This window comes from Helianthus annuus, chromosome 6 (assembly GCF_002127325.2).
Source record: "Helianthus annuus cultivar XRQ/B chromosome 6, HanXRQr2.0-SUNRISE, whole genome shotgun sequence".
In the NCBI taxonomy this organism is placed as follows: Eukaryota; Viridiplantae; Streptophyta; class Magnoliopsida; order Asterales; family Asteraceae; genus Helianthus; species Helianthus annuus.
The window spans coordinates 24,534,082-24,664,359 of NC_035438.2; the positions used below are offsets into that span (position 1 = coordinate 24,534,082).

Sequence of the window (130,278 nt, forward strand, 5' to 3'; positions counted from 1 at the left end):
AGGAAATTCTTAACTTATACGTTTTCGGCTTATTATTCATTTACGAATTATTCGACCGTTCATGTTTTCATCAAACGACTCATTTGTTTCAACCCAAAACTTACATGAACATTATAACCATAATACTTTTACATTATCTGGAGTTTCGTACTTGGGGCTTATGCACCCGATACCTGGTATGCGTTAAAGTCATTCATTTTATTCAATTATACGAAATCAAACTTTGTTAGCCCAAGTTCCATTCACGGAATTGCTTACCCATTAGTCATAACTCACAACCAAGTCTTTCGACTATTAATCCACGTCTCCATTTCCCGGTTAGCGTACTTATGTGCAATTCTACCCATTACTCGGTTATAATACCATAGCCATTTCTTACGCTTCCTTCCGTTATAACAACAAGACATCATTTTGACCTATTCGATCTACTTAGCGAAAATCATCGATTTCATTCAACCAAATCCATATTTGACTTCAAACATCATACTTAATTAACTAGAACGCTACCTTACTTAAACAAACTAAGAAGTGATTCCGGAAATCACTTACTTAATACCATTACTTGATATCATCATTAAAAACACATTTCAACATAACTACTATCAATTATCATACAAATAATCTCTTAATTACCAAAGAGGGAGTCCGGGAATACTTACCTCGTGCGTTCGAGTTCATGCATAGCTTCCGTGTTTACCCTTGACCCGTTGCCCTTCCATGCCTGTGTCCATGTTGAGATGACTCCTATCCATACATGTCGTCACATTCATCACAACATGATTAGCATATATGAGCATACATACATTCATTCATCTTATTTTCAGACCATACTATACTTGACTTTCATTAGTCAATTATCACATAAATAAGACACGTACTAATAATCACCTCGTTCCAATTCCACGTAACTTAATTACCAACATACATAACACATAATCCGCTATTTCATTACTCATATGTTCTCTCCTCATACAGTTGTGTCCAAAGGCTCACCCATGACACTCCTACACTGTTGACTTTCAAAAGTCAAGTGTCCATCATACACACTTCCAAACTAACAAACATATATTCATATTGTTATGCTAGATCATACTAATGATCACATATGCATTTTATTTCCCATGTGTTAAGACACTTACTACCGCATTCACCTAAATTTCATTCATGTGCCAATAACAACTTGCAAATCAATACTATCACCGCATCATACAAGCAAAAACCAAAACTTCTACATGAATCACGTTCAAGGCACACTTCTCATGTTATTTCACTACCACGTACAATCATCATCTCTTTCTATACATATTCATTCTTTGTTTACATCAAATCTCATCTGATAATGTCACCTATGCATTTCATCAAACACCTGGTGTGCGTACCATCTACCAAGCCTAGTATACAAGTATCTCAAGCACATTCATACCATTTCCTATCAAGGTCATCATATACAACATTTTCACATTCCCATACCAAATCTACAACTAATTTAACACACATTTCATCAACATTTCCATGACATTATTACATACAAGTGGGTTTACCTATAAACATCAAGATAATCTGAAATTCTAGCATAATTCCAGTTCATAAGGTGATTCTAACACATATTCCTCCTAAATTTCATATATAATCACAGCTTTCGCAAACCCACTTCATCAAACTTTACTTAAACCACAAAATTTGACTTACTTAATGTTAGACACGCTTACGGGATCAACATTCTTGGTTCATGAATTCAATTAATCCTCAATTCCCCTTTCAATTTGATGAATTTAGGTTGTTTAGGGTTTTGTTCTTCCCCTCCTCTTTCTCTCGATCGCACACCCTCCACAAAACACTGACTAATTTTTGTCTAAGTGTTTAATTTATAACATTTTTCATTTTAACCCCTCTATCTTTTAAAACATGGCATTTATTTCATTTTACATACTAACTTGGTTAACTTCAAGTGCACATATGCTTTAAACTTTCCATAGTTTATAAAACTTAGAAGATGGTAAAAATCTATACTTACCATATCTTATCATCTAAACATTAAAGTTTTAATATTATAATATGTTGTACGGAATTTGGGGTGTTACATTATGTAAGATCTAAATCACAAATACAAAATACAAGATCAATTGATAAGAATATCAGTTGATCATATAAAGAAATCACCACAATACAAGATCCAACACTGGATCAGATCCAACAATGGATCAACAACGAGACATATGAACGGAAAGATGAACAAAGGATAAAGAGAAAAATACAAGACTGATCAAACGACATAGACAAGCATGATGATGATCATCTGATGTAGTGCGGCCTTGATGTTGAGGTCGAGTTAAAATCCTAGACTATCATAGAAAACACTGTACACACTTTTGGAGATGAAAATTTTGTCTGAATGACGACTCTCAAAATCGCTAGTTCTGAACTTTATATATGCAGGCCCTAAACACGACAACTCTTCAATTAAGCCCATTAACACATTTTCAGCAACTTAAAGTCCAGCCCATCAGCCCTTTGTCCTTGAGCACATGTACAATGTTGCCTCTACATAAAATATTAAAATGATATTAACTGCAATATGTTTGCAACATTAAATTGACACATTTTAGCATGTATTTTAACAGGGGCCCTTGACTGAGCTCCCTGTCTGGGTTAGCTTTATTAGGCTCACTTAACAGGCCCAACTACAATTCCTAATAAGCTGCATACAAAGAAGCGGGAAAAGGGAAGCCTTTCATGTCATCTTCCCTGTAGAGCCATTTAATGCCTGCAAGATGAGAGAGAATATGGCTGCCGGAGAAGTACGAGGAATGGACATACCTCGTTAATGGCGGAAATCATCTCTCCGATAGAAAGGGGACACGTTAAGGAAACACTGTAAGAATCCCTTCTGTCCGACAAGGGACCATTAGATCACCTTGTGATCTTCACTCGGTTGATAAGTGGCTTCTTATATATAAGCCATCCACTTCTTACACCAAGGTATGCATTCAATGATCCAAGCATTTACTCTCACAAATATATTAACTTCGAACATTCTCTAGGCTGCATTGAATACTCGGAATCTAGGATTCACATCAAATATTCCGGCAACACCAGCACGTCAGAATAACTTTATATCTCCGGCAAGTTCACTTACTCTCACACCGGAGCTTGGTCACGGATCCCCCTTCCGGGGCCCTCTGTGACGAGGCTAAGGGTGCTTTGTTTTGCAGGCTAAAAGGAAGGCCCATAGGAGCGTTGACGAGTCTCTTCAACCCCCAACCGGAGTTAGGGGATTCGACACATCGGAGCGTTGCAGGCTAAGGTGTTGCCGGAGAAAAAGGGTGGGTTGTGGTGGAGCTGTGGTGTTGCCGGAGAAGTAACCAGAATTTTCAGAGGTGTTGGGGGTTGGGTATCGCAGAAGAAGAATAAGAAAGAAGGGTGGGGTAAGTTTTATGTTTTTAAAAAATGTGGGCCCACTTGAATAATTATCTTAGTTATTATCTTTTTAAAGCAAGGATAGTTTTACACGCACTTAACTGAAAAGGTTAACACCCATCTAATGTAAGGACTATCCGAGTAACAATCGAGCAAACCACATGAAACATATATAATTTTAAAAAGTTGGGAACTAAAGTTGAAAAAAATAGAAAACCACAGGGACCATCCATGCAATTTACTCTTAAATTAAAAAAAATTACAAAATGTCCAAAATATCCCTCATTTAACTATGTAAAAAAGACGAAAAAGCCTTTCAGTTAACAAAGTCTTTTAACCGAGATATTGATTTGATTGGAAATAGCAACAAAAATGAAACACTAGGGGTTCAACTACAAAAAAAAATGTTATTTCTAATACAACAGACAAAAGTGCCAAACCTCAGAGACAGAGACGATATTAACATTTTACTGTAATAAAAATGTATCAATTTTCTCCCATAGAGTGTTCTTTTACGTGTTTTGTGTTTCAATACCGCATAAATATATATGATATATGCAAAATAAAATTGATAGAAACTTATATGCTATTAAGATAACGGAAAACGTTGGATACGAACTGGAATTATGTGAAGAGCTCGTGGCATATTCACGACCACACACCATCGCTCGAAATTCACTAAGCTAGGATATTACTGGGCAACAATATATCAAGACGCAAGTAACCTTAGCTAGAGGCGGCAAATTTTTAACATGACCTGAAACACAACACCAAAAAACAAGTTTTGAGTTGACTAGAATGGCATATTAAAAAAAAAGGTCATATTCGGGTTGGCCCGTTAACCCGTATAAATGTTTAGAAAAAAAAAACTATTTTAGATTTTTATTTTTGTTTTTCCCCTTTTCCATTTAACTGAAGATACATTTGCAATTTCAAATCCATTTAAAAAAAATCTTCATATTACTCATTTTGTCAACTCTAAATTACTTCTATTTTATTTTTAAAAAATGTTTTAAATTCTTTTGTCATATACAGTGTATTTTATTCAAACAATTTGAATTTTATGCTTGCCTAATTAGTCGGTTTTGATCAAACGATTTGAATTTTAGGCTTGAATTTGGTTTGGATTTAATACTTTATTACGACTTTGATTACAATATATATGGTTAGTCATAATAATGTTAGTTTTGTCACGCCGTAGTATTTACTTGTCACATTCCACCCAGCAACTTGCTTATAACTCGTCAAGACGTCAACATGTTTGACTCATTTAAAATAATGGGTTAAATATGTTGTGTTCGGGTTGACCCAAAGATATGTGTGTGCGAGTTAGGAGGGAAATCTTTGACACGAATAATAATACCACTTCAACTCGTCAACCGACCCAACACGAATGACACCCCTAACCTTTGCTAATAATGCAAAGGGGCGAAGCTTGAACGAAAAATCCGACGTGGGCTCTTAAAATCCAATATTTTACACTAAAAAAAGAAAATAAGAAATCTTCGGTAAAATTAAGAGTACGAACTAAAAAGGGGGGGGGGGGCGTCCTTGGCCCCAATAAAGCTTCGCCATTGAGCATAATATAAACACAACGGACATAACATCGTGGCCCCATCACGGAGGCCCCCGAATAGGTGAATCTCTTTGTGCGATTCGTTAAACGAGTTAAAGTAAAGCTTATAGCAACACTCAGGAGCACATGCGCGCCATAATATTTTTTAAATTCGTTTGGAAAACTAACTTCTAAATAAGTTAGAATGCAAAACAATTACAAACATGAATATCTTTTTGGCCAATCGGTGATGAACCGGCCTACACCTCAAACAGCCCTCGTGTCACCATGTGACCTCAATTTAAAGATGGAACATGACATGTGCCAAGGGTAAAGGTAGACCCATGGGTACAAGCCAACCAATTGATCGTCAAAAATTAATCTCAAGAGTGTGGCTCGATCTCGGTTAACCCAAGATCTAGCCTTTATGTGTGAATAGTCCCATTCTCTCCCTTAGTCAAGACCTTCTAGGCTGGACCCTCCCGAGATTATGGTACCCAGTGGCAAAGCTTGAGATTTCCAACCCGGGGGTCGAAAACGTATATACTTAATAAAAATATAAAACCGGGGGGTCGAAAACGTATATATCTAAAAAATTCTATACGAAAACTACATACCGGACACTACTGAGTGAAAAGTTCGGGGGGTGGGGTGGGGGGGGGGGCCCCTACAAAGCTGCGCCCTTGATTACCCATCATGGACAAACAATGGTTGCAAACGACCTTTTTTTATAATTGGGGGGGGGTGTCAATTTACATCATTACACGACTATACAATTGGCCTGTCGTTTTTAGCTATCAATAACATGATCTCTAGATCAAGTGGTGGAGGGCTTGCATTTCTCTTGAGAGATGCAGGTTCGACTCCCACTTGGTGCAAAGTGAGGCACTGATGAGCAATGATAGGAGATCCAGGGAAACCTGGGTTGGATCCTTGAGCTAAACGGGTTTTACCGGTAATTTCACTGTCATGCCTATGGGCGGGTGGGTTACTGGGTTTTCCCCGGAATTAGTGGTGGATTCGGGTTACTTTCGGAGTACTCTGTTTGTCCAGTGGGTGCCCCGTGCTCGGGATTGAGTTTGTTGGCCGTTAAAAAAAATAACATGTTAAAGAAAGACTTATGCTATTCAAACAAATAGTTACAAAATTAAGTTAGGTGAATGAATTGAAAGATGAAAAAGAAAACGTTTTTTGTACATTAACTCTCTAAATTTCTCTCAAAGAAACAATGATAACTTCTTGACTCTTTAGCCCCCACACACATGATATCATTTTGGCTTATATGTAGTCGTACACAAATATAACATGTACTAACATTGTTTTGAATTCTTTTTCATACTTTTCTTTTAATGTAAAATAGTAGGGGGAAATAATGTAAAATGTAATGACCAGTCTAAATTTTTAATCAGGATGATTAAAATCATGAGAAAAACAATACCAATGTTGAAGTTCATAAGTGGCAACCAACCCACTTCACTATCTGCACCAACTAAGTTGAGCCAAACTTCAGAAACATTAATGCGGCTTGCACATGATGTGTGTGTGCAAAGTGCCACATTGTGCCATCATACACACCACGAGCACGCGTATGAGGGTACGAGTTAGGGTGCTTCACAGTTCACACCCTTTAGGGTCTGCACTTGTATTATCTAAGAAACAATATCCTTATGTAGCTAGCTCTTACTAAATAAGGTTCTTGCCGTTTTGCAGTTCAACAAATCAATGCACAAAGACATATAATTTATTTACAGTTCAACAAATCAATGCACAAAGTCACAAAGACATATAATTTATGTTTTAAGTTATATATATCTCCACACCAACAGATAAAAGCATGGATCTGTGTGAAATGCGGTTCCCTTCTACAGATCTATGACAATGAAGAAAAATGTTCCCATTTTTTAGCCGAAATCAACGGATTTAATTTGATTTTTGTCTCACTTTGCATAAACACATGATCACGTACTACTAAATACTAATTAATGGGGGGCTGAAAATTTCAAATCCTTGAAAACTTGAGATTTATTGAACATAAATATATAATTTCATAGTTACTTATGATATTTGACTTTATATTAAACTAGGTTATAACCCCGTGTATTACACGGGGTTGAATAAATAAATTTTATATACTAAATAATAAAATAATATATATTTAAAACCTCATTTATTATAGGGTTTGAATAAATATAATTTTATATATTAAATAATAAAAAGTTATATCTTTAAAACCACGTGTATTACACCGGTTTGAATAAATGTAATATTGTTTGCCAAATAATAAAATAATACATCTTTAAAAAACCTCATTTATTACACGGGTTAAATAAATGTAATTTTATATACCAAACAATTAAAAAATACATCTTTAAAAATATGCGCATTACACGGTTTGAATAAATGTAATTTTCTGTACTAAATAATAAAACATATATATCCTTAAAAAACCCCGTGTATTGAACGAATTGAATAAATCTAATTTTATATATCAAATAATAAAAAGTCATATCTTAAAAAACCTCATGTGTTACATGGATCGAGTAAATGTAATTTTGTATAGTGAAAATAAAAATATTTAATACATTAATACAAAGTTTGGTTTTCGTGATAAAAATAAATTATTCTGTTGTTGCAAAATTTGTTAACGAAGTCTCAATAAATTTAACTCTTTATTTAAAACTCCGTAAATGTATAAATAATAAATAATATTAGTTAATTTTATTATAAGTTTCGTAACATTTATTTGATACCAAACTAAAAAAAAAAAACGTTTAAATATAATTAATTCAAATAAATGATATGACCATACCATAAAAATAAAAACTGTATGCACGCATGTATGCACGCATGATGGGTATGGATTTAAAGCCCACAACACATAGGGGAAATCAACATAATTCGTTTGTTATTTATTCAATTCGTTTATTTCTTTTATAAAGGAAGAAAATCTTTTATATAAGATATTAAATTAAATAATATTGAATAGAAGAGTTATCTATAATTAATTAAAAGAGGTTAAATTAAAAGAATAATTATCTATAAGAGATGGCTTAATATGATGACAAGTGTCCCTAAAGTGGTTTCTTTTATTATATAGTATAGATACTTAAAATTATTTACTTAATACTTTATTTTAATATAATCAATCAATATTAAAATTTAATATTTTTTATTTTAGTATACGAAATATGAGATTGGTTACCGTACAAGAGAGTAATTTCGAATGAAGTGTAGGAGAGAATGGTATTTTAGGAAGATTCAATATTGTTGACTCGTAAACTCATTTCTCTCATGATTTTCAAACGACTATAACAACTTCATACGATAATAATTTTTTTTTTTTAAATTACACCGAATTAACGACAACTTCATTCTCTTTAATTCGAGTAGGTTATTGCAATAGTTTTCTTAGTTTTAATTTTTTTTTACAGCTTACATGATTACAAATTCAATATAAATCATTACGTGATTAAACATTCAATATGATTTGTTAAACTTGATGTTATTGTTAGGGTGTAAGGGGCACTCACCTAAGAGGTGAGTCCCCTCTCTTATGCCCAACCAACCAACTAGTGCCACGTCAACTCCTCTCTTAAACTCCCCTAACACCCCATTTTGATGGCGGCACTCCCCTCTTAGGGGAGTTGGGTTTTTTTTTTTTTTTTTTTTTTTTTGTAAAATTATGCATGTTTATAAATTAAAAAATATTAATAAAAATAAAAATTAAATAAAAGACATTTCATTAAATTAAAAAAAATACATTCAAACTAGAAAAATAAAAATTACATTCAAACTAGAAAAATATAAAAACAAACTACTCGTCGTCCGAATCAACTTCAAGGTGAGGCAGATCTAAACTTCCGAGATGCTCAACGAGATCGTGTTTTAGTCTCTAATGCGTGTCTTCGTCAATGAGTTCCGTATAAGCTGTATCATCGAAGACGGGTTCGGCTGGAGGATCTTGAATATGTACCGGTGCTATCGCCCTTCCGTCGTCTTTTATAATCATGTTGTGTAAAATAAGGCACGTATACACGATGGACCTTATCTTTCTCACCGTTTTCGAACGCATAGGACGATTTAGTATTCCCCACTTCGCCTTTAACACACCAAACGCCCGTTCCACATCTTTTCTTGCGGCCTCGTGTTGCCTCTTGAACTTTTTTTCATTCGGGTCGTGAGGATATGGAAAAGACTTCACAAACACGGACCAGGTAGGGTAGATCCCATCAGTAAGATAATACCCGCGTTTGTATAAGTGGTTGTTCACTTGAAATGGACAATTTGGCGCCGTTCCGTTTCGTTGAGCAAGAAATAATGGAGATTGTTGCAGCACGTTGATGTCGTTTTGTGAACCCGCAGGGCCACAAAAAGCATGCCAAATCCACAAATCTTGAGACGCCACCGCTTCTAACATAACCGTCGGGTATTGATGAGCGCCTCTCATATATTGTCCACGCAATTCTGTGGGGCACATTCTCCAGACGAAGTGTGTACAATCCAGACTACCCAACCTACCAGGTAGGTGATGCCTCTCCTCATGAGCCTGATACAATAGCGCAACGTCGTGGCTCGTTGGTCTACGTAGGAATTCACCGGCATACCTTTTACAGACCGTCTCGCAGAAATATTCAAGGCACTCACGAGAGGTCCTTTCAGACATATTTAAATACTCGTCCCCCTCGTCTGGTGGGTTACCGGTTGCAAGTTGTTTAATCGCCGAAGTAACCTTTTGCAACGGCGTGAAACTTTTCTTCATTCTCCCGTCTAAGCCTTCTTTAAACCACTCGTCATACGCTTCCACGTCACTAACAATTTTTAGGAACAAAGACTTGGACATACGAAATCTGTGACGAAAAGTATCGTCATTAAATTTTGGATTTTCATCAAAATAATCGGCCATGAGTGTCTCATGGCCTCCCTCACGATCTCGACGGACAACTTTTTTTTTACTAGACGATGCCGTGTCTAGTAGCTCTGCTTGTTGGATGAGATTTTGGAAGAAAATTAAGCTAGTATCGCTTGACGATGCATCTTCATCGTCGGGAAAGTCGGGTAGGGTAGAAAGAAACGGAAGCTTGGAATCCATTTTGTATTTGAAAGATTTATGAGTTTGAGAGTGTTGGTGTGAGTTTGAGAGTGGTGAGTGTGGTAAAAAAATTGATTTAGGTTGGTTTAGATTTATATTGTTTAAAAAAGTTGATTTTTTTTTATAAAATTGACCGTTGTTCAACGGTACATTGTCGAAAATTGTGCCAAAACAAGCGGTGACTCCACACCGATCCCTATCACCGATTCGGGTCCCCGCTTTGATGGCGGCGGTGTTCCCGATCGGTGACTAGGGTCACCGAACACCTCCCCGCGTGGCGCCTCGTACACCCTTATTAAACGTATGCTTATTATGTGATTACACATTCATTAATGAGAACTTAACTGTTTATGCTTTATTACGTGATTAAATCTGTAATACACGACATTATGTTGTTATTATAGGTTGATTGGTTAATGTTTTGTGTTGCATTTATACTTAATTCGTGATTAGACTGAAAATATTAGCCTATATATTATATGTTTTGTTTTTTTATTACACTTATGGTTAGTACGTAATTACATAATCACTTAGTGAGTTTTCATAAAAATATTATAATGAAATCATGTAATGAGTATTTAAAATCACGTAATCACATAGTAATAATACGCACTGAAACAAAATCACGTAACGTTACACTTGTTTCATGAATAAAATACTTTTTACGTAATTACGTATTGAAACATAATCACGTAGCGTTATGACTTCTAAAATAAAAAATTCTAAAAATTAAGAAAACTATAACAATAGTCTACTCAAATCACGTAGCATTTTTTTTTAATATTATCGTATCAAAAAATTATACTCGTTTGAGAATCATGGGGGGAGCAAGTTTATAGATTTGGTGATCACTCAATCTCTATCATTGAATTTGCTTGATCGAAGACCAAAATTTTCTTCTACACTTCGTACGAATCATGTCTCTTATACATGATCTTTCATTAGTACTAATTAGGGGTGTTCAGAATTCGTTTCGAATTCGAAAAATTCGATATTCGATTAAATTCGATTCGATTATCAAGAATTCGTTTCGATTATAAGAATTCAAATTCGATTCAATTCGAGTCAAGTAAATCGAATACGAATTTACAATTTCAAATTCGATTCGATTTGAAATTCGAATAAAAATTATACATTTTTATTTATTATTTTTATATATAATACATATATAACTTTTATTGGGCTATACTATAAATTATTTTCAAAATTTATTCTAAGTGTTAAAATTACCCATTACCAAACTCACAACATGGCCCATAACTAAAACCTAAGTAACAAATCTATCAATAGATTTTAACCCTATACATACTAACTTGTAATGTGTAGTGGTTATTCCCGATTTCTAGTTTTGAATTTTAGACTTATGGTACTTTATTTGGAACTTTTTAATGTGATATCATATTTTATGGCTGTTCAAAATTTATGTTTCATTTTGATAGTTTTTTTTACATGTTTTAAAAGAATCTAAATCAAATCAAATTTATTCGAATTCAATTCGAGTTCGAATTTTTAATCAAATACGAATCGAATACGAGTTGGTTTTTTTATTCGAATACGAATTTGAATTGAATTGAGTAGGTTTTAATCAAATTCGAATTCAAGGAAAAATTAAAGTTATTCGAATAATTCGAATATTCGATATTCGATTTGATGAACACCCCTAGTACTAATACTTATATCTAATATTATAAGTTAATAACCATTCCTTAATATTTAAATACCATTATGTGATATTTAAATAAGTATCTATGATTAGTATTTATACTTAGTAATTCAGCTCTAATAATTTAAATCATTATTAACCTTTAAGCCTGATGTGTTAATTTTATCTTTAATACTTAAAATCAGTAATTAAGATTTAAATTTAATATTTAAAAGTTTAAGTTGCTAACTTAACTTACTTCCCAATATCTTAATTCTTAACTTTACGTTTGTTTTTTATATACTAAACACTAGAATTACCATCCGCCGTAATGCGGCGGGGGATTCATTAGTTATATATCTTGTTAGATGAAAGACAAATGTTTCTTACATAACCACGAGCCTGTGTGTAAAACCGAGAAAAAAAAATAACTAAGTCGATCTCTGACTTGCACGTTGCGACAGACCTATCAAAGGGGGAAAAATAGACGCGCTGCGACTGACTCTCACATAACCACGAGCCTGTGTGTAAAACCGAGAAAAAAAATAACTAAGCCGATCTCTGACTTGCACGTTGCGACAGACCTATCAAACGGGGAAAAAAAGACGCGCTACGACGGACATGTCAAACAGGAAAAAATAGATTGAAAAAATGTTGAACCCCACACGCATGTTGCGGCGTGTTAAGTCGGATATTTAGATCAACACGTTAAGCGGAGAACTTATGAAAGATGAAAAGTATATAAGAGACTAAAGTTGAAAGTGAAAAAAGTGTTGAGATTAAATTGCAAAAGAGGAAAAGATTTAGGTTGAAAGTAAAAAAAAAAATTAAAGGGGTTAAATTGCAAAAGATGAAAACTTTTGAATTACAGGTGAAAAAATCAAATTAATTAAAGGGGTTAAAATACCAAAGATTGAAACTTTAGACTTAAATTGCCAAAGATTGAAACTTTAGATTTAAAAAAGAAATCAATTAAACCAAGAGATAAGTAGATTTAGTTAAATTGATGTTTAATATTAGTATTATTATTATTATTTAATAAAAGAGATAAATAAAAAAATAAGGGTGAAAAATTATCACACGTGTATAAAAAAAGATTTTTGTTTATTAGTATAGAAAAATTTATAGTACTAATGAACTTATAATTAATTAATAACAGCTGAATTGGTATTAGAGTAAAGTACATGCATTGTCTTTTGGTTAACCAAAATTTTTAATTGAGTCCCTAACTTTTCATAAGTATACAGATGGTTCATGTGGTTTGTACTTTGTAACGCATGCAGTCCATAACTTTTGCCAAAACTATATGGATGGTCCCTATGGTTTGCACTTTGTAACGCATTTAATTAATAAAAGTTGGGGACTAAATGCGATACGAAGTGCAAACTATAAGGCCCGTCTGTGTACTTTTCACAAAAGTTGAGGACCAAATGCATGATAAAGTGCAAACCATAGGGATAATCCAGTAATTTTGAAAAGCTAGAGACTAAATCCAAAATTTTGTTAACCACGGGGACCATTTGTGTATTTTACTCTTGTTCTTAGTCAAGTCTTTCATTTGTTTTCAAGTAAGTTGTTCAGAAATTTTCAATCTAAGAATACATTTTGGTTCAGAAATTAAATACGAATCATGTGAAATGAAGGGTTCAAACATATGATAGAACCGAATCATATAAAAGTCACCGCTGCTTAAAAAAGTCATGAGGGGGTTCACAATAAAAAGGCCCAACGTATGTCTTGCCAGACCATATATCAAACATATCTTTCTTTACAAGTCTTATGGCCTCAGCTTTACTTAGAAGCAAATCAGATTCTACTTCATTTCTGGAACCAACTAAACACAACTCCAGATTAATAACATGTTTGGGAGATCTGAAAACTACGTCATACGGCGAGGGAACGTACTTGACCCGATCTCCGGTTTACAGAACCCCCCAGATGGCGGTAGATGAGCTCGAGCTGACCGATGAACCTCATCGGTCTGATGGTAAGTGTTGTCTTTAAATTTTAATTATTTTGCTCGTCAACAGTTTGTAAGTTGTTCATCATCTTCATCAAGATACGATCTTCTTCAGCAATATTATTATAAACTTATGAACTGTGCGGCTGAACCAGTAATTAAGAAGGTCCATATATGTTGTGGGGGGGGGGGGGGTTATTGCACGGACCTCCCGGCCGCTGGAGTGATCCCACTCCACAAGCTAGCAACGTCCCAATGCTGCCTGGCGGTTAATACCCCATCCCGAGCTGAGTCCGTTTCCCTCTGGGAAGAAGGTGGCAGAATACCCCCTGCCTGGACTCGAACCCGGGTCTCTGTGAAGAGTAGAGATGGGACTGGCCAACTGGGACACCCCAGTTGGTTTCCATATATGTTGTGTATATATGTTTTATCATATAATCAAGCTTCTCATTTCTAACAGGAGATTGATAGCATAGTTTTGGTTTTCATTTACTGCATCTTTAATTTTTCTTATCTTAAAGTGTTAGATTGTAGAAGAAGAATTAAAAAAAAGGAAAAGAATTGCCGACAAAATTTCATCTACAGTTGGTGGGGGTGGGGTCAAAACATTATAAACTACCAACTATTAACTAGAGGTTACTTCCTGGGGACTGGACCAAAGGGTGGGTGAGCTTTGGATTCTTCAAATAAATTTTTTGAAAGGCATTGGATTCTTCAAAATGGCCTGCAGATTCCCGCTCCACTTGCTTTAAAAATAAAAAAGAACTGCTACAGACCGTTCGCAATAAAGTATTCGACTTGGATCTGTATTCGAGGAGGTCGTTTGTCCCCCCCCCCCCTCTCTCTCTCTCTTTTTTAACGGCCAACTAATCATCCAAATAAGCTACTGGCGAAATTCACCACATTGGGATACACTTGCATCCGAATTGGGGAAAACCCTCACCTTAGGGGTGTTCAGAATTCGATTCGCATTCGAAAAATTCGAAATTCGACTCGATTCGTATTCGATTAAAAAAGTTCGAATTCGAGTTGATTCGTATTCGAGTCCAGTAATCGAATTAGAATCGAATACGAATTTATGATTTTAAATTCGATTCGATTCGAAATTCGAATTTAATTTATATATAATTTTTTAATACACGTATATACACATATGGACATATATGAACACACATATAATTTCTAAACTTGGCCAAAGTATGAACTATATCCATAAGTGATAAGTTTATTATTCATAACATTACCAAACCTACTGACAAATATCCCATACTACTTATTTCTAAATTTTTACCTAACTTATACAGCTACAAGTGACCAACCTATTTTCTAATTTTCGGTGTTTTGACATATTGATAGTTAATTAATTTTGCAGATTTTTATATTTTATGTTGAATATAATTAGTTTGTAGTACTTTAAAAAAGTGAAAGTAAAATAATTTATTGTTTAGGGTGAATTTGAATTAAATCGAATTTATTCGAATTCGATTCGAATTCGAGTTTCAAATATTAATCGAATCGAATCGAATCGAATACGAATTCAGGTAAAAAAAATTAAAATTCGAAAATTCGATTCGAATAATTCGAAAATTCGTTATTCGATGAACACCCCTACCTCACCTAGGGCAGAAGCCCGTGAGCACTCGCCCGAAGGCACGACAGTGCAGTGAGGTAAAACCCGTTCAGTTCAAGGATCGAACTAACGATCGCCGCCTACCCGCCTATTCTCCCATCATCACTAGGTGTCGCCGAAAACTAACGGGTTAGGGGGGGGTGTTTAGGTTTTTGGGTTGTGGTGGGGTGGGGTGGGGGTGGGTGTTTAGGTTTTGGGTGGTGGTGGGTGAGTTTATTTTATTGTGTTCACATTGGTTCTTATTAGAGTGTATATGTTAGTTAGTATGTTGAGTTAGTTATTGACAGTTGTCATGGTTAGTCGTTTAGTATGTGGTAGTTAGGTGGTTGTATATATAGTGTCATAGTCTGTATCTTTGAACTATTCTATTCCATGAGATTGAGATCATACTCTTGTTTCATGGTATCAGAGCCACTTCTGAACCTGTGATTGATCATCTTCTCCGACGTATTTTTCGGCTACTCTGGCCGGATTCTGGCGACTCTGTTTCTACTTCTATCTAGGCAGTTCTTTCTTCCCTTCATCCTATCTTCTTCTTCTTCTTCTTCTTTTCTTCATTGATATCATCATCTTTCGGTGATATCATCTTCAGATCTCTGTTTCTATGGCATCATCTGCAACACAATCATCATCATCATCATCAACTACGAGTAACAATTTCATTGATTCGAACAATAATCTTCCAAATATCACAAACCTGATGCCTATTAAACTTGATAACACCAATTTTTTGAACTGGCAACATTAGACATTGACAATTTTGAAGACATTAGGGCTTCTTCACTTTCTAAACAGAGAAATTAGACCTTCAGTTGATTCAGAAGCTCGAGAAATCTAGAATAAGGATGATGCTTATGTAACTTCTTAATCGACAATCTATCTTCTTCCTTGTTTCATCTTATGCAAGGTATTGAATCTGCCTCCAATCTATGGCAGAAAATCGAAGAGTCCTTTTATCAACACCAACAGAAAAGAGATACGAATTCTTTAGATTGTGATGACAATGGTTCAGATTTGCGACCCAATGTTCTCTTTGAAAGAACGGATTGTTCAGATTTCAAATCTAGGGTTTAATTTGAAAGTAACAATGTTTTTTGCAAGACTGACCAGTGTACAATTGGGTCTGGTCAACAGACTTCAAGGAAATTTGATTTGGGCTCTAGTTATGGCCCAACAAATGGTTCTCATATGTTTTCTAGATTTGGGCCTGTTACACACTTTGGATTTAGTGCTGATTTTTCGAGTATTTGTGAGAGGGTTGACTCGTGGATTCCGGATTCTGGAGCGACTGCTCATATGACCGCTGATGCCTCGATTATTTTTGACGCTATTCCTTATACCGGTTCTGAGAAAGTTGTCGTTGGTGATGGTAAGACACTTTCTGTTTCTCATATAGGTAGCTCACTATTACATTTATCAGATCATACTTTGTTATTGCGACATGTGTTAGTGGTTCCTGGCTTAGCCAAGAACCTCTTGTCTATCACACAACTTGTTATTGAGCATCCTATTGTTGTGATGTTTTCACATCTTGGTCTGCATATTCAGACCTTGACTGGACAGCTTTTCCACCACACGCGTGGTAGTCTACATCAGTTGTATTCACTTGCTGCTTTCACTTCTGCTTCCCGTGAGACTTGGCATTCTCGTTTGGGTCATCCGTCTGATGATGTTTTGTCTAGATGTTCGTTTTTACATCTGACAAACAAACCCACACACACACATTATACAACTTGTAGTTTTTCAAAATCGACTAGATTGCCTTTTACATCAGTTGTATCCCATTCTACTTTACCTTTACATGTTATACATTGTGATATTTGGGGTGCGTCACCGGTTATATCTAGATATGGATACCGATATTTCATTACGTTCATTGATGATTTTAGTAGATTTACATGGATGTATCCTTTGACTTGTCGTTCTCAAGCGGTCGATTGTTTTCGGCACTTCAAACCGCTTGTTGAGAACCTCTTCTCATGTACCATCAAACACCTTCAGTGTGATGGTGCTCCTGAGCTCATTCGTGGTCCTATGGCTCGTTTTCTTTCAGATTCTAGCATTGCTTATCGAATTTCATGTCCCTATACTCCCCAACAAAATGGGGTTGCTGAGCGGAAAAGCAACCATCTTTCTGAGGTAGCTCGAGCTTTATTGTTTCATGCTCGGTTACCAAAGAAATTCTGGTATGATGCATATGCTACTGCTGCCTTCCTTATTAACCGGTTACCATCACCGGTTCTTCATCACTCATCTCCTTATGAGGTTCTTTTTGGATCTCATCCCGATTACTCTCTTCTTCGTAATTTTGGGTGTTTGTGTTATCCGTTTCTAGGTGATACTCGAGCGGATAAACTTTCACCCAAGTCTACTCCTTGTATCTTTGTTGGCTATGCTCCATCTCATCTTGGTTATCTTTGTTATGATCCTCATACGTCTCGTACGTATACTTCTCGACATGTTCGATTCCATGAGTCGATTTTTGACATTCCGGTGAGTTCTACTACTCCCACAGCTTCTTCAGATTCTATTCCTTTCTCCATTCCTCCTCCTTTGCTTTCTACTTCTGTTTCTTCTCTTTCTTCTTCATCTTCTCCTATTATTCCTTCCCCATCTTCTCATGTTACCCCCTCTCCTGATATTACTTCACCTTCTTTTCCTCCTTGTCCTCATCCTCCTCCTCCTATTACTACTCTTGTTCCGACTCACCCGATGGTTACACGATCTCGTGATCATACACGGCAGTCGCGTCAGTTTCCTGATCATGTTCTTTTTCATGTCTCTACTACTCCCACCACTGAGCCTTCCATATTTCGACAGGCTCAGCAGTATTCTGTTTGGTGGGATGCGATGCGTGCTGAGATTGATGCTCTTCATGCCAACCAGACTTGGTGTCTGGTTCAGCCTCCCACTGGCGCCAACATTGTTGGTTGTAAGTGGGTTTACAGGATTAAACATAATCCTGACGGATCAGTGAGTCGTTATAAAGCCCTGCTTGTTGCCAAGGGCTTTCATCAGACTGAGGGTATTGACTACACTGAGACTTTTAGTTCTGTGGTCAAACCTACTACTATTCGTCTAGTTCTTTCACTCGCTTTCTCTCGAGGGTGGTCTATTCGTCAGGTTGATGTTAACAATGCGTTCTTACATGGGGATCTTTCTGAGACTGTGTATATGACCCAACCCCCAGGCTTTGTTTACTCATCTAGACCACATTATGTTTGTCGCCTGCAGAAGGCTCTTTATGGCCTAAAGCAGGCTCCTAGAGCTTGGTTTTCTAAGCTATCCACCGCTCTGCTTGCTGATGGTTTTACCCAGTGTCTTTCAGATGTATCTCTCTTTGTTTACAGTCGAGATTCGATACTTTGTTATGTCTTGATCTATGTTGATGACATCATTATTACTGGGAGCTCATCTGATTTTGTTACTTGTTTGATTGGGCGCTTGCACTCTCAGTTTGCGCTCAAGGATTTGGGACAGTTATCATATTTTCTGGGTATTCAGGCTACATTTTCTGAGGATGTCTTACATTTATCACAGCAGCGCTACTTACTTGATTTGTTACAGCGCACGGGTCTTGCCGATTATCGTCCATTATCTACACCTGTCTCTTCTGGTAGACAGCTTTCTCGGCACACTGGTGATCCTTTGTCTGATCCTACTATGTATCAGAGCATTGTCGGTGCATTACAGTATCTTGTGTTGACACGACCAGAGATTACTTATGCGGTCAGTAAGGTGTCACAACTTCTTCAGACATCTATTGATCGACACTGGGTCGCTGTCAAACGAATTTTGCGGTATCTTAAGGGTACCATTTGTCATGGGTTGTGAATACGTCGGTCTACTTGTGTTGATTTACATGCTTATAGTGATGCTGACTGGGCTGGGTGTCCTGATGATCGACGTTCTACCATAGGTTATTGTGTTTTTCTTGGGCCCAACCTCATCAGTTGGAGTTCCAAGAAACAACATACAGTTGCTAGGTCGAGTAATGAGGCTGAGTATCGAGCTCTTGCTCATACAGCTGCTGAGTTACGATGGATTACATCTATACTACATGAGTTACATATCACGATGACTTGTCCACCGTCTCTTTGGTGTGACAATATTGGAGCTACATATCTTGCAGTCAACCCAGTGTTTCATCAGCACACCAAACACTTGGAGATTGACTTGCATTTTATTCGGGACATGGTTTTGGGTGGTACTTTACATGTTCGGTATGTTCCCACTACATTTCAGATTGCAGATATTTTGACCAAAGGATTGTCTGGTGTTCGTTTCGCCAGTCTGAGGTCCAAGCTTCACGTGGATGCTCCCCGTTCAGCTTGAGGGGGCATATTCGAGTGTATATGTTAGTTAGTATGTTGAGTTAGTTATTGATAATTGTCATGGTTAGTTGTTTAGTATGTGGTAGTTAGGTGGTTGTATATATTGTGTCATAGTCTGTATCTTTGAACTATTCTATTCCATGAGATTGAGATCATACTCTTGTTTCAGTTCTCGTGGTTCTCGCAATAAGAGTGGTTCTCAAATGAACCCTACCATACAAGCTTATAAAAACCAGGGAAGGTTCAAATGAAAACTCATTTTATCGCGAGAACTCGAAAACTAACTAAAAAAAGCCTAAAAACATGCAAATTTTTTTTATTAAAAATCTCTATTTTTTATATGTAAAAAAACTTTAAAAAAATTGTAATGGACATGTGTAATATTACACATGTGTGTGTATTATTACACATGTGCACTACAAATTTTGTTTTTTTTAAGTTTATTTTTTGAAAAAAAAGTTTTTTTTTTATATACAAAATTAGCGAAAATTGCTATAAATTTTTTTTGGTATTTTTTTTAGAATTTTTTAGTTAATTTTCAAATTCTCACTTTAACTAGTGGTTTTCATTTGAACATTCCCCTATAAAAACCTTCATGCCCTTCGATAACTTAGGCTTTGGGCAACGGCATGGTTGGCCCGCCCCGATTATTTGGTTCATTTTTTAAGGGCCCCTTATAATTTGGGTTTATTCTGGTAAAAATGATGATGAATTCCCTCGGTCGTGACTTCATTTTGAAGTGCCCCTTCATCTTAAAGTTGAAGTTCTTTTTTCTAAAATGAGTTAACTTAAATCAATCTACACCCAATATCTATGATTACGTTCCCATTTCTCCGTATCTTTCTTATGTAAATCTTCACTGTAACATCCGGTCCGTGGTACTACACTTATCTAAGCATGTTTAAATGTGAAGTTTCATATGCTATCAAGCCAATGCATCCAAAATGTGTTGGTGATTTTCAAAGGTAGGTCATTCCTTATGAACCAAGATCTCTCATAGCCACAATTAATGTGGAATTTACCTAGGGTGTTACAATGATTCGTGCTAATCTCTTTATATTGTTACAATCACCACCATTAGGGACTCATCTCGATGAGGTTTGCCCCACCACCCTGAACGACATAGGAGTGATTTGATACCATTTGTAATATCCGGCCTCTAATACCACCAATATTATCTGATTTGCCCCCGATGGGTTGCCCATCCAGGAAATCACGGATTTGTATTTGGTTGTCTCGGTGGAGACTTCAAAGGAGGACACCCATCCTAGAACTATTCCCACCAGACCACGCTTAACTATGAAGTTTTCATATGCTCCACAAACAATACGACCAAAACGCTTTGATGATTTTAAGAGGCGGGTCATTCGTTATGAACCAAGATCTCTCCTGGTTACGACCGATATGAGATTTACCTAGGGTGTTACATCGTCCTGTTAGACTGGAGGGTGCGGTATAAAGCCACGAGAGGCTTTATCACGCCACATAAGCGCCACCTCAACGCCACGTCACATAGGGGGCTTTAAAGCCCCTTTCTTTACCTTGCATGCAATGGTTTAAAGCCCTCTCAATGCCATAGCGCCCCCTTATCTTGACCAAATACCTCGATCAAGCCAAAAAACACCCGTTAGCACCTTGGCGGAGAGCCTTTAGCGCCCCCCTCTTAACGGCGGTAGCATGGTGGTTGGCGCCCCAGGGCGCTATAAAAGGTGAGGTGACGGGGTGGTGCGATGCCACACCCTGTGGCCTTAATGTTCTCTATATCATTACATTCACACCTTTATATTTCTTTGTCTTCACTCTCTCATAAACCAATACCTTTCTAAAATATTCCACTGTAGCTTAGTGGGATATGATATACAGTATAGTCATGTTAGACATATTTACCATGATGGCAAGGCGTTTTGTGACACCATGTCGCATTTCAACATTAATCCATGTATACTGTTTTTTTTTCTTTCAAAAGCATAGATAAATTTTCACTGTAAACAAAACTTGAATTATGTGTATAACAAAAAAAAGCGTACGTTTTACTAATGAATTCAATGCATAAGCAAATCTACAACGTGTATTCACTGTAAGTTTCGCGTGTAGGGCCCTAGTTAATGCAAGAGGTTTAAACAAATCTGAACACCAATTTCTTAACTCATGTAAATGTAACAGAGATTAATATATGTCGGAGGTATTTGATCAATGATGATGATCCAAGTATGTTGGAGATTTATACGTACAATCACAATATCACTTAGGCAAGTTGTGTTATTTAATGTAGTCTGTTAGAAATCAGGTCTTATTCAATATAATCAAACAACGTTTTTAATAAGAAACAACTCTTTGATTAAAATTGAATGTATATGAAACCTAAACTATAACTCCTATATATACTATAAACAAAGCTTGATGCCCAATAGACATACCAAAGCTAAAATTAGGAAACCAAATAATAAAAATAATAAAACTAACATGAATCCTAAATCTTCTTGCTAAATAAGCTAAACTACTTAGCTTTTGAGTACTGAAAAGATTAGTTCCAACACTATCAAGTTATCAGAAAGGTTCCTATTCGTGACACTTAACATTTGTAAGTTTTCAGACAGAAAATGGTGAAGCATACGTCCAACTTGTTACTTGGTTAAAAAGGGTTGAGCTTGCCTTTTTAAATGAAATTAAATCTACGTCTATGCCGACACACAACTGTTGATTGAAATTTGCAGATCACGTAAACTATGAATTAGGGTTTCGAATCTTTTGAGAGAAATGATATGATCGTATTCGAAATTGGTAATGAATATTGTTAATACATGAGATATATATGCATGGCATAATAAAAGAGTAACTGCCAAAACTTATAATAACCAATAATAACATAATAATTATATCCTAATAATAAAACTTATACTATCTAATATATATCTAATATATATTTATCTAGCTTATATTCTAATAGCCTCCCGTAAGCTAGATAACTGCAACATGAAGGAGTTCTTTGAAGTGGTAGAAATCTTTGGGTTGCAAAGCTTTGGTGAGAATGTCGGCCACTTGATCTTTCGTTGAGCAAAAACAAACTTCTATCTCATCATTCTTTATAAGATCTCTAATGAAGTGATACTTGACTCTTATATGCTTGCTCTTACCATGATAAACAGGATCTTTAGCCAAACATATGGTAGATTTATTATCACAATAGACAGTAGGTGGACAGTCCATATTAAAACATAGATCATTTAGTACCCCCTTCATCCAAAGAGCTTGACAACCGGCCATAGATAAAGCGATGTATTCAGCTTCTGTAGAAGAAAGTGCCACGACCTTTTGTTTCTTTGATTGCCAAGCTATAGCTCCAGATCCTAGATTGAAAATATATCCTGAAGTGCTCTTACTGTCATCCACATTTCCTGTGTAGTCACTATCGCTAAAGCCGACTAATTTTCCTTTGCTTCCTTTTGAGTATGTTATACCTTCATTTACTGTTCCTTTTATGTATCGTAGTATTCGTTTTGCCGCTTCCCAGTGACTACTTTTGGGCCTCTCCATAAACCGACTGACTTTACTGACAGCAAACATAATATCTGGTCGCGTATTGGTTAAGTACATTAAACTTCCGACCAAACTTCGATATATGTTTTCGTTTATTTCTTCTTCTGGATCTTCTTTGGATAATCATTGACCATATTCCATAGGGGTAGAAATTGCATTGCAATGTTTCATATTGAACTTATCTAATAAGTTATTTGCATATCTCTGTTGTGATATGAAAATATTTCCATTTTCTTGTTGCACCTCCATACCCAAGAAGTAATGTAAATTCCCGAGATCGGTCATTTCAAATTCCCTTTTCATAGAGTTCTTTAACTGATCTATCATGTCTAGCGAGTCACTTGCAATGATTAAGTCGTCAACATATAGACATATCACCATTCTCGAGTTCTTTGATATTTTTATAAATAACGTATGCTCGTATATACTCCTTTTAAAACCATTGGATCTGAAATACTCATCAATCCTGCTGTACCAAGCCCTAGGGGCCTGTTTTAGTCCGTATAAAGCCTTTTTAAGAAGACAAACCTTTCGTTCTTCTCCTTTCTTGACATACCCTTCTGGTTGTTCTATGTAAACTTGCTCATTTAATTTTCCATTAAGAAATGTTGTTTTAACGTCCATCTGATGTAGATACCAACCGTGACGAGCAGCCAAGGAAAGAACAAGTCTTATAGTGTCAAATCTGATTACTGGGGCGAAAAATTCTTGATAGTCCACTCCATATTTCTGGTTATAGCCTTTCACTACCAAACGAGCCTTATACTTGTCAACTCTTCCGTGTTCATTGTATTTTGTCTTAAATATCCATTTGACTCCAATTGCTTTTTGATTGTTTTTTGGTTCCACTAGTTCCCAAGTACCATTTTTATGTATAGATTCTATTTCTTTATCCATTGCCTCCTGCCATTTGATATCTTTTACGGCTTCTGCATAAGTAGTCGGGTCAGCATCTGTGTATAGGGCAAAGTTGGCGACATTAGTTGACATTGTTTGATTTTGTTCGTATAGTTGTTTCACTTGGGCATCAGTCAATTGTGATGAATGCTGATATATATCTCTGATATCACGTGTCCTTAATTCTTCATTTTCTGATGTAGTAGAAGATGTGTCATCTTCCATGGTATCATTCTGTTCATTGTTTATTTCATTATGTGGATGTATCTCCGGTTGACTTTGACTTTGAGGGGCGATATCTTGTGGCATGTTTGCAGCATTTGGTTCTTGAGTTGCATGTTCCATTTCTGTATCCAAATCATGTTCTTGATTCACTTGAATGATATTAGAATCCACATTTGCTGTCACAGACCCCCAATCTTGACTTTCATCAAATGTAACATCTCTACTAATGATAGTCTTATTTGTGATTGGATTATACAGTCTATAAGCTTTACTATTTTCGCTATACCCGACAAAAATGGTTCTTTCTACTTTGTCATCCAACTTCCCTCGTTGTTGCTTCGGTATATGAGCATAGGCTATACTCCCAAAGATTCTGAGATGATCCACACTCGGTTTCGTTCCGCTCCATGCTTCTTGAGGAGTTATATCTTGAACGCTTTTCGTTGTGGTTCGATTTAATATATATGTTGCACAGGCTACAGCTTCTGCCCAAAACGAGTGAGGCAGTTGTTTCATTTTTATCATGCTTCGGCTAAGCTCCATCAGCGTTCTATTTTTACGCTCAGCAACCCCATTTTGTTGGGGTGTATAGCTTGTTGTTAGTTGATGATGGATTCCACTTTCTTTGAGAAAGTTCTGAAAATCATAGCTACAAAATTCTCCACCTCTATCGGTTCGAAGCGATTTTATTTTGTACTCTATTTGATTTTCAACTAATCTTTTAAAGATCTTGAACTGTGTAAGAGCCTCAGACTTTAGTTTCAAGAAATATACCCAAGTCCTCCTCGTGTAATCATCTATAAACGTGATAAAATATCTACAGCCGCCTATCGAATTCGTTCTCATGGGCCCACATATGTCTGAATGTACCAGCTGTAGAGGTTTTGTTGCATGCCATCTTGCTGTCTTGGGAAATGGCTTCCTTGTGTGTTTTCCAAATAGACATCCTTCGCATATATTACTTGAGAAGTTCGATATCTTTGGTAAACCCTTTACAGTATTGCATTTACTCATCATATGTAAGGTTTCAAAGTTAACATGACCGTATCTTCGGTGCCATAATACAGAGGTATCTTGTATCATCATGCTATAGGCCCTTGGTGTATCATCATATTCTAAATTTAAAGGAAACATTTTGTTTCCGGTCATTTGAACTTTCCCTATACTCATGCCCTTTTGATCCTTTATAGTGCATTCACGGTTATGAAATTTAACTTCATATCCTTTCTGCACTAACTGGCCAACACTTAGAAGATTATGTTTCAAACCTTCAACAAAAAATACATTCGGTACCCTTTTCTCTACTCCCTTGAATCTGATCGAAACATCTCCACAACCCAACACTTCTAATTTTTTGTTGTCCCCAGTCCTAACTTCCCTTCTCTCCGACTCGTCTAGTGTGACGAATAGACTTTTGTCGCCAGTCATATGGTTGCTACATCCGCTATCTAAATACCAGCAACCGTCCTTTGTTGTTTCTTCTATGTTAAAGATCATAAACATAGTTTCCTCATCCTCCTCCTTTTCATGCATAAGTGCATTGCTAATCTTTTCAGTATCGTCTCTCCTTTGACAGAATTTCGCTATATGTCCTAACCGTTGACAGTTAAAACATCTAATCTGTCCATTGTATCTGCCTCTTCCTCTACCCCTTCCTCTTCCTGTATTCTCAGATCTAAGTAATCTTGAACGTTCCAGTCCTTGACTTTGAACTTGAAACGCTTGTTCCATTGGTGAATCATCATATTGCTTTAATCTTAATTCATGAGACTGCAGAATTCCTAATAATTCTTCTGTTGTGATGGTATTCAGATCTTTAGATTCTTCGATTGCGACCACAACTGATTCATATTTTCGAGTAAGACTTCTAAGTATTTTCTCTATTATTCGTTGTTCTGGGACTTCCTCTTCATTTAGTCTTAATTGATTTACTATAACTGTAGTCCGATTGATATATTCTTCTATTGACTCACCATCTTTCATCCGTAATGCATCAAATTCACATCGTAAAGTTTGAAGCCTTACCGTTTTAACCCTGCGTTCTCCTCTATATGCCTTATGAAGAATGTTCCACGCTTCTTTAGATGTTTTACTTGTTGCCACACGTTCGAATACAGTTTCGTTTACTGCCTGAAAAATTACATGTAACGCCTTCTTATCCTTCCTGACTTTCTCTCTATATGTGTTCTGATCGTTTTCTGAAGCATTGGCGGGGATTTCACTATATCCATCTTCGATGATTGACCAGAGGTCTTGTGATTCTAGTAAAACTTTCATTTGGATATGCCAATGATAGTAATTTTGCCCTAGCAATTTTGGAATTTGAGATTGAATTCCTCCATTGGATGTTGACATGATGACGATGGTTTAATGGAATGAAGACAGACAGAGAATAAATAAAAACAGATCGAAAGAGAAGAAATCTTATGTGTGAATCTTTGTGGCTCTGATACCACTTTGTTGATTGAAATTTGCAGATCACGTAAACTATGAATTAGGGTTTCGAATCTTTTGAGAGAAATGATATGATCGTATTCGAAATTGGTAATGAATATTGTTAATACATGAAATATATATACATGGCATAATAAAAGAGTAACTGCCAAAACTTATAATAACCAATAATAACATAATAATTATATCCTAATAATAAAACTTATACTATCTAATATATATTTATCTAGCTTATATTCTAATAACAACAAACTTTACTTATGATTGAAATTATATTTTGTTATGTAATGCTTAGTTGGCATAACATTCACCTTTGTATAACAGTAATCTACTGTAGGTCTCATACTTTGAACTTAAAATAGTTAAATTTTGTAGTATTCATACTTCAAATTTTTTTTTTATCATGGTTATACTGTATACTTCCAATACTTCAACATTGTACGCAGTTATAAATTATTCTCTCATATCCTTCAACATTATATCACAATTATCCTTCAACATTGTATCATCTTCATTTCACTTAACTTGTTGGCTTTATATAGGTTTCAAGAACAAAGCTGAAAAGATTGTTGGAGATGAAGTAAATGTTAAGATACAAAAAACACTTACGCGCTTAACACTCCGTGACCCATGCAATCTCATTCAGTTTTGGTCACCTTGTAGAGCCGGGAAGTACAAGTTACTAAAAACTGTAGATCAACCTTTTGGCCTTGGAACACTCGATGAAAGACTTTATAACTACAGGAGGGAATCAGAGCGTAAGAGGTTTCGTGTGGATGAGGAGTGCAAAGAAGTAGACCTCGTCCCTGTTGTACGAGTATTTAGATGCCAATTTCCCGAGTGGACTCCTGATGTCACCAAGTACTACTCGAAAAACCATCCGCTACGAGATTGCGCTATTCGTGGGGATCTTCATGGATATCTGGTTTTGCCGGTGTTTGATTCTCTTACCATGTCATGTGTTGGTGTACTTGAATCCATCACATCTTCTAGATATCTTGATTGTGCCTATGAAGTTCAAGAAGTTCAACAAACCCTTAAGGTGTGTACATAGTCTCGCGATATGATCATATTGTTAGCCGGGTTTATTATCTATTATAGTTATTATTATTTGATTTAGTTGGGTTTATTATCTATTATAATTATTATTATTTGATTTATCATTTGAAGGGAAATCATGAAAAAGGAAAATAGGCTTGTTGACTATCATTTTCAGCAAAATAGGCATTGACTTTTGAGATTTGTAAAATAAACAAACCAATAAGAGATGGGAAAGTTTTATAGCCTACCCTCCAACTTTGTGGCACCTTTTTTCCCACAAAAAATTATACATGTGTTCACATATCATCAAATAACCAATCAAAAAATTACAACTGTAAAAGAGCAGTCACTATATGTTTGTCGGCGGGCTAAAGGAGCAAACACATTTTTGCCACATGGGAAAACAACTCCCTCTTTTTCTGTGTAGGCAAAAATGGTGTCTGCTCCTTTAGCCCGCAAAGATAGTGCTTGCACTTTTACACTTGTAATTTTTTGATTGATGCACCCCCCCCCCTCTTTTTTGGTGCCTGCTTTTTGCCGGTAGGCAAAAATAATACCGACATTTTACACTTGTATTTTTTTATTGGTTATTTGGTGAGATGTCGATCCAAGTATAATTTTTGTGGTCAAAAAAGGTGCCAGAAAGTCGGAGAGTGGGCTAAAAAGGTGTCAAATCTGCTTACTTGTCATTTTCTTATTGGTTTGCTTATTTTACAAATCCACAAAGTCAATGCCTATTTTGTTAAAAGTCTTGGTCAAAATGCCTATTTTCATGATTTTCCCGCATTTATATTTAAGTGTGTTTGTTAGTCATTATGCTAACTCTTGTTTGAATATTAGAATAGTTATTGGTGTTTTATCATTATCATTAGTTGGTTAGTATTATTGTTAGTTTTATCATTATCCTTTTCATTGTAACCTTCTATATAAACATATCTGGTTTTTGGTTATTTAAAACACATAAAAATATTTTTGTTAACTTATAGCTTGTTGTTATCATGCAGGCAGTAAACCTGACATCACCACAAGCATTTGATTTCCCTACATCTTATGTGGCTCGGGGGTTTAAAAGCTCACAAAATGAGCTAGATGAAATCTTCAAGATTTTGAAAGATTGTTGCTTCACTCACAAGTTACCACTTGCACAGACGTGGAAAGTGTCATCGGCGAGTAGCTTTGTGGCAACCGAAAGAAACATAGAAATGTCATGTAATAGCTTTAACTTTAGTTGCATAGGGGAAGTCTGCATGTCAACAACCGGTCTACCATTTTACGTTCATGACTTGCGTGTTTGGCACTTTCGAGAAGCCTGCCGAGAGCATCACTTGATAAAATCCAAGGGTGTTGTTGGGAGGGCATTGTCATCTCACGGTTCATGTTTTTGTGCAGATGTAACCAAACTAAGAGAAGATGAGTATTCTTTGGTTCACAATGCGCGCATGAGCGGTTTAACTAGCTGCTTAGCCATCTACTTGCATAGCAGGGAACATGATGACAGTTATGTGTTGGAATTTTTTCTACCAGTTGACATGAACAATTGTGCAGACTCACAAAATCTGGTGCAAAAGCTGAAGTTGCAAGTTAAATCTTCTTCTTTCGATGTTGGCACAAAGGATATATCTATGGATGATGTTACAGGCAAGAATATTGATGTGGTTACCGGAGAAAAAGGAGCATGTACTAAACAAAGGCGAAAGCGCAAAATGGATTCTATTACACCAGAGAACATTAAGCAATATTTTGGAAAGCCAATGGAGGAAGCATCCACGAAACTTGGTGGTAGGTTCTTTTATATTTGTACTATATTGTTTATTCGTGTATTGATATTGGGGTCAAGTTATTCTACAAAGGCTTATAATTTTATAATTGTAAGAAGTGTAAGAAGGATTTATAGATTGACAAGTGTCCAATAACTTAAAACTAAACCCACTACATCACCACCAAAAACCTAAACACCCACCCCCACCCCACCCCACCACCACCCAAAAACCTAACCCCCCCCCCAAAAAAAAAAAAAAAAAAAAACCTAAAAAAAACTAAACACCCACCCCCACCCAAAAACCTAAACCCCCACCCCCTCGGCAAAAAAAAAAAAAAAAAAATTTTTTTTTTTTTTAGGGTGGGTGATGTGGGGAGGGGGTGGGGGTTTAGGTTTTTGGTGGTGGTGGATGTTTAAGGTTTTTTTTTTTTTTGTAGTGGGGTTTTTTTGTGTAGTGGGTTTTTTTAGGTTATTGGACACTTGTCACTCTATAAATCCTTCTTACACTTCTTACAATTAGGATCCTTTGTATTTGATCCTAATCCTTGATATTGATTTATCCTCGTTCTTTTTATAGTTAGCCGTTCTACACTGAAGCGTGTTTGTCGCAAGTTCAATATAGCCAGTTGGCCAATACCGAATCGCAACAAGAAAACTGTCCGGTTTGGTATATATGTTGCTGTGTTTCTATTGATAAGGGTTAAGCGGTGGAGTTGTTCAAGTAATCATCATGGCTTTTCAGCAAGGTGGTGGATTTGTGGCAAGCATAATTCTTTTGTAATTTCTAGATTAAACCCATCACCCGAAGGCGAGATGATTCGCATGCTACTTTCTTCTTCACAGCGGTTAAAAGAGGTTAAAGAACCAGATGAATCCACAGAGACAGTGACTCCCTTTTCCAAGCCTCCAGGAGCGCGTTTTGGTATATACTACGCAGCGAGGTTACTTCTAGGCGTGATACGCTGGAGAAAAAGGACTGCGATACAGCATACATCGGGTCGCAACGATTATAAGTTTGTTGATGGTCAGATGGTCCAGATTTCAGATGCTTTTGATGTGTTTCATGCATCAGCATCCCCAAAGAAGAAGGTGGCCAAAGTCCTAGATGAATGCAGAATGGTGACAGTTAAGGCAACTTATAAAGATGATATGATAAAGTTTAGAATCCCTATTTCATCAGGACTGTTGGAACTGAAAAACCAGGTTGCTCAAAGAATTAAGTTGGAAAATACAAAACTCCATCTTAAATACAGGGATGAAGATGATGATCTGATACTCATTGCTTGTGATGCAGACTTCCACAACCTTGTGTCATTATCCCCTACTTCCGTTAGTAACCACACTATAAAATTAATAGTCCAGATTGCTAGAAAGTAATATATAAGGGGGGACGGCGCGCCCCGTGGTGATGAACTGTTCACGCGTGGATCGTTGTGAAACACCGCCACCACCCTCCTCTATAACGCGTGGAATGATATAAGCGTGATAGTGAGCACGCGTGGTGATGTTTGTGGTGGTGAGTTGTTTTTCAATGGTAGATGTTTGTGTGGTGAGTGATGGGCATTTCCACTAAAATCCATCACTAGTGATGGAATAAAGCTCGATGATGTGACGAAACTTGATTGAATGTTGTGAGTGATTAGTGTGTGGTAACTGATGAGTGCCCCTACCCCCTAAACACTAGCAGTGGAAGAAATCCATGAATGCACATAGTCATTCTATATGTGGGCGAATATTCTTAATTTAATTTGTGTGGTTTTTTCACATGTATTTTTGAAGGAAAAAATGTATTTTGATTTACAATCTGGCTTGGTTTTATTACATATGTAGATGTGGATATTGATTTAAAATTTTAAATTTTGTTGTACTGGGATCATATTATTATTTTGGTAGAGTTTAATATCACATATACCAACCTCACATTAAATATGACACTACTAGACAAATGAGTATCATCAACGGAAAATTTCATCGGTATTTACTAACGTTACCCACTAAATCCAAAAACAAATATATATATTTTTATCGGATAATTTACCAACCATTTACGACGGAACCCGCAAAATCCAAAACTGAGTAAATATTCTTTTTGTTGGAAAACTTTACAAATGAAACGAGAAAATTAAAAAAAAAGGTTTCCTTTATTGGTCAGAAACTTCGCCGAGTGAACCCATGAAATAAAAAAATAGAAACTAAATATTTTTTTTAAATTTCAAATGGGTTTTCTTTTTATCCGTTTTAATGTTGTTTATAAAAAAAATTGATTCATAATATGAACATTTTACTCTTAGAGCATTCATATCCCTCTACCACTAAAAATTATACTTTTCAAAATTTATCTTTTATTTTAAAAAACTTTCCACATCTCATCCATCATTTTTTATCGTTATGTTATTCACAAACACCTATTTTGTTATATTTCTTGTTTTTATACACTCACAATAATTTGATGAAGCATAAATAGTATCTTTTTATATATAAAAGGCTAGTGTTATGATTTTTTTTTAAAATATAGGAGATGGGGTATCAAAAGTGGTGGATGGAATGTAGTAAGATTTTAGTAATTTTTATTAAAATTTTAAAGATAGAAGTTGAGTTGATAAATTATTCCATATATAAATAAACAAACTTTTTGTGCATAACAATTTGTAACTTGTGCTTTGGGAGTTTTTCAAAAAAAAACTTGATTTTTTACTTTTAAATCAAATATTTTTACCTTTTTCAATTTTAACCCTACATAATTTGTTTTTTTAACTTTAACCCAAAACTCTTCATTATTTGCAATTATTCCATATATAAATAAACAAACTTTTTGTGCATAACAATTTGTAACTTGTGCTTTGGGAGTTTTTCAAAAAAAAACTTGATTTTTTACTTTTAACCCAAATATTTTTACCTTTTTCAATTTTAACCCTACATAATTTGTTTTTTTAACTTTAACCCAAAACTCTTCATTATTTGCAATTTAACTTTACAACTTTTGTCACTTATACTTTTCATCTTTGGCAAATTTTCGATTTATGCATAGTTCTAAATTTTTCGAGTTAATACGATGGAACGTACGAATGTGGTTCAACTTTTTTATGTTTTGTTTCAAATTTTGCAAGTTAACATGGCGCAACGTGCATATGTGGTTCAACTTTTTTACTTATATTTTTTCATGTTTGACAGGTTCGTCGCAACACGCAGATCCTAGGTCGAGTCAGTGTTGGTGGTCGATAACGGTTGTGTGACATTCGTACTATTTGACACCGTTTTACGCCCCGCCGCAACACAGGGTGTGCTTTGGGGGTTTTCCAAAGAAAAAATGGTTATGCATATGGTTGTCGTAACCTTGGCATTTGGGGGTTTCCAAAAAAAATGATTTTTACTTTTAACCCAAAACTTTTTATCTTTTGCAATCTATTCTCACAACTTTTTTTACTTTCAACTTTGGTCCTTTATAGTTTTCATTTTCCGCAATTTTTTCGCTTTATGCTTGGTTCTAAATTTTGTGACTTAACACATCACAACGTGCGTCTTTGATTTAACGTTTTTACGTTTCGTTCTAAATTTTGCGACTTAAAACGACGCAACGTGCGTGTGTGGGTGAACGTTTTTACATCGTCTATTTTTTCCCGTTTGACAGGTTTAACATAACGTGTGGGTCCTAGATCGACTGCGTCTTTGGTTTAACGTTTTTACGTATCGTTCTAAATTTTGCGAGTTAACACGACGCAACGTGCGGGTCCTAGATCGACTTAGTTATAACTAAAGAATCCCCGCCGCATTGCGGCGGATCTCAATCCTAGTTGAATTTAATTTGTGTGGTTTTTTCACATGTAATTTTTAAGGAAAAAATGTATTTTGATTTACACATTTCTGGCTTGGTTTTATTACATATGTAGATGTAGATATTGATATTGATTTAAAATTTTAAATTGTGTTGTACTGGGATCATATTATTATCTTGGTAGAGTTTGATATCACAATACCAACCACACATTAAATATCTCCCTCCTAAACAAATGAGTATCATCAATGAAAAATTTCATCGGTAATTACCAACGTTACCCACTAAATCCAAAAAGAAGTATTTATATTTTTATATCGGATAACTTACCGACCATTTATGACGGAACCCGCCAAAACTGAATAAATAAATATATTTTTTTTGTCGGAAAACTTTACAAACGAAACCCGAAAATTAAAAAAAAAAAGTTTCTTTTATTTGTCAGAAGCTTTACCGAGTGAACCCACAAAATAAAAAAATAGAAACTAAATATTTTTTTTTAAATTTCAAATGGGTTCTTTTTATCTGTTTTAATGTTGTTTATAAAAAAAAAAAAACTGATTCATAATATGAACATTTTACTCTTAGAGCATTCATATCCCTCTACCACTAAAAATTATACCTTTCAAAATTTATCTTTTATTTTTAAAAACCTTCCACATCTCATCTATCATTTTTTATTTGTATCTTATTCACAAACACTTATTTTGTTATATTTCTCGTTTTTATACGCTCACAATAATTTGATGGAGGATGACTAGTAGCTTATATACAAAAAGCTAGTGTTATGATTTTTTTTTTTTTTAAATATAGGATGGGGTATAAAAGTGGTGGATGGAATGTAGCAACATTTTAGTAATTTTTATTAAAATTTTAAAGATTGGAGTTGTGTTGATAGATTGAATGTGAATGCTATTTATCTTTACTAACTTAAATTTCATATCTAACTTTTGGTTTTGTTTAAGTTGACATCAATCACAATTAAATTAGTATAACAATAGTAAAGTTAATGTTTTTTTATCATACATTATTTTATTAAGATTTAAATGCTACTCACAGGAAGCTAACTTAAATGCATAGTATACATTAAATTTTAGTACATAAAATTATACCAAAAAAAAGGGAAATTGGCCTCTAATAATCCCACCTAGTTGGCATTAATAATCCGACTTCAGAATATTTCCCCTACCAGTCCCACCTTTCACCTATTTTTCCTACAATGGTCCCCAGTTAAAACAACTTAACGGAGTTAAGTTTTTTTCCAAACTACTAACAGATTTTTTAGGGCTTTTGATCCGAACGACGATACGAGTCCATTAATGTAAAACTTGACTCGAAACGGTGCTCCAAACGATGAAATCGACGCTTCAATTGGGGTGTTTAAATTTCCAATTAACAAAAATCAAGTCACTTGGAGCACCATTTCAAAGTAAGTTTTACATCAGTGGACTCGTATCGTCATTCTGATCAAAAGCACTAAAAAATCTGTTTGTAATTTGGAAAAAAAAGCTTAACTCCGTTAAGTTTTTTTAATGGGGGACCATTGTAGGGGGGAATATTCTGAGATGAAATTATTAATGGCCAATAAGGTATAGATGAGATTATTACAGGCCAATTCCCTAAAAAAATTACATATAAAAATGTAATTTGAGATTTATTTGAAATCAACATGAACCTGTCAAACAAACCTTTTGCGTTCATTAGTTCGGTTATTGGTTAATTCGACTTTTTTTTTGTATTAAGTCATAACCAAAAACAGAAACTACACGAATATTTAACTGAACATGAGTTATATAAATGATAAAATTATATATCAAATGTATTACATTGCATAAAAAATTCAAAACCTAAAAATGTATAGCCTTTATGGGTTAATATAAATAATAAAATTTTATATATCAAATGTATTACATTGCATAAAAATATCAAAACCTAAAAATGTATAGCCTTCTTTTAATTCGTTAAAGAGAAAAATGCCCGGATAGTCCCTGTGGTGTCACCTTTTTTCACCTATAGTCCTTAACTTTCTAAAACTACTTGAATAGTACCCAAGTTTTCGATTTTTGTTCTCGAATAGTCCCTGGGTCTAACTTCAGCTACTTTTCTCAGTTAAGTGGATGTTGAAATGACCAAAATGCCATTTTCTTAAAAGGCCAAACTACAGGGACTATCCGGGCATCTTCTTAATTTTTATTTATAAAACCCCACCACCACACTTCATCTTCAACCTCCACCCACCATCACCCTCATCCACCCTCACCGCCACAATTCATCTTCAACCTCCACTTTTCTCTGCCAATGTCGAGCCACCACGTTTTTTGGCTCCGATTCGGGACTCGCATCGCCATGACTGTTTTCCGGCGGCGCTGTGGTGGTGATGACCGACGAGGGATTCAGTGGTGGTTTCCGGTGTTCTAAGACGACAAACGATGATGGTGATCAGTGACGGCGCATCTAGGGTTCCGTCGTAACCCTAGGTGGCGGCGGTGGCTGCTGTGATTGGGTCCGGCAAGTGGACATCGAGCAGCAGGGGATGAGCAGATTCTGATTGTGCATCATTGGATTTCGGGTCTTGAATTCAGAAGAGAAGCAGCGGCAACCCACATACACGCACGCCCGTTCTTTCCAACTTCTCGGTTAGTGAATGTTTTTCCGGAAATTGTTTGTATTTCTTATAACTGTCAGGTGTTGACCCTACATCTTTGTGATCCATGATTTACTGTTTTGACATTTAAAGGATTGTGGTTGTGAATTAGTTATGGTAGCATGAAAAGAATAAATAAAAACTGCTAGACATGTGAATCTGAGCTTGGTTGTTTTGCATTTCTTTATGATCTGAAAGCGGCAACCCACTTTTCTCTGCCAATGTCGAGCCACCATGTTTTCTGTGGCGGTGATGGTGGAGGGTGGAGGGTGGAGGAGAGTGATGGTGGGTGGAGGTTGAAGATGAAGTGTGGTGGTGGGGTTTTATAAATAAAAATTAAAAAGATGCCCGGATAGTCCCTATGGTTTGGCTTTTTAAGGAAAGGGCATTTTGGTCATTTCAACACCCACTTAACTGAGAAAAGTAACTGAAGTTAGACTCAGGGACTATCCGAGAACAAAAATCGAAAACTTGGGGACTATTCAAGTAGTTTTAGAAAGTTAGGGACTATAGGTGAAACCACAGAAACTATCCGGGCATTTTTTTCTTCGTTAAAATTTAAACAATACTAAAAGAACAACAATTGAAAACATAAATGGATATCTGGGTCGGGTCAAGATCCTGACTGCAGAACCCCCAAATTGAACACCAATTGTTCGTTTCTTGAGGAAAACGAAAACATCAACGATACAGAACACAAACTAGGGTTTATATAAAAATCTTCAACAGGAGATCACCTCTACAACTCATCGTCACCAGAGTCAGTCAAAGATGGCGGCTCTTCAGTACCTCGATTCTCTTCGTACCACTCACCCTGAGCTATCCGATTGGTACAATACGCTGGCCGATTTGTACCAAAGGAAGCTATGGCATCAACTCACTTTGAAGCTCGAACAGTTCGTTGCTCTTGCCGTTTTTCAGGTCTAGTTCTGTTGTTTGTTCATGCAATTTGGTTATATTGTATAATAGAATGTAGTGGATATGTAATTATGTATTAAGTAGTCTAGGGTTTCTATTTGATTTGATTGTTATGGATGGTTTAGAAGATTTGTTTAGTTTTTAGTGAGCTGGAGGTGAAAGCTATGGGCTTGGTTTGGTGGTGTGATGAAATAGGATTTAGACAGTTTAGTTTAGATTTGGAATTTAGATCATCTGGAATTGTTGTTCGGCAGGGCGTTTGTGGTAGACGTGGCATTTTTGTGATGGTGAAGAGTGGAGAGCGGCACAGGTGTCGAGTGGAGTTGTCTGTGGTCACTGCGTAGATGTCAAATGCGCAAGGCACACTTAAGGCGTAAAGGGTGAGCCTTGGGCCTAGACGCAAGGCGCTTAAAAGAGAGGGCCGAGATAAGCAAGACGCTTTGCATGAACATAACGTTTTTCTTTTTGAGAGTTTAGAATTTAGACATGTTTTAGGCTTGTTTTGGGCTGCTTCAGGCTGTTTTTGGATATTACAGATTTGCAGAATTTTGCCGGAAATTTCAGGATTTTACCGGAATGTTGCGAAATCTAACCAAAATCCAGCTGAAATCTCGTTTGAAGGTCGCCAGAGCGCCTGGATGGCAGCAAGGCATGTTAGCGTCTCGCCTGAGGGCCTAGGCACGTGCCCGAAGGGCTTTTGACAACATAGGGTCACGGACGACCAGGGGCGGCTGGACGGAGACATGAGTAATGTAGATAGGAATCGGAGATAGAGAGAAGTGGGGTCCGCCGTCCGTGACGTCGGCCAATGTGGAGAGAGAGAACTCTGTAAACGAACACGAACGAGGCCTTGTTCGTGTTCGTTCGTTAAGGAAATAAATGTGTTCACGAATGGTTCATGAACACTTACCGAATGAGATTTTATGTTCGTGTTCGTTCATTAAGGAAATGCGCGTGTTCACGAACGGTTCACGAACACAAGCGAACACAAATAAATTTGGCAAACACGATGAAGGATAAAGGTGGATGGCCCAGAGAGTAGCACTAGAACTTGAATCCCTTATTGTGGAACGGAGGTGAATCATATTCGTCGATGTAAATAATGAGAAAAGAAAGGGAAATGGTGCATAAACAAGGTGAAAGAGGGTTTCCTAGTTTAATTGTTAGGGTAATGATATAAATAAAAGTTTAATAGTATAAAAAGTATAGATAAAATATATGAAAGTATAAAAATCTTTAATTAAAACACGAACATACGAACATAAACGAACGCAAATGAACGAATGTTCACGAACACCTTACCGAACGTTCACGAACACAATTGAACGAACGAGACCTTTGTTCATGTTCGTTCATTTAACTAATCGAACGGAATTTCTGGTTCATGTTCGTTCGTTTATTAAACGAACGAACATAAACGAACTTCCCGCCGAACGGTTCACGAACTGTTCGCTGAACATTCGGTTCGTTTACAGCCCTAGAGAGAACTATTCGTGAGGTCACCAGAGTGCAGATGCCTTTATGCCTACGGTTTGGCTGTGTCTATGCCTTTGTCTCATTGTAGCCATGATTCATTGTTTATCAGATTAGAACATTTGTCAAGTTTCTATTGAGTAGTCACGCTCTGACTATTCATGGTCAATGCTTAATGTTAGGTGGAGCTTGCTTAATCTCAATTGCAGTTTCTATACGGATTAGTAGAACTTGAGCTTGCCATGCTTTGTTATGAACAGTAAATTTAAATTATGTTTTCTGCATTGTGCACATTTAACTTATTGCATGATGTTTGTTTCAGGCTGGCGATGCTCTCATACAACTATATAACAATTTCATAACCGACTTCGAGACTAAGATCAACCTTCTAAAGCTAGCACACTTTGCTGTTATAGTCTCTCGCCAATACTCAGAAAAAGACGCTGCAATCAGTTATCTCAATGGGGTGATTGAAAAGCTCAGAGCTACAAAAGAAACCCGTATAGAGGAACCAGTCCTTTACATTAAGATGCAAATAGCGATGTATAATCTTGAGAAAGGAGATCAAAAGGAGTGCAAGAAGCTTCTAGATGACGGGAAGAGTACACTTGATAGCATGACCGACATTGATCCATCAGTGTATGCTAATTACTATTGGGTGTCATCTCAGTACCATAAATCTTGTCAAGAGTTTGCTGAATTCTACAAAAGCGCTCTTCTTTATTTAGCATACACCTCCGTCGAGTCTTTATCAGATTCGTTTAAGCTGGTATGCGGTTACTTATGGTTTTGGGCTTTCTTTCTTTCTGTAACGTTTGTATTTTTTGTTAATATTTTGTGTTAATAGGATCTTGCTTTTGATCTATCGCTATCTGCATTGCTGGGAGAGAATGTCTACAACTTTGGAGAGCTACTTGCACATCCAATTGTGAGTATATTGGCGTAATGGTTTCTTGTATCTACTTATAAATTTTTTAAATTTAATGTTCCATGTTTGCGGTTGTGCAGGTAAAGAGTTTGCTCGGGACAAAGGTTGAATGGCTCTACTACATTCTTGAAGCGTTTAACTCTGGAGATTTAGTTCGTTATCAAGAACTATGTCGTGTTCATAATGCTTCACTTACTGCTCAACCTGCTTTGGTGGAAAACGAGAAGAAACTTCTGGAAAAAATTAACATTCTCTGTTTAATGGAAATTATCTTCAGGTTTTGTTATATCCTAATGCTTTCTGATTACAAACCTTTATAGAAGTACATAAATGATCGGTTTGTTAAAATATGTTTGCCTGTAGTCGACCGTCAGAGGACAGGACTATTCCGCTGGGCGTCATTGCAGAGCGGACAAAACTTACGGTTGAAGATGTTGAGTATCTTCTCATGAAGAGTCTATCTGTAAGCTCTTAACTGTTACCGACAAGGCAACAACTTGATGCATACTTGAGTTCATACGTTGTAAATAATATATTGTTATTGCAGGTTCATCTTATTGAAGGGATAATCGATCAAGTTGATGGGACCGTTTATGTTTCATGGGTGCAACCAAGAGTTTTGGGAATTTCTCAAATCAAATCACTGCGTGACCGGCTCGATGGTTGGGTGGGAAGAGTGCACACTGCGTTGGTGTCTGTTGAAGCGGAAACACCTGATTTGGTTGCGACTTAAGTTCTTGTTTCCATCTCTGTAACAGTCTCTTGAAAGCCCAAAGTAGAGCTTTGAAAAGAGATTAGGAGACTAACGTTGACTGGAGTTGGGTCAACTCTTTGTAACTTCCTTTCATGTTTCACCTCTGGTTTTCACAAAGGAGCCTCTTGTGTACCTTAACCCTATAGTTTTTGATTTATTGTTTGTGTTGCTTACAAACAAAGTTTTATGAGCTACTTAATTAAGATCTACTAGTGGTGGCCACGGGTATTTAAGTTCCACTTATGGTGGGCTCGGGTGAGTTTTCCCCTCAAGGTCTCAAGTTCGAGTCTTGGTGATAGGGGTTTAAATTGGGGATCTATTGTGCGAGGGGGCTCTCTAGCGCGGACCCGGTTAAGACAACGTATGCTAGACCTCCCGACATTCGCGAATAATTTACACCTTTCAAAAAAAAAAAAAAAAAAAAAAGAACTTAATTAAGAGCTACTGGATAACATAGATGCAGCTAGGGCTGCTTATTCTAATCGAATTTGGTTTATTCAAATTTCAATCTATTTGAATAAAATATAAAAGATGATTTTTTTTTAAATAAAACTAAATTACTACTTTAATAAAATTTTATCTATCTAATTCATATTTCATTCCAAATTGAACACTAAGAAGTAAGAACATTAAAACATAACGAAAGCAACATAATGATAGTCCCAACTTCTAACAATTTATTCATATTATTCCACACTTTTCTCACGTCCTTTATAAAAAATTGTAAAAAAAAAACATGAAATATATGTTCTTTATTCGAATCAAGAAGATCGTATTCAAAATTCAAATCCAAATCCAGTAAACCAAGACCCGAACTTGAATTCGTTATCTGAATTCGATTCGATTCGAATCAAATCGAAATTCAGTTTATTCGAATCAGATTATATTCGAATAATGAACATCCCTAGAGGTAGAGACTTCATGTTCGAATGGTGGGTTCCTTTGCATCATAAGCATGCCATGAAAATGAGCATAATTTTCATAAATATTTAAAATGAAAATACAAATAAACATGAATTAGAGAAGCTTAGATTGAGCTAAAAAGAGATTCACTCTCAAAACTTTAAAATATCAAATATACCTTTTTTCGATAATTATGTATTTTAAGACAAATATACCCTTTTAATAATGCACCTTAATAATGCAATTTTTTCTATGAGTATGTTTGGCAAAAGTAGCTGGTGGCTGATGGCTGGTGGTTGGAAACTGATAGCTGGTAGCTGTAGTTTTTTAGATATATTTAGGTGTTTGACAGAGTAGCTGAAGCTTTTAATAAAATGTATAAAATGACTAAAATGGACATACTTAAGAAAACATAATTAAAAAGTTCATTATCTTTACAGGTTAATATAGTCATTTTCCCCTAAAAGCTTGTAGCTTCTTTTAAACGCTACTAGTAGGAGCGTTCAACTAAAAGTTTCAAATTTCTCCAACCAAACAAGACTTTTTATTGAGAATGAGCTTTTTCTTAAAAGCTTAATCGAGGGTGAAAGGAAAATGTAACATTGTTTATTGTTATACTAGGTTATAACCCCGTGTATTACACGGGTTGAATAAATGAATTTAATATATTAAATAATAAAATAATATATCTTTAAAAACCTCCTTTATTAGACGGGTTGAATAAATGTAATTCTATATATTAAATAATAAAAAGTTACATTTATAAGAAAGTTTTGTAAAATCTATTTGATACCAAACTAAACAAAACGTTCAAATATATAGTTAACTAGGTTCTTGCAAATTTATCCAAAACTAGCAATAAGACCCGCGCGTGTTGCGGTGCGGGTACATCGCAAATGTCGAATGGATTAGTTCAAACGTTATGTGATGTGTTAACCATATGAAAGCACGCGTTTCGACGTATCTAATTAAACTCAATGTAACTTATATAAGCATTGCGATTGGATCAAAACATAAAGTAAATCAAATTTATACCGTACAATGATAACGTATTATATGTGACTCGAGTCATACATAGAAAATGTAACGTGTATAACGGAAAAGCTGATATGTATGATTAATTAGATCTTTTTAAAAAAGGGAAAAAAACCACAATTTGACTCCACTCGGTTCGAAACAAAATTTAGAAAACATTCATAAAATTAATCATGAAAACATATTATGTTTGACCTGGCTCGTTTCCAAAAAAAGAAGTTTACGTCGAAACATACACCAACTCGAATTTATACCAACACACACATAAAAATATGCACGTAAAAATGTTTTGTTAAATGTAAACGTATTATATATGACCTGGCTTGTTTTCAGAAAAAATTTACGTCGAAACGTAGAGCAAATCGAATTTATACCGACACGTACATAAAATATGCACGTAAAAAAATTAGTTTTTCTTAAGTAAAGAAGATATAGTGGTAAACTTGAAACAAAGTATTAGTAAAAAAAACTTAATAGGTTAAATACGTTCGTAAAATCGTGCCAAGTAGCACTAATGTCACACCACTGTCAGCGACCACCAACATTAGAAAAGCTCGTAAAAATAAAATAAAAAAGTAAAAGATAACACTGAACGAAAAACCGACGTAAAATCGTTGAACCACGCACGCTCGTTGCGGCGTGTTAATACGAATAAATTAGACAGAAACGTAAACGCAGAAAATAATAACTAAGTCGATCTAGGACCCGCACGTTGCGACGAATTTGTCAAGCGGAGAAAAATACTGTCAAACGGGAAAAAGCGACGAAAAACGTTGAACCCCACACGCACGTTGCAGCATGTTGACTCACAAAATTTAGAACGAAACGTAAAACGAAAAACTTGCGAGAGATAAAAAGTATGAGGAACCAAATTGAAAATAAAAAAGCATTAGGGTTAAATTGCAAAAGATAAAAAAAACTTTGAATAAAAAGTAATAAAGTCATTGGGGTTAAAATTTCAAAAGATAAAACCTTTAGGTTAAAAGTGAAAAATACAATATTTTTTAAAAAACTCCCAATGCATGTTTTACAACAACAAGCAAGAAAGTGTTGCTTATTTATAAATTGGAAATTCAAATTAGATAACTAAGTTTGAATTTGAAGTAAATAGAAAAATATAAAAGTAATAACTAATTCAAATAAATAATATTATAAATGAGAAATATACATTAAATTTAGAGTTAAATGCCATTTTAGTCCCTGTGGTTTGGGCCATTTTGCTAGTTTAGTTCAAAGGTTTCATTTTTTTTCCTGTGGGTCCAAAAAGGTTTCGCCGTTACCATTTAGTCTACTGGGTTAACTTCATCCATTTTTTCTGTTAACGAGACGGACAATTCGGTCATTTTATATGTAATTTTATTAACTAGGCAATTCCGCCATATAAAATGACCGAATTGCCCTTCTTGTTAGCAGAAAAAATAGATGAAGTTAACCCAGTGGACTAAAATGGCAACGGTGAAACCTTTTTGAACCCACAGACGAAAAATGGAACCTTTGGACTAAACTGGCAAAATAACCCAAACCACAGGGACTAAAATGGCATTTAACTCTTAAATTTAAACTAAATATTATTCGTAAGATATTAAACTAATTAAACTAAATAATATTTAGTAGGAGTGTTATATATAATTAACTCGATTATTAGACCCGTGTATTACACGGGTTTAAGGATATAAAATTATAACTTATTTAATTTTATGTTGTCTTCATAAATTTATATAAGTGAATTTTTTTTACCATAGATGACGCAAGGGTTGGTTATGCGTAAAAACCGATTCTTGTAGAAACAAACCAACTTTACATAGAAATTGTCTTGTACTTTTATTCATTGTCATGGCAAAACATAGGGCGAGAGGAAACTGTCTTCTTTTCAATTTAAACGTAATCCTTCTGTTTGGCAGTATTAAACGAAATCTAGGGATAAACATTCGAGTGCCAGTATTACTTCCTGATAATACGAGTGCATCAATAACCTGATCACCCAGTGATAGGACCTGTAGTAGAGTTCCATTGCATAAACTATTCTTGCGATCAATATACCTCCATTTAGGACATCCGGTGAGTATAGACTTGCATCAAAATTATTATGAAGATATTCTATCTTTAAACCCGTGTATTATACGAGTCTAATAACACTAAAAGTGTTTTTAAAGCATGGAAGTAAACCGATTTTCAAGTAACAGATTAACCTATTCTTTACCAGTTTTATCATTATAATATAAAATAATAATTTATTTAACAGATGTTTTAAACATATAGTAAAAAAAATCTTTTAAAGAATAAGGTATTGTTACATTGACATTATTTGAAATTGTTTATTATAAGTAGAATTGTTACTAATTATATATTTTAGATAATTCAAAAGTAAATGATCAATAAGTAGACAATAAAATATTAGTATTAAGTTGTTAAGGAATTTTTCGTTGTTTTGTATTAATTAATTAATAATAATAATATTAGTAAATTGAAGGAGAGAATAATGCCATGTGGCATTATGTAGACTCTTTTATTAGTATGAGAATGCCATGTTACATTAAGTAAACTCTTTTATTAGTATGAGAATGCCATGTGGTTATTCGATTTTGATGGTTATAGCGGGTCGGTTTTGGTTGGTTAACCGTGTATTTACCTTAGCTAAAAATAGCTTAATTTTTTTAACATGAAATAAATTGTTATTGCATATTTGCATATATTAGTATATTACATAGTATTAAAAAATACATTTAATCTATAATATTAATATCAATTATTATCGAATATTCAAATAAAGTGATATGATAGATTCCATAAATTCAAATAAATATTCAACCAAAACCACAAAATGATATGAAAAACCGATAAGTACTAAAAATCTTCAATAAAAAAAATCAAATATTAAAAATACGGTGAAAAGTCCTAAATCCTACAAAGATTTATTACATGTCGGTTTGGTTCGATTATGATGGGTATGGAAAAAATAATAACTATAAGTCTATAACCAAGCCGCTACTTTCGGTTTTCAAAAAAAAAAAACGTTAACCAACCCACCGGTTTTTATAAATATAGATCCCCATTCGAATCTCATCGAAAAAAGATAAAGGGATTTAACTTGAATCTATAATTATTTTGGCAAACCTCAAGAAGGACCATTGTGCAAGTCTAAAAGAGTTGTAATGCCTTTCAAACGCACGCTTCCTCCCAACCCTAAATTGAAGTCTCCCTCCTCCATCTTAGGGTGAAGGGGGTGCTCACCTAATAGGTGAGTCCCCTCTCTTACGCCAAACCAATCCCCGTGTGCCACGTCAACTCCCCTCTTAAACTCCCCTAACACCCCAATTTGATGGCGCCACTCCCCTCTTAGGTGAATTGGTTTTTTTTTTTTTAAAAAAAAAAAAAAAAGGAAAGCTGTGATTGGTTGATTTGATAGGGACCACCTTCTCTTTCCTCTCCTCTCATCGGTGCCTCTCCCACGAATTTCCTCCCCTCTCATCGGTCCCCGAGTGATTGGCGCCACCCACCGATCGGCACATTCGGTCCCCGAAAGGGGTCACCGAACTGTGCCCCGCACGCCCTTATAGTTTACTTCGATCCAGTCTGTAATATCCAATCTCCTTAGTTTAGTTTGAGAATGGATGACAGACTAAGTGGTTTGTCAGATGATCTCCTCCTTAAAATCCTGTCTTGTGTTTGTTTAAAATATGCTGTTAGATCTAGTGTTTTGTCTCCCAGATGGCGCTATCTCTGGACTTCACTTCCCACTCTTACTCTTTCAACTCTCCATTTCAAAACACTCCACAACTTGTCCAACTTTGTTACTCATCTTCTCTCTCGCCGCAATAATCAACTTCCCTTGTCTTCTTTCAATCTTTTTCTTCGTGTAAAACATGCCCATCACGTTGGCCAAAGGATCATAAACCATGCATTCTCCTTTAATGTCGATCATGTCAACATTAATTGTGTGTATGGGACCAGCTATGATGACTTGAAGCCCAGGTTTGCATCTCTTCCAGGTTCTCAAACTCTCAAACGTCTCACCTTAAGCCGGCCTCCTAGTCGTTGCGATGAGATTGTACTCACATCAGCACAAGAGTTTTCATCTCTAACAACTTTACATCTTCGTTTTATCTCGTTTTATGATGGTTTTCTCTCCATGTGCCCCAACTTGAAGAATCTGACCTTATTAGGCTGCAAAGTGACTGGACCGGATGTGTCAACGATTTGTCATCCTCGACTTTCTAACCTCACGCTTGAAAAATCAATTGCAAAATCTGACCTTATTGGGACAAGAACTATCAATGTGGTTACACCTCAATTGAAAAATCTGACTGTTTTAGGATATAATGGAGTATTATGAGTTTCTGCACCCGAGCTTGCTTCCTTGCTCGTTAGAGGTCCTTGTCCTTTCGAATTCTCAACAGATGGTTTCCCTTGTTTGGAAAAAGCACTCCTCGATTTCGACAGTGTACATCTAAGCGGTGCATACGATCGCAATCTAAGCAATTCATATGCTTCTACTATTATTAGTCTGCTTCAAGAGTTCCACTATGTCAAACTTCTGTCATTGAGCATGGAAATCATTCAGGTTTCTTTCTTACCATGCAACAATATCATCTATTTGTATATAGTTTTTTTTTTAATACACTTTTCTACAGCTTCTTAGACCGAATAAGAAGTGAGGTTTTTAGGGAATGCTTAGGAGTGACTAGTATATCGGACAAATTAAAAGAGGGGAGATTGAGATGGTTTGGGCATATGAAGAGGAGGCAGTTGACAGAACCAGTTAGAGCAATGGAAACCATGACAGGGGAAGGAAGGAGGAGTAGAGGCAGACCCAAGTTGACTTGGGATGAACGACTTTGGCAAGATTTGGTAGAGTTGCACCTCTCCGAGGACATGGTTCAGGATAGGAGTTCGTGGAGACGTAGGATTAAGGTTAAGGACTTGTAGGGGAGGGTATGGACGGGTCCTAGCTTTGTCTTGGGGGTGGGGGGGTGGGGGGGGGATAGATTTCTTTTTCACTTTAGGTAGACCTTACATATGATGATTTTCTTGTATCTATGCCTACATGTTGTTTGCTGATGATATATCTGACTACTGCTACGCTATATACTTATCTCTCTTTCGTCTATCTGGCTGTTGGTTGTTTTGGAGCCGGGGGTCTCTCAGGAAGCAGCCTCTCTATTCTTAGGATAGAGGCAAGGTTTGCCTACATCCCACCCCCCAGACCCTACCAATAGTTTAGCTATTTTTGGGATCTACTGGGTATGATTGTTGTTGTTGTTGTTTTCTACAGCTTCTGAATTCATCTGTGGAACTAATCTCACACCAACCTTCGCCGCTTGCTAACTTAGAGAGTTTGAGGCTTCTTCCAAAAAGTTATGATTTGTGGCAAACAAGATTTTTTGTGTCTATTGAAGTAAAAAGCTATTTGCTAAGTAGGTCTCCAAAAGCCACCTTGACTGAGGTACTTACACTTGTATATTATATGATCATGAAAATTAACGCATTGCTAAAGAGGAAGCATAAAATTATGACATAATTGCAGGTGCCGCGAGAGGAAAGGAATGCTGTGATTTAGCTGCAGGTGGTCATCCAAAATCTTTAGCAAATTGTAAGTTATTGATTTCCCTTCTCATATACATAACATAAGTGATGACTAGAATCAACTGTTGGTGCCATAATCTTTTTTATTTTTGATTCAGGTCCTGATTCCCTAGAAGAGTTTATACCCTAAACCTACCGATTATGAAAATCGGATGACTAAAACATCAGTTATAGGTTCATTTTGGTCTCGTAACCAAAACAAACCATGTTCACCCCTACATGTCTCATATATGTGCACATTTTTTATCTGATCTATAGACCAATTAAAACCTTGATTTCTCATATTCACCAAAGTATTCATCTTACCTCTCCTTCGATCAATCTCGTTTTTCTAGCTTCCAAAATAAAAGAGCGTATGTATTACGTAGATTGATGTTCCTTCGATTCTCAAAACAAAGAAACTAAGCAAAACAAGAAAAATAAATAACGGGTTATAGATTATGTTAACTTTTCACATATATTGTGCAACATATGGTTTTCAATAACCATAATCGTTAACAATAGTCCCCGAAGGGCCATTCGGGTTGTAAGTGGTGTTGGTTGTGGGTTGAAATGGTGTCAAGTGCAAAGTAGAGTAGAAACTTTCATCGTTTAAAAAAGAATTTAACAATAGTTGGGTGATGCTTCACAATATAGCTACAACATCATAAACCACGCACTCTCTATGGCATAAAACTGTATTCTTGTAATATACCCGGCGTGTGGGGTGCCACAAAAACGTGAGTAATTCGAATTTATAGTCAAAGGCAACTCAAAGGTATTATGTAGAAATTATAGTGGAAGGTCTAACAAAGGAAACCAAACTATAAATGTATAAACCCCAACTTTATATTAGTTAACAATACTAGCACTAATCTATGCATGTTTCAACATAATAAAAGATATGGGTTGTTGATGCGTAACGGATATTATAGGGACGCGAAATGGATTGATAACGCCTTCAACGCCGCCCCCGTGGGCGTTACAAGGGCATGAAAGGGGAGATAAAGCCCCTACGGACTTTATCACTCCACATCAACGCCACGTAGACAGGGGGCTTTGTAGCTAACTACCATGCAATGTGATGAAGCCCCTTTACCTATTAATAAGGATAAAGTAAAAAGGTGATTGGCTCTTGAAAAGTGGTCACCACATATCCGGCCCTTAAAACTCGCCAAGACCATGGCTATGCCATCAATAGCGCCACCTTTTGGTGGTGAAGGGGCGGTGTTTTGAGGCGCCATATGCTGAGGTGGTAGGTGACGCTAAACCACACCACACAACTTAATAGTCATTTGAATCATCAAGAACACATATTCTAATTGTGATATTTATTCCTATACAATATAAATATAATAAAACTGCATTACATCACTTTTGTATTCCTAAATTAGATGTTTGGCTTACAGTTGGTGAATCTTATGATCTGGGATTCTTTCACCATGTTGACAGTAGTTTGCAAAGACTGCATTGCTCACAACTCCATACTCATCCGATTCATAATCTCGAACGCTGAATTCAAACTCAAAAAATCCACTCATTCTGTAATCTGGCAATGGTGAGGAAGCCTGTGAACAAAATGCCAATGGTGTGGAAGACATGTTTGGATAAACGGCGTTTCTATGTAAGTGATTGAGCTCAAACAAAAAAGAATAGCAACTTTTATATAGTACATCAAATAAAAATCACTAAGAATACAATTATATAGATATAAAAAACAAATTGTTGCTAAAAGAAAACTGCAGGCGTACAAATACTCGCTCAAATGAGATTCTCAAGTGATTGGTTCTTGCATTAGATGTAACATTCATTCATAAGATGGTGTTAAACATTCATCAACCATATCAACGAGATTCGGGTTCTCTAAAGCTGCGGCAACACGTTCTTTATCATTCAATTGCTTGTTCACTGCATACCAAACAAAGTAAAGTTGCAAAAAGAAAATGAATATTAGCGTTCGTATCCAAATCTTTAAAGTATTTCTAACTACTAAAACTGAGGTTATCATTGATGTAACTATAATGGATGCGCCACAAGGGGTGTCGAGAAACAGGTGCAGGCAAAATTTAATTAACCAGGTTTACATTTGCGATAAATGTCAGGGTGTAACTTAAAACACAAATAAAAAGACAATGCAAGAAGCACATGTGTTTTTTTTTTTTTTTTCAAAATTCATTCTAAATGAAGCTTTTTAAAACAACCCATTTCAAGAATTACTATTATCGGTTCTAGAGCTAACCAATTTCAATAAATTCGTACAAAAAGGGGCCCGTTCAGCTTAAATTTTATCAAAAAAAACATGTCACAGGTAAAAATGTTTATATTAGCTATAAAAGAAATGAGTCAAATGAGCTAGATACTCCTAAAGTGAATTAAATGCATCCATTGACCAATACTTGGTTACTAATTGACCCGTTAAATTGGGGGGGGGGGGGGGGGGGGGAGCAGACCTGCATCTTCGGTTGCATGAGTCCCAGGAGCCACCTTTATGTCAACCTAAACAAGCCAACATTTTCTAACTTTAGGACAAGAAAACAGAAAGAATAAAAAGTTCAAAAGAATACATCATAACCATATTTACATGCAATTAGAAGCAACAATGACACCTTAACAATATATTTAAAGTTAGATTTATAAAAGATAAACAATAGGAACAGGCAAGGTACAATCTACGTAACTTCATAATGTTAATTGGTAGATCCTATGCAAAACCTTAGCATATTTTAAAAAGAGTTAAATGCCATTTTAGTCCCTGTGGTTTGGGCCATTTTGCTAGTTTAGTCCAAAGGTTTGAAACATTGCCATTTTAGTCCAGATAGTTTCAAGCGTTGCCATTTTAGTCCACTGGGTTAACTCCGTCCATTTTTTATGTTAGCTAGAAGGGTAAGTCGATCGTTTTATATGGTCGAATTGCCATTCTAGTTAACAGAATTACATATAAAATGACCGAAATGCCCTTCTAGTTAACAAAATAAAGGGATGGAGTTAACCCAGTGGACTAAAATGGCAACATTTAAAACTATTTGGACTAAAATGGCAATGTTTCAAACCTTTGGACTAAACTGGCAAAATGGCCCAAACCACAAGGACTAAAATGGCATTTAACTCTTTAAAAAAAGTATCAACTATTTCAATACAACAACACTTAAGGTGACATATTTCATGGGAACCGTTTAGATCATAATCCAAATATACTAAATGTTATATATCGGGTCACCGACCCGTTCAATCGAACTGAGTTGCACCAACCCACGACCGATATATCACACATGCATAATATAATAATCCACAAAGTGCCCGCGTGCCATGTTTTATTAAAAAAGCCCACGACTTTGTTTCAGTTTATTCCTTTTTAGCTATTTTTCAGTTGTACTGCCTGCATTTTAATTTTTAAATAGCATAAAAGAAATAAACTGAAACAAAGTGGTGGACTTTTTTAATAAACATGGAATGTGGGCATGGATTAATATATTATGCATGTGTGATATATCAGGTTGTGGTCAGTGCAACTTGGTTCAATTGAACGGGTCGGTGACCCGATATATAACACTAAATTTCTTGCAAAATTTTCAAACAGAGCTGTAGCAATACCTTGAAACGAGAAGGCAGGCTGCGCATAAGTTTAACCCGCAAACAAAGCCCAATTATAGTCGCCATACTACAATGCTCAACCGTTGGAGTGAAAGTGACACTGAAATAAACAAACAAATTTCTCATTTTTACTTCCTAATAATACCATTAACACGAAAGCCAGGGAGGAAAGATAGCTTACCGAACATAACTGCGCTTGTCATCTACCTCAACAGCATCTTCCGTGATCACCTTAAGCTCTTCTAGCGAATACGGATGCTCCGGATCTTTAATATCTCTTATATGGTGTAAGAACATTAAGAATGATACAAACCAAATACGGATGTTACATTTAAGACGTGTTCATCCATTCAGATATCTTCAAGTTCGAATTTTTTTTGGTCCTAACCGAAAACCGAACCGATCCAAACTAAAAAATGTCTAACCAAACAGAATTCAACCGATTATTCGGTTTATTTGATAGAGACATTTGTGGAACCAAAAACAGAACCGAAAAGGCGAAAATCAAATTCATAATTCGGATACGGTTAGGAACCCAATCAAAACCGAACCCAAAACCAAATTCACAATTCAATTCCCTTTTCTTCGGTTCGGTTTACGGAATCTTGGCACCCCTAATCATGCAGATAGCAGTTAAGTATGATTTCAAACTGATCCCTCCCACATAAGATACAAATGTTATGAATGATATAATGAAAAAGTAAAAAACTTAAAGGATATCAAAAACTTCTAATTGATCAATAAGTTCAGTTGAATATTCATCAAAACCGGCATCACCGGGTCTGCTTCTAGCCGGGCGTTCTTTCTTCTCGTATACAACTGGGTTTGCGTTGATTAACGCAGGGGGCATTTTGTTATTGTCTGCAGTTGAATGAATGAATGAATTATGTTATTAATTTGTAATCAGAAAGGAACGGTTTTTTTTGGGGTTTTAGGGTTTTGAAATTGGGGGGTTTTGATAGAGGAATCAGTGAAAGCGAAAGTACCTGTGATTAGGAGATGATTGATGAAGAAGATGAAGTCGTTGATTTGATTGAATCAGCTAAAACTTTTATGTTGATGAACAATCGTTCGAAAATATTATGTTTTTATCGTCAAACGTTATCGAGCGGCGGAGGGGTTCAACAAAATAAAAATAAAAAGTAAGAGAGTAAACTGCAATTTTACCCTTGAGGTTAGGGGTTATTGGCACTCTTACCCCCCTAAGAAAATAATTGCAATTTTACCCCCCCACTGTTAACTGTTATGTCGCAATTCTACCCCCGGCTTCAATTTTGTTGACCGGTCTGTTGACTTGGGGGTGAAAAGACTATTTTACCCTTTTGTTTTACCCCCCAACGTTTGTTGTTATGTCGCATGTTTACCCCCTAGAATCAAAAATGTTGGCTAAACTGTTGACTTGGGGTAAATTACTAAAATACCCTTTCTTATAACCCCCTAGAATTTGTAGTTAGAAGCAAAATTACCCCCTGCAACTTCCAAAACCTTTCCCGCCACCATCCATATTCGATTCCACCACCATATAAACAGGCTTGTAACAGAATTCAAGCCACTCAGCCACCGTTGACCACACATCCATATAAACAGGCTTGTAACAGAATCCATGAACCTATACACATCCAGAACCAGGTTCACATGTCCATTGTGTGTATGGCATCAAGTGTTGTAACTGTCACACCCCAACCAATGGCGGAAACATCGGGATGAGACGAAGTGTGAAGATTGCTAGAGACATCATAACGCTATTTGTGACAATATTTAGAAAATCCAAATTTCATTTCATTTCATAACTTCAAATAGTCAACATTACAAGAAATTCAAATACGACAAGTTTAACAAAACAACATGATAACATAACAAAATTTTGATACAACATTTTAAACCCTAACGTCTATATGTGTATCTAGGCATCAACGCTACTTCATTTCATAGCATCATCGTCCTCAACCTGTAACATGTTTAAAATAAAGTTCAATGCAAAAGCAAAGGCGAGTATACAAGTTTGATACGTACATAGCAAAAGATAAGTTTGAACAATTCCTCATAGCATGCATGTGATTCAAGATAAACATTTAAACATGGCATGTGTCTAACATATCAAACCAAGAAAACGCAACTTGCTCATGACATAACCAAAGATTCAGTAGAGGCGGGTCGTTAATCCTATAGCGCTACATATGTCAAGGTTTGGCTCGTACGAAGTTAATGATAAGTTCAACACATAAGAATCACCCAAATTTAAAGTATCAAGCCATCACATATACAAGCATTGTTATAGGAATGTTCGTGTGTTTAGACAAAAGTTCATGTGTAAGTTTCAATAGGTAAACATGTTACACCCCAAAAGTGGTAAAAGTAAAAGGGGAAAAGTACGAGTATACTCACCAAGTTTGCATATGTTTTCCGATTATCCAATTGTTGACGAGTAGAGATTTAGAGTCCGAATGTATAAGGGTTAAGGTTCAAGTATGTTTAGAGTCGAGATTCGGTGTTTAAAACAACATAAAAATAAGATATGAGAATAACATGGAAAATAATCATTTAGTACATATGATGCTTGTTCTTGACACTAGGAAACTCGAAGGAGTTTAGATGTTTTCATGGAACAAGGTTCCATTAGAATCGTGACAAGTTATCATAGTCTAGGATGATGTAATCTAGTACCCCGACATATGAACACTAGTTCATCATCAAAGATTCGATTATTCGAATAATATATTTAGGTTATATAATATATGTCCAATAGTTCAAGCATGAGGTAGAAGATTAAAATCTTCATTTTGGTACCTCTAAATGTCATAGAAGTCATGTAGGAGGTAGGAAGATCAAGTCTTCCATTTAGGCACCTCTATGTGTTCACCACTACACTTGATGTAAAAAAAAACAACCAAGGAGGGTCATGAACATACAATAAAGAATAAGAAATATACACACTAACTAAGAGAAATCATCAAATCATGTGAGGATTGTATGTTTGGACAACCCAAGTTGTTCCATAATCACTCATGTATCAAAGACAAAGTTTGACATGACTTGTGGGTTAAAAACCCTAAACAAAACACCAAGTTTATGAGGTTTAATCCTCTGATTTTAAATGTCTCAACCTTGTTTTTAAGCTTAACCAACCATGGGATAAGTTGTAAGCATTAGGACATAGGTATGAGATGTGTTAGACACAAGTTGCATAGGTTTAAACAAGTTTTTGATGAACATAAAAACAAACAGAAAGTTTATGGACTATTTCGGGGCATTTCCAGGTCTGATTTCTCCAAGGAGAAGTCTAGGAATCGAACCCCATGATTATACAAGCAAGTAGGAAAAAGAATCGAGTGAATCGGATAAGAATTGAGTGAGTTATGCTCATTTTCGTGAAGGGGTGTCAATCTACTCGAACCCTTGCTTTCAGCTACGGTTTGGTGGATGTTTTGTGAGTTTTTAGGGTTGCAAAAGTGGTAGGGAGGCTGGTTATAAGTGGTATTTATAGGGGGAAGGATTAGGGTTTCAATGGGTTGGGCTTTGGAAGTGTTTAGAAGGGGTTACACCTTGAAACTAGCCCACAAAACCCAACTATATGGGGCTGAATTTTGCTGAATTGGGCTGCCATATTTCTTTATTTTTTTATTTTTTTAAAACATTATAATGAGTAATTTTGTTAATTAAGTTGTGTAATAATATGCAACAATGTTTCCCCTAACTTGTAACAAGGTGAAATATGAAATAAAACATGATTTAACTAGGTAAAAAGTGTAATGTACAAGTTTTATTTACGAAGCAAGTTCCGTATTTTACAACGATTACGATGAAAGAATGGTTATAAGAACACAAGATTTCCAAAGATAGAATTTCACGTAAGGTTTCTAAATGTAGGATGTTTGAAAACGCAGGGCGTTACAGTCTCCACTCCTTTAGGAAATTTCGTCCCGAAATTTATTCAAGAGGAAGGCTTGAAAGAGTTTTTGGCATAAAGGTGATCATTAAGAATTGAAACTTGGGAAGTTTGAAAGTTTTGAAAAGTACCAAATTTTGGAGAACGTCAAGGTAGATTTGCAAGGGGAAGTTTTTAAGGATAGTATAAAAAAATCATACTTTCGTAAAACCTGTTTATTGAGAGGAACGAAAAGGTTTGTTACTTTAAATAAAGCAATAGAGGTATACTAAGTATAGTTTCACAAGAATCAAGAATAGGGAGGCTATTTTATAGGTAACGAGGTAAGTTAGGACTCAAATGTTTAAACAAGCTGGATTGCGAACGAGTTTTGTATAAAATAATACGAGTATAGAATGAACGAATGACTCTTAAAGAGTACAAGTATGTGAATAGCATAAGTGTTGGATAGATGAACGTAGTGTGTTAAGGATGAAGTCTCGTCATGAATAATCGGATATAATGCGTTTGTGAGTTGCGTGAAGTTGTATTAGGTCCAAAAGGTCTGCAACACACTGAATTTCTCATGGCACGTTTTACGAAAGTTTGGTAACATGGTGAAAACACTTATATATAGGAAGTACCAGCGGCGTATCCACCATGTTTTAACCACATCACGTCCGTTTCGTTACTTGGGGTCATGTTACGTTCCGTGTCTTACCATACACAGTAGTACACTCTATGGTTCTCATACGCCTATCACTATAATCCCGTGTGCACCCGCGATTATACTGATTGTCGCATGATCCACATAGCTTGTACTAGTTATGTATGAATCAAGGTATACATGAATTTGAAAATAAGAATGTGTACGTAGAAGAATGTCGTATGTAAGCATGTTTATGTTTAAGCATGTATGGGACCCACGTAAGCGAATCCCTCGGATTACGCTCGCGTATAGGTACGAATGTACGAATCATGAGTAAGGATGAAAGTATGAGCATAAGTTTAAGTATGAATACGCATGTATGTATGAGCATAAACATAAAACGTGTAAGTAGTATGTGTATAAGCAGAAGCGTAAAACGTATAAGTAGTATGTGTATGAGTACAAGCATAAAACGTATGAACATAGGTGTAGGTATGAAAAATAAATATTGCGTATATGGTGTACGTTGAGACATTGTAGAGAAAAAAAAAGGTTAAGTATGTAGATACGAACGATATAAATGATGTTATCGCGAGATATCGACTAAAATGTGTATGATGATGTGCATGTATAGTTGTTTAAACAAAACGTTGAGTTTGTCGAATCAAAATTAGATTGAGCTTGGTTTGAAAGGTAGAATATAGTTTGTATATGCAAAGGAACATAAAGTACTCATTGGTCATGCTTAACGTATTTTGTAATGATTGAAATGCTACTTTTGATTAAAAAAAAGGAGTTCACGTATGTTGAAAATTGTCGGTCCCCATGAAGTCTTCTAGCCCACGTGTTTTGAAATTTGGATGACGAGTTAAGCGTTGTAGAGAAGGTTTTTTTTATTTTTTTTTATTTTTAAATAACGGGTTTGTTTCATTTGCATCAAAACATGAAAATTTTGGACTTTGAAAGTTCTTGTGAAAACGTCGACCCTTAGAAAAGAAAAGAAATTTAGTAAAAGAACTTAGTGATTGTTTAAAAATAATTTTAACAAAGGATTTATTGATGTTGGAAAGAGTATTTGGTAAACGGTCATATAACATCTATGAGGTCTTATAAGTAATTGAGAAAGGTTAGTTTCATTTCGATTAAGAGTGGAAGTCTCTAGTATGATGATATAATGTGAACGTGTTTCAGTTAATAAATCAGATGTGAAGTTCATGGGCAAGAGATTCATTAGACCGATTAAATTGATAGGTAGCATTTCGTAAGGTTTGGAAATTCATGTAGTAAAACGGTAAAGACATGATTAAGAATCTTGTGTATATGATTTGAGTGAAAATGGATGGTAGAATAAGAAGTACGTTTGATAAACAATGTATTTTGAAATCGGTATAAGTAGGTATTTTGAATAATGATAAATGATTTAGGTATAAAACATGATCGGGTTTGCATAATAAAATATTTTGAAAGAGAAGTTTTGGGTAACGGTCACCTAAGTAAGGGAATCACCCCTAACTCGTTGGTGAGGTCGTTTTAAGGGAAGAGGGGTGGAGTCAATCGTCAAGCTAAGGAAGTCACTCCAATCTCGATGATACCTCTCCACTAGTTGTTACAAGGAATATGAATTTAAATTATATGAAAATCATGCATATATAAATGTATCGAAAAGGTTCGATATGTTGTGCGTGTGAAAAGAGAAATCAAAGGTAAACTCGAGGTTGAAAGATTGCATCGTATAAAATGAACAATAGAAACACATGTTTGACCAAAGTTTGGAGTGTTCCAAAACGGAACTTTGACTAACCAAAGTGGTCGAAAAGTCTTTTGAATTTGAGGAGCATGTTTTGGCCTAATAGGTAAAATACTCTCGCCGACAAGTCGGTTAACGGTATTTACCCTTCCGGTTACTACATGTCCCAAATCAATCGAAATTTCGAGACTTGGCGGGATTTATGAAAAAAATGCCAAGGAGTGGAACTAGTCGACAAGGTGCGGGTTTCACCCCTAACTTGACGATTTCGTATCCTAAGTGTGGTTGGTACTCGTCGGGTCAAAATTTAATTTCGACGTGTTGACGAGGGTCCACTAGAACTTGAAATTTGAGATTTACCATTAAGATGTGGATTTCACTCCTAGCTTAATCGCGATATCTCGTGTAAAAAAAGAATAGGTAGATTGAGAGTCGTTCACCAAATTGTGGGTTTCACGCCTATTTTGGTGAATTCGTCTCATTTGTACAATATGAGTGTTGTCGGATTTAGAATAATCGAGTAAAATGCATGAGGGAAGTGTATGTCGAAGGAGATACACAAACAAGTATAAACACATAAGAAAGCATATCAAGGATGATACTTAAATAATGAAATAAAACAAGTATTAACACATAGAGAAATATGTCAAGAATAACACATAAAGAATCGAACAACGAAACAAGTGTTAACACATAATAAAACAAGCATTAATGCGTAAGAATAACATGTCGAATATTACACATGAGTAACATACATGTTTAAAAGAGCATAAATAAGTAACAAATAAAGTATCATGTAGTAGTCCAAGCAAAGCATACGAATAAGGTTCTAAAACTATAGACTAGGCTAAAGCATTCCTACTTTTCCTAATTCCCTATAGTTATGGCTCTGATACCAATCTGTCACACCCCAACCAATGGCGGAAACATCGGGATGAGACGAAGTGTGAAGATTGCTAGAGACATCATAACGCTATTTGTGACAATATTTAGAAAATCCAAATTTCATTTCATTTCATAACTTCAAATAGTCAACATTACAAGAAATTCAAATACGACAAGTTTAACAAAACAACATGATAACATAACAAAATTTTGATACAACATTTTAAACCCTAACGTCTATATGTGTATCTAGGCATCAACGCTACTTCATTTCATAGCATCATCGTCCTCAACCTGTAACATGTTTAAAATAAAGTTCCATGCAAAAGCAAAGGCGAGTATACAAGTTTGATACGTACATAGCAAAAGATAAGTTTGAACAATTCCTCATAGCATGCATGTGATTCAAGATAAACATTTAAACATGGCATGTGTCTAACATATCAAACCAAGAAAACGCAACTTGCTCATGACATAACCAAAGATTCAGTAGAGGCGGGTCGTTAATCCTATAGCGCTACATATGTCAAGGTTTGGCTCGTACGAAGTTAATGATAAGTTCAACACATAAGAATCACCCAAATTTAAAGTATCAAGCCATCACATATACAAGCATTGTTATAGGAATGTTCGTGTGTTTAGACAAAAGTTCATGTGTAAGTTTCAATAGGTAAACATGTTACACCCCAAAAGTGGTAAAAGTAAAAGGGGAAAAGTACGAGTATACTCACCAAGTTTGCATATGTTTTCCGATTATCCAATTGTTGACGAGTAGAGATTTAGAGTCCGAATGTATAAGGGTTAAGGTTCAAGTATGTTTAGAGTCGAGATTCGGTGTTTAAAACAACATAAAAATAAGATATGAGAATAACATGGAAAATAATCATTTAGTACATATGATGCTTGTTCTTGACACTAGGAAACTCGAAGGAGTTTAGATGTTTTCATGGAACAAGGTTCCATTAGAATCGTGACAAGTTATCATAGTCTAGGATGATGTAATCTAGTACCCCGACATATGAACACTAGTTCATCATCAAAGATTCGATTATTCGAATAATATATTTAGGTTATATAATATATGTCCAATAGTTCAAGCATGAGGTAGAAGATTAAAATCTTCATTTTGGTACCTCTAAATGTCATAGAAGTCATGTAGGAGGTAGGAAGATCAAGTCTTCCATTTAGGCACCTCTATGTGTTCACCACTACACTTGATGTAAAAAAAAACAACCAAGGAGGGTCATGAACATACAATAAAGAATAAGAAATATACACACTAACTAAGAGAAATCATCAAATCATGTGAGGATTGTATGTTTGGACAACCCAAGTTGTTCCATAATCACTCATGTATCAAAGACAAAGTTTGACATGACTTGTGGGTTAAAAACCCTAAACAAAACACCAAGTTTATGAGGTTTAATCCTCTGATTTTAAATGTCTCAACCTTGTTTTTAAGCTTAACCAACCATGGGATAAGTTGTAAGCATTAGGACATAGGTATGAGATGTGTTAGACACAAGTTGCATAGGTTTAAACAAGTTTTTGATGAACATAAAAACAAACAGAAAGTTTATGGACTATTTCGGGGCATTTCCAGGTCTGATTTCTCCAAGGAGAAGTCTAGGAATCGAACCCCATGATTATACAAGCAAGTAGGAAAAAGAATCGAGTGAATCGGATAAGAATTGAGTGAGTTATGCTCATTTTCGTGAAGGGGTGTCAATCTACTCGAACCCTTGCTTTCAGCTACGGTTTGGTGGATGTTTTGTGAGTTTTTAGGGTTGCAAAAGTGGTAGGGAGGCTGGTTATAAGTGGTATTTATAGGGGGAAGGATTAGGGTTTCAATGGGTTGGGCTTTGGAAGTGTTTAGAAGGGGTTACACCTTGAAACTAGCCCACAAAACCCAACTATATGGGGCTGAATTTTGCTGAATTGGGCTGCCATATTTCTTTATTTTTTTATTTTTTTAAAACATTATAATGAGTAATTTTGTTAATTAAGTTGTGTAATAATATGCAACAATGTTTCCCCTAACTTGTAACAAGGTGAAATATGAAATAAAACATGATTTAACTAGGTAAAAAGTGTAATGTACAAGTTTTATTTACGAAGCAAGTTCCGTATTTTACAACGATTACGATGAAAGAATGGTTATAAGAACACAAGATTTCCAAAGATAGAATTTCACGTAAGGTTTCTAAATGTAGGATGTTTGAAAACGCAGGGCGTTACAGTAACAGAATTCAAAAACCATGAAGAAGTCAAACAGGTTCACTGTCAATTCAAAAACCATTAAGAACCTTCAGCATTTGACTGGTTCACTGTCAAGTCAAACAGAATTCAAACAAGTTTGTAATGTCGAAATTTAGAAATGACAAATGTTGATGTTGAGCCATAAGCATTTGTACAAGCATGTTTGACTTTCATAAGTCAAATTGCACATACACCTATTGACCCATATGCATTTGTAGAAGCCTGTTTGACTTTCAACATACACATATTGACCTATATGCATTGTACAAGTCTGTTGCATTTGTAGAAGCCTGCATATCCATATTATTGCCTAAAAACAACACATATATCTATAACTATGGGTTAAGCATAACAAGTGTTTCTGGTTTGGTGAATATAAAGTTTGGAAGCATTCATGAGACTCAAGATCACGAACACCCTCTTTCACTTATGCAAGGGACTGAAAGTGATGGTGATTGCACCAAGTGCAAATGCATCAGCACCTCTACATCAGTCAATGTGTTATGTTCTGTTATGTTCTGTTCTATGATCAAACCAAACAGCAGGAACTTAACAGTCAAATATAACCAACATTAACCCACATTATGTCGTGATCAAACATTAACCCACTTAACAGTCAAATATAACCAACTTAACAGTCAATGTGTTCTATGATCAAACATAACCTGTTCTATGATCAAACATAACCTGTTCTGTTCTTTGATCAAACCAAATAGCAGCAACTTAACAGTCAATAGCATACCAAAATATAACCTGTACAATTAAACATACCAAAAGATCCTAATATATAACCCACATTAACAGTCAACTACATTACATATTAACCCAAAACATCCTAATATATTAGAGTTTTACACAACCATTTCCTGCTGCGGGGGAAATTGGAAGTGTAGGAAAGGGCGGCCCCGCATTTTCACCACCACTGAGACCACAATCGATCGGACTGACCACCAAATCCTCATGTCCACTGCAAACACATAAAGATGGATGTTTCAATAACCCCCTTGTTTTTAACTTGTTCACACAGATCGGTTTATACCTGACAGCAGCGACCAAAAGGGGAAACGGTTGTTGTCGCCGGAAACCATGTGCATCGGCGGAGGTGTGGTCGCCATTGTGGTCGCCGGAGGTGGAGGTGGAAGGATGGGGTTCTCTTCACTCATTGTTAGTTGGAAGTCGGTGGTGGAGGTGGAGGTGGAAACAGGTGGTGAAGGATCGCCGGAGGTGAAGGAGTGGATGGAAGCCGGAGGTGGATGGATCGCCGGAGGTGAAGGATCGCCGGAGGTGAAGGAGAGGATGGAAGAAGCTTAGGGGGTAAGATTGTGAGATTATGTTTAGTTTAAGGGTTTATATAATATATAAACCACTAATTAAAGTAAAATTACCTATTTGACCTTTGACTCTCCCATGGTTTTATTGACCAGTCAACAAAATTGAAGCCCGGGGGGTAGAATTGCAACATAACAGTTAACAGTGGGGGGTAAAATTGCAATTATTTCCTTAGGGGGGTAAGAGTGCCAATGACCCCTAACCTCAGGGGGTAAAATTGCAGTTTACTCAAAGTAAAATAATGAGGAGGGGTGGAGTAGTGGTTAGGTTCGTTTATCGGTTAATTCAGTTTCGGTTTGCATTTTTATTCGGTCGTAATTGAAAACTGAACCAAACCAAACCAAATTATATACACGGTTAACCGAACTAAATAACTGAATATGAATTCGGTTATAGCTTTGGGTAAAAACTGAATTAATCAGTTTCAACAACCAATTCTGACCGAATAGATATTAAGCAATTTGAATATCCAACCAAGTAATGTTGTTGCATCAGCCACTTCGCTATTGCCTCCAAAGAGTGTCATCGGGGTCGGGTGGGTGGTGAGGGGGAGGTGTGGGGCGCCGTCTTCAACGGTGGTGCAACCGATAGGTTGTGACCACATTGATAGACTTTGATTCCTTGATGATTGTTTTGTCACTTAACTCCATTACAAATTTTTATTACATTCTTCCTTTTGAAAATTTTCAATTCTAAATCTACTTCATTAAGATTTCTATTCCTTTGACAAGTTCCGGTTCATAATAAAATTTCGCGAATCAAACGCACTCTAAGTTCATAGGCGTATGTATGTTATGTGCATAAAACAAATCAACCTAATTTATTCATATGTTTTTCAGTTTTGTATCGTCTACCTACATATCTACACATAGGTTATATTGCCAAAGGGGAAGATTCATTTGAGAAGAAAATTTAATTGAGAAGAAAAAGAACAAAGGGTAATTTTGTAAAACATTAAATAGTTTTTTCACTTATCTCATTTATTATCATTTTTGACTAATTAACTAGTCATAAAGTCTATTATCCTCCACATTAACCATTTTTTGCCTACACACATCAAAAGTTATCCTACATATTTCGAAATTCACCCTACACGTTGAAATTTATCCTACACAACTCGTAATTTGTCCTACACAACTCATAATTTATTCTACACTTTAAATTATTTTATTTTATGTTTTTGAAAAAAATATATATTTTGAAGATAAGTTACAAAAAATTTAATGTATTAGCTATTAAAGAGGAAGACTACAAATTAATGACCAATGTAGATTTACCAATGTACCCTTGTAGTTACATTAAATACTTATATTGAATGAAGTAAAATAAAGCATTCTTATTGGTTGAAATTTGTTTTTTTTTTCTTCTTGCAAAAAATTTCTTCTCATTTGAACTCTCCACTATTGCCAAAATAGAACATGTGTTGATTATAATACAAAACTAATTTGTTTATGTTTAAAAAACTAATTGATTATTTTTACTATTTTTGTTTTTGCTATTATTTGTGTTCTCTTTATATCCCGATACATGTATTGGATTTTAAATTGCCAATATGGTGTTAGCTCACTTGGTAGAGGATCTTGCTAGATTTGGGTTCAATCCCAACTAAGGTAAGAAATTTGATGTGATTTAGTAGGAGTGTGGGTACCATTAGCCGTTAAAAAAATTAGATGTCATGCAGAAAAGCCAACTTGACACATATTGGATTTCATATTTCTTTTACTAGTCATAGAGAAATGCCAACTTGACTGCCTCAGATTTATCAAATTGTTATTTTAATTTATGATATCAAACTTCAATGTCCAATTTGGTGTTTGATTTTATTAGTTTAGTTTAATTTAAAATTTTATTGTACCAGTTTTAAAATATTCATAACTAAATTCTTGTAAACTAGAATTACGACCCGCCGCAATGCGGCGGGGATTTTTTAGTTATAACTAAGTCGATTTAGGACGCACACGCTATGTTGAACCTGTCAAACAGGAAAAAAATAGACGATGTAAAAACGTTCACCCACACACGTACGTTGCGTCGTGTTAACTCGCAAAATTTAGACCGAAACGTGAAAACGCTAAACCAAAGACGCACGTTGCGATGTTTTAAGTTACAAAATTTAGAACGAAGCATAAAGCGAAAAATTTGCGGAAAATGAAAACTATAAAGGACCAAAGTTGAAAGTAAAAAAGTTGTGAGTATAGATTGCAAAAGATAAAAGGTTTAATGTTAAAACTAAAAAACAAATAGTTTTGGGTTAAAAGTAACTTATCAAATACTTTTGGATGAAAAGTAAAAAAATCATTTTTTTTAAAAAACCTCCAATGCCAAAGTTACAACAACCATATGCATAACTATTTTTTCTTTGAAAAACCACCAAAGTGAAGATTACAACACATAAGTAAAAAAGAATCAAAGTGATTAAATCGCAAAAGATGAAAACTTTTGAATTAGAAGTAAAAGAATCAAATTAATCAAAGGGGTTAAATTACCAAAGATTAAAACTTTAAATTTAAATTGTCAAAGATTAAAACTTTAGGGTTAAAAAGGAAAGAAATATTAAAATTTTTTAACTTAAATTGTCAAAGATTAAAATTGTAGGGTAAATTGTCAAAGATTAAAACTTTAAGGTTAAAAAAGAAATAAAAATTAGAAGTTTAAACTTAAATTGTCAAACTTTAAAACTTTAAGGTTAGAAAGGAAAATTTTTTTTTTTTTTTTTGAAAGACTCCCAAAGCCAATTGTCCAACTATCATATGCACAAATAAGTTGCTTATTAATATCTTCTAATAATAGTTATCTAGATTTTTTAACATAAATAAATACATCACAACTTATATTTTACACTATTTGAAGTTTTGAACCCCCAATCTTTTAGTTGTGAGGCACAAACCTTAACCAAGGAATGTCTCTTCACTCCCTTGAGGCTTGAGGACTTTATAAGTATTTATAAACGAAATAATAAGCTGTCATTACTAATTTTGATATGCAAAGTATGATTTATTTGTGCTCTAATTCTCACACTAGGAGATAGTACATTTATAGTGGCATGAATTAGAGATATCGTTGCAAATACTCATCAACACTAGTGTATTGGACCTCCGGATAGAGCTTAGAAGCTTCTTCTCCCTCGTTACCAATTTCGAAATTCATCGAACAACCTTCATAGTAAATGTGATAGATGCGTGCAAGTCCCGCTTGAATAGCTTTCTCGTCCATACCTAAAAAAGATGGCTTATGCGCACCTTTTATGGAAGCAAGAAAGTCTTGAGCAGATATGTGCACTTTCTCGAATGTTTGATTCGTAAGTTTCTCCCATTTTTCAACCAACTGGTTGTGCGTAACAATGTTCTTGGGTGGTCGAAGATACAACGTCTTGTTCAACGTGCGAGAATCATCTACAGTCTTGATAGTGTATGTTGCAACATCATCCTCATCCATGAAAACAACTACACAAATTTTAAAGAATTTAAGAACATCAATGAAAATAAGCCCCACACACACACACATATATATGTATATATGTGTGTGTGCGCGCGCTTAGAATTATTATTATGTTGAGGATCGCATAAATACATATGGTACATGTTATGTCTTATGTCATACCTTTCTGATTCCCATCGCCAAAAATACTCACTCGGTCCCTTGGTGGCATGAGGGAGCCTGGCTGCGAAAGGTTGCCAACAAAATAACCCCCAAAACAATTAGCAGAAATGTATGTATATGGAATTTTAGCGTCTTCAATGGCTTTTCGTATAACCATCTTGTCCTCAAACGTCTCCTTTCCATATTCGAGTGAATGTCCCATTCGCGAAGGGTCCATACCAAACTCGGAAGGCAAGAACCGCTGTTTCAAGAAACCAATTGTAAAAAAAAAATTATTTTGTACCTATAAAAGTCGCAACTCAAATGATACAACAAGTGTTTTAATTAGTGTTTTAAGAATCTTTGCTACATTTTTAGAAAGTTTGAGTTGAAGTTGTTACATAATACATACCTTGATGTTTCCTGCTTCTTTGATGGCATCAACAAGCTTAAGTTGAAGTAGAATATTATGTGACCGAAACTGCACCCCGGACATGGTGCATATCACAACATCAACTTGTTTCACAGCATCCACAAGACTCTGATGTTCAGAGAACGAACCCTCGACCAAACGGGCTCCTTGTTCCTTAAACGACAACAACATTTGAAGCTTATCAATATCATAACCGATCTCTCGACGCATAAGGACATAAGTCGGGTGGCCTTGAGCCAAGCTAGCCTTGACTATCCTCTTGCCAATGTAGCCTGTGCCACCCACAACAAGAATCTTGCTCTTCGACATTTCAAGGTTGTTTCGTAGAACTTAATAAAGTGTATGTTGTTGGTTATGAGAAAGAGTAACACAAGTGCATGTGTATAAATAGGAGATAACCTAGCATGGTCGTTATTCTAGTGCTGATATTATATTCCTAGATCATGTGCTTCTTTTTGAACGGTCCCTTTTTTTCCATGATGATGGCCAGACCCACGTACCTTTCTTGTATCTGGTACTCTGGCGGCCTAAGAAATATTAAGGGAAATAATATTGTTTTTGGTTTTAATGAAGTCTGGTTATATTTATTTACTAGATTATATACCCATCAGTTTTACGGGATGTGTTAAAAAATTTACAAACAGTACTTGTTTTCTGTTAGTTTATCAACTCACTCGTGACATATTGTATAATACTTATATTAGTTTCTTATTTGTATAATCGATATGGTCTATCTATATCAATCGAAAAATAACTAAGATTTTTAATTAAATAATATTGATGGGATCTAGGACTTATAAATCTCTAAAACATATTATCTTATCAATATATTGAAAAAATATTTTTTAAATAGACTCAAGTCACGAGGAGAGAGAGTCATTAAGTTTTAATCTAAAGAAGTTCTAATGTATATGGATTATATATAAACATTGAGTTGCTTTCAACCAATTTGACTCATTCCTCGTTTGGCTAGATTGTTTTATGGGAAAATTACCAAAATGTTAGTTGACCAAGTGTCTTTGCAATTTTGTCACCTTCCTGTGTCTTTGGAACGTCTTCACAACCTCGGAAGTGTCCCACTATCATGTTGAAGCGTCCGTTTCCTTTCAAGCGACACGTGTCCGACATGTTGAAGCGTCCGTTTCCGTTACCAAAATGCGTTAGTCACCGACGCATAAAAATTTGTAATGCGTCCCTGTGTACGTTTCCGAGGCTTGGCCGACGCTTCCGAGGCTTGGCCGACGCTCCCGAGGCTTGGCCAACGCTTCCTGAGGCTTGACCGACGCTCCCCCGAGGCTTGGCCGACGCTTCCCGAGGCTTGACCGACGCTCCCCTGAGGCTTGACTGACGCTTAAATAATTAACGAAAATAAAAAAAAGGGAAACTCAAAAGCCGTTTAATTTTTTAACCGTTGCACACATTTACCCCACTATATAACCCCTCACCCCGTTCACTTATCACTTATCACCACCCGCCATTTTCAAAGTTTGCAAAGATTTCTCAGCCATTTCACTACAACTCCGACGCCGTCAACGACCCGAAAAAATGGCCAACTCCTGGACTGATGTTGAAGATATTGCTCTGTGCGAAGCATGGGAGGAGGCCATGACCGATCCTCCACGACGAGGACATGGTGGGCTTTGGCGTCGTGTTCAACAGATTTTCGTCCAACTACGTGGTCCGGACCACAACCAGACCATTGACGCATTATCTTCCAGGTTCCGTGTCCTGCAGTTGGAATGTGAGAGGTTTGATCGATATTTCAAGAGAGTGGAGACAGAAATGTCGGACCTTGGTGAGAACGATCAGAAGGCCGTGGCCCTCATCAACTACCGTCATGAAGAGGGACATGAATTCAAACATGTCTCAGAGTGGGAGGCTATTAGGATATGGTTTTAGAATATTATGTGTTGTTGTTTTGGTTTTTATTTTTATTATGTTATGTTTAATAGTGTTTAATATAAAATTTTTTGACTCCGTTAATGTCACACCCCAACCGATGGCGGAATCATCGGTGCGCGGCACTGAGCGAAACAGATTGTCCAGAAGTTTCCACAACAACTATTATATAAATTTAGTTTAAATGACACGTCCCATACCGTGTCCCAAATAAATAACAAGTTATCACAGAAAGCAACAAGACAAGTAATTCCGTTTATTGCCTAGTCGGCCTCTAAACATCCTAGCTCTAATAATTTATTACAGACAAATGTTTATTGTTTCTAGACTCCCTAGCCTTGATTTCATCACCATGCACCTAAACATCCTAGCAACTTAAGCACCTGTCACATACGTTAAAATAAAGTCAATACATAAAATGTAAAGGTGAGCATACAAGTTTGATAGTAGCATATAGAGTTCGAATAGTTTACGCATAACCAGCACGTACACAGATAGCAATGATGCATGTAAATTATCGACATGGACCTATCAATACCAGTGACTGCGGGTTAACTGTCCGAGACAGTTCGCAATACATGATCACCACCGTAAATCATGCAAGTAGATTGTCCTTAACAACCCTCGGGTAAACGGGCGCTGAGTCCAAACTATAGTACTACGTTGCTAAGGCAGGTAGACAGCTTTCCACGTGTAAACATAATAACAAGCATACTTTTAATCACGTAATACATGCAATCGGTTAGCGTTCAAATAGTTTGTATAGTGTGTTCGATGTGATTTTGATAAGTAACGTATGTAACACCCAAAAGTGCTAAAGCAAAAAGGGTTCGAGTATACTCACAGTGATTGATTATGGATTGAAGGGAGCGCTGAGAGTAGGGTTAGCCTGAATAGTTCGATAGCACAACAATGAGTAACGTGGAAAGTAAACAAGTGGGAATGGATCGAATAGGCTGGTCGATCGAACGGCAGGTTCGATCGGACGGCCTGTTCGATCGGCTGGTATATCCGATTGGACAGTCCTGTTCGATCGGCCGGTTGGCTCGATCGGCTGGACCATTCGAGTGGATTGTTTCTTCCTCTGGTGTGTTTGTGTTTGAGGATTTGAACTTTTGAAGTTTTCGTTGCAGCATTTGAGAACACTGAAGTGTTCCTACCTTTCAACTCGATCGATCGAGCGCTCGATCGGCTAGCTCACTCGATCGCCTAGCTCACTCGATCAGCTAGGAATTTAAGAAGTGGTCCTCAACTGAATGTCACTCGATAGAACAGTCTGTTCGATCGGCGGGCATTCCCTACTACAAACGAGTTGTGAAAACGATTAAGTGTTGAAGCATAGTATCTCATGATCCGAACAGTAATGTTTACCAATCGAGTGACATGTTCGATCGAACACTACTTCGTCAATACTATTCCTCATGAAATTTCGAAAGTGTGGGACCATGTGCTAGCCGATCGGCTGGCCCGGTCGATCGGCTGGCATGTCCGATCGGCTGGGTTGTTCGAACAGCCTAGCCGTTCGGCCAGCATTTCTGACCTGGTCGGCCTTTCGTCTAACACTTGGCTGTTTGTTTATTTGTCATTCTTTCAAGGTATCTTGGCAACGTGTTGAACTATGCTAACATTCGTTCCTACCTGTTCCCTTGGCTCGAACAGGAATCACCCAAGTCCGGCCGGTGAACGGTTCGGAATGTCGGTTTAGAGTTGAACCCGAAATCGGTGAACCTTTTTCATAGAACCCAAATCTTGAACCTTGTAACTATTTGAATGATTAGTTAGCCGGTTCAAGCTCCGTTTCTATTGATGGGAGGCATTGAGTGTAAAAGAGTTGAAAGAAAGTTGGAAACCCTTCTTTCAATCCCTCACACTATGAAAATGTTCAGATCTATGATAGATCTTAACTTGTTTATGTGGAAATCGGTTGGATCTAAGCTATTCATGGTTGAATGATGTCAAAGTTTGATGTTCTTCAAGAACACCATGATGACATCACCCAAGAACACTTAGATCTTGGTGATTTCATGGTTAGAATCCAAGTTTTGAAAGATAGAAAGGTGTAGAATCAAGTAATGATCAAAAACGTACAAGATTTAGAGTGAAAACTTACCGGGATTGAGAGAAATCTGAGAAAAGGTGAAGAAGATAGCTGGTTCGGTCAGAGCTTTCCAAAAGTGGAAAGTATGACAATGACAGCCCTATTTATAGGCTTCCAAAAGAGGAAAGTGGCAGCCGATCGGCTGGGAGCTCCGATCGAGTGGGCTTCTCGATCGGCTGGCAAGGTGCTAGCCGATCGGCTGGCCTGTTCTACCAGGATGCTTCCTGTTCGATCCGCCACGCACTTCGAGTATTTTGCGACGATTTTCGACGTTTCGATTTCGATGGACGATGATACGGATTCGATAGAGTTCCTATTCAAATTATTTTTAATCCCAACTACTATATCTAACATACAATCTCCTATAAGTCACGTTTCGATGTCGGTTTCGATTGAGTTCGATTGCTTTTTGAGTTTCGATTCGATTTTCGATTGATTTGTTTGAATACCACACCAAACATAAAGTAAACATGCACAAGTAACACATAAGGCACACACACACCTATAACAATACCACAATTCGCATAATTCGAGTCTCGAGTTCGATTGATTGTTAGATCGGTTTGATTACTGATTAGGTTAACTTTATCGCATTGTTACTTCCTATCATTCACAGTCGTAGATCGGTTCGCTTTAAAACACATTCGATTACCTCGATTCTTGCTGATTACAACACTTACTCCACATAATACAACTAAAATATAAAATCGACTATCTACAGTCAAAGAAAGTCAAAGTTGACTTGGACTTTGACTTTGACATTTGAAAACACGGGGTGTTACAGCCTCCCCTTGTTTAGGGAATTTCGTCCCGAAATAGGCTCGAAGGCTACACAACACCGTGATTTACCAACCTGATGCTTCAGATCTATTTATTTAAACAACTGCGGGTACTTGGCCTTCATGTCGCTTTCGAGTTCCCAAGTGAACTCCGCGCCTCGTTTGCCTTCCCATCGGACCTTCACGATCGGGATGCGAGAGCGCCTGAGTTGCTTGGTTTGGCGATCCATGATTTCGACAGGCTTTTCCACGAAGTGTAACGTTTCGTTGACATGAAGATCGTCGAGTGGTACAATTAGATCATGATCAGCAAGGCATTTTCGGAGGTTAGAGACGTGGAAAGTCGGGTGGACGTTACTAAGTTCCTCCGGTAATTCGAGTCTGTAGGCGACTTTTCCGATTCTTTCCAGAATTCTAAAAGGTCCAACATATCGCGGAGCGAGTTTCCCTTTCTTGCCGAATCGTACTACACCCTTCCAAGGTGATACCTTTAGGAGTACGTAATCACCAACTTCGAATTCAAGGGGCTTGCGTCTTTTATCGGCGTAACTTTTCTGTCTGTTCCGAGCTTTCACCAAGTTGTCTCGAATCTGGTGGATTTTGTCAGTCGTTTCTTGTAGAATCTCGGGACCGGTTAGTTGTGAGTGACCGATCTCGTGCCACACAATAGGCGATCGACATCTTCTACCATACAAAGCCTCGAAAGGTGCCATTTGAATGCTGGCATGATAGCTATTATTGTACGAAAATTCGACCAACGGAAGGTGTTTGTTCCAACTACCGCCAAAGTCTATAACACACGCTCGGAGCATGTCTTCAAGAGTACGGATCGTTCTTTCAGTCTGTCCGTCGGTCTGAGGATGGAATGCAGTACTTAGATTAAGCGACGTACCAAGAGCCGCTTGAAACGTTTCCCACAATCGCGAAGTGAACCGAGCGTCACGATCTGAAATGATATCACGAGGCGTACCATGATTACGAATGATCTCGTCGGTGTAGATTTGGGCTAGTCGTTCCACCTTGTAGTCTTCTCGTATCGGCAAAAAGTGGGCTGACTTCGTTAGACAATCAACTATGACCCAAATACTGTCGTGACCTGATGGCGTGGGCGGGAGCTTTGTTATGAAATCCATAGCTATGCTCTCCCACTTCCATATAGGTATCGGCGGTTGTTCGAGTAAGCCGGAAGGTGTTTGATGTTCAGCCTTTACTCTTGCACAAGTTAAACAGCTTCCAATGTAGAGAGCGATATCCCGCTTCATACCCGGCCACCAGTACTTATAACGCAGGTCCTGGTACATCTTGTCTGCACCGGGATGAATAGAGTATCGGGACTTGTGGGCTTCGTTCATGATAATCTTTCGCAAATCGGTCCGCTTGGGGATCCAAATTCGGTCAAGATAATAGAATATCCCATCTAGTTTGCTTACTAACTGAGCTCCATCGTGATAGATCCTCTTTTTCTTCAATGTTCGCTCGTTAAAGCAAGCATGTTGGGCTTCGCGGATAAGGGTTTTGAGCTTGTGCTGGGCTTGGATGCTTCGAGTACTGAGCACGTAACTCTTTCTGCTGAGAGCGTCAGCAACCACATTCGCCTTGCCTGGGTGATAACGAATCTCACAGTCCTAATCGTTGAGAAGTTCTACCCATCGGCGTTGACGCATATTAAGCTCTCTCTGATTAAAAATGTGTTGTAAACTCCTGTGATCAGTGTAGATCGTACACGTAGTGCCATACAGGTAGTGTCGCCAAATCTTCAATGCAAAGACAACCGCGCCTAGCTCGAGGTCATGGGTTGTATAGTTCTTCTCGTGGATCTTGAGCTGACGAGATGCGTAGGCTATAACCTTGTCTCGCTGCATGAGAACACAGCCGAGACCAAGGTTAGAAGCATCACAGTAGACAATGAAGTTGTCGCTTCCGTCGGGCAGTGTAAGAATCGGTGCGTTGCACAGCATATGCTTGAGGGTTTGAAAGGCAGTCTCTTGTGCGTTTCCCCACACAAAAGGCTTATCCTTATGCGTAAGAGCAGTAAGCGGCACAGCGATCTTGGAGAATCCTTCAATGAATCGTCGGTAATAGCCCGCTAGTCCGAGAAAAGAACGAACTTCAGACGGGTTCTTAGGCGTAATCCAGCTTCTGACAGCTTCAATCTTTGCAGGATCGACATGGATACCTCGACTATTCACTATGTGACCCAGAAATTGAACCTCCTCCAACCAGAATTCGCACTTGGAGAACTTGGCATAGAGTTGGTTTCCCTGAAGTAACTCGAGAACCAAACGTAGATGTTGCGCGTGTTCGGCTTTTGATTTGGAATAAATCAAGACATCGTCGATGAACACGATGACGAAACGGTCAAGGTATGGCTTACACACGCGATTCATCAGATCCATGAAAACCGCGGGTGCGTTGGTTAAACCAAAGGGCATAACAACAAATTCGTAATGGCCATAACGGGTTCGAAAAGCGGTTTTAGGAATGTCTTCCTCCTGAATCCGTAGCTGATGATATCCTGAACGTAGATCGATCTTAGAGAAGCACGCTGCACCTTGTAGTTGATCAAACAAATCGTCAATTCGGGGCAAGGGGTATCGGTTCTTGATGGTTAGCTTATTCAATTCCCGATAGTCAATGCACATCCGGAACGACCCGTACTTCTTTTTGACGAAAAGGACTGGCGCGCCCCAAGGAGAGGTGCATGGGCGAATAAAGCCTTTTTCGAGTAATTCCTGGAGTTGATTCGAGAGTTCCCGCATATCGGATGGAGCGAGTCGATAAGGGGCTTTGGCAACGGGGTTAGCTCCAGGAATGAGGTCAATACGAAAGTCGATATCACGACTTGGTGGTAGTCCGGGAAGATCATCAGGGAATACCTGAGGAATTTCACGAACCACTGGAACATCCTTGATTTCAACTTTCTTTTTCTTTCCCTTCTCCGCTACTACAATGTTGGCCAGGAAGGCTCGGTATTCCTTGCGGAGATACTTGCTGGCTTGAATGCACGACATAAGCTTGAGACCTTTCGACGTTGTTTCACCGTATACACATAGGAGATCACCATTCGCGAGCGAGAATCGAAACATCTTCTCAAAGCACACAACTTCAGCATGGTTTTCATGAAGAAAGTCCATGCCGATTATGACATAAAAACTTCCGAGTTGCATTGGAATAAGGTCGATTGGGAAGATGTGGTTGTTGAGTTCGAGAGTACAATCACGGAGTACTGAATTGACGGCAATAGTTCTACCTGTAGCAACTTCGACTTCGAATGACGAGGATAGATAAGAGCGCTTACGACTAAGGAGCTTCTCGAATTCAAATGACACAAAGCAGTTATCGGCTCCAGTATCAAACAAATATGATGCATAAATACCATTCACAAGGAACGTACCATTAACCACGTTGTTATCCGCCTGAGCCTGGCGGGCATTGATGTTGAAGGTTCGGGCATGGGCTGTTTGCTGCTGTTGCTGGGGCTGCTGTTGTTGCTGTTGCTGCTGGGGCTCTTGCTTGACTACCCTGTTCGGGCATCTGTTGGCAAAGTGGTTAGGGTCACCACATGCAAAGCAGACTCGAGCATTAACTGCAGGTGCTTGAGCTGCTTGTTGGCCTTGAGGGGCAGGGAGTAGAGCTTGATTGGCAGTAGCTTGAGCTGGGGCTTGACGGGGACCAAAGCGGCAGTTTGTAGTGAAATGACCGTACAGGTTGCAGTGAGCGCAAAAATGACAAGCTAGACCCACTGGATGATGATACGAACATGTCGGGCAGAGTGGGTGAGGGCCTGTGTAGGCACGCTTTGCTGGCGGTGCATTGATCACTGGAGCTGGGCGCTGGTGCTGCTGCTGTTGAGCTGGTACAGATTGTAGGGGAGCAGCGGTGGTTGCGGCAGCACAGCTCTTGTTGTTGGTGCTGTTGTTGTTCTTCTTCTTCTTCCTTCTTGAAGACTTGGAGGATTGAGCAGATGGGTCGGTGGGTGCTGCAGTGGCTTGATGTAGGGACTTGGTTTGCTTATCCCAGAAACCAGACTTGACTCGCTTATCATTGATCTCAGCGGCGAGTAGGTAGGTTTCTTCAATCGTTGCTGGCTTGGCGGCGTGAACAAACTCGGCTACACAATCAGGTAGGGCTCGGATGTACTTCTTGATGGCTTGATCCGAGGTCTTGACTTGATCAGGACAGATAATGCTAAGCTGCTTGAAGCGAGCAGTGAGAGCAGCGTTGTCTCCATCCTTCTGCTTGATTCCCCAGAACTCGTCCTCCAGCTTTTGGCTCTCATGAGGAAGGCAGAATTCTTCGATCATAATCGCTTTCAACTCCTTCCATGATAGCCCGTAAGCTGCATTATTTCCGCGCTTGTTTCGTTCGGCTGTCCACCAGTCTAGAGCACGGGACTGGAAGACGCCTGTAGCGTTGAGAGTACGGAGATGCTTAGGACATCCGCTCTGGCGCAGAGTGACTTCGACCGAGTCGAACCAGTGAAACATGGCTGTTGGACCATCTTCGCCAGTGAACTCCTTTGGTCCGCATGCTTTGAACTGCTTAAAGCTGAAAGCAGCCTTGCTCGAATCCTTAGGGATTTCAGCTCGTGATTCTTCGGACGACTTGTTGGCGTTTTCATACACCTCACTCACAGCTTTCGCCACAGTTTTGGAGATGATGGCAGCGAGACGTTTGTCCCTCTTTTCTTGGCGGGTAAGTGGGGCTCGAGGTCGGGATCCAGACGATGACATGGTCTGCATTAGACATCGTCACGAGTCTCAACACAACGAAATCGAATCTCACCTCACACGTCTACTACTATCTAAAGCTTAGAATCACGTTGAAATACGTATCACATAAGCATATAAACACATAACCACATATACACGTAGGCACAGAAGCACATAGAACACAGAAGCACAGAAGCACAAAACACCGACACACGTAAATTACCTAGGCATTTAGTCACTGAGGTAGTCAGAAAACAGAAACCTATCCTTCAAAGTTCGCGTGTCGTTCGAATATCGTATTGAATAGCATCATATAGTATAACCTAACTTAGTCGTACAGCATAGTATAGTATGATATCGTCTGAGAGTTGCGATAACTGGATGTCGAATAGAACAGCAATTGCGAGTCGTGTGTGTTGATAGCAAAATCGAATAATATCCCAAAACATAAGCATAAAACAAGAAAGCACACATAAACACATAAAACCAACAAGTCATCAGAGTACACAGTTACGGTTCTCAGAATCGAAATACATAAAATCGAGAGATAGATTGTCTGCGGCTACTAGACATCGACTACCCAAGGCAACTCGACTATTCACAGTAGACTTGTCGTCACTTTCGACTCTAGGGGTCGTGTTTCTGCCTCGATTCTTGGGCATTCCACGCGCGTTCCCTAGGTCATACTTGTGAGTTCAGATCGTTGGAGTCCATCGAGGCCTTGGTGAGATAAATAAAATCCAGAACAAACTGCCAAGGTCAGGGTTTCACCCCTTGGCTTAGCAATTTCTTCCTTGTTTTTTTTTATAAAATAAAGGAGGTTATTCGTCAAAATATGGATTTCACTCCTGATTTGGCATAACCTCCTTGGTTTGTTGGTGAAAATAATGAGATAAGCGTGAGTAAACGAATAAAATCAGCATAAGTCAGGCAGTTTGGTCAGGAGTTTGCGGCTTTCACACCTATTCCCAACTAAACCTACCGACTTTTATTTGAAGATTCGAGTGTAGTGATAGGGAAGGATCGCAGAATTAAGCACATAAACTTGGTCTAATGGTTCCTAACTATAGTCTAGGTCTCTAAGACAGCGACCCGGACTAGGTCGTGTCTGCCTAATTCCATATAGTTATGGCTCTGATACCAATCTGTCACACCCCAACCGATGGCGGAATCATCGGGGCGCGGCACTGAGCGAAACAGATTGTCCAGAAGTTTCCACAACAACTATTATATAAATTTAGTTTAAATGACACGTCCCATACCGTGTCCCAAATAAATAACAAGTTATCACAGAAAGCAACAAGACAAGTAATTCCGTTCCGACAACTCAGATTTAATTATTACAGACAAATGTTTATTGTTTCTAGACTCCCTAGCCTTGATTTCATCACCATGCACCTAAACATCCTAGCAACTTAAGAACCTGTCACATACGTTAAAATAAAGTCAATACATAAAATGTAAAGGTGAGCATACAAGTTTGATAGTAGCATATAGAGTTCGAATAGTTTACGCATAACCAGCACGTACACATATAGCAATGATGCATGTAAATTATTGACATGGACCTATCAATACCAGTGACTGCGGGTTGACTGTCCGAGACAGTTCGCAATACATGATCACCACCGTAAATCATGCAAGTAGATTGTCCTTAACAACCCCCGGGTAAACGGGCGCTGAGTCCAAACTATAGTACTACGTTGCTAAGGCAGGTAGACAGCTTTCCACGTGTAAACATAATAATAAGCATACTTTTAATCACGTAATACATGCAATCGGTTAGCGTTCAAATAGTTTGTATAGTGTGTTCGATGTGATTTTGATAAGTAACGTATGTAACACCCAAAAGTGCTAAAGCAAAAAGGGTTCGAGTATACTCACAGTGATTGATTATGGATTGAAGGGAGCGCTGAGAGTAAGGTTAGCCTGAATAGTTCGATAGCACAAAATTGAGTAACGTGGAAAGTAAACAAGTGGGAATGGATCGAATAGGCTGGTCGATCGAACGACAGGTTCGATCGGACGGCCTGTTAGATCGGCTGGTATATCCGATTGGACAGTCCTGTTCGATCGGCCGGTTGGCTCGATCGGCCGGTTGGCTCAATCGGCTGGACCATTCGAGTGGATTGTTTCTTCCTCTGGTGTGTTTGTGTTTGAGGATTTGAAATTTTGAAGTTTTCGTTGCAGCATTTGAGAACACTGAAGTGTTCCTATCTTTCAAGTCGATCGATCGAGCGGTTCGCTCGATCGGCTAGCTCACTCGATCGGCTAACTCACTCGATTGGCTAGCTCACTCGATCGGCTAGGAATTTCAGAAGTGGTCCTCAACTGAATGTCACTCGATCGAACAGTCTGTTCGATCGGCTGGCATTCCCTACTACGAACGAGTTGTGAAAACGATTAAGTGTTGAAGCATAGTATCTCATAATCCGAACAGTGATGTTTACCAATCGAGTGACATGTTCGATCGAACACTACTTCGTCAATACTATTCCTCATGAAATTTCAAAAGTGTGGGACCATGTGCTAGCCGATCGGCTGGCCCGGTCGATCGGCTGGCATGTCCGATCGCCTGGGCTGTTCGAACAGCCTAGCCGTTCGGCCAGCATTTCTGACCTGTTCGGCCTTTCGTCTAACACTTGGCTGTTTGTTTATTTGTCATTCTTTCAAGGTATCTTGGCAACGTGTTGAACTATGCTAACCTTCGTTCCTACCAGTTCCCTTGGCTCGAACAGGAATCACCCAAGTCCGACCGGTGAACGGTTCGGAATGTCGCTTTAGAGTTGAACCCGAAATCGGTGAACCTTTTTCATAGAACCCAAATCTTGAACCTTGTAACTATTTGAATGATTAGTTAGCCGGTTCAAGCTTCGTTTATATTGATGGGAGGCATTGAGTGTAAAAGAGTTGAAAGAAAGTTGGAAACCCTTCTTTCAATCCCTCACACCATGAAAATGTTCAGATCTATGATAGATCTTAACTTGTTTATGTGGAAATCGGTTGGATCTAAGCTATTCATGGTTGAATGATGTCAAAGTTTGATGTTCTTCAAGAACACCATGAAGACATCACCCAAGAACACTTAGATCTTGGTGATTTCACGGTTAGAATCCAAGTTTTGAAAGATAGAAAGGTGTAGAATCAAGTAATGATCAAAAACCTACAAGATTTAGAGTGAAAACTTACCGGGATTGAGAGAAATCTGAGAAAAGGTGAAGAAGATAGCTGGTTCGGTCAGAGCTTTCCAAAAGTGGAAAGTATGAGAATGACAGCCCTATTTATAGGCTTCTAAAAGAGGAAAGTGGCAGCCGATCGGCTGGGAGCTCCGATCGAGTAGGCTTATCGATCGGCTGGCAAGGTGCTAGCCGATCGGCTGGCCTGTTCGATCAGGATGCTTCCTGTTCGATCCGCCACGCACTTCGAGTATTTTGCGACGATTTTCGACGTTTCGATTTCGATGGACGATGATACGGATTCGATAGAGTTCCTATTCAAATTACTTTTAATCCCAACTACTATATCTAACATACAATCTCCTATAAGTCACGTTTCGATTGAGTTCGATTGCTTTTCGAGTTTCGATTCGATTTTCGATTGATTTGTTTGAATACCACACCAAACATAAAGTAAACATGCACAAGTAACACATAAGGCACACACACGTATAACAATACCACAATTCGCATAATTCGAGTCTCGAGTTCGATTGATTGTTAGATCGGTTTGATTACTGATTAGGTTAACTTTATCGCATTGTTACTTCCTATCATTCACAGTCGTAGATCGGTTCGCTTTAAAACACATTCGATTACCTCGATTCTTGCTGATTACAACACTTACTCCACATAATACAACTAAAATATAAAATCGACTATCTACAGTCAAAGAAAGTCAAAGTTGACTTGGACTTTGACTAGGGCTGTTCAAAAAGCTCGTGGCTCGGAGCTCGCTCGAAGCTCGCTCGGATTTAGCTCGGAAAAAGCTCGCTCGATTTGGCTCGGTTTAAAAGTGAGCCGAGCCGGCTCGGCTCGGTTAGAAAGTGAGCTTAGCTCGGCTCGGCTCGTAATGAGCCGAGCTGTCACACCCCCAAAATCCCACCTGCGGAGTACTACCGCATGGAGGCGTGACTGACCAGGATCCAGCCACCAATCATACTGAACAAGCATATAAGTAGTTATAAAAGTTTAACCATCACGATTGGTGTTCCAAAACAAATAAGTTTAAGTTGCAAGCGGAAGCATAAGTTTAAAGTTATAACATAAGTTCCAAAAGTTTCAAGTTTAACATAGTCTTGTAGCAATCCCTGTCCCACAACGATCCTCCTCCATGCAAGCTCCAGCTGAGTACCTATGGTCCTGCAAAGCATGTAGTAACGAGTCAACAACTAGTTGAGTGAGTTCACGGGTGGGCGTTCGTTTTAGTTGTTTCGAAAACAGTTTACATTATCTGGCATCCTGCCGTGGGGGTTACCCCATAGTTTAAAAAACGTGACCAGTTCGTTCCCAGTTACTCCGGCACTCCGGCCGTGGGGGCTACCCCATGTAGTTATCAGGCATTTCGGCCGTGGGGGCTACCCCATGTACATCATCTGGCTCTCCAGCCGTGGGGGCTACCCCATGTGTATACTAGACTCGTTACCGTATCGATTGCTGACTGTAGTCATGTTTATGTGCCCTGAAAACATCAATGTCTATCATCATTGACGTGCCCCAGATCCATTAGTTCACGCCCGTCCTCTGCGGCACGGTGTGAGGCTTGTCAGACCTAAATAGCGCTATCTAACTAATGACCCGCTCGCCATTGGCCCGGCGATTAGTCGATACAAAAAGGAGGGACTTCGTGATAGAGTTTTAGTCTAGTACGTTTATCCGTCCATCCGGACGAGGAATCACATTCCTGAACCACTGACGTCCTACCCAATGGTAGACGAGGAACCCATGTTCCTGAATCCCATTCCCAACCCAGGGAATCCCATGCTTTGTAAAGGGTGTGAACTCACCTTGGTTTGCTCGGCAGTCAAACACAGAAAGTCAATCAAGTCGCAAGTAGTCAATAACGTCCTAACACGGATATCACATATAATCAGATTCGAACCAAGTAGTGCACAAATGTTCAACACGTTTGGCAAGCACGTTTAGTAGTAACAGTTAACAGTCAACAGTAGCACATACGGTTCACAAGTTCAGCCCAACTACTTAGGCCCAAACACGTAAAAGCAGTTAACACAGAAGCCCATCAGTCTGGCCCATTAACTAAGGCCCAAAAGTGTGGTCTCGAGTCGCAACCGGACTCGCAAGCATGGTCTCGAGTCATGCTGTGTGTTGATCATGGATGGTTGCGAGTCGCAACCGGTGTCGCAACCGTAGTCTCGGTTCATCATGCTAAGGTCTCGAGTCGCAACCGGACTCGTAACCTGTGGTTTCGGCTTGTCCTGTTATGGTTGCGAGTCGCAACCGCGTGGTCTCGAGTCATCACGCTGTGGTTGCGAGTCGCAACGGGTGATTGCGAGTCGGTAAGCTGTCATTTTCACGTTCACGTGTTGATGCAGGTGTAATCAGCCAAATAGTACAATATAATCAGGCCCAAATCCGGAAATGACCAATAGAATTTCACTAACATATTTCCTAATCAGGCTATTAGTCAAATGTGGATCAAAATCACAAGGGTTTTCAATCTTCAACTATCATTCAAAGTGTTCTTCAAATATTCAAACCCATCTTCATCAAGTTCATAACATTTTAACCACTTATTCAATCAACACTATGAACAAGCATCAAAACACTAAGCATAACACATAACCCGGTTTTCATACAAGTCCGATTTCATGACATATGTAACCCGATTTCATGTTCATCAACATAAGTGGTTCAAACTTCATTTAGACACAACATATCACATCTTGCCATATAATATATGTTAACCGGTTATCAACATGGTGCATATTAGAATCATCATAAACATCAAGAACATCATGTAATCTCTAACTATAGACATCATCTTATGCATACATCCATTCAAGCACAAACACAACAAAAATTAACCATAAAAATACTAACCGGTTGGTGATGTGTGTGTGTGTGCCGATCCAAAGTCCAAATCCGAGAGTTTCTTGTGTCAACCGAGTGGATCCGAGAGTCTTGGAGATGTGTTTGTGTGCTAGAGTTCTAGTGGGAGAGAAGATAGAAGTGTGTGTGTGTTCTAATGTTCAACAAAGTGGTAACAAGTAACTAGGGGTGGTGTATTTATAGTCAAGTTCCAAATGGTGCACCCTTAGTGGGTTTCGAGTGGGGGTTCACGGCCCAAAGGCCCAACCGGCCAAAGGTTCTCGGCCCAAGGCCCAAAACCGATTACTATTCACTCGAGACCTCATGGTCTCGAGTCGGGTTCCTTGTTGTTTCGTGTCGGGTTCTCGGTTCACTTATAATACATATGAATATATACAATGCACACATAACAAGCACATATCATGTAAAAAGGTTCACGTTTATCATTAAGTTCAATCGGCCAACTAATCACATAACATACAAGCAAGTTACAACGAAGGGTTCTAGATTTCGAGTTGTCACATCATCCCCAAGTTGAAAGAAATTTCGTCCCGAAATTTGATAGCACTCACTGAGGAAGCTAGTTAGGTTGCAAGGTTTTCCCGGTTTTCCTGGGGTGTCACATCCACCCCCCGTTGATCTGGAATTTCGTCCCGAAATTCCGTAGCTTCAGCCTCAGTAGCGTTAGTACTGTTCTCAAACAGTTGGGGATACTTTTGTTTCATCCGATCTTCGCGCTCCCAGGTAAACTCTGGGCCGCGACGTGAGTTCCAACGAACTCGAACAAGAGGTATTCTAGTGCTCTTGAGGACCTTAACATCCCGGTCCGTGATCTCGACAGGTTCTTCGACGAATTTCAACTGTTCGTCGATCGTGAGTTCCTTCAGAGGAACTACGTGCGTCTCATCTGACAGACACTTCTTCAGATTTGACACATGGAAAACGTTGTGAACTGCACCGAGTTCTGCTGGTAATTTCAGTCTGTAGGCCACCTTGCCTATTTTCTCGATGATTTCAAAAGGTCCAACGTACCGTGGGTTGAGTTTCCCTCGTTTACCAAAACGAACCACACCCTTCCAGGGTGAAACTTTGAGTAATACCCGCTCCCCAACCTGGAGCTCAAGTGGTTTCCTTCCCTTATCGGCGTATGCCTTCTGACGGTCACGAGCGGCCGCCATGCGTTGTCGTATTTGAGCAATCCGCTCAGTAGTGTCTACCACATGTTCTGGACCAGTGATCTGACTATCCCCCACCTCTGCCCAACAGAGGGGTGACCGGCATTTACGTCCGTACAATGCCTCAAACGGAGCAGCTTTAATGCTGGTGTGGTAGCTGTTATTATACGAAAATTCCACGAGTGGCAGATGCCTTTCCCAGCTGTTGCCAAAGTCGATTACACAAGCGCGAAGCATGTCTTCTAGTGTTTGGATAGTACGCTCGGACTGCCCGTCCGTCTGTGGGTGATATGCTGTGCTCATATCTAAACGTGAGCCAAAAGACTTGTGCATTGCCTGCCACAGTTCCGAAGTAAAACGTGCATCTCGATCAGAGATAATAGAAGTGGGCACCCCGTGCCTCGAAACAACTTCCTTGAGGTATATTTCCGCCAGAGTGGAGAACTTATCCGTCTCCTTGATTGCCAAAAAGTGTGCGGATTTTGTGAGTCGATCCACGATCACCCAGATAGTATCGTTTCCGCGCTGGGATCTAGGTAGGCCAGTAACGAAATCCATGGAAATTTGCTCCCATTTCCATTGTGGTATCTCTGGTTGCTGAAGTAGGCCTGAGGGTTTCTGATATTCCGTCTTGACTCGCGCACAAGTCAAACACTTGCTGACATACGTTGCTATGTGGGCCTTCATGCTAGGCCACCAATACGTGGTTTTAATATCGTGGTACATTTTGTCCGAACCAGGGTGTACCGAGTAGCGAGATTTGTGCGCTTCATCCATCACAAGTTCTCGTAATTTGCCATAGAGTGGGACCCAAATGCGTCCTGTTACATAATAAGCACCGTCTTCCTTCTGTTCTAAGCGTTGCCTTGACCCGCGTAGAGCTTCTGCTCTAACGTTTTCTGGTTTCAGTGCTTCTATCTGAGCAGCTCGTATTTGCGAAGGTAGACTAGAATGTATCGTGAGTTGTAAAGCTCTTACACGCTTAGGCGTAGTGTCCTTTCGACTGAGGGCGTCTGCCACAACATTGGCCTTGCCCGGGTGATACCTGATAGAGCACTCGTAATCATTCAGCAGCTCGACCCATCGTCGCTGCCGCATATTCAGTTCCTTCTGTTTGAATATGTGTTCTAAACTTCTGTGGTCGGTGTAGATGGCGCACTTGGTTCCGTACAGGTAATGCCGCCATAGTTTAAGTGCAAAAACAACAGCTCCCAGCTCTAAATCATGTGTCGTGTAGTTCTTCTCGTGAACTTTAAGTTGTCGTGAGGCGTAAGCTATGACTTTATCTCGTTGCATCAATACACAACCAAGACCTTGAATTGATGCATCACAGTAAACCACAAAATCGTCTGTGCCCTCTGGCAGTGAAAGAATAGGTGCACTGCAAAGTCTATCCTTTAGATGCTGAAAAGCTAACTCTTGTGCATTTCCCCAATGATAAACAACGCCTTTCTGCGTTAGTAAGGTGAGAGGCTGCGCGATCTTAGAAAAATCCTTAATGAATCTCCTGTAATATCCTGCCAATCCCAAAAATTGGCGAATTTCCTTTGGTGTGCGAGGCGCAGGCCAGTTCTTAATAGATTCCACTTTGGATGGATCAACGTGAATCCCATCCTTGTTCACCACATGCCCTAGGAAATGGACTTCACGAAGCCAGAAGTCGCATTTCGAGAATTTTGCGTAAAGCTGTTCCTTCCGAAGGAGTTCCAAAATAAGTCGTAGATGTTGTTCGTGCTCTTCCTTGCTCTTAGAATAGATCAGGATGTCGTCGATGAAGACTATAACAAACTTGTCCAGATACGGTTTGCACACTCGATTCATCAAATCCATAAAAACTGCCGGTGCGTTCGTCAGCCCAAACGGCATGACCAAAAACTCATAGTGCCCATATCGAGTCCTAAAGGCCGTCTTAGAGACATCCTCTTCCCGAACTCTCAGCTGGTGATATCCCGATCTCAGATCGATCTTTGAATAGTAGCTCGACCCCTGCAACTGGTCGAACAAGTCGTCAATGCGCGGTAGAGGATAACGATTCTTCACAGTCACCTTGTTGAGTTCGCGATAGTCGATACACATTCTGAAGGTACCATCCTTCTTCTTCACAAAAAGCACTGGAGCTCCCCAAGGCGATGAGCTAGGACGAATAAAACCCTTATCCAAGAGTTCTTGTAGTTGCGTGGAGAGTTCTTCCAACTCTGATGGCGCTAAACGATAAGGTGCACGGGCTACAGGCGCGGCTCCAGGAGCTAAATCAATCTGAAACTCGACTTGGCGATGGGGCGGAAGACCAGGTAATTCCTCAGGGAATACCTCAGGATAGTCGCGTACAACGGGAAAATCTTCTAACTTCTTCTCCTTTTCTGTGGTATCAGTAACTAAAGCCAAAATCGCAGTGTGGCCCTTTCGTAAGCATTTCTGGGCTTTAAGAAGAGAGATGATGTTCTCAACAGCACTTCTCTTGTCGCCACGAATCATGAGAGGTTCACCACCTAAACCAGGAACACGAACGATCTTCTCGTTGCAAAGAATCTCTGCTCGGTGTTGGGATAGCCAATCCATCCCAATGACAACGTCGAAACTACCCAAGACAATAGGAATAAGATCGATAGAGAAAGTCTGGTTAGCGAGAATAAGCTGGCAACCCTTGACTACGTGTGAGGCTTCCAAACTCTTACCATTAGCTAGCTCGACAGTGTGCTTGTCGCTCAGGGGTGTAGGAATACGCTTAAGCATCTTACTAACTTCTAGTGACACATAGCTAGTATCGGCACCCGAATCAAATAAGACTGTAACATAAAAGTCGTCGAGAAGGAACTTACCCGTCACCACGTTGGGATCATTCCTCGCTTCACCTTGACCAATCACGAACACACGTCCCCTAGCACCATTGTTGTTGTTGTTCCCATTGTTACCATTCCCCTGATTGTTGTTGTTCTGGTTCAGTTGGGGACAATCCTTCTTGAAGTGGCCTTCAGCTCCGCACTGAAAGCACCCTTTGTTGTTACCCTGCTGCTGTCGCTGGTTCTGCTGAGGTTGCTGACGATTCTGGTTGACGGGGTATGCGCTTCTGCAATCCTTTGCAACATGACCAGGCTTGTTGCATCGATGACAGTTGCCCCTGGTGCATGGCCCACTGTGGTGTAGGCTGCAGCGATTGCATTTGGGGTGATTCCCCTTGTATCCACCATGACTTTGACCACCAGACGACTGCTGACTGGGGCTCTTGTGATCGTCCGTCTTTCTCTGCTGAGACTGAGTTTGCACTGAAGTTGAACCCCTGCTTGAAGTTCCATCCCATTTTCGTTTATCCCCACTAGAAGCACCAGAAGTAGTTGCAGCACCTATACGCTTCGGTAACTTGTTCTGCTCCACCGCTTGGTCAGTGAGACGGTGAGCCAACTGTACAACCTGCTGGATAGTAGTCAACCTCGCTGAAGTCACATGACTTTGGATCTCTGGCACCAAGCCCTTGAGATAGAGTTCAATTCGCTTGTACGGAGGATCCACCATTGTAGGACACAACAAGGCAAGCTCATGCGATCTCTTAGTGTATGCCTCAATTTCTGATCCCGACATCTTAAGATTGTAGAACTCATCTTCCAGTTTGTGAATGTCGTCACGACTGCAGTATTCTTCCCTGATCATTTCCTTGAAAGTTTCCCATGGGGTGGCGTTGGCAGCAACCAACCCTAACATCTGCACCTGAGCATTCCACCACGTGAGAGCCAAACCCTCGAGAGTACCAGTAGCATACTTCACCCTGCGCGCTTCAGGGCATTCGCACATTTCGAACACAGACTCCAGTTTCTCAAACCAGTGTAGGAGACCTACTGCTCCTTCAGTGCCGCTAAAAGTCGTGGGTCGACAGTCCATAAAGGTCTTAAAAGTGCACACCGGTGCCTGAGCATACTGACCTAAGGTAGGTGGAAGAAAAGACAGAGTTTAACACAAAGGTTGGTTCACGAGAGTAGGATCCAAACGATCCTAGAACAATTTCGGACTGCAGGATATACCTCCTGCGCGTGCAGCTGCGAGCGCTGCGTCAATTCGCTCGTTGATCAAAGCCGTCAACTGGGCTTGTGTCATGTTAACGCGTCCAGACATGGTTCTTCATAATAAAAGCAATACGTGTGAGAGAGGTTCGCGAAAGCACGATAGTAAGACAGAGTAAGCACGCACGTGTTCAAACAACAGTAGCTATACTAATCAAGCATACCATGAGCAATGTACTACGCAACTAACAAGTAGGCAATATACATACATCATATTACCTAGAACGTCGAGCCTTGCATGAGGAGCGAAGTGTCGTTGTGGACCGTTGAGCACTAAACCGGTTATAGTCTGGTTTTAACAAAATCGTTTCTCCTTTATTAAAACCAAGTTCACTATAACCAATGGCTCTGATACCAATCTGTCACACCCCCAAAATCCCACCTGCGGAGTACTACCGCATGGAGGCGTGACTGACCAGGATCCAGCCACCAATCATACTGAACAAGCATATAAGTAGTTATAAAAGTTTAACCATCACGATTGGTGTTCCAAAACAAATAAGTTTAAGTTGCAAGCGGAAGCATAAGTTTAAAGTTATAACATAAGTTCCAAAAGTTTCAAGTTTAACATAGTCTTGTAGCAATCCCTGTCCCACAACGATCCTCCTCCATGCAAGCTCCAGCTGAGTACCTATGGTCCTGCAAAGCATGTAGTAACGAGTCAACAACTAGTTGAGTGAGTTCACGGGTGGGCGTTCGTTTTAGTTGTTTCGAAAACAGTTTACATTATCTGGCATCCTGCCGTGGGGGTTACCCCATAGTTTAAAAAACGTGACCAGTTCGTTCCCAGTTACTCCGGCACTCCGGCCGTGGGGGCTACCCCATGTAGTTATCAGGCATTTCGGCCGTGGGGGCTACCCCATGTACATCATCTGGCTCTCCAGCCGTGGGGGCTACCCCATGTGTATACTAGACTCGTTACCGTATCGATTGCTGACTGTAGTCATGTTTATGTGCCCTGAAAACATCAATGTCTATCATCATTGACGTGCCCCAGATCCATTAGTTCACGCCCGTCCTCTGCGGCACGGTGTGAGGCTTGTCAGACCTAAATAGCGCTATCTAACTAATGACCCGCTCGCCATTGGCCCGGCGATTAGTCGATACAAAAAGGAGGGACTTCGTGATAGAGTTTTAGTCTAGTACGTTTATCCGTCCATCCGGACGAGGAATCACATTCCTGAACCACTGACGTCCTACCCAATGGTAGACGAGGAACCCATGTTCCTGAATCCCATTCCCAACCCAGGGAATCCCATGCTTTGTAAAGGGTGTGAACTCACCTTGGTTTGCTCGGCAGTCAAACACAGAAAGTCAATCAAGTCGCAAGTAGTCAATAACGTCCTAACACGGATATCACATATAATCAGATTCGAACCAAGTAGTGCACAAATGTTCAACACGTTTGGCAAGCACGTTTAGTAGTAACAGTTAACAGTCAACAGTAGCACATACGGTTCACAAGTTCAGCCCAACTACTTAGGCCCAAACACGTAAAAGCAGTTAACACAGAAGCCCATCAGTCTGGCCCATTAACTAAGGCCCAAAAGTGTGGTCTCGAGTCGCAACCGGACTCGCAAGCATGGTCTCGAGTCATGCTGTGTGTTGATCATGGATGGTTGCGAGTCGCAACCGGTGTCGCAACCGTAGTCTCGGTTCATCATGCTAAGGTCTCGAGTCGCAACCGGACTCGTAACCTGTGGTTTCGGCTTGTCCTGTTATGGTTGCGAGTCGCAACCGCGTGGTCTCGAGTCATCACGCTGTGGTTGCGAGTCGCAACGGGTGATTGCGAGTCGGTAAGCTGTCATTTTCACGTTCACGTGTTGATGCAGGTGTAATCAGCCAAATAGTACAATATAATCAGGCCCAAATCCGGAAATGACCAATAGAATTTCACTAACATATTTCCTAATCAGGCTATTAGTCAAATGTGGATCAAAATCACAAGGGTTTTCAATCTTCAACTATCATTCAAAGTGTTCTTCAAATATTCAAACCCATCTTCATCAAGTTCATAACATTTTAACCACTTATTCAATCAACACTATGAACAAGCATCAAAACACTAAGCATAACACATAACCCGGTTTTCATACAAGTCCGATTTCATGACATATGTAACCCGATTTCATGTTCATCAACATAAGTGGTTCAAACTTCATTTAGACACAACATATCACATCTTGCCATATAATATATGTTAACCGGTTATCAACATGGTGCATATTAGAATCATCATAAACATCAAGAACATCATGTAATCTCTAACTATAGACATCATCTTATGCATACATCCATTCAAGCACAAACACAACAAAAATTAACCATAAAAATACTAACCGGTTGGTGATGTGTGTGTGTGTGCCGATCCAAAGTCCAAATCCGAGAGTTTCTTGTGTCAACCGAGTGGATCCGAGAGTCTTGGAGATGTGTTTGTGTGCTAGAGTTCTAGTGGGAGAGAAGATAGAAGTGTGTGTGTGTTCTAATGTTCAACAAAGTGGTAACAAGTAACTAGGGGTGGTGTATTTATAGTCAAGTTCCAAATGGTGCACCCTTAGTGGGTTTCGAGTGGGGGTTCACGGCCCAAAGGCCCAACCGGCCAAAGGTTCTCGGCCCAAGGCCCAAAACCGATTACTATTCACTCGAGACCTCATGGTCTCGAGTCGGGTTCCTTGTTGTTTCGTGTCGGGTTCTCGGTTCACTTATAATACATATGAATATATACAATGCACACATAACAAGCACATATCATGTAAAAAGGTTCACGTTTATCATTAAGTTCAATCGGCCAACTAATCACATAACATACAAGCAAGTTACAACGAAGGGTTCTAGATTTCGAGTTGTCACACGAGCTGGCTCGGTTCAGCTCGCTTTGTAGCTCGGCTCGGTTTAGCTCGAATTATTTTACTTATAATAAGTTTTAATTTTATATACATTATAATATATTAAAAAAAAAACTGATTATTATTTACATGTATATAGGTTTGTAATTTGATATTTATGGCATGTTTGAAGATTGATTACCATACTAATGAACTAATATTTTATTTTATTGAAACTAAAACATATTTTGCATTGTTAAACTTGATTTTGGTTTGAATTGTATTAGGCTGAACTTATTTTGAATATATTCTTTTAAATTATTGAATAATATTTTAGGCTATTAAATTTTAAGAGGTATATATTAGTTTTTTTTTATAAAATCGAGCCAAACCAAGCCGAGCCGAGCTAGCTCGGTTTAAAACCAAGCCGAGCCCGAGCTTAGATTTTCAGCTCGGTTTCAAATCTGAGCCGAGCCGAGCCAGCTCGGTTTATAATCGAGCCGAGCCCGAGCTTGGCCTGGCTCGGCTCGGCTCGGCTCATGAACAGCCCTAACTTTGACTTTGACTTTGACTTTGACATTTGAAAACACGGGGTGTTACAGTTAACATGTTTATAAGTTAAAAAAATAACTAAAAAATAACATGTTTATATCGTTAAATTTTGACTCCGTTAACATGTATGTTATATGGGATCCCATGTTATAATGTCTATAAGTTATAAAAAAAAAATTGATCATTCTGTATTTGCACAAAATATACAAAGCTGCGTCTTTAGCCGACGCTTCCGAGGCTTCACGGACGCGTTAGCAAAATGAGGCGGACGCTTCAACATCGGACACGTGTTGATTTGTAGAGGAGGGACGCTTCAACATGATAGGCGGACGCTTCCGAGGCTGTGAGTACGTTCCAAGGACGCATGAAGATGACAAAATTGCAAAGACACTTGGTCAACCAACATTTGGGTAATTTTCCATTGTTTTATATGGTCTGTTTGACCCAAGTCCAGAGTAGAGAGTAGAGACGATAGTCTTTTGAGAAATTTGTTGGCACGCTTCTATTGCCCCTTTTAACACATTCCCAAATCTACATTTTAACCAATAGAAAACAAAATAAATAATGCTTCTGTGAATCATGAAATCAAAACTCATGAAAAAGTTGAGACATTTAATAAAGGGTGACAAAATAGTAATTTTACATTACCATTTTTTGTTTTGGAAAGTATTTTAAAACGGTCAAAAGATCCAGGGGCGGATCCAGGAGTGTTTTGGGGGTTCCCAGGAACCCCTCGGTTTGGAAAAAATGAAAAAAATTTAGTGAAAACTTTGTATGATTTGGGAAAAAAATAGTGAGAATTTACTAAAAGGAACCTGGTGAAAAAAATTTCTGAATCCGTCACTGAAAAGATCTACAGTCATTCAATATGTTTTTGTTTAATTGTCCTTGGATTTCAGAGAACTCCTAGAGCATGATCTGCTCACAATCCTTAAAAAGCATATCGTTGGTTCCTTCATCAAATAGGGGTTTCTTTAATCTTTCTGTTGACAATGATAGGGTTCCCAAAATTTTTGACTTTTAGGGGTTTTTTTATATATGAATTTACTGTTTAGTTTAATAAAACATTAAAATTGAAAATTCTAACAAAATTACACCTAGGATTAGTATAAGGTGGGGGCTAGAATTTTAACACCGAGGATTAATATACATTGCTTTATTATATAGAGAGATGTCTATGAATCTAATCTGTATTTGTATATTATATTTAACTAATTTAGAGACATGTGTATTACACATGTTGAACAAAAGTTTTTTTAATATTAATTTTATGTAATATGTCATATAGTTCTTAAAATAAAGTTTATTAGAAGTTGACACGTGACATCGAATATTTAATATGAGAAAGAGACGGTAAAACCAAATTTTAGATGACTTACATAGTTGACACATGACTTCCATTATATAAAAACTTTCATTACATAAAAAATGCCACCTATGATAATAGCTCATGATAAATAAAGAGTTAACTACATAGTTAGTCCCTGTGGTTTGTACAAAATAACATACTTAGGTACTAATAGTTTAAAATCACCTTCTATGGTATTAACTTTTCATTTTGTAACATTTGAAGGTATTAACTTCTAGGGTATTAACATAGTTAGTCCCTGTGGTTTGCATAAAATAACATACTTAGGTACTAATAGAATGTGATTTTAAACCTACAAAAAATGTTAATACCTACAAACGTTACAAAATGAAAAGTTAATACCCTAGAATGTGATTTTAAACTATTAATACCTAAGTATGTTAATTTGTGCATACCACAGGGACTAACTATGTAATTAACTCATAAATAAATTTGAAAAAACAAAAGGTAAAAGATAAAATTCATGCGATAAAAAATATACAAGGGTCATTATTGTTAGAGTATTAACATATGCTATTTTATTATAGGTTATTATTTATGTATTTTATTATTACTTGTATTTTCACTTATATATTTACATTAAAAAGATTATTTATGTTTATTTTATTATCACCGTAATAGTTACAGTTGGCATATCAATTTTAGTTTAATTTAATTAATCTATCTATACTATATAATAAAAGAAACCTCTTTAGGGACACTTGTCATCATATTAGGTCATCTCTTATAGATAATTATAATTTTAGTTTAATCTCTTCTAATTAATTATAAATAACCCTCCTACTAAATATTATTTAGTTTAATATCTTATATTATAAATAAATATATTTTTAAAGTGTTATGTTAAAAGTAATTTTACTTTATTGATAACTATCGATTGGAAGAAGAGTATGATAACTGAGATGAAAAAACAAATTTGAGATAAGCGTTGTTTATTATCTCAATTATAATTCATGTTACGAAATATATATACATTTTTTTTGAATGGCAAATTTAACTGTCCGATAATAAAGAAATAAAATAATAACATATTTAAAATCATTGTTGCTGTAAATCAGTATTTCAATAAAAAAAATATTTATCCCAAAACACTATGAGTAAGACCATGCGCAATGGGCATCATAAGGGCATGAAATAGTTTGATAACGCCCAGCGCCACCTCTGAGCGTTATAGGGACATGAAGAGGAAGGAGCATTTCTGAAATAATGTCCAAAGAAGAGAAAAAAATGGAATGTATTGAATGAAATGGCCATTAAGAGGCATTACCCGTTACCCATTTTTTTGAAGGGGCATTCTGATGTTGATGTGCAGAAAAATGCCCCTTAAACCATGCGTAATGGTTAATGCTTCCTAAGAGACGATATTTCGCTACATCAACATTATAACACCTCCCCTTAATAACCTAGGTTCAAACTCTAGATATATAATAAAATTAATTAAGTCATATATCTTCATGAAATAAAAAAAAAATATATGTTTCAAACTTTTGTGGTTTTACATCATTTTCAAAAGTTATTTTAATAACTACACTACATTACAAAAAGAAACATAAATTAACCCTATTAGTTATTAGTAAGGGTGTTCACAGTTCGATTTAAAACCGATCAAACTGGTCATCATTTTGATATCACGATCGGGTTTGTTATTAACTTTCGGTTTATTTATTAAGTTTATTAATTTTTTATTTTATATAAATTTATTCAACCTGTACAATACACGAGTTTCTTAAAGATATAACTTTTTTATAATTTAATATATAAATTACATTTATTCAACCGTGTAATAAACAAGACTTTTAAAGATATATTTTTTTATGATTTAATATTTAGTATATAAATTAAATTTATTTAACCCGTGTAATACACGGGGTTCTAACCTAGTCTCTATTATAAGGTAAAGAAAGGATAAATAAATATGAAAAATAAAATGGTTAATGATAAAAAAAATTAAAATTCACATGATTAAAATAATATATAGGGGTCATTCGTTATCTCTAAAATACGTTTTCAAATAACTTACGGATAATTTTATATTAGTTAATAATCATAATATTTATTTATTTAGGCGAAAAAACAAAATTGAGATAGCCCTATAGAATGCTATGTGTCCCTATAAATTTATTTTATTATATAGTATAGATAAAATTACACATCATGTAATGTATTAGCCTTCTACAACATTATCTCTATATCCGTGTATTATTTTTAATAAAGTTACACATGTAATCTATTAGCTTTCTACAACATTTTTAATTAAAAAAAGTATATATGTTCAAATATTTTATATCAAATTAAATCACCTTCATTTCTTAGGCCTGAAAGTAAATGATCGAATGTTCAATTTGTTGTGTGATTTCAAAGGGATACCTTGCCTCAAACTTGTAATCCCTTGTATTCAAGTTAAATTTGAATGCCAACAAACCACAAGGAGGTTTGGTATGTTCAATTGTTCGGAAACTATTTAACAGGAAGTTTATTTATGTTTACTTACTAGATTATCACCCGTGAATACTCACGGATTCGGATATTTAAGTTTTATTAAACACAACAATATATATATTTTAAAAAATGAATAATGCGTGAAGAATATGTATATTAATTAAACGTTAACAACATGGAAAATGTTGGAGGCGAGTCGGGATTAACTTACGTTCGGACTAGGAAACTACTAAGTTGAATCATGGTAAAAACATCAAGTGAGGTGGTGGAATGAGTTTGGATAACCAAGGCTTCCATGTTTCACACCTATACCAAAACACTTGTAAGACCTAGACTTACATACCTAAAAATTTATACAATTTGGCATCTATATATAAGTAATGCAAATACACGTCCATATAAGTTTACGAGTTTCACAAATCTTCATAAGTGATTCAAAACATTTAAACATGTTAACGTAAATAGGTTTATTAATCGAAAGGACAAAATGCGGAAGCTTGATGTCTAGATGTTTTCGGTTCTTCATTTAGCTTGATCTCCATCCGTAACGTCGTAGCTATCACCTAAATTACAAAATTCATCATAAACATTTGTTATGTAATGCTTAAAACATAATTAAATGGCTCTAAGTGTCCCAAAGTAATAAAACAAAAATTTTAAAGTTAACCCGTCGTAAGCTACGGCATGTGTGCCGTAGCCTACAGCACACTCAACCACAACCGGGCAGATTGTTCCTGCCGTAGCATGCGGCAGATAGTCGTAGGTTACGACGGGGTGCTGCTGCCATTCTTTTCCAGTTTTTCCCTTTTATACGAAAATCCAGTTTTGCCATTCTTTTCCAGTTTTGCCCGTTTCCGGTATGCGTTATGACTTCATGTTGACCCGTTTGGTTGTTCGTGTGAAATCCATTACTTTTGAACAAACCAAACTCATTATTATTCTTTTTTTGACCCGTTTGGTTGTTCGTGTGAAATCCATCACTTTTGAACAAACCAAACTCATCATTATCCGTTGTTTTGATGCGTTTGGTAGTTCGTGTGAAATCTATCACTTATGAACTAACCAAACATATCGTCATTCATTATTTCCTCGTTCAACATATATCAATAAAAAATTATTTAATGAAATACTACAAAGCAATAAAGCCACGCACCTTAAAGCTTTCAAGAGGAAGAAGAAGTGAAGAAAAGATGAAGAAATGTGAGTTTGAACTCACTTTTGGACTTAGAGTATTTTGTCTTGTTCTTGAGTTTGCAATAGATTTGGGAGTATTTTGAGAGTGTAGAGGAGTTTGGAAAGCGAAAATGGTAAGATGGAGGCTTGTTTTATATAGAGATGAGGTAGGGTTTTGTGTTTAAGAAGGTTGTAAGTTGATTGGGGAAGAGGAGAGATGGAAGAAGTTGGCCAATCTGCATTCAAGAAACAACTTGTTGGGGATTCAGGCTCGTGGCGTCACGTCACCACAAAGGGGGAGGGGGGTCGCGTAGTGCGGCGCCCTTCTTGGCCAGCAACTTTGATTTTCTTACACTTTGGCCACTGATCTTTCGTTATGTTAACATTTTATGCTGAAACTTTGTAACTTAACATGTTTTTAAGTATGTAAAACGTATGTAAGTATAACTCGAGTATCGTGATTGTATGTATGAGTATTTGCACGTATAATGAGTATCAGTTTGCAAGTAAGCACGTATTTAATGATTGATTGCATGTATAACCAGTATGTATTTCATCACAATCAAAGCCTCGGATTACAAAGTTGGAAATGAAATACGAACATGATACGAACATAAGTTTCCATAAATAGAAATACGATTACATCATTCTAATTAAGGAAAGTACAAAAAAACGAAGCGTTACACTTCCTACTATAAGGCTATAGGGTGTACTTTCACATCCCTTAACTACACGTAGGCACCACATCACCTACTTGACCCTCTTTCACTTCACCGCATACCAAGGAAATGGTTTAACTCCATTAACTCCCCTTAAAATTAATTAAAATACATATATACAGCATGTTATTGTTGTGTGTATGTGTGTGCAAATTTTGCAATGCTTGATTTCCTCCCTCTCTCTCCTAGTTAACTTTTTAACATGTGAAGCTTTTAATGCCTCTTAACACCCTTCAGGAGCGGTTTAACAAGTGTTAACGGATGCCAACTAGGATTAACACCTATGAGTGTTAGAGTATACCAGGTGGCCTAAGGACTCGTATAATATGGGTTAAATAACCATACATTCTGATTATAACTGATTTGGAAATTAGGTTTTGACCCGATTCAGCTAGTTTATATAATTTATGTTATTTAAACTATTCGTACACGCATATGCGGTATCGGGTGGTCGAATAGGTCTATGAAAAGTCCATAATGCCAAAACACATTTCATTATGTTACAATGTCAGTTTCAAACTTAGAATATGTGTTCATTTGGTTTTTTAAACCATTTTTAGGCGAAAAGGGAAATTTCGGCATTTTTAGGCATATTATATGGACTTTAGCATAAAACCTATCAAATGATATGATCAAATGGAATAACCTTAGAGGGTTATTCCACAAAATAATATGATCATATAACAACCTTAGTTCATGCACTAAACTTGACCAAACGGGTCATAATCGAAAGTCAAAGCAGATGTCAAACTGTTTGACTTTCGGTTGCGAAATAAGATCTAAGCAGGAAATGACGAGTTGGACATGATTAAACATGTCCTGATATGTTATATAAACTATTATAATGCCAAAAATTAAGGTTTCAATACTTAGAAACTCATTTAGCGTAATTTTCAAAAATCTGCGTTTTGACTTTTATTTAATAAAATTTTGACTCGTCATTTCACCTACTTAACGTGATATTCAGATGGTGTAATAGCAAGGGATTAACATCTTCATTATTATGATCACGTAGCCGATTTTGATTCGAACTTTGGCTTGACCGAAATGGTCAGAACCGAAAGTCAAAGCAAAAGTTAATTCGCTTGACTTTCGGCTAATAACTAGCCTAAGAATGGAAAAGAACTGAGTTAGAACACTTACAAGTGTTCCAGGGAAGTCTAAACTTCAAGTATGAGGCGTCTTTAGATTAGAAGCACTCTAGGATATAGAGAGGATGATTTTGGAAGATGCAAGTTGAAATGGTGCACTTGATCACCTATTTATATTAGGATTCAAGCTCCCAAATCTTGCCAAGTGTGATCAGAGGTGTTATGGAAGGGATTAGTGTCATCACACATGTCCAATGAAGGAGAAAAGGTGGCAAATTCGTGAGATAAGTGGCAACAATTGCAGTTGCAGCTAACAGCTGCCATTAAACTGTCGGCGACCCTCTTGCGGACCGCAAGAGGTGAGGCCTTGCGGTCCGTAAGGGCTTCTGGCGCCCACTATTTTGAATTACCTTACGGAGCGGAAGGCATATGCCTTGCGGTCCGTAAGGTCCGTCAGAAGCCAAATTTTGGCATTTGTTCATGTTTGATCCCTCAACTTTCAATCTTCCATAATTTAAATATAATTGTCCTTCTCGTCTAACATATCTGGAATATTTGAGAGTTCCTGACACATGTTGTCACATTATTTGATAAAAAATTTTCCTTGGTGTAACAGGAGTCCATGTGGGTGTGGCTTTTCTAGAGTATATAAACATGTTTACATCATTTTTCAAGGATTAGCCATTCTAGGAGAGTATAAACATGTTTACATCATTATTCAAGGATTAGCCATTCTAGCCACTTTAAGAAAAAGATTTCTAAAAAGAGTTCTTTGAATGGGACGATTCACAAAGTTATAGAAATAGTATGTAATGAGATAAATCGATTCCGCCATTTGATTGTGATTATTTGATATCGCGTTAAAGATTCAAGGAGATTTGGGATTTACAATTGTATTCAGAGCCTATAGAACCTATTTTTAGGCTCGGTTTAACATGAAGGATTCAAGGGTGAGAGTTGTGATTTTTGTTCATAAAAGTTTCCGAAAAATCTCTATTTTTATTTGGCTTTTGTGAAGAACGAAGATTATAGATGGGTGCTTCTAGGTTTTAATCATCAAAAATAACGTTGGCCGTGAAAAGGGAGTATTGAATTATTATTATTTTTGGTATGTTTTTTTAATTGTTTGTTCTTGTTGACACAAAAAATGGGGGATGAGTTGTTGTTTGCTCGTGCCTTTTAGAAACAAGAACATTGCTCTTTTCAATACTGAAAATCATCGTTTGGTGATTATCAGAAAAAGAAAAAAACCCACGTGGGACTTGAAGATTTTAGGTAGCGTTTGGTACGAAGGAATAGAAGGCGGAATGGAATGGATCATTCTATTGGAAAGAAAAGAAACATGTTTGGTTGTCAAGTGGTAATGGAATAGAGCATTCCACAAGGAATGTAAACCTTCCAAATATAATAATTTTCTTTCCATGGTAAGGTGGTGTTTTTTTTCCATTCCTTCAAGGAATGGAAAGATATATTATTATTATTATTATTATTATTATTATTATTATTATTATTATTATTATTATTATTATTATTATTATTATTATTATTATTAATTTTTTTACCATTATTATTATTATTATTCTTATTGGTTTTAATAACTCACTCATGGACGACACCACTACTGCCATAGTTGCCGCTGTGACTACCGTCGCCGCCGTCACCCACTTCCGCCGCCACCACCCCCACCACCCACCTCCACCCCAGCTGTCTCCCGCCACCACCCACCTCCACCTCAGTCGTCACCCACCTTTGTCGCTACCAACCGTCACCCACCATCCACACCTCCGCCCCCACCGTCACTCGCCACCACCCACCACCCCCGACACCACCGCGCCACATCTGCCACCCACCCCGCCTCCGCCGTCAGCCGCCACCCACCTCCACCACCGTCGCCGTCACCGTCCCCGTCACCCACCACCATTGTCGTTGCCACCACCTACCTCTGGCCCCGCCACTACCCACCGCCGCCACCCATCGCCGTCACCCACCGCCACCACCTCCGACCATCGCTACCATTGCCACCTATCACCACCCACCACCACCAACTACCATCACTCATCACCGATTTTATTCATTCGTCTATTCTTTCCTACCAAACAACACAAAGTAATGATTCATTTCATTCTCACGTGGTAACCAAACAAGACATGGAATGGTAATGATCCATTCCATTAGTATCTTTTGGTTAATTATCAATTTTTAGGGCATGTTTGGGTAAGCTTTTTGAAACAACTTATTGACTTATTGGCTTTTTGAAAAGTCATAAGCTCTAAAATGATGTTTGGCAAAGAGGGTGTATGTGAGGGGGAAAAGCTAATAAGTCAATAAGTCACAAAATCCTGACTTTTCCAAGAAGCCAATAAGTCAATAAGTTGTTTCAATAAGCTTACCCAAACATGCCCTAAGTGGGAGTCTTGGAAAACATTTTTAAAATAAATTCAACTTTAGTGTTTTCTGTTCGTGACTTCTATAAAAAAAATAAAGAAAAAAAATACTGTCATGTTTCATTTGGTACTGCCATATATGTTTCATTTGATGCAGATTGTGTTTTCTGTTCGTGACATTTATAAAAAAGAAAGAAAAAAACATCACATGCATGCTAATTGAATGATGATCATAAGAAAAAAGAAAAAAATATTACCATGTTTCTTTTGATGGAGAAAAAATATTGCCATGTTACTTGAGTTGAGAAAGAGAAGAGTGCATTATCGTGGCTTGATTAATTATTTTGGGGATTCCCATGATTATAGATAGAATTTTCCTATTTTAAAAGATATTGTAATCCCATGATTATAGGGATTTCAATTATCTCTAATTCAAATAGTTATAGTTGGTTTTTGTAGGTTTATGAGTTCGTGATTGCAAACTAGTTATCTACCTCGAATTCGCAAGGTTTCTCATTTGTTCGCTAGTTGAATGTGCAAACAATGAGGAACTTTAACTACCTAGAGTAGGGCTGTAAACGAACCAAACGTTCAGCGAACAATTCATGAACCGTTTGGCGGGAAGTTCGTTTATGTTCGTTCGATTAGTTTAACGAACGAACACGAACAAAAAAATTTGTTCCGTTAGCTTAGCGAACGAACACGAACATAGGTCTCGTTCGTTCGACTGCGTTCGTGAACGTTCGGTAATATGTTCGGTTACGTTCGTCCGTGTTCATTGGATTATATTAAAAAATAATAAATAATAAAAATTTTATCTAAACATATTGAAAACTTGAAACCCTATTTTTTTCTAAGTTAGCTAAAATTTGGACATGTTAAGACATTTTTAGGGATAATGATGTCTAAGTTAGTTAAAGGATAACAATATTTTATTTTTTTTATTTTCAAGTTAAATGTTCATTTGCGTTCTTTTTTATTTGTTTGCGTTCGTTTGTGTTCGCTTGCGTTCGTATGTGTTCGAGACCGGTGTTCACGAACTGTTCGGGGAACAATTGAATTTCCTTAACGAACGAACATGAACATAAACTTATGTTCGGTATGCGTTCGCGAACATGTTAATTTCCTTAACGAACGAACACGAACATAGCCTTGTTCGTGTTCGTTCGATTCATTTACAGCCCTAACCTAGAGTTTGCAAGATTTCTTACAAGTGCACGTTTCCTACACGAAGAAACTTTGTAACATTGTTGGATTTCCAACTTTGAAAGGGTTTTGAAAGTATAACATCATCGCGTTTACAAAGTTCACATACTTTTGAAGCGTTTACAAGTTTCAAAAAGTTTGCAATCTTAGAAAAGTTTACGAGCTTTAAGGATTACAAGTTGTGTTGTCGAGTACGTGTTTAATATTAAGGTTGTCTACAAGATCAACAAGTTGTGTTCTCGAGTACGTGTTAGGACTGTTCATGAGTCGAGCCGAGCTAGGGCAAGCTCGGGCTTGGCTCGATTATAAACCGAGCTGGCTCGGCTCGGCTCGGATTTGAAACCAAGCTGAAAATCTAAGCTCGGGCTCGGCTTGGTTTTAAACCGAGCTGGCTCGGCTCGGCTTGGTTTGGCTCGATTTTAAAATTAAAAATTAATACATAGCTCTCAAAATTCAGTATTCTAAAATATTATTCAATACTTCAAAATAACACATTCAAAATAAGTTCAACCTAATACATTACAAGCCAAAATCACGTTCAATAACGCAAAATAAGTTTTATATTTCAAGTAAATACAATATTTGTTCATTAGCACGACAATCAACATTTAAATATGCCATAAATATCAAACTACAAGCCTAAATACATGTAAAAAATAAGAGGAATTTACGAAAATAGCCAAGATTAAAGTTGACTTACCAAAATAGCCAGCTCATGCGTCGTTGGAATGGGGCATCACCCCTCTTATGCCCCTTAATTCTTTATATGGATGCGTGCATGCATGAAGCAGCAAGTACGAAAATGGGATGCATGGGATGAGTCACGAACGCATGGGATGAGTCGGTAACGCATGGGATGAGTCACAGACGCATGGGATGATGGGATGAGTCACAGACGCATGGGATGCCTCAGACGGACGCATGGGATGATGGGATAAGTCACGGACGCATGAGATGCCTCAAAGCTTCTAAAAGTACATTTTATGTGTCACGGACGCATGGGATGAGTCACGGACGCATGGGACGCATGATGTCACTAAGACACGTGTCACTTCTACATTGGCGGACGCATGAATGACCCTGCAGACGCATAAGCTCTCTCGTAATCAATGATGCCCTGCTCCACCGACACATGAGCTGGCCATTTTGGTAAGTCAAACATTTTCTTGACTATTTTCGTAAATTTCTCAAAAAATAATCACTTTTTGTAATATATTATATGTATATAAAAATAAAATGTATTATAAGTAAAATAATTCGAGCTAAGTTGAGCCGAGCTACCAAGCGAGCCAAACCAAGCCAATTTGGCTCGTCACGAGCCGAGCCGAGCTAGGCTCACTTTCTAACCGAGCCGAGCCGGCTCACTTTAAAACCGAGCCATATCGAACGAGCTTTTTCCGAGCTAAATCCAAGCGAGCTCCGAGCTTTTTGGATAGCCCTAGTATGTGTTCTATTCCGTTTACCACTTCACACCACAAACCATCCAACAACCACATCATCTGTCACCCTCCAAAACCTGCAATCACCATCAAACATCCATTACCGTTCACTATCACCTACTCTCATACAACATCACCACCTCTAAACAAACATAACAACCACATCCAACCTAGCTTCGAGTCTTCGACCATCACCTACACCCAAAACACCACCGTACCATCATTTTCATTCCATCACCACCACAGTCACCATCATTCTTCACAACCGCAACCGGAAAATCGAACCACCGCTTCAAGACCCTAACACCTTCGACAAACATCACCTCACCACCACCACAAACCGCCAACAGTCACCTTTCACCATCTCCGAACCAGTGTCACCACTACACAACCACCTCCCTTCATCACAACACCGCACCACGACCCCATCATCATCATCTCCACATAGTTCACCACCACCTCTTGTTACGATTTAAAAGAAACGAGTAGGAGGTTTGTGTGCAAGGGCGGAGCTTAGTGTAAAGTGGGGGTGCACCCGCCCCCGAATGTTTCGGTTAGAAGTGTAAAATTTCTTATTTTTCGTCTGAAAATTTTAAAATTATATAGAATTGTCCCCAATTATTTTGCCTAAATATTTATATAATATATAAATTGGGTCCCTGATTTTCTGCCCTCTCGGAACTTTTGGTCAAACTCCGCCACAATTTGTGATGGTATTTGGCGGCTGAAGACTTTTCAAGTAGGGTCATCTTGAGATAGGAGGAAGAAGAAGATGGGATTTTGCGGCTAAAATTGTTTTTTTTTTTTTTTTTAAAGCAGGGTTTTGTGATCTCAAATCTCGTGCACGGATTTTCTAAGGTTTTGATAAATAACAATAACGAGTTTTAAGACCTTGCGATACGACGGAACCATTAAATCAAACAAAAAAAAAGGTATTAATACCTTGCCACACATGCGTGTGGCAAGGTATTAACTCACCAAATTTTGAGCAAGACGTAAAACATTAGGCCATGTGTAGTTAGTCATAAAGTCCCTTTGGGGGCGTTATGCGACAAGTGGCACGCTACGTCATAGAGGGGCTTTATGGGGCGTTATACCACTAGAGCCCGTAATCATAAAGCCCCTAACCATCATTACCTAATCATTAATTTTTATTTTTATTAATTATTTAGAAAAAACACTTTTCTATTTTTTTCATTTAATCTCTAAATTATATAGGAAAACACTTTTATTAAATTTTAAAAAACATTACAAATAATTCCTCGAAGATTCCCCCGCTTGTAATTATCAAACCCCAATTCCTCTCTCTTTTATCTCCCACCATCTTCCATAACATTTATAGGGTTCTACAAGGGTTTCTTCCAAATCCAACCAGTATGCTCCATCAAACCACCAAAATCGCCTCCTAATCGATCCAACCTGTACATACACACACAATTGCAAGTAACTGTAATCAATTGTAACGTAGATGGAAGCGTATCAAGCGATCAGAGGAAGCGGATCAAGTTTGTAGTTCCTGAATAATCCGTTTGGAGACAAAGGTGTTCGTTGGAGGACTTGCATTCTGGGAGATCAAAAAGGATATGGATTTGTAAGTGTTTATGTTTATGTGTTGGTTTTGTGATTAGGTGTTTTTGATATATCATTCTCCTAGCGTCGCGATTGTGATAACGAGGACTCCAAAACTTTCCCACATAGCGCCCCCTGTTTTGGTGTGGGCCGACGCTATGGTTCATTCATGGGTGATATACCGCCCCATTACACATACTCTTATCGTAGAAAATTCAACCCGCGTATTGCGGCGGAAATGTAGCGGGAACTCGGTCGTTTTCAGTGGTTCCCGCTACATTTCTGCCACAGCTTGGTTCGTCGAGTACCAGTACTTTATCGACATACGATATAGTAACCGAAAGAGAAAATCCATAGAGTATAGTCGTAATAAAACCAAAACTACATCAACACGCATTTGACTCATTTTGGCTACTCAATTCTGCACATAAAAACGTAAGAAACTACGTAATTAAAATAGTTATATGATATGTGTGTATTATTACATCAATTCTATATATAAATTGTTGTCTCTTTATCTTTTTAGGATATCATGAATTACTTAGAAATATATATATAAAAGAACTACGAATAATACATACCTATATTTATTTTATTAATAATTAGAAAAGCATAACAAAAGGAAAACCAAAAGCAAAGTGGATCAATAGAAAAAGATAGAAAATTAAACAGTGAATTCTAGAATGAACAAAATTTTGTAAAATTAATAGGTAGGAAATAATAATAATAATAATAATAATAATAATAATAATAATAATATATTATCTATTATATATAATAAACAAAAAAAATATGGGATACATGTCACTTGATTAGGGCATCTATTACTTGGTTTAGGCGGGAAATGGGATGGGTTTTTTTAGCATATCGAGATGGTCCGTGTGTATTTGGATTCAGTATTCGGATCCAAAGATATCCTTATAATAAAATAATTCTATGCTTAACATTTCATTTCATTAGACTCTGTTTTCTATCTTCTTAGATACGCATCCGTGTGTATTTAGGACTTTGTAATGTTTTATTTATTTTAATAAAATTACAGTTTTTTTTATTTTGTAGTTATTAAAATTGGCGTATAAATTAAAAAAATAAAAAAACATAAATAAAGAAAATAATTCGATAATGATGATGGAGGCTTTAAACCATTACATACAAGTTAAAGGAAATGGCTTTAAAACCCTCTATGTGACGTGGCGATGAGGTAGCGGTGAGGTGGCGTGATAAAACCCTTAGAGCTTTATACCACACCATCTAGCCTAATATTAATTAAAATTTAATATTTTATATGCAAAATAAGAAACGTAAGTGGTTTATTGAAAAAAAATGGTATACCAATTTATTAAAATAAACTAACAAATAATAAATGAAAAATCTAAAATTACTTATGCCCTGTGCAATATTTTAATATTAAATTAAATAAATTTAATATTTTATATTTAAAATAAGAAACGTAAGAGGTTTGTTGAAAATAAAAAAGTATAAAGGTGACTATAATATTAAACTAGTGAAATTCTCCCGCGCTTGCGGGAATTCAGTCGGTATCTCGGTATAAACACTCACTCTATTAATCGAAAGAAAAAACCTTATATCGATCGAAAACAATAACAACGAATATCGATACTTGTACCAATATTGTTCAGTTGATATCGGTTCGGTTAATTTGCGTTCTATGTTTATTTTTTTCAACATTGTGATATAAACTTTATTGAAACGAATATTGTGCCGGTATCGTTCCAAAACAAACCGAAACAAATTGAACAACATCTATATAGGCACCATATTTATTTTTATTGTTTTTTATAATCTAACACGGCATCGCTGCCATATTGTACTGAATCGAACAACATTGGTACACGTATGTATTCATTTATATGGTTTCTTCTCTGACAATGTATATCATGCCGCTATCGTAGTTAACCAAACCAAAACCGAACGAACAAAATCGGTTCGCTATCGGTATTTATTTTTACTGTTTTATTTTTCTTTCGATAAATTGATATTGTATCGTTACCGTTCCGTACGAAACATCGTTAGTTTGGATACCTGTATTCATTTTATGGTTTCAGATTAATTTTTTTCATTTATACAAATATGTCTGCAACAATAAATGAATATCAGTACCAGTACCGTGACAATACGAACAGATCGATATCGTTCGAACAATATCGATGTTGGTACTAGTGTTTGTTTTTATCGTTATTGGTCGATGATATCGAGTGCATGTATCGTACTGTTACTATAAGGAACCGGGATACTGATCCAATGCATGTGGTAACGTATCGTCACAACTCGCAGTCAAATAAACATAGATGCGAATGTAGATTTTTTTTAAAAAGTACAAAGGAAAGTTAATTACTATAAAACAAATTAACTGATAAATAAAATACTACTAATAGGAAAACAAACACTTAAGAACTATTAATTACCATTTAATACTAAAAGTTTAAAAAATAAAAGAATATATAATATACTACTAAATATAATTATTTTAAAAATATGAAACACTATTCATCACAAGTTTCAAATCATATGTTTAATGTTTAATGTTTAATGTTTAATTTAATATTTTATATTCGAAAAAAAATAATAGATTTGATGAAAAAAAATTACTAAAAGGTGAATGGTATGGTTTATGAAAGAGAGTAAATAATGAGAGATATTTGACGCATTTTAAGGAATGGGATATATTTGACATATTTTGAGGAATAGAATAACAAAAGCTAAGTATGATTTAGGCGGGAAACACAATTAGTGGGTAGCTAAGAGACTGACATGTGTCCTCATTAGAGTTTCTTTTACTACATGTATCGATATGTATATAAGTTTTTTGTGTGATAAGATTTGTCAAGTTTGAGGTGGATTGAAAGACGCACATTCATACGCTTACAAATTGTTAAAGCTAGCAAACTCACATATTCTTGAGTTGTCTTGTGTTTCACGAAGCGTATCTGCTGTCACACCCCTGATTCCACGTGTCACCGGTGGGCCCGGTGGGGGTTCCGTGACGTAGTTGATATCGTCATAGTCAAACATACAATAATCAAATGCACAACGGAAGCAAAAGAAAGATTTATTTCAACTTAAATTATTGTAATATTCAAGTATCACAAAATGTCGAAATAGATCCACAGGCAGATTCAAACGAAAAGGAAACATCATTTCAACAGACTTCACGCATCCTAAGCTTGCGAGACTTCTATGGATGCTTAAGGAGTGACCAGCCTATTACGCGTAGTACCTGCACTTAGCCTTTTTGGAAAAATATGTCAGTTTACACTGGTAAATACAATTTAACTGACTCATTTTGAAAATGTTTAAAATTGATTTAAATGCCCGAGGCACAAAACTTTTTATAACTTGGGATAATTATTTGCTCAATAATCTTGTAAAAGAATTACATGTTCGTTATGCGTTCAGTGGCCCGGGTCGTGCCGGGTTAAAGTTCAATAGACACACCACTTAATATAATTCGTCGCAAGACTTCTCTCGGCCGACGATTATATAATAATGAAATATACAACGGGTGTACGCCTACACCCGTGTGCTAAGGTCGTGGCCATTCTTTGAATGATGCCAAGGATATCCGGGACATGGTCATTAAACCCCCAAAGGCGTTAAACAAACAAAACAGCATTTTTAAACGAGTTAATTTGACAACACTTAGCCATCAACTGGTTAAGGTCAATTCCCCGACCAAGCGGTATTTTATATACCGTACCCCAAGCCCGTATAGGGAAAATAAGTTAAACGTATTTACCTGCGCAAAGTATAATTCAAAAACAGCGAATGCACGTAGCTTTTACTGGGCTCCTAGATCTGGAAATTAAGGTTTTAATAACCTATTAGAATTCTAACGGGTCTTAAGCTTAGACCGGTTAGTTATAAAGGAAGATTACGGTTTTAAACGCACAATAAGGCGAAGACCGTTTTAGAATGTGGTTTTGACCCAACAAGCTTGCATGCTTGTTTAATATGGGTAACATAATCACATTCTGGATTTTGAGACCGAAAAGATATGATTTGACCCGTTTCGGCTAAAATGGCCAAACTAGTCACATAAGCCGATCCGAACGCGTATAGTGCGTAACGAGTAACCATAAGAGTCAAATATAAGTTTCTGAAGTTAATATGCTTAAAATATGTTGAGATATCAGAATGATACCTTCCATTACGCCCCAAATGATTTTAAACCAAAACTATGCCTCATAAGGGCGTTTTGGTCATTTTATAAGGTGTAAAAGGGTTAATATAATAACCTGAGTTACAGGTCTGATTAAATTAGTAAATATACTTAATTTACTAAGTTATTACAGTAGGGTATCAAATCTATGTGAAATTTATTATCTTTAACCTTACTATGCACCGTAGGGGCATTTTGGTAATTTCACATGTGCCTAAAAGGTCAATTCTGGAATTCTGAGTTCAAAACAATTGCCTATTGTTTAAAATATAAAAATTCACTGATTACATCAGTAGGTTCAATCCTTTAAGCTTAATAAGGTTCTAGAGCACACTTATGCGTTAAAAATGCCTAAAAAGGCGATTTGGAGCCATTTCCGGGTTTTCTGTAAAAAGCTGATATTTTTAATATTCCAGAAGGCTCAAAATAATTTATTTATCATAACAAATCAGTAGAAATTGGTTTGAGGTCAAAAGGATTTGAAAAATTCATTTTATGGCCAAAAAGGGCAAAACCGGCATAAACCGAATTAATCTTAGAACACTAAGTTATGCTCAGCCTAAAAATGAATAAAAATCCCAAAATAATTTTTTATAACAGTGGATAAAAAGTTTGGTATAAAAAGTTTGGTAACCAGATGAAGACAAGTGCCCCTATTGTATGAAAAACCATTTGAGAGGCTCCGGTATTAGAAAACAAGCCATTGAAGTCGGTTACAGACCTGAACTGGCAGCTGCCAAAACTTTTCTGTCGCTGGCACCCTGACGCGGCCCGCGTGAGGGTATAGGGGATTCTAATGCGGGCCGCATGGACCGGCAAAACCTGCCAAACAAGTTTCATCTTTTGCACTTTTGGTCCCTGGTCCTTTGTAACGTGGTTTTAAGCTTTGTTTTTGCACTTTTGACCTCTTAACCTTATTTTTAAGGGCCTTGGGACTTTTACTAACTTGGTTAAGTCCTTGACCAACCTTGTAACCACTCATAAGGCCATAGAATTCAATGTTGACGCTTTTAACCCCTCGAACACGAATTTGATCATAACTTTCTCATACGATAACGAAACTTTATGAAATTTTAACCACATATTCTAGTGAGTATAATTTATCGTTACAAAGCTTCGGGTCTGCCAAAAGGTCACTCAGAGGTATACTTTGCACATGTTGACACTTTTAGCCCCTGTAGTTTGTAATTCCTCACTTTCTTTCATGTTTTGCTTCGTATGATCCATGATTTATTCGTTGGAAGGTATAAACATTATGTAGGGCTATTTTAGAATATATTTATCCATTGTTGACACTTTGGACCCTTATATCACATAGTTTCCCCGTTTGTCAACTTTAGTCCCTCCAAAGTATTCTTTCTCACGTTCAGAGCTTATGACACGTGTTTATACATTATTGGACACAAATTTTCAAGGTGTTACATCCTCACCCCCTTAAAAGAAATCTCGTCCTCGAGATTTAAGGAAACAGATGAGGGTATTTCTCCTTCATTGTGGATTCTAGCTCCCACGTGTATTCAGGACCCCTGCGGGCGTCCCACTTCACCTTGACAATAGGCACAAGCTTTCTCCGAAGCTTCTTTACCTGTCGATCCTCAATCGACACAGGTTTTTCCACAAATTTTAAGCTTTTGTCTATATGCACATCTGTGTGTGGTATGACTAGTGACTCATCAGCTAGACATTTCTTCAGATTGCAGACGTGAAATACATTATGAATATCATCGAGCTCTTCAGGTAAGTTTAACTTGTAAGCCACTGATCCTACACATTCGATGATCTCGAATGGTCCTATATACCTTGGGCTTAACTTACCTTTCTTACCAAATCGCATCACCCCTTTCCAAGGTGATACTTTGAGCAAAACTTTATCGCCAACCTCAAACTTGAGAGGTTTTCGCCTTTCATCTGCATAGCTCTTCTGCCTGTCTCGAGCAGCTTTCAGGCGGTCGCGAATTTGGACAATCTTGTCCGTTGTCTCAAAGACTAAGTCAGGACCTGATAATTGGGTATCCCCTACTTCTGCCCAGCAGATGGGCGTTCTGCACTTTCTACCATATAGTGCCTCAAAAGGCGCAGCCTTAATGCTAGTATGGTAGCTATTATTGTAGGAGAACTCGACCAACGGTAAATGCCTGTCCCAACTACCTCCTAGATCAATTACACATGCACGCAGCATGTCTTCCAACGTTTGGATAGTACGCTCACTCTGCCCATCCGTCTGAGGATGGTAAGCCGTACTGAAATTCAATTGAGTGCCCAGAGACTGTTGGAAACTCTTTCAGAAATGAGATGTGTATCTAGTATCCCGATCTGAGATAATAGATACTGGTACGCCATGCAAGGACACAATCTTATCCACGTACAGTTGGGCTAACATGTCAGAGCTGAAGGTCTCTTTAATGGGCAGGAAATGTGCTGACTTAGTCAGTCTATCAACTATGACCCATATAGTATCATTTCCCTTCGGCGTCTTAGGCAATTTGGTGATGAAGTCCATCATTACCATCTCCCATTTCCAAGTGGGAATTTCAGGCTGTTGCAGCAAACCTGACGGCTTCTGATGTTCAGCTTTGACTTTAGCACACGTCAAGCATTTAGCTACATAAGCAGCTATAGACTTTTTCAAGCCTATCCACCAATAATTTGCCTTTAAATCCTGGTACATCTTATCAGCTCCAGGATGGACGGAATACTTGGAACTGTGGGCTTCCTTGAGGATAACATCTCGAAGTCCTCCATATACAGGAACCCATATTCGCCCATTTAATCTCAACATTCCGTCTTTGTCGTAGGACAACTGTTCTTCAGTTACTCCTAATTTTTCCTCAGGATAGTTAGCTTCCAACACAGCTTCCTTTTGTGCAGCTAACAACCTTTCATTCAAACTATTCTTAATTTCAATGCTCTTGGCATTGATCCTTATCGGCTTCACCCTTTCCTTCCTGCTCAAGGCATCTGCGACTACATTGGCCTTGCCTGGATGGTATCTTATTTCACAATCATAATCGTTCAAGGTTTCCATCCATCGTCGCTGCCTCATGTTCAAATCCTTCTGATTGAACAGGTGTTGAAGGCTCTTGTGATCAGAGTAGATCACACACTTTATTCCATATAGGTAATGCCTCCAAAGCTTAAGTGCAAATACAACGGCACCCAATTCCAAGTCATGGGTGGTGTAATTCTTCTCGTGCACCTTTAGTTGACGTGAAGCGTAGGCAATGACCTTGCCCTTTTTCATTAACACACAACCCATTCCGGTGTGTGATGCATCACAATACACCACAAATTCTTCAATACCTTCAGGTAAAGTCAGCACTGGAGCATTACTTAACTTCTGCTTCAAGATATCAAAAGATTCTTGCTGCTTAGGCCCCCAATTAAACTTAATGTTCTTACGCGTTAACGAAGTTAAGGGTGCAGCAATCCTTGAGAAGTTTTCAATAAAACGCCTATAGTACCCGACCAATCCTAAGAAACTGCGAATCTCCGTGGGCGTCTTTGGCTCTTGCCAGTTCATGACAGCTTCAACTTTAGCGGGATCTACTTGGATACCACGCTCACTCACAACATGTCCAAGGAATTGGACTTCGCGAAGCCAAAATTCACACTTTGAAAACTTGGCATAGAGCTTCTCTTGATGGAGCAGCTTAAGGATGCACCGAAGATGCCTCTCATGGTCAGCTTGGTTCTTCGAGTAGATGAGGATGTCATCGATGAAGACAATGACAAATTTATCCAGATAAGGCTTGCATACGCGATTCATGAGATCCATGAATGCGGCAGGTGCGTTAGTGAGCCCAAAAGGCATCACTAGGAATTCGTAATGACCATAACGAGTCCTAAACGCGGTCTTATGTACATCCTCCTCCTTGACCTTCAGTTGATGATAGCCTGACCTGAGATCTATCTTGGAAAAGTAACTCGCTCCCTGTAGCTGGTCGAACAGATCATCGATTCTAGGCAAAGGATATCTGTTCTTGATAGTAACCTTGTTTAGCTCACGGTAATCGATGCATAGACGCATTGATCCATCCTTCTTTTTAACGAACATAATTGGTGCTCCCCATGGAGACGAACTAGGTCTAATAAAACCTTTAGCTAGTAAAGCATCTAGCTGTGTCCTTAATTCCTTCATCTCCATTGGTGCTAATCTATATGGTGCTCTGGCCACTGGTGCAGCTCCGGGGATGATGTCAATCCTAAATTCCACCTGCCTATCTGGTGGCAAACCAGGTAGTTCTTCCGGAAAAACCTCGGGATAATCAGAAATGACTGGTATGTCTTCGATCCTGGGCTTCTTCTCGTCAATGGTTACTTGTGCCATATAAATGACACAACCCTTACTCATGCATCTGGATGCCTTAAGCACGGCCACTTGCTCTGGCAATCCATGTTGAGTATCTCCCTAAATAGTGAGTGGCTCACCACATGGGGTCTTGATCACTACCTGCTTCTTATTGCACACTATCTGGGCTTGGTTACGCGATAACCAATCCATTCCTATTACTACATCAAAGCCTGCTAGCTTAAAGGGTAACAAGGATAAAGGAAAAGAGTGGTTCCTAATGGATAGGACACATCCATCTAATACAGTCGAAACTGTTTCTATTGATCCATCAGCTAATTCCACTTCATATTTCATGCTTAGAACTTTAACAGGTAATTTCAATAATTCACAGAACTTATTATCTACAAAAGATCTATCCGCCCCAGAGTCAAACAATATCCTTGCGTAGACATCATTAATGAGAAAAGTACATGTTATGACATTATCATCCTGGATAGCTTCCTTTGCATCCATGCGGAAGACCCTTGCATTAGTCTTCTTTCCTTCCTCTGCTTTCTTTGCAAGCTTCGGGCAGTTGGGTCTAATATGCCCCTTCTCATTACAATGGAAGCATGTGGCATCCTTAAGTTTCTTACAATCTATCGCCTTGTGATCCGGGGACTTACAGATTCCACATGCTTTTGGTTGGGACTGCGATCTTGACTCTTGTCTGCACTTCCCAAAGTGGTGCTTCTTACAAACCTTGCACCGGGGTTTATCACTTGACTGATGATCACCCTTTTTAGATTCTGACCCTTTCTTCTGGTCGTTGTTTCCCTTACGCTTCTTATCTGAGCGTCGCGAACTATCATCTTCGCGTTTTCGTTTCTCGACATCTGCAGCTCTCAGGGATCTCTGTCTAACTGCGTCTAGTGTAAGGGACAGAGATATGTCAGCTACTGATCGAAAAGTTGTGGGCCGAGAGGCCTTGACGCTTGCTTTAATTTCTGGGGCCAGACGCCCAATGAAAAGGGCTATCCTCTTCGGTTCAGGTGTTACAAGATAGGGAACTAGCCTTGACAAGGTATTGAAGGTTGTGAGGTAAGCCTGGCAGTCCAGGTTCTTCATCACCAGAGACAGGAAATCGGACTCTATTCTTTCGACCTCATGCTGAGGGCAGTAATTCTCCTTGATCAGGGCAACAAATTGTTCCTAAGACATGTTGTATAGAGGTACCTTTCCGGTGGCTTGAATCAACGACTTCCACCATGATAGGGCGTCACCCTTGAAAGATTGTGACACAAACTTCACAATATCTTTTTCAGCACAACCACTTATATCCACCACTGTTTCCATTTCATCAAGCCAAGTCATACAGTCCACTACCCCCTTCTCTCCAGTAAAATCCCGGGGTTTACAAGACACGAAGTACTTATATGTGCACCTTTTGACATAAGGCTTGTCTTCCAATACTACCCTTTTGGATGGGACGCTGTTTTCGTTGGAGGAATGTCTGTCATCCTCTTTCTTAGATTCATTTTTTCTTAGACTCATCTTTCTTAGACTTTGGTGGGGTAGGTGGTGGTTTGCTGTGACCTCCCGAATGAGTTTTGGATTTGATATGCGGTGTAGACAAGGTCCTACTATGGGTCCCGCTGTACTCACTGTACTGTCTTTCTAATGCCTTAGTAACCGCATCATCCACAAGCGCTTTCAGCTCTGCGCCAGTTAACTGTATTTTTGCATTATCGTGATTCTCTATCGGACGACTGTTCACTTCGTCCGACCCTGCCATGTAGCTTCAATTGCTACATATAGACAATAATAGGCAAGGTTTTATTTAGGAGCTAATACAGTATTTTATATTTTATTAACCATGGTTTTATATATAACCATTGCTGGTTAATTTGTTAATCAAGTAATTATTCAGGATCTTTATTATAATCCTATATTACAATCAAGATTTAACATATAACTTAGTCATGAAGACAGTGTTAATCTTTAACCCGGATTCTTACAGGATCAAGGTATTAGGGTTTGAATCACAGTTCATTACCCTATTCTAGACAGTGAGTTGCGGACTCCAACTGTCTCTTAGTCCCTAGGACATTTATATATATATATACATATTACCCGTAGGCACTTCATCCCCAAGGGATGGTTATTTAAATACAGGGAATTTTAAATTAACCCAATTTAAAGATGGCTTATGTGATTTATACTGCATCACAATTTGCCCAGCATGTCAACATACTTACAGATGTCAACAGAATTTGGAATTTTTTTAGACAGGTTCTACCATTTTGGCCATGTCTACGACGACACGTGGCTAGGTTTTACCCCTAACATTCTCTTTATAACGCAGATCAATCCTAAGTTGAGACGTTAATTATGGACCTGAATCTAATTATGGAGATACCATCTTGGCCTTGTCTTATAATGACATGTGGCTAGGTCTTGTCCCTTTTTAGATTTTGCCATTCTATATTAATGGTAGGTCTTCTTTATTTTAGGAAATGTTATTTTCATTTTTACGTTTTTATTTTTAAGTTTAATCATATACTTATTTATAACAACAATCATGAAAATTTAAATGCAACATTTCACTAATAAAGATTTAACAGTACAATATTTGCCCTAAACGGGACTTCTACAAATAACATGCCCACGCAGGAGCGAAATACAACAAACAAGAAACAAACAAACCCACACAGGGGTCAACTGAAAGACATACCCACGCAGGGGCAGAATACAAACAGACAAGCTCGCGCAGGAGCTGAATACAGAAACAACAAGTCCACGCAGGGACTGATTACAACTAAAATAATAAGATCTTCAATAATCCCTTCTTTTGGACTTTCCTTTGATCAAGTCTGATAGTCCTTTGAAGAAACCTCTGTTGTGTCTGCGCTTAGTTTGGATTTCCCGTTCACAACGGTCCAGTCTATCAAGGACCTCCTGTTGGCGCTCTGGTGGGATAAGCTGCGGCTGCGGCGGTTGGTACAATGGCTGAGGAGGTGGTTGCTGCTGGTACACATATGGAGGGTACCCGGTAGTCCAAGGACCACCATAGGGCCCTTTAGGGTGTCGAGCGTTGTAATCCCACGCCTCCTGATATGGGTCCACGTTAGCATAGTTAAAGCTGTTGTGGCCCGGCATTTCAAACGGGTTGTATGCCGCGGAACCGGCATAAGCAGGGATTTGGTTGTCAAAACCCAACGGAGGTGCCACAGGCACGGAGTTGACCTCTGGGATGGGGTTTGATGGACCCCCCATTTGTGGTTCTTCCTCTTCCTCCTGGAGTGGCGGATAATGACTACCACTCGATGGTTGGGGATTGCTGATGCGGACTCCCCCTCGCACGGACATCCGTGCGTTTGACCTCCTCCGCCTCGGTGGCTCCGGAGGCGGTTGTTGCTCCACTGGTGGTGGTGGTGGCGAAGTGACTGCCACAAATCGTTGATCCTCAGAAGGATCCTGCTGCTGCGGTTGCTGCTGTTGCTGATATGGGGACGAGTGTTCAGAGGGCGTGAAGTACCAGTCCCACTGCTTGAACCTCTCTTGGTAACTGTCCGGACCGCGGTACGGCGATCCGTGGAATGATGACCCATCTGAGATCTCGATGGGGTGGTTCGGCGTCCCTGTAGCAAGCTCCATGGGGTCAGTATCCTCGTCCATGTCGTTTTCCCCAGAGAAGTGGTCTTCTGGTCCGAGTGGGTTAAAACCCACGGGTTCTGGAAGAATGTTGGCCGGGTTGAACCGGCTTTGGAAAACTGGGGTTGGGTCACCAAAGGAGTGGTGAGAGTTGGATCTCTGCAAAGGTATGAAAGAGGGTGGTTGTTCGTTGGGCTCATTTTCCGATTGGGGCCCAAAGGAGTGCTGGTAAGAAGGTGAAGAGCTGAGGGAGACTGACCGCCTCCCGGGTTCAACATAGAGCCTCCACGGCTCTTGTGGGCTCGTGCTCATGGTAATGGATGGTGTTCGCCGGTGCAAAGGTCCGGCTTCGTGATCGTGACCCGTGACTGGGCCCTTGCCTCGTCCGCGAAGAAATCTTGGTGGCATTTTGACCTGCAATCATGTTTTAGATAACAACAACAATATATAATAAAATAAAGACCCAAAAATAAAAAAAACAGAGTTTTGTCCTATGTTCTTTGTCTAGACTCGGAACTCGAGTAATGTGCATTTATCTAACTGAGATTAAACACAAAAGGCTAGTGTTTAATTCACTAAGCGTTGGCTCTGATACCAACCTGTCACACCCCTAATTCCACGTGTCACCGGTGGGCCCGGTGGGGGTTCCGTGACATAGTTGATATCGTCATAGTCAAACATACAATAATCAAATGCACAGCGGAAGCAAAAGAAAGATTTATTTCAACTTAAATTATTGTAATATTCAAGTATCACAAAATGTCGAAATAGATCCACAGGCAGATTCAAACGAAAAGGAAACATCATTTCAACAGACTTCACGCATCCTAAGCTTGCGAGACTTCTATGGATGCTTAAGGAGTGACCAGCCTATTACGCGTAGTACCTGCACTTAGCCTTTTTGGAAAATACGTCAGTTTACACTGGTAAATACAATTTAACTGACTCATTTTGAAAATGTTTAAAATTGATTTAAATGCCCGAGGCACAAAACTTTTTATAACTTGGGATAATTATTTGCTCAATAATCTTGTAAAAGAATTACATGTTCGTTATGCGTTCAGTGGCCCGGGTCGTGCCGGGTTAAAATTCAATAGACACACCACTTAATATAATTCGTCGCAAGACTTCTCTCGGCCGACGATTATATAATAATGAAATACACAACGGGTGTACGCCTACACCCGTGTGCTAAGGTCGTGGCCATTCTTTGAATGATGCCAAGGATATCCGGGACATGGTCATTAAACCCCCAAAGGCGTTAAACAAACAAAACAGCATTTTTAAACGGGTTAATTTGACAACACTTAGCCATCAACTGGTTAAGGTCAATTCCCCGACTGATACGCGGTTGAAAACCGGTGCTTGTTATTGTTTAACTTAACGTTTTTACGTAAGTTGTAGTTTCGAATAGCTTACTTTTAATCAAGAATGTGTTTTGCAGGTTTGATGGAGTTTAAGGAGCTTTTCGGGAGCTTTACGGGTCATCGGGTCGAACACCGGAGTACCGGGATGCGTTGCGGATCAACCGGAAGTGCAAGGAGCAAAAAAATGGAAATTTGGTTTTTAGGGAGCCGTCGGCGACGGGGTACAGGCCGTCGGCGACGCCCCCTGGATAACCCCGTATGCTGAAATGCCCGTATCCAGATGATTAGGCCGTCGGCCAAACTTGCAATTTTGGGGACCCGTCGGCGACGGGGTCAGACCCGTCGGCGACGGGTGTGGGATTTGATAAACGCGAATTTTCGCTACTTGTGTGTCTATTCCGATTTCTATTGGTGGGAACTCATTGAAGACGGGAGTTACACTTCATTGGGAGTTTGAAAACAAGTGTTGGAGCCATTATTCACCGACTTTTCACTACCACTTCATCTCGAATCAAGAATCCATCCTCTCAACAACCCGAATTCTCATCCAAATCTAAACCCTAGTTCATCACCATTACAACCATTCAACCCATTCATCACCACCAACCATTCCAAACCCTAACCATTCCATCATCCATCTTCAAGTCCCAAGATGATCCAATTCAAGTTCCGTGCATCCGTTGATCGTGCCATTTACACCATGAGTGGCTAATTCCTCGGAGGTTTCACCCCGGTGTAGGTTAAGTGTAAGTCTAGGGTTTGAACAATGTTTTAGTTTGGTTTTGTGACAACTTGATTTGTATTTGAATTGATTGACAATTGTCTTGCGTTTGAACTATATTTGTGAATTGTCGAGTGAGTTATGAAATTTGACTTTGCGAAATAAGTTTATGCAATTATGCCTTGTCATTCAAAAGGTTTTATTTGTCCGAAGTAACGAAGTGCATTGTAGTCCGTGTATGCGTTGATAACAATTGGCACCTAAGCTTTGATGATAGAAATCCGTTAATAACATATTCAAGTGAATTAAATCTAAAACGTGTAAGAACCCTAGGATTGCAATAACCGAACCGGGTGTGAACCTTGTTTTCTCTATCTTGTCAAAACCTTTATTTACATTATTGCAATTGCTCGTTTTTTTTAGTAGTTATAATTTATATCTTCCAATCAAACAAAAATACAAAAACATATCTTAGCAAGCTTCATAAACGTGACATTTTCTGCATTTCATTCAAAGTCCATTCGCAAACCACATACTCTTCGTGGTTCGACCCCTTGCTACCACTAGCTATTTGTTAAGGGTAATTAGGGTATATAAATATTATCTTTGACCGGAGCGCGACTATCCGATCAAATTTTGTCGCCGTTGCCGGGGAGCGTTTTGGATTGGTGTGAAGACAATACTCACCGGATTTACTTGTCGGAAGTATGTGAGTGGTTGTCCACTTTGAAGCTTGTAAACAAGAATGAATCCCCTTCGCAATGGAAGTTAGTGGGGAAGACATCTCGAGGAAACATGACGATGTCTTTCGAAACTATGAATCGTATTGCTGGGTTTGACTCTTTGGGGGTACAAGCCTATGATTACCCATCCATTGAGAATTTTTTGGATAATCACTCGAACATCAACGATATGGATCAATTGATAGATGTTATTTTGCCAACCCACCCAGGGGGTGACATGAAACGGAAGCATATGTCGCTCGAGGGAAAGATCCTTCAAGGGATCTCGGTTGAGAACATTTTAGCAAGATTTGGTGATCGTGGGGGAGTGAGAGTAAGTGATTGCAGGGTGGTGCATGCCTTATTGTATGGGACCCCGACACTGTCGTGGAGGCACATAGTCATGATGAACACATGGGCTACCAGGGAGTCGTCTCAGAGGCGGTTTATTCCGTATGCACGCCTCATTAGTGCCATGCTTGTGCAGCAGAATTGCTTACCCTCGGAAGCACTATGGGTCTCTAAGCCAGTGGAGGAATTTACTTGGGGTTACATGAAGAAAAATTGGAGGATAGAGGTCAAGTTTTCGGGAAATAGGTATGTGGTGACCGATGATTTGGGGAACAAGTTTGAGGTTCGTACTTCCGGGGCACCACCCGTGCAGGAAGAAGATGTGGAGATGGAGGAAGAAGAGGAGGAAGCTGAACCCTCCGATGCACAAAGACCAAGGCAACGTTACATGCGGCCACATAGGGAGATCAATGCTGAGGTGGCAGGTTTTGTGACCCGACGACGGGTGCCCTCCTACAAAAACTTTGACAGGGGGCAACAGGAGATATATGATAATGTCTCCGCGTGTATAGGAGAAGGTCGAGAATACAATCAAAGGAGAGAAGCTTGGCAAGGGTCTTACGGAGCTTCAATGCAAGAATACTGGGACGCTCAAGGAGCCCAACGTGAAAGAATGAATAAGTTCATGGAAGAGCAAGAACTGTTCCAAGCCATGCAAAGATCACACATGGAACAGTTAGCAAAGCAACAGGAGGATGAAGCAGCCCGAAGGCGGGCATGGGAAGAAGCGGAAACGGCGCGGCGACAACAAGAAGAAGAATTGAACCGCCGCCGTTGGAGTGCCATGTATGTCTCTCAAGAGATGGCGCATAATAACGCCAAAGTGTTGCATGATCAGGAACGACACCATAGAGACTACCAAGCCGGCCTCCCCTACGCCGAGCACTCGGGGTGGACAAATTACTCCGATCTTCCCTATCCTCAAGGCCCATCCGACTCGACTCCGCATTGGCCCGAAGCGGTAGGGTCCAGCTTCGTTCCAATCCCGTACCAACCACCACCCCAAGGGGAGCAAAGCCCCTTAGATAACTATAGGGAGATGTTCGAGGCCCTCACTGGTTATCCATACCAACCCAACCCGCCCATGGATCCAAACGAGCGATATCAGCGGTAGAGTTATGGTATGTTTTATGTTGTTGTTGTTGTATATTATTTTCCGTTATTTCTTTTTGTTTTTATTTAATTATTGCCTAGTTAAATGAACTTTGTGGGTGTGTTCCCTATATAACCCTCACGAGACCTACTCGTCCTCCCGAGCTATCGGGAGGTTTAAAAGGGCTTGTTGCATAAGCTAAATGCAACCGTGATTCCTACGAAAGTGATTTAGGTTTATTGTTGTTGTAAAAAAAAATTTTTCCACATAAAGTCAAAGGTACAATAATGTATGGCTTGGTAATAATTTCATAAAAGTGGTAGAACTAGGTAATTAACAAATTTTGATGGTTGTGAGAAGCATGCTTCTACACAAGGGTTAAGATTTGTAGGTACACTATGTTCGTGAGACGACCGCTTAGTTGAAAAGATGAAAAGCACACAAGGAACTAGCGAAAAACCAGGTGCATACGTTTCTTTTTACCTTTGATTTTTAGTTAGCAAATAAGTGGATTGTATTTTGTATTTTATTTTCCGGGGTGTAATCTTGGGGAGGTTAGCCGTGTCACATCCTTTGTGCTTTACAAACTCTAGTTCTTACACATTGAGGACAATATGTACCTCAAGTGTGGGGATGGGGGAGTAGTAAAAATTTTCGATTTTGACCCGTTCATTTAAATACTACACATTGAGGACAATGTCTACCTCAAGTGTGGGGATGGGGGAAAATTTCAAAAAATTTTTCAAAAATGTCTTGTTTTCAAAGCAATCTCAAAAGCACAAGTAACCAAGTCAACGAGGGATGTCACAAACCATTTGGTCTTTTGTCATGGTCAAGTTCAAATTAATAAGCATATCGGGTATTTAGTGGGTGGTTATTTGAGAATAATTCGCCTAAGGAACTAGCAATGTATGCATATCACATATCATACCCTTATACGTGAGGTTTGAGCCCTTTATACATCATAGATTCACATTCACATGTTTCTTTGTTTGAGTGGGCCATTAGTCGCGTATTGTAGAACTTGCAACTTTTGATACATTCGAGACTATAGACCGAATACAAGCACGAGAATGATTAAGGCATTAGGTAAACTTTTTCCTTTTAAACCATTTATCTATCCTTACCCAAACAAATCCCCTAGTCGCCTAATTTGAGCCTAAACCTTTCGTTTGACAACCCATTTAGCCCATAACCATAAGCCTTTTCTTTTTAAACCCATGTGATGAAAATTCGATTATAGGAACTTAAGTTGTATAGTTGTGATTCATTTTTATAAAAAAAATATATAAAAAATAAAAATAAAAAAAAAAGCAGTGAGAAAAACACAAAAAGATGTGCTAGTAGTTTGTTGAATAAAAGGCGAAAGTTTTCGCCCATTTTGGATGTTTATAGTTTGCTTTTGTTTAGGATAGTCTTTTGTAATAAAATTCGAATTTTTCATCACCATAGCCACTTAAAAATATCCTATTCCTACCCTTCGCCTAGCCCCGTTACAACCCCTCAAAGACCTTTTGACTTGTGCTTAGTATTTGTGTTCGATAGTGGAGAATGATTGAGTTGCAAGCCTATGCGGGTACGTGTTCTATTTGGGTTTGAGCGATTAATTGTTGAAAAGCTAATACATTACACATGTTAGCAAACTTTAAGCCGAGTGGAGAGCACATTGTGAGGGATATGCATGATTTGTTAGTTTTACGGGCGGGTTAATCTTGGGTAACCATTTGTGTATCTAAAGCACGTCACCGCTAAATACATTGAATATTGTAAAGAGTTTGAACTTTTGTATGACATTAGACCTTAACCTTTGTCTCGGGAATGGGATGTATGTTCGTTGTTTGACCCACGTGAAAGTGAAAAACAGATTTGCTTGGGGACAAGCAAAAGACAAGTGTGGGGATGTGATACGCGGTTGAAAACCGGTGCTTGTTATTGTTTAACTTAACGTTTTTACGTAAGTTGTAGTTTCGAATAGCTTACTTTTAATCAAGAATGTGTTTTGCAGGTTTGATGGAGTTTAAGGAGCTTTTCGGGAGCTTTACGGGTCATCGGGTCGAAAACCGGAGTACCGGGATGCGTTACGGATCAACCGGAAGTGCAAGGAGCAAAAAAATGGAAATTTGGTTTTTAGGGAGCCGTCGGCGACGGGGTACAGGCCGTCGGCGACGCCCCCTGGATAACCCCGTATGCTGAAATGCCCGTATCCAGATGATTAGGCCGTCGGCCAAACTTGCAATTTTGGGGACCCGTCGGCGACGGGTGTGGGATTTGATAAACGCGAATTTTCGCTACTTGTGTGTCTATTCCGATTTCTATTGGTGGGAACTCATTGAAGACGGGAGTTACACTTCATTGGGAGTTTGAAAACAAGTGTTGGAGCCATTATTCACCGACTTTTCACTACCACTTCATCTCGAATCAAGAATCCATCCTCTCAACAACCCGAATTCTCATCCAAATCTAAACCCTAGTTCATCACCATTACAACCATTCAACCCATTCATCACCACCAACCATTCCAAACCCTAACCATTCCATCATCCATCTTCAAGTCCCAAGATGATCCAATTCAAATTGCGTGCATCCGTTGATCGTGCCATTTACACCATGAGCGGCTAATTCCTCGGAGGTTTCACCCCGGTGTAGGTTAAGTGTAAGTCTAGGGTTTGAACAATGTTTTAGTTTGGTTTTGTGACAACTTGATTTGTATTTGAATTGATTGACAATTGTCTTGCGTTTGAACTATATTTGTGAATTGTCGAGTGAGTTATGAAATTTGACTTTGTGAAATAAGTTTATGCAATTATGCCTTGTCATTCAAAAGGTTTTATTTGTCCGAAGTAACGAAGTGCATTGTAGTCCGTGTATGCGTTGATAACAATTGGCACCTAAGCTTTGATGATAGAAATCCGTTAATAACATATTCAAGTGAATTAAATCTAAAACGTGTAAGAACCCTAGGATTGCAATAACCGAACCGGGTGTGAACCTTGTTTTCTCTATCTTGTATAAACCTTTATTTACATTATTGCAATTGCTCGTTTTTTTTAGTAGTTATAATTTATATCTTCCAATCAAACAAAAATACAAAAACATATCTTAGCAAGCTTCATAAACGTGACATTTTCTGCATTTCATTCAAAGTCCATTCGCAAACCACATACTCTTCGTGGTTCGACCCCTTGCTACCACTAGCTATTTGTTAAGGGTAATTAGGGTATATAAATATTATCTTTGACCGGAGCGCGACTATCCGATCACCGACCAAGCGGTATTTTATATACCGTACCCCAAGCCCGTATAGGGAAAATAAGTTAAACGTATTTACCTGCGCAAAGTATAATTCAAAACCAGCGAATGCACGTAGCTTTTACTGGGCTCCTAGATCTGGAAATTAAGGTTTTAATAACCTATTAGAATTCTAACGGGTCTTAAGCTTAGACCGGTTAGTTATAAAGGAAGATTGCGGTTTTAAACGCACAATAAGGCGAAGACCGTTTTAGAATGTGGTTTTGACCCAACAAGCTTGCATGCTTGTTTAATATGGGTAACATAATCACATTCTGGATTTTGAGACCGTAAAGATATGATTTGACCCGTTTCGGCTAAAATGGCCAAACTAGTCACATAAGCCGATCCGAACGCGTATAGTGCGTAACGAGTAACCATAAGAGTCAAATACAAGTTTCTGAAGTTAATATGCTTAAAATATGTTGAGATATCAGAATGATACCTTCCATTACGCCCCAAATGATTTTAAACCAAAACTATGCCTCATAAGGGCGTTTTGGTCATTTTATAAGGTGCAAAAGGGTTAATATAATAACCTGAGTTACAGGTCTGATTAAATTAGTAAATATACTTAATTTACTAAGTTATAACAGTAGGGTATCAAATCTATGTGAAATTTATTATCTTTAACCTTACTATGCACCGTAGGGGCATTTTGGTAATTTCACATGTGCCTAAAAGGTCAATTCTGGAATTCTGAGTTCAAAACAATTGCCTACTGTTTAAAATATAAAAATTCACTGATTACATCAGTAGGTTCAATCCTTTAAGCTTAATAAGGTTCTAGAGCACACTTATGCGTTAAAAATGCCTAAAAAGGCGATTTGGAGCCATTTCCGGGTTTTCTGTAAAAAGCTGATATTTTTAATATTCCAGAAGGCTCAAAATAATTTATTTATCATAACAAATCAGTAGAAATTGGTTTGAGGTCAAAAGGATTTGAAAAATTCATTTTATGGCCAAAAAGGGCAAAACCGGCATAAACCGAATTAATCTTAGAACACTAAGTTATGCTCAGCCTAAAAATAAATAAAAATCCCAAAATAATTTTTTATAACAGTGGATAAAAAGTTTGGTATAAAAATTTGGGTTTTGATAGGCTATACGTAATTTACGCCATTTAATTAGTAAAGAAGCTCTTAATTACGCTATTGAGCATAACTCTTAATCTAGACCTCAAACTGACTTCAAATTTTGGGTGCAAGCTTATAAATCAGTAGCTAAGGTGCCTACCCTTTTATATTTTCAAAAAATCACGTTTTAGGGTCAAATGGGCATAATGGTCAACATATAAGCGATTAACGGAAACATGCATGTGAATAGGATATCTAATGAACCAAGTAGTATAATCTCAGAGAGTTATACTAACATGCAAATAGGTTCAAAGAAGCTCTAAGGCAATCCTAATCTTGGCTTAAACGGGTCAGAACTGATAGTCAAAGCAATAGTCAAACTTTGCGACTTTCGGTTCTAAACCGAGCCTAAACTGAAAATTGTCGAGTTGAACATATTGGAACATGTTCTTATATTAATTACCAAGTTATTTTAATGATTAAACAGGTTGCATGTATCCTACATTGCTAATTATGTATTAATTCGCAAATAACCTTTCTGTTGACTTTTTATAACAAGCTTTGACTCGACAATTAACATAGTTAGAGTGGGAATCTGGAAATACCCTTTTAAGGGTTTGTTACCCACATAATTACCTACTTAAAGGTACTTTTAATTCGTGATTTGACAGAGCACATTTTAATTAATCACGAAGTCAAACCTTAATTACGACGGTTTGACTTTTAGCTAATTAACTAGGCTAAAACGAATTAGGAAGGGTTAAGGACACTTACAAGAGTCCTAATTGAGATTAGAGATCACTAGGAAGATGGCTTGAAGTCCAGAGAGCTCCAGAAGTGAACTTTTGAAAGTGGGTGTTCAAATGGTTACAACATGAGGCTCCTTATATAACAATTTTGATCTCATAGGATGGTGCCAAACAAGTCTATGAGTGTAACCAGATGAAGACAAGTGCCCCTATTGCATGAAAAACCATTGGAGAGGCTCCGGTATTAGAAAACAAGCCATTGAAGTCGGTTACAGACCTGAACTGGCAGCTGCCAAAACTTTTCTGTCGCTGGCACCCTGACGCGGCCCGCGTGAGGGTATAGGGGATTCTAATGCGGGCCGCATGGACCGGCAAAACCTGCCAAACAAGTTTCATCTTTTGCACTTTTGGTCCCTGGTCCCTTGTAACGTGGTTTTAAGCTTTGTTTTTTGCACTTTTGACCTCTTAACCTTAATTTTAAGGGCCTTGGGACTTTTACTAACTTGGTTAAGTCCTTGACCAACCTTGTAACCACTCATAAGGCCATAGAATTCAATGTTGACGCTTTTAACCCCTCGAACACGAATTTGATCATAACTTTCTCATACGATAATGAAACTTTATGAAATTTTAACCACATATTCTAGTGAGTATAATTTATCGTTACAAAGCTTCGGGTCTGCCAAAAGGTCACTCAGAGGTATACTTTGCACATGTTGACACTTTTAGCCCCTGTAGTTTGTAATTCCTCACTTTCTTTCATGTTTTGCTTCGTATGATCCATGATTTATTCGTTGGAAGGTATAAACATTATGTAGGGCTATTTTAGAATATATTTATCCATTGTTGACACTTTGGACCCTTATATCACATAGTTTCCCCGTTTGTCAACTTTAGTCCCTCCAAAGTATTCTTTCTCACGTTCAGAGCTTATGACACGTGTTTATACATTATTGGACACAAATTTTCAAGGTGTTACATCCTGACCCCCTTAAAAGAAATCTCGTCCTCGAGATTTAAGGAAACAGATGAGGGTATTTCTCCTTCATTGTGGATTCTAGCTCCCACGTGTATTCAGGACCCCTGCGGGCGTCCCACTTCACCTTGACAATAGGCACAAGCTTTCTCCGAAGCTTCTTTACCTGTCGATCCTCAATCGACACAGGTTTTTCCACAAATTTTAAGCTTTCGTCTATATGCACATCTGTGTGTGGTATGACTAGTGACTCATCAGCTAGACATTTCTTCAGATTGCAGACGTGAAATACATTATGAATACCATCGAGCTCTTCAGGTAAGTTTAACTTGTAAGCCACTGATCCTACACATTCGATGATCTCGAATGGTCCTATATACCTTGGGCTTAACTTACCTTTCTTACCAAATCGCATCACCCCTTTCCAAGGTGATACTTTGAGCAAAACTTTATCGCCAACCTCAAACTTGAGAGGTTTTCGCCTTTCATCCGCATAGCTCTTCTGCCTGTCTCGAGCAGCTTTCAGGCGGTCGCGAATTTGGACAATCTTGTCCGTTGTCTCGAAGACTAAGTCAGGACCTGATAATTGGGTATCCCCTACTTCTGCCCAGCAGATGGGCGTTCTGCACTTTCTACCATATAGTGCCTCAAAAGGCGCAGCCTTAATGCTAGTATCGTAGCTATTATTGTAGGAGAACTCGACCAACGGTAAATGCCTGTCCCAACTACCTCCTAGATCAATTACACATGCACGCAGCATGTCTTCCAACGTTTGGATAGTACGCTCACTCTGCCCATCCGTCTGAGGATGGTAAGCCGTACTGAAATTCAATTGAGTGCCCAGAGACTGTTGGAAACTCTTTCAGAAATGAGATGTGTATCTAGTATCCCGATCTGAGATAATAGATACTGGTACGCCATGCAAGGACACAATCTTATCCACGTACAGTTGGGCTAACATGTCAGAGCTGAAGGTCTCTTTAATGGGCAGGAAATGTGCTGACTTAGTCAGTCTATCAACTATGACCCATATAGTATCATTTCCCTTCGGCGTCTTAGGCAATTTGGTGATGAAGTCCATCATTACCATCTCCCATTTCCAAGTGGGAATTTCAGGCTGTTGCAGCAAACCTGACGGCTTCTGATGTTCAGCTTTGACTTTAGCACACGTCAAGCATTTAACTACATAAGCAGCTATAGACTTTTTCAAGCCTATCCACCAATAATTTGCCTTTAAATCCTGGTACATCTTATCAGCTCCAGGATGGACGGAATACTTGGAACTGTGGGCTTCCTTGAGGATAACATCTCGAAGTCCTCCATATACAGGAACCCATATTCGCCCATTTAATCTCAACATTCCGTCTTTGTCGTAGGACAACTGTTCTTCAGTTACTCCTAATTTTTCCTCAGGATAGTTAGCTTCCAACACAGCTTCCTTTTGTGCAGCTAACAACCTTTCATTCAAACTATTCTTAATTTCAATGCTCTTGGCATTGATCCTTATCGGCTTCACCCTTTCCTTCCTGCTCAAGGCATCTGCGACTACATTGGCCTTGCCTGGATGGTATCTTATTTCACAATCATAATCGTTCAAGGTTTCCATCCATCGTCGCTGCCTCATGTTCAAATCCTTCTGATTGAACAGGTGTTGAAGGCTCTTGTGATCAGAGTAGATCACACACTTTGTTCCATATAGGTAATGCCTCCAAAGCTTAAGTGCAAATACAACGGCACCCAATTCCAAGTCATGGGTGGTGTAATTCTTCTCGTGCACCTTTAGTTGACGTGAAGCGTAGGCAATGACCTTGCCCTTTTTCATTAACACACAACCCATTCCGGTGTGTGATGCATCACAATACACCACAAATTCTTCAATACCTTCAGGTAAAGTCAGCACTGGAGCATTACTTAACTTCTGCTTCAAGATATCAAAAGATTCTTGCTGCTTAGGCCCCCAATTAAACTTAATGTTCTTACGCGTTAACGAAGTTAAGGGTGCAGCAATCCTTGAGAAGTTTTCAATAAAACGCCTATAGTACCCGGCCAATCCTAAGAAACTGCGAATCTCCGTGGGCGTCTTTGGCTCTTGCCAGTTCATGACAGCTTCAACTTTAGCGGGATCTACTTGGATACCACGCTCACTCACAACATGTCCAAGGAATTGGACTTCGCGAAGCCAAAATTCACACTTTGAAAACTTGGCATAGAGCTTCTCTTGATGGAGCAGCTTAAGGATGCACCGAAGATGCCTCTCATGGTCAGCTTGGTTCTTCGAGTAGATGAGGATGTCATCGATGAAGACAATGACAAATTTATCCAGATAAGGCTTGCATACGCGATTCATGAGATCCATGAATGCGGCAGGTGCGTTAGTGAGCCCAAAAGGCATCACTAGGAATTCGTAATGACCATAACGAGTCCTAAACGCGGTCTTATGTACATCCTCCTCCTTGACCTTCAGTTGATGATAGCCTGACCTGAGATCTATCTTGGAAAAGTAACTCGCTCCCTGTAGCTGGTCGAACAGATCATCGATTCTAGGCAAAGGATATCTGTTCTTGATAGTAACCTTGTTTAGCTCACGGTAATCGATGCATAGACGCATTGATCCATCCTTCTTTTTAACGAACATAATTGGTGCTCCCCATGGAGACGAACTAGGTCTAATAAAACCTTTAGCTAGTAAATCATCTAGCTGTGTCCTTAATTCCTTCATCTCCATTGGTGCTAATCTATATGGTGCTCTGGCCACTGGTGTAGCTCCGGGGATGATGTCAATCCTAAATTCCACCTGCCTATCTGGTGGCAAACCAGGTAGTTCTTCCGGAAAAACCTCGGGATAATCAGAAATGACTGGTATGTCTTCGATCCTGGGCTTCTTCTCGTCAATGGTTACTTGTGCCATATAAATGACACAACCCTTACTCATGCATCTGGATGCCTTAAGCACGGCCACTTGCTCTGGCAATCCATGTTGAGTATCTCCCTAAATAGTGAGTGGCTCACCACATGGGGTCTTGATCACTACCTGCTTCTTATTGCACACTATCTGGGCTTGGTTACGCGATAACCAATCCATTCCTATTACTACATCAAAGCCTGCTAGCTTAAAGGGTAACAAGGATAAAGGAAAAGAGTGGTTCCTAATGGATAGGACACATCCATCTAATACAGTCGAAACTGTTTCTATTGATCCATCAGCTAATTCCACTTCATATTTCATGCTTAGAACTTTAACAGGTAATTTCAATAATTCACAGAACTTATTATCTACAAAAGATCTATCCGCCCCAGAGTCAAACAATATCCTTGCGTAGACATCATTAATGAGAAAAGTACATGTTATGACATTATCATCCTGGATAGCTTCCTTTGCATCCATGCGGAAGACCCTTGCATTAGTCTTCTTTCCTTCCTCTGCTTTCTTTGCAAGCTTCGGGCAGTTGTGTAACGCCCTGCGTTTTCAAACTTCCTACATTTAGAAACCTTACGTGAAATTCTATCTTTAGAAATCTTGTGTTCTTATAACCATTCTTTCATCGTAATCGTTGTAAAATACGGAACTTGCTTCGTAAATAAAACTTGTACATTACACTTTTTACCTAGTTAAATCATGTTTTATTTCATATTTCACCTTGTTACAAGTTAGGGGAAACATTGTTGCATATTATTACACAACTTAATTAACAAAATTACTCATTATAATGTTTTAAAAAAATAAAAAAAATAAAGAAATATGGCAGCCCAATTCAGCAAAATTCAGCCCCATATAGTTGGGTTTTGTGGGCTAGTTTCAAGGTGTAACCCCTTCTAAACACTTCCAAAGCCCAACCCATTGAAACCCTAATCCTTCCCCCTATAAATACCACTTATAACCAGCCTCCCTACCACTTTTGCAACCCTAAAAACTCACAAAACATCCACCAAACCGTAGCTGAAAGCAAGGGTTCGAGTAGATTGACACCCCTTCACGAAAATGAGCATAACTCACTCAATTCTTATCCGATTCACTCGATTCTTTTTCCTACTTGCTTGTATAATCATGGGGTTCGATTCCTAGACTTCTCCTTGGAGAAATCAGACCTGGAAATGCCCCGAAATAGTCCATAAACTTTCTGTTTGTTTTTATGTTCATCAAAAACTTGTTTAAACCTATGCAACTTGTGTCTAACACATCTCATACCTATGTCCTAATGCTTACAACTTATCCCATGGTTGGTTAAGCTTAAAAACAAGGTTGAGACATTTAAAATCAGAGGATTAAACCTCATAAACTTGGTGTTTTGTTTAGGGTTTTTAACCCACAAGTCATGTCAAACTTTGTCTTTGATACATGAGTGATTATGGAACAACTTGGGTTGTCCAAACATACAATCCTCACATGATTTGATGATTTCTCTTAGTTAGTGTGTATATTTCTTATTCTTTATTGTA

The 130,278-nt window shown here is 38.1% G+C and overlaps 6 protein-coding genes and 1 long non-coding RNA gene across 7 annotated transcripts; 5 read left to right on the forward strand and 2 right to left on the reverse strand.

Annotated features, from left to right (window-relative positions):
- Positions 1-13,322: 13,322 nt before the first annotated feature.
- LOC110865012 (protein NLP7) lies at positions 13,323-31,416 on the forward strand. The gene is made up of 4 exons (XM_022114200.2): positions 13,323-13,690; positions 27,283-27,782; positions 28,786-29,560; positions 30,118-31,416. The coding sequence occupies exons 1-4, from the start codon at positions 13,483-13,485 to the stop codon at positions 30,915-30,917; spliced, it is 2,283 nt and encodes a 760-aa protein (XP_021969892.1). The 5' UTR covers positions 13,323-13,482; the 3' UTR covers positions 30,918-31,416.
- A 5,137-nt stretch (positions 31,417-36,553) lies between these two features.
- LOC110865011 (26S proteasome non-ATPase regulatory subunit 13 homolog A) lies at positions 36,554-40,238 on the forward strand. Its single transcript, XM_022114199.2, has 6 exons — positions 36,554-36,877; positions 38,670-39,116; positions 39,195-39,275; positions 39,356-39,552; positions 39,639-39,738; positions 39,823-40,238. Exons 1-6 carry the CDS (start codon positions 36,728-36,730, stop codon positions 40,006-40,008), a joined length of 1,161 nt encoding a protein of 386 aa, XP_021969891.1. The 5' UTR covers positions 36,554-36,727; the 3' UTR covers positions 40,009-40,238.
- Positions 40,239-46,286: 6,048 nt separating this feature from the next.
- Positions 46,287-46,893, forward strand: LOC110944534. Its single transcript, XM_022186194.1, has 2 exons — positions 46,287-46,408; positions 46,599-46,893. Exons 1-2 carry the CDS (start codon positions 46,287-46,289, stop codon positions 46,891-46,893), a joined length of 417 nt encoding a protein of 138 aa, XP_022041886.1.
- Positions 46,894-46,949: 56 nt separating this feature from the next.
- LOC118479734 lies at positions 46,950-47,788 on the forward strand. Its single transcript, XR_004860334.1, has 3 exons — positions 46,950-47,146; positions 47,240-47,410; positions 47,492-47,788. It is a non-coding gene; the product is annotated as an uncharacterized LOC118479734 (long non-coding RNA).
- A 1,382-nt stretch (positions 47,789-49,170) lies between these two features.
- Positions 49,171-52,268, reverse strand: LOC110865010 (protein AE7). The gene is made up of 6 exons (XM_022114198.2): positions 52,107-52,268; positions 51,841-51,981; positions 51,302-51,407; positions 51,121-51,220; positions 49,980-50,025; positions 49,171-49,437 (listed from the first exon to the last, which is right to left on the reverse strand). The coding sequence occupies exons 2-6, from the start codon at positions 51,968-51,970 to the stop codon at positions 49,337-49,339; spliced, it is 483 nt and encodes a 160-aa protein (XP_021969890.1). The 5' UTR covers positions 51,971-51,981; positions 52,107-52,268; the 3' UTR covers positions 49,171-49,336.
- Positions 52,269-64,794: 12,526 nt separating this feature from the next.
- Positions 64,795-66,215, reverse strand: LOC110865009 (isoflavone reductase homolog). The gene is made up of 3 exons (XM_022114197.2): positions 65,846-66,215; positions 65,455-65,695; positions 64,795-65,297 (listed from the first exon to the last, which is right to left on the reverse strand). Exons 1-3 carry the CDS (start codon positions 66,173-66,175, stop codon positions 64,903-64,905), a joined length of 966 nt encoding a protein of 321 aa, XP_021969889.1. The 5' UTR covers positions 66,176-66,215; the 3' UTR covers positions 64,795-64,902.
- Positions 66,216-98,401: 32,186 nt separating this feature from the next.
- LOC110944533 (extensin-3-like) lies at positions 98,402-99,666 on the forward strand. The gene is made up of 2 exons (XM_022186192.1): positions 98,402-98,902; positions 99,640-99,666. The coding sequence occupies exons 1-2, from the start codon at positions 98,402-98,404 to the stop codon at positions 99,664-99,666; spliced, it is 528 nt and encodes a 175-aa protein (XP_022041884.1).
- The last annotated feature ends 30,612 nt before the right edge of the window (positions 99,667-130,278 follow it).

What these genes read in the sequence shown, in the direction of transcription:
- LOC110865012 (XM_022114200.2), top strand. Translation starts at nt 13,483, where the DNA reads ATGGCCTCAGCTTTACTTAGAAGCAAATCAGATTCTACTTCATTTCTG. An exon ending in TGAACCTCATCGGTCTGATG is followed by an intron (nt 13,691 to 27,282) that starts GTAAGTGTTGTC and finishes GGCTTTATATAG; the next exon opens with GTTTCAAGAACAAAGCTGAA. An exon ending in AGCATCCACGAAACTTGGTG is followed by an intron (nt 29,561 to 30,117) that starts GTAGGTTCTTTT and finishes TTCTTTTTATAG; the next exon opens with TTAGCCGTTCTACACTGAAG.
- LOC110865011 (XM_022114199.2), top strand. Translation starts at nt 36,728, where the DNA reads ATGGCGGCTCTTCAGTACCTCGATTCTCTTCGTACCACTCACCCTGAG. An exon ending in TTAATGGAAATTATCTTCAG is followed by an intron (nt 39,553 to 39,638) that starts GTTTTGTTATAT and finishes GTTTGCCTGTAG; the next exon opens with TCGACCGTCAGAGGACAGGA. An exon ending in TTCTCATGAAGAGTCTATCT is followed by an intron (nt 39,739 to 39,822) that starts GTAAGCTCTTAA and finishes TTGTTATTGCAG; the next exon opens with GTTCATCTTATTGAAGGGAT.
- LOC110944534 (XM_022186194.1), top strand. Translation starts at nt 46,287, where the DNA reads ATGGAGTATTATGAGTTTCTGCACCCGAGCTTGCTTCCTTGCTCGTTA. An exon ending in CACTCCTCGATTTCGACAGT is followed by an intron (nt 46,409 to 46,598) that starts GTACATCTAAGC and finishes ACTTTTCTACAG; the next exon opens with CTTCTTAGACCGAATAAGAA.
- LOC110865010 (XM_022114198.2), bottom strand. Translation starts at nt 51,970, where the DNA reads ATGCCCCCTGCGTTAATCAACGCAAACCCAGTTGTATACGAGAAGAAA. An exon ending in TGATCAATTAGAAGTTTTTG is followed by an intron (nt 51,408 to 51,840) that starts ATATCCTTTAAG and finishes TAATGTTCTTAC; the next exon opens with ACCATATAAGAGATATTAAA. An exon ending in GCCTGCCTTCTCGTTTCAAG is followed by an intron (nt 50,026 to 51,120) that starts GTATTGCTACAG and finishes TGGCTTGTTTAG; the next exon opens with GTTGACATAAAGGTGGCTCC.
- LOC110865009 (XM_022114197.2), bottom strand. Translation starts at nt 66,175, where the DNA reads ATGTCGAAGAGCAAGATTCTTGTTGTGGGTGGCACAGGCTACATTGGC. An exon ending in AAGAAGCAGGAAACATCAAG is followed by an intron (nt 65,696 to 65,845) that starts GTATGTATTATG and finishes TTCTTGAAACAG; the next exon opens with CGGTTCTTGCCTTCCGAGTT. An exon ending in TGGCGATGGGAATCAGAAAG is followed by an intron (nt 65,298 to 65,454) that starts GTATGACATAAG and finishes AAATTTGTGTAG; the next exon opens with TTGTTTTCATGGATGAGGAT.
- LOC110944533 (XM_022186192.1), top strand. Translation starts at nt 98,402, where the DNA reads ATGGACGACACCACTACTGCCATAGTTGCCGCTGTGACTACCGTCGCC. An exon ending in TTCCTACCAAACAACACAAA is followed by an intron (nt 98,903 to 99,639) that starts GTAATGATTCAT and finishes TGGTTTTTGTAG; the next exon opens with GTTTATGAGTTCGTGATTGC.